General features: G+C 43.5%; 5 protein-coding genes across 6 annotated transcripts; 3 read left to right on the top strand and 2 right to left on the bottom strand.

Annotated features, from left to right (window-relative positions):
* Positions 1-8,431: 8,431 nt before the first annotated feature.
* On the bottom strand, positions 8,432-23,751 carry UBE2N (ubiquitin conjugating enzyme E2 N). Its single transcript, XM_066633903.1, has 4 exons — positions 23,628-23,751; positions 11,093-11,339; positions 10,793-10,933; positions 8,432-10,009 (listed from the first exon to the last, which is right to left on the bottom strand). Exons 1-4 carry the CDS (start codon positions 23,655-23,657, stop codon positions 9,969-9,971), a joined length of 459 nt encoding a protein of 152 aa, XP_066490000.1. The 5' UTR covers positions 23,658-23,751; the 3' UTR covers positions 8,432-9,968.
* A 4,358-nt stretch (positions 23,752-28,109) lies between these two features.
* Positions 28,110-34,429, top strand: MRPL42 (mitochondrial ribosomal protein L42). Its single transcript, XM_066633950.1, has 5 exons — positions 28,110-28,258; positions 28,651-28,714; positions 29,839-29,923; positions 31,737-31,900; positions 34,256-34,429. The coding sequence occupies exons 1-5, from the start codon at positions 28,174-28,176 to the stop codon at positions 34,299-34,301; spliced, it is 444 nt and encodes a 147-aa protein (XP_066490047.1). The 5' UTR covers positions 28,110-28,173; the 3' UTR covers positions 34,302-34,429.
* Positions 34,430-48,391: 13,962 nt separating this feature from the next.
* LOC136657577 (uncharacterized) lies at positions 48,392-53,928 on the bottom strand. Its single transcript, XM_066634496.1, has 2 exons — positions 53,468-53,928; positions 48,392-48,447 (listed from the first exon to the last, which is right to left on the bottom strand). Exons 1-2 carry the CDS (start codon positions 53,871-53,873, stop codon positions 48,392-48,394), a joined length of 462 nt encoding a protein of 153 aa, XP_066490593.1. The 5' UTR covers positions 53,874-53,928.
* Positions 53,380-58,483, top strand: SOCS2 (suppressor of cytokine signaling 2). The gene is made up of 2 exons (XM_066634659.1): positions 53,380-54,260; positions 57,613-58,483. The coding sequence occupies exons 1-2, from the start codon at positions 54,098-54,100 to the stop codon at positions 58,068-58,070; spliced, it is 621 nt and encodes a 206-aa protein (XP_066490756.1). The 5' UTR covers positions 53,380-54,097; the 3' UTR covers positions 58,071-58,483.
* On the top strand, positions 57,982-129,545 carry CRADD (CASP2 and RIPK1 domain containing adaptor with death domain). 2 transcript variants are annotated; one of them, XM_066634661.1, is made up of 3 exons: positions 57,982-58,064; positions 78,676-78,974; positions 124,816-129,545. In XM_066634661.1, the coding sequence occupies exons 2-3, from the start codon at positions 78,677-78,679 to the stop codon at positions 125,115-125,117; spliced, it is 600 nt and encodes a 199-aa protein (XP_066490758.1). In that variant the 5' UTR covers positions 57,982-58,064; position 78,676; the 3' UTR covers positions 125,118-129,545. The 2 variants fall into 2 exon arrangements, with proteins under 2 accessions (XP_066490758.1, XP_066490757.1); XM_066634660.1 differs by lacking the exon at positions 57,982-58,064 and adding an exon at positions 75,385-75,534.
* Positions 129,546-129,757: the final 212 nt, after the last annotated feature.

Raw genomic sequence — 129,757 nt, 5'->3', positions numbered from 1 at the left:
GGGCCATTGAGAGATGGACTTTTGGCCTGATCAAGCAGGGCTCTTGTGTTCGTATGGCTTGTATAACTGAGCACAACCCGCTTTGAAAGTCCACAAGCAGGTGAGGAAGATGTTTCACTGTGACTGGTATTTAGAGGCACTCTGCCAGGTGCCATATACTAAGTACCATATGCCTGGTACATGCTGTATAGCTGTGACCAGCAGTAGCCAGCAATAAATTCATGGGGGACAAGTCAAATTGCTTTTTAAAGTGGTCAAAGGTCATGGCCATCACGCCATCTTGCGGCAAGTTTCCATAGACTTCGGTATTGTGCAAAGAAGCTCTTTCTGTCTGTCCTGAATCAACCAGTCCACTTCCTTGGATGATTCCTGGTTCAAGAACGGTGAGAAACTTCTGTCTCTTCACACCACACAATTTTATAAGCTTTTGTCATACCTCCATTGCTGCTTTTTGAAACCAAAACTCCCTAAACGTGAATTGGCCTTGCCTTGTAAAGAAGGTGACCCTGCCCTCTGCTCATAGCAGTTTCCTGCTTCTGTACCATTCCAGCTCTTTAATATCCTTTGATGTGGCAACCTGAATACACAGTAATGTGGATGTAACTGTATTATAGACTTGTGGAACCATTTTTATGACTAAAACACCAAGCAAATGAGTTGTATTTAAATACATCAGAAGCAGAAAACCTGTCCGGGGGGGGGGGCTGTCAAACAGTGAGAATAAAGAGGATGTAAAGAGTACAGAGAAGAAATTCTTTGCCTCTGTAGTCACTACTGATGATATAAGGCAGATACTTGTGTCTGACCTGATCTTTTCAGGTATAGGGTCTGAAAAGCCGACAGCCCAATTCAAACCGTGAGTTGAGCCAGTGCAGGCAAGGACAAATTCATAGAGGACAAGTCTATTTGTTGTTACTAGTCGTGATGGTTCTGTGCAACCTCCGAATACTACTTGTGGCGGAGCAGTGGCAAAATGCTTGTGGGCATCTCGGATGCAACTGGTGAGAAACAGGATACTGGATGAAATGGATCTTGGACCTGATTCAAGATGGGCTTTTCTTATGTTCACAGCTACTGTGCCTTAGCTCAGCATCATCTTTGAGCTATCCACCACGATCCGAACATCTTTCCGGGTTAGTCACTGAAAGCTCAGAATCAAATTGTTTTCTCTATTTTTATCCCAATTGCAAGGCACCCTCTGGTGGCAGCGTAGTGCAGCTGCTGGCACCGAGTGCTTGACAATGACATTGCTAAGCTCTGCAGCCATGGAGCTGCGGGCAGTGTGCAGCACCATGTGCTCAGCTGCTTGGGGCTTTGGTTTCAGCCATGCAGCTTATAGGGAGAGTTGCTCAGAATACATTTGCACATACATATAAACACCTGGGATTTTTTTTAACCCCAATGTGCATCTCTATGTGTATTGATAAGATATGTGCATTTGCCCTTTGGTTGTCCCTTCACCTATTTTAGCAAAGCTGTTTGGAGCTCTTCATAATCAGGCTTTCGGCACCTTGAACAGTTTAGTATCATCTCAGGAGGAGGAAGCAAGGAAGCAGAGGGATTGGCCAGGTCTGCAAAAGAGGGAAGAAGACATGCTAAAAGGAACCTGGGCGAGAGACAAGACAGACTAAAACAGAGAAGCTGACAGAGCACTCCAGGATCAAAAGCACCATTAAGGTGCAGAAGTGCCTGTAGAAATTGTTCTCAATATTTGAGCTTTGTTTTGTAAGTATGCATGGAGGGAATCTGATTACTGGTCAGAGCTGAAGGTTAGTTTTCATTTTTCTTAACACATCCATAGTTGCGAAACCTGGGCTTCAGCATGGATGCCACTCACAGCCCCTTCTGCTGAAATCTGATATATCAAAGGATCCTTCCCTAGCTAAAGGCAAGATCAAAAATGGTTTCAGCAGCAACCAGCCAGTATCGGGGTTACGCATTGGACAGTGTTAGATATCCTTCAAAATCATGTATGATTTTATTGTGTCTAGCCAACTCTTTACACCGGCCATTTACATCAGCTCAGTGAATAGTATTTCAAAGATGAATGGTAAGCATTTCATGTCAACTGAGCTTGCGGTTTTGATGTTGCATAAATGGAAGTGCTAATACACTATCTTTTTTGATCTTTGTATCTCTATATAATGGGAAAGTGTCATCTATCCTGAACAGATTCTGTTTAATTCCATAGCTTATTTTGCTTATGCTGCTAAAAATGAGGTCTCAAACCAAGCCTAAAGTACATCTTTTTATTGCTGCGTAAAAAACATAATTACCTCTTCTGCTAGAAGCCTTCCACCTGTTAACAGGAGCACATTGCCTAAGGCAATTATTTAATACTTGGTAATTTCCCCCTTCTTATGCTGATTGCTATTTAGGAGTAAAGGATGCCCCTTATCCCATGGAGACCTCCAGTGTGCTCCAAAGCTGTGCTGGATACAGTGGAGGCCATGCAGCCCTGCTGTGCCAGGGTTTAGTTTAGGATTGGCTATCAATGGCTTATCTACAGCTGCACATAAGTTCATGGCAGAAGTTACATTTGAACCAGGGTCTTAACATTCTTAAGATATAAAGAATAGCTATACAAAACTTCACTCAAAAAGCATTGTGTGCTGAAGTCTGAGGCAGGCAGTAAGCCATCAAAGGGCAATGAAATGATGGGCTAGAATACAGATGAAAAGTGTTAATTCCTATGCATCGTACAACCAGGCATAGCCTGTTCCACATATGTGGCAATATGTCTGCTGGGGAGGCAACCTGTCATCTTCTCTAGTTAATGCTATGTGAAACGATTTCAGTACTATTCAAGCTTGCCATGAATAGGCTGTAAGGTACAGTTCTGTTTAGCGTAATGTGCAGGGTGGGGAGGGTGACTGAAAAGTCTTACACAAGGAGTTCAGTCACATCTGTGTGGTGCTGCAGACAGGGATGTACTAGACATTGGCTAATCAGATCATAAGGACTGAGGTGTAGGCAAGATAAATACATAATTTATATCTCACTACCCTACATACATACGTATTCTGAGTCGCGTTCTGACTCAGTTACAAGAGCAATGTCAATCCCAGCAGAACTGCTCGTCCAGTCCTCATTTTTGCATGGTAATTAATGAGCTCTACTAGTTAGCATCACTTAACATTTACAGTCTGAAATCTCCTGTTGTGGGATGAAGATCCTAAGCAGTTGTCAACTTGTTTCTTTGGGGCATTCAAATGGAAGCCACTAGTTGAGCAGTAGCCTCAGTGTGAGAACCTGCCTGAAGAATTGCTCTGAGTGACATCTTTCCGAGGTCATCTGCTACTACCTCAGTAGTAATGGAAGATGAATATACAGGCAGTTTATCTGCTTAGACAAAGGGCCTTGAAAACCAAGTTAACATCACCTTTGAAAGCCCATCAAAACGATAACCACCTTTCTGAAATTAGAGGCCCTTACAAATCCCTTCCTATTGGTAGGGTTCATTGACAATCAATAGAGGTGTTTCTTTCTGGTGAGTAAAATAGGATTACAGCCTAAGAGTTCAATCCTATCCACCTTTCCAGTAGCAATGCAGCTATTCCAATCAGGTGCATGCTGTGTCCGGCTGTGAACATAAGAACAGCCCCACTGGATCAGGCCATAGGCCCATCTAGTCCAGCTTCCTGTATCTCACAGGGGCCCACCAAATGCCCCAGGGAGCACACCAGATAACAAGAGACCTCTTGTTCAGCACCATGCCTCTTGAGGGCAGCAATGACTTCAACAATGCTGAAAATGTTCCTGGTGCCACCATATCCTACTCTAGAATATGTCCAAAAACAATGCAAATATCATAATGGCATTTCCTGACTAGAAAAAAATGGATTACCAATATGAGCCAACCATAAGGATGAGATTTTCTGTGCCTTAAGCATGGGTGAAGCTGCTGCCACTTTTACATACACACAGTGGAAAAAGTTCAGGCAAGTAAGGACCCCATTGCCATCACTCTCCCCCTTAAAGTAATTCTTGGTTGCCTATGGTGATCATGTCAGGGTTCAAATAGAAAGCAACTATCACCTCTGAATACCATAGTCTTTCGAGACTGAAGGTTGCCAACCATCACCTCTGAGGGGACACACGGCTTTTTACTAAGGATTTTGTTCCAGTTTGTTTCTTCCGCTTCACTGTAATATGCCTGGATGTATCCAAGAACAGCAGGACATTTGAGGACTGCACATGAGATGTTACCCCTATAGAGACAGCCACCAGATGGTGATGGAGTCCTTTTTCTATAAGCACAAGGAACCTGACTTGCTTAGCTAGGCTTCCCCTTGCCTTACCCAATATGCAAGAGAGAAGTGGCGAGGAGGAGGGGTGCTCCCTCTGGGACCCAAACTTTTATATCTTCCCATTCACTGCCTCTGCTACTCTGCCTAGGCCTGTGGCTTATTGTGCTATACTTTCTATGCAGGTTCCAGGGTGGATCCTTGGCATCACCAGGTACAGTTAGGAAAGACACCCAACTGGAGAGCCACTACCAGAGTACACAATACTGAGCAACAGAGACCACTGGTATAGAGTAGCTTCCTACCTCTTCTCTGAGATACCCACTGCTCAGACAGAGGGGACCTGGTCCGCCTGTATCTGCTACAGTAATAGATGTGTCAGCCACAGGACCGGCACTTCAATTACCAAAACAGCTCCCTCTGCATTTCAATTAGCTGCTTAGGGCCCAATCCTATGCACCGTTCCAGGGCTCATGCAGCCACAATGCAATCCTGAGGTGAGGGAACAAACATTCCCTTACCTTGAGGCAGCCTCCATGTCTGCCCATCACCACCACAGGCTACTGCACTCTCCTCATTGGCACAGCAGCATCAGTGCTGGAAAGTTGGATAGCACTGCCTACGAAGTCAAAAAGCCATTTGAAGTAATACGTACATGGTTAAGGCAATTTCAAGTTTACAAATCTTGATTATGTGAGGATTAGGGTTGCATCACTCACTTCCAGAGGTAACCTAATTCCCAGTTTAGACAAGTTATAGAACTGTAGGCCAAACTGAATCCAACCCACTGCAAGTAACAGAAACCACAGTATTTTGATATCTTTAGATCAGGGTTTCTCAAACTGGGTTGGGACCCACATGGCACCCACTAGGTTGGGACCCACGTGGTGGGTCCTGGGTTGGGCACTCCCACCCAGCCTTGCATCCGGCTGGCTTTGAATTGGAGCCCTCTGGATGCAATTGGATGCCACACTGGGCCTCTGCAGGCTTCCAGGAGCTGGAAAGGCACTTCTTTCTGGTTTACTCCCAGGTTCATGAAAGTGACTTCTGGCTGTTTCCAGAGTCTGCAGAAGCTTGGTGCCAGAGAAAGTGAGTCATGGCACCCCCTGCAACAAGTAGGTTGCAGGGGGGGGGGAAGTTTTAGAACATCCTGTTCTAGATAAAATTAGCTGTAAATATATGCCCCCAGCTAACTAGGTAAAGAGGTACTTTTTACTAAGGTAATTTTCTCATATTTAATAATGGGCTAGAAACTACCCCTAGCATGCCATTGATTGTAGTGACTGGAATTTCAGATTGTGGACCCTTCTGGAGTTATGTCCTTTTTCCTCTTGCTATGTAAACCGCTTTCAGAGTTTTTTAGTTGAAAAGCAGGAGATAAATGTTCCAACAGAAAGAAATGTACCCAGTAAGGTCATCTAGTTTCCTTAACGGTGTTAGTAAATGGTAAAGTGTCACTGCAATGGCCTCAAAAATTAAGATTAGTAAGTAGGCACACCACCCTTTCATCACTGGACAAGTTCAAAAGCTTCAGTGTTTGATCCTACCATGACTAAGTCACTCTACCAAAGACCACACTGGCCAGCTAAAACCCCAGCATTAGTCACTGTATATTTAGTGAAAACAGCAATATGAACAAAGAGCTATAATACTGTCCTCTCCTGTAAGGAGAAATAACTAGGTGTCCTTTTCTTAGTTGAACAGTTCAGCTTAAGAAATAAGAAAAATGGGGACCTTTTAAAATGAGAAGCTCATTGTATAATGAATAATCACTCTTCCTTTTATTTCAGTGTCATAACATTACAGTCAGAAGATGTTAAACAAAACCTATCAGGCATTTTAAAATAACCCTGAAAATAGTAGGAATGTACATTAAAAGCTTGAGTATACATCATTTGTGATTCAACTAGCCCATGAAATGTCTTATAGTATCTATAATGTGCTGGAAATAACGCTTCCTTTAAAAGCATAAAACTCACATTTGCTTTAGGCCAATAATTACACTTAACATTCAATACATTTACTCTTGTCAATTAAATCATCTATCCACGCAAAGCATGGAGGTTTGTTGATGTCATTGGGGTTTTCTTCCTTTCAACAACATTGCTGCAAACACAAGGATCATTCAATGTTTACTAATTAAAAGAAAAAAGTGGTTATTGCAAACATGGTTTTAATTGAAGTTGACAATTCATAAATCGGTACATACACCAGGTAACTCTTCAAACCAAGTTAATTATTAGCACCAAAATTAAGAGGAAACTCCTGTACTGCAATTCAGTAAAACAACCCAGTTCTCCCTATCATAATGCAAACACATGTTTACTTTGTTGCAGACCCAATTGTAGAAATCATGGAATGAGACTCAGTTTATTGGTGTGAAGAGTGGAACTATTCCAACTGTCTGATATGTACCAAGATAGCAATATATGACCTACTTATTGTTGAGTAGTCCTATTAGAACTCAGTGGAACTGCTTCAGAGCAAATGGACTGCGAATGGCAGCCAGTCACTTGCCATAGGGTAGGGTCCATGAACTGGATGCAAAAAAAGTTGTGTGTTTGTGTGCATTTTTCTGGGGAGAGGGTCCATATCTTTCAGGTTCTCAAAGGGGTCTGTGCCCCCAAAAAGGTTAAGAACCACTGCCACAGAGGAACAAAGCATAATTTCACATCAGATATAAAGCAATTGGTTCTGTATCTATATACAGATAAGATTCAAGCACCCTTGATGACTCAAGAGTTACATTCCTAGACTTAAAAGGGGTGAAGTCCGATTCATAAGTCCAGACATCAGTTTAACAATCACTCTTAACATTTAGAACTGGAGCCTAGAGGGGTTGTTTTTTTTTGAAATTCTTCAGTAGTCCACAAAGAATGCCCAAACTTCATATTTAGAAATGTTTGGCACAGGAACTGTTTTGAATGCAGTAACAGGGGAAGAAATAGCATGCAAGCTTAGATTCCTATATAGCAGCTTCTGCACCAAGTCCCACAAGGACTAACATAGTCAGTTTTAAATGTGATGTAAGGTCCTACAGGGTAGCTGATGATTGGAAGCACTCTCTGTGCTGTCTGAGTGTTCATAGATCTCTTTAGACAGACAACAGTGTCTGAGTGTTCACAGATCTCTTTAGAACACAGTACAGTTCACTAAGTTGTGATGATGCCAGAGTATATGATCTTGAATCAGACAATTATTGGTACACATTTACAGACATTTACCACATGCAAGAGGAAAAATAAAATAGACACAATCCAAAAGTTAAGCACTTTTTTTATAAGCCCCACTGACTTCAACAGAAGAGACTTGAGTATGTGCTTACATACTATGCACGCTTCTGCAGGAGTTGGATCTGCTCAATTCAGTGGGACTTGCTTCAAGTAAACATGCATAGAATTAGAATATAACACCCCCACTGAAATCAGTGATTAACTTTGGCTGAATTATGCCCTAGATATGAAAACTAAGCAACATTCTAATCATATGACTTTCACATGTCTTTCAGACTATAACATGCTGCTGCATACATTTTTAAACACAAATTTTACAGCATTTTTTCCCCTAGGAACTTATGACATCCATTTAGTCCCAGAAAAACTTAAGCAACAAAAAAGTCACAAAACTCTGCAGTCGTTAAGATCTAATTTGTTGTTTTAAAAAGTATAATCCCACAGTAGACGTACTATGAATGTGATAAAATTGCCAATGCATCAGGAAGAGTTACACTATAAATCCACCTGCTAGGCATGTATCTAAGTTATTGGGTTGATTTCAATGGGATTTAATCATGACTGACTCAATTTAGGACACAGCTTTTCAGGTTTGCAATCCTAAGCATCCTAAGAACTAAGTGCCAGTGGGCTCAGTCTTTCTTTCAAGGATCACGTAAGATGCTGCACTACAAAATATTTATGTTCCTTCCTGCCAGTGAAATACTTAAGGACTAAAGCCATTTGTAAAAAGGTTGAGAGCATATTACTATCAGTTCTCTTCATCACAGCAACAATGCCATTCCTCAAAAGCAGAGAGGAACCAGCTGCAAGCTTGCACACAATTGAATAAGATGCCTCAACGGGACACAATGTTTGAGAAGTCTCTTTCTTATCACAGTAGATCATCATCAAGCTTTTATCATGCCACAGTACAATCAACTCTGAGGGACAATACCATCACTAAAAGCATTTTGTCTGTTGAAAATGTGATTTTAATAGGTATTCTTTATCTTACATAAGAGCACAATACATACACCATATTCTACAGAAACCTCAGATGATGGTAGAAGAGGTATGATGGGCAGAGAACTATGGACCTCAAAACTGTCCCCCCTAAACTGCAAGACAGAAATTATCCATTGCAAGCTGGCATTACACTGGCCATACCAAAAGCACAGAGATCAAAAGGGGGTCAAGGCAAAGAGAAGTAGGACCAGAAAAAGGAAGTTTTAGGACGTACAGAAGTTAAAGAAGGGGTCCAAATATGCTCCCTTGAGTTATACACATGTTTACATGATAGTTTAAAAAAAAGTATATAGATTTTTAAAAATGGGCTTAAAGTAGCTTAAAGTTTGCAAGTAACGCAAGAATTAACAAAGCTAGCTGTAAATGCCTTAGCAACCAATTACCAGTACTGTACCATATCATTCTACGGAGAGGGTCAATTTTTTTTTAAAGATGCAGGTAGCCTTTAAATGTTTCATCTGATAACTGATAATACTTAGCACAAGACTGACAAGTTACATATACACCCAAAACTGCTGTTTGTTTTGCTAGCTTCCTGCTTCAGTGGTACTTAACACCGCAAGTACATATACGTCAATGAGGCATCTAACCTAATTAGATTCCGATAAGCAATTACATTTACTAGAGGCTTTTTAAGAACACAAAAACAAAAATATTATGAAGACTAATGCGGCGTGGTCTATTAATACAAGTCAGCAAACAAAACTGATATTTTACTACACCTGTTTGGTGGATGAAAATCAAATGCTCCTATCTGGCTTCATTTAAAACAAAACAAAAACGATTGTCACAATTGAAAAGTGAAAAAAGAACTCAGCAAGACAAACTGTACAAAGGCAAAGTAGAATAACAAAATATTTTACTAAAACATAAGATTTACAGAAGATTTTCCAGACAAGCCATACAAAATGGTCACAAGCTTTTCTTTGAGGGGTTTTTACACTTGACAGCAGAATCACAATATTATTAGTTATGGTGATGGATGTTTAATGTTCCCGTTTTTGTTCAGACAACCAAGCTTGTCCATCTACAGTGTCTAAGTTAGACTTGGCTAGAGGGCATATTCTAGAATATAACGGGTTAGCTGCTTTAACCAATGCAATTAGCATCACCATAAAAAAGGGAGAGAGAGCCCACACAATTAGAACAAAAATCCCTGCAGCTAACCCCGACTACTTTCATTCACAGTGCTTACACTTAAATCATGATGGGAAAAACTTATTAAAAGCAGAGATGTGCTACTGCTTTTAAACAATTTCACAACAATCCCGATGATACTTCTAGCCTCTGCTCATGCGGAACAGGAGTGAATTAGGACAAGACACAGATTTGCTAGTGTGCATTTAAATCACCAAAGAACTGATGTCTGGGTTTTTATTCTGTAATGTTTTCTAAGACTGTGTCCATTAAATGCAAACAAAAAAAGGAAGAGGTCTTGGCAGAACAGGAAAAAGTGATGCACACTGATTCAGAGCACATTTTAAATATTATTCATGGCATATAGCCTAGTCCATGCTCTGGCTGTAAAGAAAAAGAAACAGGTGTTAGACAATAAAGCATCTCATTTAAATTGGTGTCAATACTTCCTCCTCCCATCCTTCCTTGTAAGAGGATACTTCCTCTTACAAAAACTATTTTTCAGTTACTGGTCCTGTGAACAACCTCCAAACATCCAAGTTTCCACTTTACACTGTAACGTTTCTGCAATTAAAATCCTTACAGCAGATTTTAAACATCCACATTAGTCATGTAATAACTGCAGTGGTGTGAGACTTGATCAGATAGGTCTTTAGCATGACACGAATGCAGAACCCATTTATCAGAGACAAATTATCACCTATAGGCTTATCACTGGCATACAAAGGCAGTTTGTGTACACACCCATAAACTTAGAGGTCACAATCCTACCCATAACAACTCCCACAATCTTAGGCTAGAAGGAGATTGCAAAAATTGCTATGGACAAAATACGACTTTTTGCTCTATTGTTCCATTTGTCTTGCAAGCTCGGCAAATGGCCAGGAACGTTTGCTTCTGAACCAGCTGACAGTTTTTAAAGATAGCTTGTGCTAAAAAAGTTGCAGGCACTTCTGACATCCAGTATTGATTATCTAATTCCCCCAAGGTTGAACTTCTAGTATTTGAATTATATGAGTTACAGTATTATAGCTTGAAATGATTCCATGGAGCTGTGAGTGTTTTATATTTTTGACTTTTTAATAAGCCACTCTGGGCACCTGCATTTGGAAAAGACTCTTAAAAGGAAATTGATAAATCACTAAGTAGAGAATACAGATACCTCACCTGTTTCTATGGCTTGGGCTTCATTGGTCTTCCACTGCTCAGCTACATCATTTGCTAGTGGATCATCTGGGTTGGGAGCACTTAACAAAGCCTGGATTGATAGCAGAACTGTACGGATCTGCAAAGCTGGAGACCATTTATCTGAGGAAAGAGTATGAAAAAAGTAAAGCCACATTTTTAATACAGAACATTCTCCCTTAGAGAAATCACTGAAATACAAAATCTGTCAAATCTCTTAATAACCTTGCAAATGAATGAAAATACAACAGATCATAATTGTCATTGTTCTAAAACACTTACCTTTCAAAATATCTAAACATATTCTTCCCAATTTGTCTACGTTAGGATGATAAATTTTGGTCATGAAACGTACTTTCGGAGCTGCCATTGGGTATTCTTCAGGAAGGAATAGTTCAAGTTTAAATGTCCCACCCTCAAAGGGGGAATCCTGTGGACCTGCAATGACCACATGAAAATAACGTGCATTGCTTTCATCCGGCTCGGCCTTTATTCCAGGAACAGGTTCAGCCAGCAAGCGCTGGGTTTCCTGAAAGAGAAAACACACAGAGATAGAACATATGCATACCACTCCCCTTTAAGAGGACAAATACCCATAGACAAGGTCTTTATATAAGTTAGTCTTACTAGATCCACTCACGTGAATAATTTGAGATACTAAAGGCTGGCGGGGTGCTGGCCAACTATGCTGTCACTTGCAGCAAGAACCGCAAACTGTTTAATTATTTAAATTATTCCTATCTCAACTTCCCCTCTGAATAAATGGAGTGTTCAAGGCAGCGTACAATATGGGGGGGGGAGAAGTAAAATATCAGTGCAAAAACTGTAAAGAGTCAAAGAATAGTGCAAACATTTTTAAAAAATACAGAATTGATTCTGTATTCCACAAAACCCAAAAGCAGTGAAGAAGGGAAGGCCTGTTCCCCTTCATGTTCTTATGACATAAGCAAACGGGCTCAGCTATCACTTGATAAATTTACTTTCACACTGCTATATTTAGACAAAGCTGAGGAGCACCACCATACTGTCATATTATAATTTCTTTGATCAGCAGGAAACCAATCAACCAAGAATGCATCACAAAAAAGGCCATGAGGAAGTATTTCTAGGGTGCACAATGCAGAATAACCTTATAATAGAAAAGACCATTTATTTCATAAAGAAGATTTAAGGTTCCTTTTCTACTAGCAAAAAAAAAAAAGAGAAATCAAGTAATTTTCCCATGTATTTTCAGAAGAGTTGCTTTTTCAGCAATATTCCTGTTCTGTGTTGTGCACAGGCAGGCTGAACTTCTTCCCAACCTACCAGCAACAAAAGGTAAATGGGACTTGCTTCACACAAAAGCACTCACTGCTATCAAATCTTACTATTTCCTCTACTTTGTGAAAGATTAAACAGAACACCACAGTAAGTATATTCTAGTGGTTCTCACACATTTAGTACCGGGACCCACTTTTTATCTGTCAGAATCTGTCAGGACCCAACGGAAGTGACATCAACAAGCAGGAAAATTTTTAACAATCCTAAGCTGCAATCTGTCTCACACTTACCCAGGAGTAAGTCCCATTTACTATCATTGTTAAAATAATATATATAGTAGCTTGTTAAAAGTACCAGTCTATATCGTCTCCTCAACTGCAGTCACATACCATGGTAGCATCAAGTCTAACATATTAAAAATATTGAAAAGAATGGGGACCCACTTGAAATTGGTTTGCGACCCACCTAGTGGGTCCTGACCCACAGTTTGAGAAACACTGGTGCATCAAGTGTCCAATACATAATCTTCAACAAATATGACCTAATGAAAGCACCCACAACTCACAGCAGTAGAAGGAATGACCTTATTTCAGTTATCCGTGCTTTGCTAATCTAGACTCTATTAACACTATGCATTTTATGAGAGGTAACCTAGGAAACACTTTCAGAAACCTCAGCTGGTCCAGAACACAGCAGTTAGGTTGTTAACTGGGACTCACTGAAATAAATATATTTCTTCCTTATTTCATTCCTCCTGTATTTCACTGGCTTCTAGGTGGTTTCCACAATCAATTCAAAGGGCTGGTTTTAACCTCTAAAATCATCAAAGATTTGAGCCCAGGCCGCTGCCCCTCTCTGAGTGTTACCGTGGGAGGTTAGGCAAGTAGCTACTAATATGAAGGCCTTTTCCATCATGCCACCCCAGTAATATACAGTCTGTCATGCTAGTCTAGTCATAGTCACTGGGTACCTTTCACTACTGTCTTAGAGACCAGGCTAAGGGTCCAATGCTGAACCCTCCCAGCACTAGCGCTAAGCTCCAGGTGCTGTAAAGCACATTTGCGGCAATGGGAGAGCAAGGATTGCTAGCACTAGGCCCAGCACTGGGTGGCACCTGCAGGAAGGCGCACCTGCAGGAAGGCACACAGCCAGGTAGCAGTGTGGGAATTCTGGGCAGGAAGGGAGCAGGAACTGGGACGGGAGAGGGTGGGACTGGTGGAGCCCTCCTCTGCCAGATCCTATGCTCCGTGTCAGGCTAAAAAAGCCCAACATGGAGCTTCTCCAGTCTGTGCTGGCAAAACAGCCAGCACAGAATGGAGGAGACCCATTGTGGGACCTGTACGCTTACCCAGGGAAGGGGATGAATGTCCCCTTCCTGTGAGGAGACTCCCATGGTTGCCACGGCATAGGATACAACCATAACCATTTAGGTGCCTCAGCTCCTCTGGGTGCCAGGCAGCTTAGGATTTGGCTGCTTGTCTCCTGTCTGCCTGATCTGTTAACAGCAGTTGTACTTGTAAGCTACTTCAAGGACAATGAAAGGGCAAGAGATAAATCTCGTAAGTCAATAGTCCTCAGAATACTTGTTTAGTTCTGATGGCGCAAAGTATGATACCATTTAACTGAAATGGCCCCAATAGTAACTTACTATTAAATAAAAACACTGGTGGAGAGAAAATTCTTTTCAATAAAACAAAGAGCAGCAATTCAGCCAGACAGTGAGTCCTTTGGGGTTAGGCACATGATGGAAATGGGGGAAATGTGCTCAGTTTCCCACCCCTGGCTCAGAAGCATGGATATGCATAGAAAAATACAGCTCAGGATGGGGTTCGTAACTGTGTGCACAGTGCAAGCTTATGCAAGTCTGCTAAAATAGCAGTTTACAGGTGAAGTACAACTTGAAAACTTAAACAAGGGAAAAGAAACTGTCTTGCTCTGTTCAAATGCCCATTTTTTAAATTTGCTGGGACTGTACCAGCAGCCTTTTCATTCTGATTCATCATGAACACAATACTCCACCAAAAAGGATAGACATAGCAGAACCAAAGCAATCTTGATAGGAACAGGCCTTTCCCTTCCAAATATAAGTGGTTGAAGGCTTCAGACACCAGGGGAAAGCTATGGCCTCTCCAATATAAGACACACAGCTGAGAATCATATTAACATTAGCTCAAGCCTAAAAATGCTCGTCAACAATGTAGTGACTTCAGGTTGTTTTTCAAGAAGCAATTACTATGCTGAAGGACTTTTCCTCCTCAATCACTACAATAGCCTTGTCAACACAATTGTGCCCCAGATGCTCTTCAAGATGACTGATTTAAGAGAACCCCAATAGTGCTCTTTCATACAGTGCTAAACTAGACCTGCTGAAATTTTCTGCTGAAAAAGCAGCACTGCTAAAAGTGATAATTTGCGTGATAATTGGGCATCCCATATCTTGAAAGTATTATTTTTTTAGATTTTGAGCCCTTTCGGGACAGGGAGCCATTATTTATTGGATTTTGTCTGTAAAACGCTTTGTGAACTTTTCGCTGAAAAGCAATATATAAATATTGTTAATAATAATAATAAATATTTCTTCTGTCATTTGCAGCTGATGAGTTTCTAGATAACAACAAAGTGCCCATTTCTGGTCATCATTTGCCTAATGACATCACTTCCTGCTTAATGACATCATTTCTGGCTCTCAGCAGGCACCATGAATGCTGTTCATCCCACTATATGAAATGAGTTTTTGGTTGTAATCCTATCTTACTCACCATAAACAAACACCTCTAGATATCAGGTTGCTGGCAATCCACGACAGGGCATACTCTGTAGTGACATCTGGCTGTTGGAATTATCTCCCCTGGGAGCTCAGAGTGGAACTCTCTCTGCTGACCTTCTGCAGGGGTTCTCAGACTTTTCTGAGCTTTCGGTTAGCATCTTTTGGCTCTGGATGATACTTTTTAAAAAACTGGCTGCTGTTATTGTTTTGTATGCTATATTGGTGTTTAGTATATATTTTATTGCATACTATGTTTCCCCAACCAGCTTACTCTGGGCAACAGGAAGTTGACATCGGAAGAAAAAAGACTGCAGCTCCCTTACAGTCACAGAACTATAGTTCTCTCCCTAAACTTCCAATCACTCCCCATATCCACAAAACCTTCACTTTCTGCCTACCACCAGCAACCTCTTATCTCTCTCACTACTAATTTGTCCTATCTAGTTCACACTGGAAACCATCTGGGTACAGATACCAAGCCTATGCTGTCTTATGGCACTATGCTGTTATAATCAGCGTTCATTCTTACTCTTCCTGTGCCTGTAAAGTTACCTTTCCATCCTCCCCACAGAACTCTCAACTCTGCCCATTGCCAGTTTGACATTTGATCCCTTCTTTCCACACATCTTTGTAACTTTTAAAGGAGACGGCGCTATTATTAGATTTCAGCCAGTAGTCAAAAATCATTTAAAGACTCTGAGATTACCAGACACCTGTCATACATGAGTAGACACAGTTGCAGATCTTATTTCCCCATCACCTGTTTGCTTGCTCAGTCATTAGCCCATTTGACTCCTCCTTGCCTCTTCAGTCTGAATCACAGGCCTGTACCTCTGCACACCTTTGGAGTCACAGCACAGTATCTTGTCAATTGTTTCCTACAATTTACTAACAACTCATTTGAGAACAATTACCACAGACAATATTTCCCTACCACAAGTCTGATATTTATGATTAAGACATGTTCATATCAGCCCAAACCTGAAATTGCAACCCTGTTAGAGGTCATACTGAACTGACTAGACAACAGGGCTTAAAAAAAAATAACCAGTGCACCACATGGTTATATTAGTCACTACAGAGACACATCAGTCTCATAAATGTTGTGATATATAATAGTATGGTGGAAACTAGATAAGATAACATGATTAGCACCTGGTTGGCCACTGCAGGAGGCAGGATACTGAACTAGATGGTCTGATCCAGTGCAATCCTATATAAGTCTACTCAGAAGTAAGTTCCACTGAGTTTAATAGGCCTTACTCCCAGATACATTTTATTAGATAGCAGACTCACTTCCTAGTTTTACTTTATTACTGTGATCAGTAATGCAGGTTTTATGGAACCATTTGGATTTTCCAGTATGCTAAAGAAAGTGTGATTTGACATAGCCTGTTTGACTTCTATTTAGTAAACAAAATTAATAAGTACTCCATGTCTCAACAGCCAGAAGTATCTCAAATGAAATATTAGATTAGGGAAAGATTAAACCAATTGTGGGTTTGATATTTCAATCAAACATATACAGTATAAAGCTACTCCAATATTTACATCTAGTCATTTCCTTCCTTCCTTCCATGACTTTACTATAAACATGCCATGCAATAGTTTCCTCCCCAGATCTTATAAAAACCCTTGGAAAAACCTCAGTTTAAGAAATAAGACACAGCTCTGCTCTTGCTGAAAGTGAAACAAAAATTAACCATGGTTTTTGGTTTTGCTTTCACTTTCAGTCTGAGATGCAACTAAAATTTGTACTTTGGTTTTGATTTGACTTGCATAGCCAGAAGGTGAAATCATTATTTGATTTTTCATTTGGATTATTATGTGTACCTTTTATGTGGTTTTATTCTACAGTCCTGCTCACAAATCAGTAAAACATGTATATACTCTCTTATATACTTCCTAAGGATAATCATCTGAAAATCATTACAGCTTTGACACTGCCAAGCTTGCCTAACAATGAATTAGCAATGGCATTCATTTATTGCTATTAATGAACCCATACACCTTTAGGAATGAAAAAGTGTCCACAGAAAAATACATCAATGAAAAAAAATTTCCAAACCATGTCCTTGATGTTTGAGATTTTAAGCCAGAAGAAGGGAATTGGAAAAGCCAGCTACATTAATGTGAGGACTTTGGACAGTGCCTTCAAATAAATTACTAACAATGTATCAGTCCAGCTTATATCCCATCTGTGACTGGAATCAAGATGTGCTAAAAATACCACTGACACCGAAACCACACAAACTTCAATCACCTGCCTACACCAGTGATGTAATTACTTCAGTATGAACTCATTGAACCAGTGTAAAAAAAAAATGGAGATCTGACTAACACACAGTGGGCTGATTCAGCTACAGTTGCATCAACTGGTTCCAGGTGGGCTGTGACCAAATGGGACAGGCAAGAGGAAAACCCTGCAAAGAACCTCTGTGTGTCACCCCAATAAAATACCGCTAGTAGAGGGTAAGCCCACCCTACTTCACCACCTATATAAGCTGGAGGTCTGGTCTAGAGCCTCCATTAGCCCGAAGATAACATCAGAAGGTCGCCAGTTCGAGGACACCGGCAGCTCCCTGAAAGGCTGAGAATAGCAAGACCCTTGAAGCAGCTGACAAGCCCAGCTGAGTGATTCCACCTGCTCTTGGTGTGAGCAAGAAGCGTCTTGGCTGCCCTCCGTGTGAGAGATGGAGCTGCTTGTCAGCCTGCATGGGAACTCACTGCATGGAGGCCAGAAGTGAGACCAAACCAGGAAAATCCATTCTGAAACGTTGTTGGTTCTTGAAAGAGAGAACCTCTATGATTGGAAAAATCCCCTTGAGGGATTTAGAAACGCCTGCCTATGTAAACCGCCTTGAATAAAGTCAGAGGAGTAATCCGATGACCAGAAAGGTGGTATATAAATACCAAGTTGTTGTTGTTGTTAATAAAGCAATGGTTTCCAAAGCTTAGGAGCCTGTGGAACACCGAGGCAAAAACTGGAATCATTTTGGAACCACATGAAATCCCCCCCTGCCCTTTTGCACACAAAAAGACAGTTACATTTTGTAGTCCGTGGGAGAGAGCTTGGTGAGATGCTTGGAGAGCTTGGTGAGACCATGGGGAAGCATCTCTCTGAGAAAAGGCAACTCCATGGCCTACCCAAAAGGGTGAAGGAACTGCCCCCAGATGGTGCCAGCAGACTGCCAGTGTTGCTACAGGCAGTCTGTTCTGGTGGTTCCCCCTCTTTGGGGGAAGTTCTTGCTAGGTGAGATGGTCAAACTGATTGAAGGTGATCATCTTATTTTTCCTGAGACCTTGCAGACCACTTGTGGTTCATGGACCATGGCTTGGGAACCACTGATATAAAGGGAAGCACATTGCTTACTCACCTTTATCTTTGAGGTCTGAAAAGTATAGAGGTATTGCATGACAGCTACTTGTTCTTCATCTCACTTCATCCAACTTTATACCTCCATTATTCACTGGGCATTTCCTGCAGGTTCACATTCTCAACCCACTGTAATTGCTGTGTCACCCACTAAAATAACTAGCAATTCCAGACTTGTTACTGAAATGCCAATAAAGTGGTTTTGAACTATAAACAAACTAGGACATAACAAGATGGGACCTTCAGTAAGGAAGCTAAGAACTATTCTAAAACACGTACCTAGCTATGCCGCAGAGTCACATAAAACATCAAACAAATCTTAAGAGGCACATCGAGCCTATACGCTGAATATTTCACTGGCCAATTTGATACAAGTGGGAGCCATATCTGACCTTGAGAAGTGGCAGTGTACCCTGTCAGATCTTGACCCCACACACGCTCCAATTAACAGACATCAACAAATTTTGTCCTGCCTTTATTGTTATTAATGGTTGCCACTAGTATCTCTCTCAGAATCCTCTGGGTGTGCCAGGTTGGGGTGTCTGTAGAAGATGGATCTTGCTTCACTTCCAGCAGACCTCCTGTAAAGCTGGCACTAAATCCTCTCCCATGTGCTCTGCAATGCATAAAGTATTCTAAGGAGAAGCACCTGCCACTAGGGAGGAGGTTGTGCAATCCTATGTAGTAATATAACCAAATCCATAGTTAAAATACAATTGCCTATCTCAATTGACACCCACAATATCAATACGAATTGAAGTTCCAACTTTCAAAAATAATTCAGCAACAACTTTGGCAAAGCTTGAAAGATATGCTCATTTAACTCTGACTACCGGAACTTAATTTTTAAGTGCCTGGGATTTTTTCCAGCACTGCAGTAATTAAATAAATAAATACACACCTCCAACCTGCTTAAGAGCTGGCATGGCTTTCAAAAGGCATTTATCAGGTCTTATGTTTACTCTGCAATTCCACACAAGCACAGCAAAAGCATAGGATTTGTTACTGGCAAGTACAGTCCATGTTTGGTACTGGGTTGGAATACACTTTCTAGAGAACATCAGCTTTCATTGTATCCCAGTGGTTCTCAAACTTTTTAGTAATGGGACCACTTTTTAGAATGATAATCGGTCAGGTGACCTGGAAGTGATGTCATGGCCAGAACTGATAACAATTTAGGCTTCAACCTAAGCCGCAATCAGTCAAAGGTCCCATTACTCAGTGCACTTGTGCAGTTATTTTGCATAGCTCAGAATTCAAACATTTCAGCTCAGAAGTCAAAACAGAACACGGATCCTTCTTCAACCAAACAGCCCTTGCCCCTATCCAGAGGCCCATCATCCCACCTATTCAGGGCAAAGCAAAATGTCTCTTTCCCACCGGGAGCCCTCCTCGCCCAGCAGCTCTGTATCCTATATTTTCAATAGTGGTTGAGCTAGGTGCTAAGTGATCCACCTGAAATTGGCTTGCAACCTACCTAGTAGGTCCTAACCCACAGTTTGAGAAACACTGTTGTAACCTCTTTAAATAGGCTTGAAAGGCCGTGTACTATGCTCAGTGAAATCTCAGAAGGCTCCATTGGCTAGTGGCTTGGTTTCAGTACCCTGTGTTCCTTCCTGAAACTAGAAGGACCTGCGCTACATCAAAACTATGTCTTGTTCACACTTCAGTACTACAGCCTGTTGAATTCAGTGCAACTTCTTTTCTAAAACAAAAACGCAAAAGGAGTACACTAAAAATCAGTCACCGCACAAGCGCTCTAGTTTGGCACACCCAATGTACACACTTCCTTCAACATACTGACTGCAGAATAATGTCAATTGTGTGGTTCTCCTTTCAACAAGAAAAATTGAGAGAAATAAATGCCAAAGAACTCATTCAACTATTTTATATTGATGCTTTCAATGGGGGTCTACATTGGAAAGATGACAAACCCAATCCTACAGTATTACTTCCAGTTTTATTTAAAATATTTATGAACCAACTTCCCCCAAACCCAATTACCAGGGTTCCCAAGTTCCACTGAGTTCAGAACAACCTGTGCTCTGGTCAGTGTGCTCAGTTGCATTTCATCAATTACCAGCTCCTCCACTCTTTTCAACACTGAAGAAAGCTTCATTACTGTGAAAAAAAGCTTCATCACAAGTGTTTAGGGTAAGGCCTCAATTCTAAAATCCTTACACAAGAGCCCTGCTGGATCAGGCCAAGGGCCTATCAAGTCCAGCTTCCTGTAGCTCACAGTACCCACTAAATGCCTCAGACAACAAGATACCTATATCCCAGCAGTTCTGAAAGTGTCATGAGGGTGTTGCAAGGCATTTGCCAGGGTATTGTGGGCTGCCCGCTGGTCCAACAGGGAGACCATGGCATGGGCCACAGTACAGTGGGCAGAGCTGCAGTGCATAAAAACTACAGGCTGCAAAAAGCCCTCTTGCATGCTCTGATCCTCTTACTGCTCTTTGAAGGCTTGCAATGACCTCCAAACTGGGAAGTGAGTGGTTGGTGACATCACTGCATGACACGTTTTGCGTCATCACCACTTACTTCCTAGTTCTGAGGGCGTCACAGTCCCGGAAACTCTGAAAACCTCTGCTGTGTCCTCCTGCCATTGCATCATCCACAAACTTGGCCACCTCACTGCTTATTCCCAATTCCAGGTCATTTATGAACAACTCCACAAATTAGTAACCTCCTATATTCCAAGGTAAATATGTTGTATAGTTGAAACTATGGAGAAAACCATAGAGCTTTCCAGAATGCTACCATAGTGACCACATGAATCATTTGGGGTCCTTTCCTTAACTAACTAAAGTCCATCAAGTATTATCAATATATGATTTTGTATTTTCAAGTTACAGTTTTATTGCCATACTCGTATATAACAACATACAGGACAAGGACTTCTTTTTTTAATTACAACAGGAATTAAAAAAAGACATACAAAAGCAGTGACGCTTCCCTTATTTTAACAGCACTAAATTTCAGCTTTCAATGTACATTGTAAAAGTTACTTAACTTCAATCCAGCATTCAATGTCTATATAGCAGTGGTCAAACCATGGCTATTTGACATATAATGTGTGGCTTGCAGAAATATATTCGCTGAGCTCCTTTTTGCATAGCAATTAACGGAAAAGTTAAATAAACAAATTTTCAAGCTTTAAAATTATTGATCGGGCATAAACTCTGGGTCCACTGGATTAAAATATTAAATTTAATGCTCATGGCAAATAAATGTAATTAAGAATTTATAGGCTTCTTAAATATTGCAGCTCTCAAACTCCTAAAGTTTATTGTATCTGGCTGTTATATCGAGTACGTTTGTCCACTCCTGTTTTATTACTTCAGAGCCACAGAAAATAAATGACAGAAAACATCAGATAATCCATGAGCAAAATACACATTGAAGAAGTGCACGAAATGAACGATCCTCTCACATACACCCATGGATCACCCACCTAACATCTGGCTCCAACCCACACCCCAGCCTGGCATTGAGGGAACATGCTTGGCAAGAGGCGTCAAGGCGCACTTCCTTTGGCAGATGTCCTGTGTCATCACAGAACAAAGCCAGCCAGCCAGCCCCTCTCACCCCAATCAGGGTGACAGCAGGCTTACTTCCCAGGGCCTAAAGGAATCATCCTCCAGGAGCAGGGTGACCAGATATCCTCTTTCTCCAGGACATGCCCTCATTTTTAGCCTTGTGTCCTGGAAAAGAACTCTTTTTCCTATGAACAAGCAGCACAGAGCCTTCCTATAATTAATAAATTATATGAAATAAATTATATGTAATGTACATTTAAATTTAATAGTAAGTAATATAGTATTTAAATTAACCAGGTGAAATAAACAAATGAGTGTTTTAGCTTTTATTTTGACTCTCTCAACATTGTTCTTGAATGTCCTACATCTTGGGGTGCCTAGTCCTCTTTTGTTGTTATGACATCTGGCTACATGGGCGTGAAAACATCACCCTTAAGGAGGACCAGCCGTTTTCCCTCACCTTCAAGAGAAAAGCAGCGGACCAGGGCCAGTGTAGGACTCAGAGCCCAAACCTAGGCATGCCTAAGAACATAAGAGCCCAGGTGGATCAGACAAAAGGGGGTCCATCTAGTCCAGTTTTCTGCATCTCACAGTGGCCCACCAGATGCCTCAGGGAGCACACAAGACAACAAGAGACCTGCATCCTGGTGCCCTCCCTTGCACCTGGCCTTCTGAGGTAACCTACTTCTAAAATCAGGAGGCTGCACATACCCATCACAGCTTGTAACCTGGAATGGACTTTTCCTCCATAGATCTGTCCAATCCCCTTTGAAAAGCATCCAGGGCAGACACCATCACTACATCCTGTGGCAAGGAGTTCCACAGACCAATTACACTCCAGGTAAAGAAATGTTATCTCTGGTTTGTCCAAACTCTCCCAACACTCCATTTGAGTGGATGTGCCCCGATTCTGGCGTTGTGCGAGAGGGAGAACAGCACCCCCTATCCAATCTTTCATGACATCCTGTGGCAAGCAGTTCCACAGACACTCCACTTGAGTGGATGTCCCCTGGTTGTGCTGTTGTGTGAGAGGGAGAAGAGCCTATTCACTCTAGCACCATATCCTGTGGCAAGGGGTTCCACAGACACTCCATTTCAGTGGATGTCCCCTGGTTCAGGCATTGTGTGAGAGGGAGAAGAGCATCCCGTATCCACTCTATCTATCACCACATCCTGTGGCAAGGAGTTCCACAGAGTAATCATAAGCTGGGTAAAGAAATATTTCCTTTTTTCTGTCCTCTCTCCCAACACCTCCTGACCTATTTGTGTGTGTGTGGGGGGGGGGGAGAAGAAGGAAATCCTCCCACCTCACCAGAAAAATCACAAAAGTAAATAAGAGCCTAATCCTGTGAATGCCTACTCAAGAAGCAAGCCCCATTACAGTCAATAGGGATTACTCCCAGGTAAGTTAAGACAGGACTGCAGCCTAAGCCTACTCAGACCCAAGCCTATGCGTGTCTACTCAGAAGCCAGTCCCATTCTAGTCAGTGGGGCTTACTCCCACGCAAATGTGGACAGGGCGGTAGCCCTGAAGCCCCGTCCCACGCCAGTCTACTCACGAGTAGGGCCCGTGCCAGTCAACGTGCTCCCTCCCAGGCAAGTGTGGAGGGGCGGCCCGGCGGAGCAGCGAGCGCAGGGCCACGGCCGCCCCGGCCACCCTGCCCGCCAGCAGCGGGGGCGCCGGCCAGCGAGGAGGGCGGGGAGGGCTCCGGCCGCCGAGGCGCCCATTCATTCCCGGCCTCCCGCCGCCCAGGCGCGCCCTGCGGCGGCCCAGCCCCACCGGAAGCGCCGCGGCCTAAGCGTGGGCCTGAGGCGGCCGCCGCCCTGGGCGAGGGGGAGCCGCACCCGGGGGGGGGAGCGCAGCGCGGCTACCTTGATGATCCTGCGGGGCAGCCCGGCCATCTTGTCCGATCGGGATTCAGGCTCCGCTGGCTGGCTCTACGGATCCGCTGGGGGGGCTCACGCACGGCCGGAAGGAGGAGTCCGCGCGCCGCTTCCGGTGACGTCACGCCGCGGCCGCCCGCAGCAGGCCGGGAAATGTAGTCTCCGCGTCACATGCCCTTCCACAGCACCTGGTGGGCTGCAGTCCTAGCCACACTTTCCTGGGAGTAAGCAAGCCCATTGACTAGAATGGGACTTACTTCTGAGTAAACATGCCTAGGCTGGGGCTCTCAGGTTGCAACCCTATCCACACTTTCCTGGGAGTAAGCCCATTGACTAGAATGGGACTTGCTTCTGAGTAGATGTGCATAGCATTGGATCCTCAGGCTGCAATCCTATCCACTCTTACCTGGGAGTAAGCCCCATTAACTAGAATGGGACTTACTTCCAAGTAGACGTGCATAGCATTGGACCCTCAGGTTCTATCCACTCTTACCTAGGAGTAAGCCCTACTGACTATAATGGGATCTACTTCTGAGTAGACATGCAGAGGATTGATCCCTCAATCTCATTAGAAGAAAGAGCTAGAATACCTGGAGCACGTATGCCTCAGCCCTTCAACTTTGCTTCCCCCCCCCATTCTGGCTAATTAAACGGTATATAAATACTGTTAATAATAATAATAATAATAATAATAATAATAATAATAATCACAATGAAAAGCACTTTGCACATGCTCATGGTGCTGCTGTCTTTATTATTTTACATTTTCCGGACAGGGCATTGCTGCTGCTTCCAGTGGCGTATCTCAGGAAAACGATACCCTTGGCAAGCACTGAAATTGTGTCCCTGTCCAAACAGAGAAGGGGAGATCATGGGGTGGGAGGCCAGCCCTGTCCATCCCACCACATGAATTTAGGGCCCAATCCTGTCCCCTTTTCCAGTGCAGGTGCAGCTGTGTCAGTGGAGCGTGGGCTGCATCCTGTGGTGGAGAGGCAGTCACAGAGGCCTCCTCAAGGCAAAGGGCCATTTGTTCCCTTATTTTGGTTCTCCACTGCATCTACATCAGTACAGGAAAATTGGATGGGATTAGGCCCCTAATCTGCAAACTGCACAGAGAAGGGGGGAGCATGGGGTGGGAAGTTGGCCCTGTTCCACCATGTGAATGTACTCAGTAAAACCAATTTTTCCCCCCTTCTTTTTAGGATTTTCTTGGGTGAGATCAGCTTCTGACTATGATTTAGATAAGGATGGGTCCCAACAGTTTATCATTCTTAAAAAGTGGGTCCCAGTGCCTAAAAGTTTGAAAACCACTGTTCTATTGCATCTGGTTGTGGCACTATGCTGTACGTAAATGATGAGTAATACATTCACCATCTGCCCACACATTTCTCACAACAAGAAGAATGCATCAAGAGCATTTGTGGTGGGTGTACATGCAGATAAACTCCCCCCTACACTTCTTTATACGAAGCTCTTTCGCTTTAAATCAGGTAACCTGACATACAGAAATAGCAGCACAAGCCTATGCATGTTTACTCAGAAGCAAGCCCCAATTAATTCAATGGGACTTACTCCCAGGAAAGTGTGTAAAATTACAGTCTAGAACAAATGAAGCTTTTATATCACACTATTCCAGTGTGTTTGTGTGTGGCCACAATCCTATCCACACTTAATCTGGGAGTAAGTCCCATTGACTATAGCGGGGCTTACTTCTGAATAGACATGGCTAGGATTGGGCTCTGTGTGAGAAATAAATCTCGAGCTCTAGTTATTTGCTAGAGCTAGGAAGGGCAGCAGATTGGCTGTGGAGTTTAGAGCCCAATCCTATGCATGCCTACTCAGAATTAAGGCCCATTCTAGTCAATGGGGCTTACTCCTAGGTAAGTGTGGATAGGATTGCAGCCTCAGAGCCCAAGCCTACGCCTGTCTACTCAGAAGTAAGTCCCACTAGAGTCAATGGGGCTTACTCCCAGGTAGGTGTGGATAGGTTTGCAGCCTCAGAACCCAATCCTATGCCTGTCTACTCAGAAGTAAGTCCTATTGTAGTCAGTAGGGCCTTACTCCCAGGTAGGTGTGGAGAGGACTGCAGCCTTAGATGTGTGTCCTCGCCCCCCACTTGGTTGCATGGGTGGGGGGGAAATCCCTACTCTGAGATCTACTCCAGCAGACACGCCTCTTATCCATCATTCAATGGCCTCATTAGGAATCTCACGTGGACTACACTTCCCATGAGCCCTTGGGGATCCAACCGGAAGTTGGTGTTTTGTTTTTTTTTTGCAGCAGGGGCAAGATGGCGGCGCTTGTGTGGTCGTCTGCACAGGTAAGGACCAACCTGTTCTCTTCCCCCCCCCCCCGGGGCTGTTTGGGGATGAGGAGCAGGGACCTGCTGGATACCTGGGGAGCCTTCTGGTCCTCTGGGGGAAGGTGGGCTCCCCCAGGTGTGTCTCCTGGGCTGCTCCCCCAGCCCAGCCCCTCTCCTGTAGCAGGCTGTGCCGTACCTCCCGGGTGCCCTCCTGGACACACTTTCCTGGGAGGAAGCGCTATGGAACTCAGTGAGGCTTACTTCTGAGTAGACAGCACAGCACAGGGCTGGGCTGAGAGGCTGACCTCCTGGACACACTTTCCTGGGAGGAAGCCCTGTGGAACTCTGTGAGGCTTACTTCTGAGTAGACAGCACAGCACAGGTCTGGGCTGAGAGACTGCCCTCCTGGACACACTTTCCTGGGAGGAAGCCCTATGGAACTTAGTGAGGCTTACTTCTGAGTAGACAGCACAGGGCTATTACAAGTAATATTTTTATCTACTTATTTAGTTACATACAAAAAACTAACTTTTTTTCTTTTAATGAGGCAGTCCTAATGAATCCTCTCCTTCCTTTCCCATATCTCTCTGTATTTACACATCCTTGCAAACTGCAAAAGCTGAGCTCTTTGCAGGGTGACATTGAGATTATGTTAGTACTTTACAGATTATATCTTGTCTTTGATCTTCCTGGTGGCTTTACAAACATATCTAAATAGAGTTGTTTTCATTTCAGCAGGGGCAGACTTGCACATGTAGATCTGTTTACCCTAGAATAAAGCAGACCTCCCCACACTTAATTTGAAGGATCATACTGGCTTGATCATAGCTCAGATTTTCCTCTCACACCCATGAGAGAACAAGCCCTCTCTGGAATCAGTTGTCCCACAGAGCAATCCAGGAGCAGAGCAGATAACAATGATCATGTTAGGAGGACAGGACTGCTCTTTTTGCACAGTTCTTAGTTGGTGACACTCAACCCTTTCTCCTTTTCATCTAGTAGGGTGGGTGGTGAATGTTCTGAACAAGTGTCTGCCAGCAATAGACTGGATTTGAAGCTCAGACCAGACAAGACAGGGCTGCTGGATATGGGTAGTTCAGCCTGGGAAGGCTACAGGACTCAAGACCCAATCCTATCCAATTTTCCAGTTCAGTTGTAACTGTGCCAATAGGGTGTGTACTGCATCCTGTGGTAGTGGGGGAGGCAGTCATACAGACCTCATCAAGGTATGGGAACATTTGTTCCCTTACCTTGGGGCTGCATTGCAGCTGCACTGATGCTCAAAAGTTGGATAGAATTGGGCCTTCAGTTCTGCATTCTAGAAGGATAACATCCAGGGCTCCACTTGTCAGTTTTGGTTATATGCTAACTGCATCTTCTCTTTTGGAGACAACATCTAACTACCTTCATCTGTGCTTTGCAAACTTCCAGTTAAATTCTGCAGTTAAATTCTCTGTGTGTTGCAGCTGGTTCTGAAAGCAGCAGTTTTGTTTTGTGTCTCTTTACTTCTGTCTTTGCCTCAAACCAAATCTGTTTAATTTGTGGAGAGAGGAGTTTCTACTTCTGTGTTTTATAGTTTTTTAATATAAATATAATTTTAAAATATATAGTTTTTAAATATAAATATATATTTATATATTTAAAAATAATAAAAATGTGTTTTATAGTTTTTAAATATAAAATTAACTAGATTAAATTTTCTATCTTGGTAGCCAGCTTAGGGCCCAATCCTATCCAATTTTCCAGTGCCGCCATGCCAATGAGGCATGCACTGCATCTTGTGGTGTGGGGGTATAGTCACAGAGGGCTACTCAAGGTATGGGAACATTTGTACCCTTACCTTACCTTGGAGCTGCATTGCAGTTGCACCGGCGCTGGAAAGTTGGATAGGATTGGGCCCTTAGAATGCTTGGCATAGAAAGGTAGGATAGAAATATTTTAAAACAAAAAAGCAGTTCCTTATGAATCATGCTAAATAAAGCTTTCAATATCTTGTTCTGGAACATCCCAGTCCCAGCGCAGAAATGATGGATAGCTTTAGGGGCTGAGGCTAAGAGAAATTTATCGTCTGCAGAGTGGAAAGAATGAACTTGCAGAAAGACAATGAAGTGACAATTGTAAAGATGCTGCACAGTTAAATACACTGATAATTTATTGACTTCCAGTGATGGAATGTGGACTGAATGATACAGCTTCCGTTCAAACACCTCCTTGAAGTGCCTGTCTGCTCAGATGGCAATAGCATTAAGGAGGGCTATGTTGTCCAGTACTGCATGGATGCGTTTGGCTGCTTTCACCAGGCATGTGCTGGAACCTGGTAAGTGTATATTCTGTAAATGTTTTATTAAATCCCTACCAAAGCAGCATGTGTCTGGGCAGGAAGAACTTTTAGTTTTGGGGGTTGCTACTCCCTCCCCAACAGGTGGGGGGATATGATGTGGTTTGTCACGTGATGCTATCTTGTTTACAACAGCAGCTTGGCTCTGCACACAATCACTGCCCAGCCTTTTCAGTTTCACAAAGTGCCACAGGACTTTGAAAGCTGAGATAACGGAACTCTCTTCAGAGCTGACATGTGCACCAGTCTCTAGATCAGAGATGTGTATTATAATAGGGCAATCACCTTATTCCCATTTTTCTCAGATTGATTCACACATAAACTCCTTGCTGTGTTTATATTGGTTATCTTTCTTGTCTCTTGATCTTTAGGCTTAGCCAGGTATTCTGCTTGTCCCAAGTCCACATATTCGGCTGTTCCTGATGACTACAATTGGTATGTATGAATCTATTTTGGTTTAGCTCAATGTTCATTTTAAAAGCTTGCTGAATAGCAAATGTGACACTACAAGAATAGCTGCTCTGTTAGAAATAGGAAATTTTTTTAGCCTATTGATATGCTGTTAGTATACTTTCATTTTAGTTGGAGCCTTACTATGTCCAGACATCTCTTATCATTTGGTTCAATATGGTCTACCTTTCATTGCACCACCTACATACATACATACATACATACATAAGACCTTTATTGGCATAGAAACACAAAATACTACCTACCCCATGTACTATTTGGTGACAAATGTAAAGGCTTGTTTACAGCACAGTCCTATGCATGTCTACTTAGAAGTAAGTCCCATTGTGTCCAATGGGGCTCACTCCCAGGAAAGCATGTATAGGATTGCAGCCTTAGTCACTTGAAGAGGTGGGAGACACTTGTCTTTGGAGAGGAACAGTTGCAATACTTTGATTACACAAACATTCAGTACTGCAGGACTCTTCCCACCCCGGCTCCTAAACGACGACTGAATAGCTGCATTTCACTCCCCATTAAAATCAATAGCCTATATTCCACTGACTTTTGGCAGATTGAGTTTTACCCAAAGGACTTGCAGAACCAAAAGGGCTTATCACAAGTATCTTCCCATGTGGTATAGAAGAGCTTGTGAAAGCACTAGCACATGCACTGCAATAGCTACTATGTTTAATAGCAAAAACTGTGCCTGACCATGTAACCGTTCTTGAATGTATGCAAATGGTATACTTACTGTGTTGGAACAAATCTCCCAAAGAGCATGAGTTCATTATCCTTCTGGCAATCTTTTCTCTTTAGCATCCAGTTGAACGTATCATTAGGACATTGCCTTGAGTTTGTTACTGAGAAATTTGCTCTTGTCTTCTTCTGCCCTGCTCTTACATACCATGTAATTTTTTACACCTTGCCCCAGTAGTACAAAGAAAGAAAAGCTATAACAATGTTGAGTAGAATATAAAAATGCAGACCTCTTGCTATGAATCCAGAGAGCCTCTCTGCTGGATATATTTTAAAAATACCTTATGTGTCCAAGTAAGTTATGAAAACACCCTCTGGTGATATTGCTTCAAAATGTTTTCTTCTTTTAGCAAAGTGGAACTTGCTGCAACATCAGATGGGAAGACAATTATTTGCTATCACCCCTCCGTGGACATTCCATATGAACACACCCGAGTATGTGAACGATATCTTTCTGTTTTTCTCTGGAAAACCTAGCTAGTCTTCCAGTTGTGTATTTTCAAGTACTGCCTGAGCATGAGTGACATTTTAAGCTATTTCTGCCCAACGTTGCATATATGCACCAGGAACAAAATGTGTATACTTGCTGGCTGATCAAAATGGATTTAATAATATAATAATAATAATATACAGTATTTATATACCGCCTTTCTTGGTCTTTATTCAAGACTTTATTCAAGGCGGTTTACATAGGCAGGCTTATTAAATCCACGCAGGGATTTTTACAAATTGAAAGAAGGTTCTTTCTTTCAAGAACCACTACATTCAAGGTGTTACACTCCAATCTGGTTTAACATTCTGGCCTCCATCCTCCCACGCTCCGAGCAGATGGAAAAGATTTAATTTAAACGATTAAAAAAATGGATTTGTTTGTTGGAAACAAAACAACCTTTTCTTAAGATTGACTCACTAACATAGCTTGAACTACTGGTTTGATCACCGAGAAGAAAAGTTCAGATCTACAGTGATACACATAGCATATTCAGTAGAATTTGCTATTTGGTCCTATTCAAAATTGTCACTGTGTATGTACCACTGCATATTATCTTCCCACATAGAGATTTCCCACATTTGGCCCTACAACCCAGATTATGCCTTTCTTAACTCTGGGCTTTAAAGTAGAAGTTTATTACAGCCACTGCTTCCTTGGAGAAAACAAAAGGAAGGTGAGCCTATGCTTGGCTTACAGTCTATATCATATGAATCAGAAGTCAGTATTCAGAAGCAGAACTATAGATGAAGGTCTTCAAGGGAGTTCACTGGAAATGGGGACAAAACAAGGTGTTGTGGTTCAGGAGAGGTTTTGTTAAGAAGTCGATCAAATGGGAGGTTGAAGAAGATGGCACAAGTCACAGATAAGAAAGGGAGGCTGTGCAGCTTTGGGGAACAACACAGAGGCAGTAAGAATGAACAGGAGATAAACAGGACCAGTGTGTAGGAGAGTGTTAGCCTTTATGTCACAACATCTTGGCCAAGGCCTAAAAAAAATTCAGCTATGCCCCATGGTGTGTATGTTTTGCCTTTGTTTCTTTGAGGTTCAGTGCCTGCCCATCCCCAAAAGTGCATTGCAAACTAATTTTGAAATTCTCCTGAACTTTAAAATTGGCTTGCTGTGGACTGGGAGCTGGCACACTTGAGAAACAAAGCATATGTTGTATACAAAGTAGCTGGAAAGTTCTCTGGATTGCAGTCCATATTGCTGATTCCTGTTCAGTTCATCTACCATGCCTTCCTCGCCTATAAAATCTGTCTTAGGAGTGCTGCTGTTTCATAGCCACATTTCTCTCTTATTGCGCTTAATGCATTTCAGGGAAGTGGGAACACTTAAGGATGCTGGTGGGCCATCAGAGAAGTGCTAAGGCTCACCATACTGTGAGCCATGGTTCCATAGGGCATTGAAAGAGGGTTGCAGCCCCTGCTTGTGAACGTTCTTGAAGCATCTGACTAGCCACAGTTAAAAACGGGATGTTGAACTAGATGGACCTGACCCAGCAAGGGTCTGATGTTAATACTTGCACACTTGTTCTTGGTTGCTGACTGCCCAGCAGCTCTCAAGTTGATAGAGATCTGGTTTATTGGTTTGTTTGTTTTTTACAGCATTCTAGTCTCTGTATTTCAGACTTGCAGCACCTGCAAATTTGACAGGTGTACTATTGGAGTGCATCTGTGTATGGTTCTCCGTTTGTAAGAACATTTATTTTTTTAAAAGTCTGGATTTGATAGCATTTGGGGGTTATGTTTTTGACAGCCCGTTCCACCACTTGACCCAGTGCATTATAAAGAAGAAACTCATGATCAAGTGCTGAAATCTAGATTGGAAGTGAAGGAGCTTAAAAACAAGAAGGGTCCTACGATTGAGGAGCTTAGCAAAATGTTTTACACAACAAAACATCGCTGGTATCCTGTGGGACAGTAAGTACTTTTGGTAACACTGTTTGTGCAGGAAGGGTGCTGTAGAAACTAGAGTAAACCTAATATGCTAAGATTATTACTTATGTAGAACTCTACATTTATTTATTTGATATGAACAGAGTCATATCCCTTTAAGTGGAGGGGAAATGGAAAACTTACCAGGAGCCAGTGCCATTCTCCTGAGGGGTCTGGGGACTTCCCCGTGCCTCTAAATGTTTAAAAGTAGAATAAAACATCCTTGGCATTCTTTTTACCACCAAGCTGCATTATGGAGGCTGTGTGAGATGCAAGTTGAGTCTCTATATCCACCAGGGTTCTGTTCCCAGTATGGGGAAGGAAAGCAAAGAGGTGATAATCACTTCCACTTGTCATTCTTTCATGTGCTCAGTGGGAAGGGAGGGGGCACTTGCCTCAGACTGAAGCTGTTCTAAGTGCCTAGAGAAAGAATGATTGTCTGCCAACTGTCCTCTCCCACATTAATGAGGCTATTGTTAAATGACATTTTTCCTTTAATTTAAAAGGTTCTTCTCAAAAGGTGTTGAGAGAAAACCTGTAAGTGAAAAAATGATAATTAGTTTATACCTGTACTGTTTGTTCTCCTCTTCCATATAGGAAACAGACAGGCTTGCAGTCTCTGAAACAAGTTCTGTGACAAACACAGATATGCCCAAGAGGCTGTTGTATCTTCCAGCAGTCTTTTTATTTAAAAAAAGGGAAGTGAGAATGGGTACTGTTGCCCAAGAGACCATTTTTTAATTCTCCATAAGCAATCAGATTGGTGGCTAACTGAACTTATGAAGCTGCCTTGTACTGTATTGCACAAGACCACTGGTTGGTATAGTTCTGTATTGTTGACACTGACTGGCAGCTGGTCTCCAAGGCTTCAGACAGCCATTTTTCTCAACCCTACTGGCAGATGCCATGGATTGAACCTGGGGCGTTCTGTGTGGAAAGCAGATGCTCAAACACGGAGGTACAGCCCCATGATTCAAAGTCCATTGTGACACAATGTGATTGCAACAGCTCTCATTTGCAATCTCTTAGAATGAGCAAGATACTGAATTTACCCTCCTCTGATCTTGCTCTGATTGTGCCACTATACACAGTCACCTTGGAATTTACCATGTGTTCTTAGCAGTCTGCTTCTATACCTACTTTAGGTGGCTACAGTTTAGCCAGGAAACAGGAGCCTTATTCGAAGTGTCTTCTAGTGTAACTGGAAAGAAAGACAAGAAACTGCAGCAATACTTTGGGGTTGCCAAAGTCCAATGCCTTGCAGAAGCTGGATTGTGGTGTGAAACTTTTTCCTGTGTCTGCTGCTAAAAGCTGGGCAGTGTGGAGAGCTCTGGAATGACTTGCATACTTAAAAAAAAACTTACATTCTTCTGCATTCTAGTTCAAAATGGCTCACAGTAAGCCAGCCTTATAATTTTATCCACTACATTTACCTGCCCTCTCCCAATTCTTCTTGCTTCAGGGAGGTGCTTAACTTTGGCAGCTTTGTTGGGGGGGGAGGGTGCTGCAGCTCTGTGGTCAGTGATTTCATCAGTGCTTGAAACACTGATAGTGCTCTGGGCAGCCAGCTTCCACCAGTCATCATTTTCTCCCTACTAGAATATACTGTGAAATAAGCTCTGGAGTCACTTTTTGGTGTATTCTAGAGAGAAGATGATGGTGACTGGTAGTAGTTGACCACCAGGAAATCTAGCACTGCTTTAGGTCTGCTGAAACCACTGTTGTCTGCAGAGGCATAGTGGCGGTGGTAGGGATTGAAGAAAAGCCTTACCACTGGCACTCATCCAGGCACAAATTCCAGGTTTGTAAAGACAAGACTGCAATAAAGTTATTGAACTATGCAGTAAAATCAAGAGTTCCCAACAGCAGCAACAAGAATAAAACTTAGTGGCAGAAATGTAAATTGGCTGTAAATAACCGAAGGAGGAAGTAATCCACAGCTTGGAAGTAATCAAAGTTAACTGAACCCAAAGTTGACCTTGAAGAACCTGCCTTTTCCTTGACATCTGAAGGCTAGTAGCATTTGAGCCAGACTGTCTTGAGGAGAAGCTCAATAGAATTGGTTCCATTACTGAAGAAGTCCAGCTCTTAGTAGAATTTACCAAACATCAGTTGTGGAGAGCACACAGAAAAAGACTTTGGCTGCAGAAGGTTTCATAAAAGGTTGCGTGTGTGTGTGAGCTATTTGAAGATCTGAATGGTTAGAAAAATCTTTGGATCAAACATACTTCTATAATATACCTCATGAATGAAATAACTGTACAAAGTCACAAACATCACTATGAAATGTCTGGTATTTTAAAAGCTATCTCTAAAACATACAAATGTGTTTGTTTCCAGGTACCACACTAGACGCAAGAAAACCAATACCCCCAAAGACAGGTGAATGGAAAAGTGTTTGTCTTGTTTCATCTTAGTTACTATGGAAAATAACCCTGAACGGATGGATTCTTCAAACATATATATGTATTACATTAGTGTTTTTTTCTAACTAAAACTTGCTTTGTGTCTTAACCTTTTTCTAATTATTGACTCCCCCCCCCCAACGATATCTAATTTAATACACAAAAGGATTTGGATCTTTTAAGACAGTTATCTTTGAAAACGCAGGAAAACTTTTAGCTGACAGAACAGTCATGTTAACACTGGAGTTGAAATTCCAGGCATCTTTGTAGTGAGACTTGTGAGCAGGAGCCCAGAGGTCAAGAAGGGCATGCATAGTAAACAGAACTGGATGCCTCAGACTTCCTGGGAGACTGTAATCAAATAAGAAACACACAGATGACCTTGAAGATTAATGTGAAGAAACAGTAAGCCACAACTGTTGGTCAGGATTGTAAGTAAGCAGTCTGCATGAGGAGTTTGTCCTATGTCTAGTATTGGAACTGCTAGGAATTATGATCTGTGATAAACAGTCTGCTACACCTAGAAAATGTGGACGTGCAAATCCTTTATGGAATTTTAGCTGTTATAGCTTAGTTACCCCGGTTACCTGGGAAGTTACCTGGGAAGGCAGCTCATCTGAGAGAAGGAAAACTCTGATCCCAAACCTCCACTGCCTTGTGGCTACATCCAGTTGTGGAAAAGGCTTCAGGAGTCAACCTCGAGGCAAAATCCGGAGCCGGAGTCCTTGAGGCAGTTCATGGCTGAACACAGTCACGTTCTGGCAACTCCTGCGACGCCACTGGAACTATTGGCTTCTGCCTTTCCATTGGACCATTTCAGCGACGTGGAGAGGGGGGATTTGCTGCATGGGTAACAGCCTATCCTCCATACCTACTTTACCCAGGCTTCGCGCACTGGAGAGGACACTCTGTTCCAGAGCCACCATTCAGAGCGTGACACCATGGTCTTCCGAGACTGAAGGATGCCAACATGATAGCTTAGTTGGTCAGTGGTGGAGAAGGTGAGTGTCTTGTGGTGGATATGTTACAACAGGGGTTCCTAAACTACTTATCTTTGTGACCCACTGCATTGTCTGTGGTGGATCTAGGGCCCACCAAGGCCAGGATGCTGCAAGGTAAAAAGATAGGTGCAACACAGTTTGGGAAACATAGCGTGACATGGCCAATGATGCAGGTCACAAATTTACCCTGGAAGCAACTTCCGGGCCTTATACCATTTTACCCTGCAGCGTCCTGGTCTCAGCAGGTCCCTGACCCACCAGGAGCCAGGTTGCGACCCACCGTTTGGAAACGTCTGTAAAAGATTTCTCTGTGTGCTGCATGCATGGGCTACTGAGTCAATTTCCAAAATGATTGGGAAGCTACATACAGTAATTTCACTCAAAGGAAAGGCATCACTCAGGGCACACAAGACATTTACCCATCTTGTCAACCCTATGAGGTAAGTTCAGTGGAGAGTAAGTGACCTAAAATCACAATGAATTTAAGCCATTTCTGTCCAACGTTGCATATACACAACAGGGACCAAATGTGTAAACCTGTGGGCTGGGCAGAAATAGGTTAATAGCTGAGTAGAAACTTGAACCTGTTTTTCTTAGTTTAAATCTACTGCTCTAACCACTACACAATGCCAACTTTCAATGGTTAGGATATGAATTGGCTTGGAACAGCTTACAAAAACTAAGCAAGCTTCTCTTCCCTCTGCTGAAAAGCATCAATGCTGGCTGCTGCTGTGGAATAAATTCAGTGGAGCTTAGACGTGTTTTGTACCAGTGCTGCTCCCTCCTGTGGCCCTCTCAACTGTGAAGCAACAACTGCTCCAAACATGTAGGAGTCAGCTGCTCTGTGAAGACAGATTAGCTTTAGTTCTGTAGACTGACCCTGGTCACAGGCTGGCGTTGAACTGAGCCAATTTTGACACAGGAAACAATAGGACTATTGCTAATGTAATATCATAAGACATTTTTATTTTTTAAAAATTGTTTGACTATGTCTTACATACACAACCATTTTTTGTATTCTCATTGGATAAAACCAGAAAGATGTAATTTGCACCCTTGGCCTATGGAAAAAGGGCATGTACTTCAAGCACTCAGAGAGGGGAAGAAATGAAAGTCCTCTAAAAAGCATTTCCTTTAGGAATAGAAGAACCTATGAAGAGAAATTGAACACTCAGACTTTGATGTATCTCTGCTGAAAGCAGATTGCAAATCTTGACATGATGACATACAGAAAAATCACATCTGGCTAGTCTGTACTTCATTTTGATAAGAGCATGGAGAAACAGCTTGAATACAAACACCCTTTACCACATCTAAGGTATCATATATGCATTTCAGTGGGGCAACTCTGCACAGGGCTTTTCATACTCACAACTACCAACATCAAAATGGAATAACTGCTCAGTATTGGAACAGCCTCGGCTCAGCAAACAATTTTATATTAGCTATTTCCTTTGGCTATATATACACAATGTCCTGATTCCAAATATCTACTTATTTATGGTGCAGACACTGGAAAACAAACACCATGCCCTTTGCAGTCCTTTCAGGAGGTCAGGGGCCCTCTCTGGGTAGCACACGATATGGCACAGGTAGTTTTAGTAGAGAGAAAATTACCCCATGAGTGAGCAGATTTGGGAGAAAACCTTAATTTTCTTTAGCTTTCTGAAATAAAGTTATCCATTTACTGCAGAAGAGAATTAAAATGTATTTTTTTTCTATTTGAAAAATCATTCAAGTTGTTACTATTTTCAGAAAGACAAAAAGTATAACTTTTCTTCTAGTAAAGTAGTACAGGGTAAAAAACCCAGTGACTGGGGAAAAATGAAACTAGTTCAAATGCCAGAAATTGCAAGAGTTAATTTATTATTGGTGATATTTATCTCCTGTCCTTCCCAGCATTGCTCAGTGCAACATATATAGGATTCCCAGATGGTCCTTTCATTCAGTATGTTTGTGTGTACTAGGATGTATTGACTAGTGATCGATGTCAGAACATAAAGAAATCCATCACCCAATCTTTAGATTTGCTGTATGAACAGATTTTTGGAACTAGGAATGCTACAAGAGCAGCTGCAAATTCCATAGTATTATAGCAAAGAAAAAACAAATACTGGTGCCATTGTTCTTGTACCATTTGAATCACTTATTAAGAAGAGCTTAGGTATTACTGGAATGTAATTACACTATCTGTAGTTGTATATTTTAGATTGTGGAAAGTTCTGCCCTTCCCAAATCAGTCCCGCCCCTTCAGCTGGCTGGCATTCCTTTTCTTTGATGATTGTGTTGTTGCAGGGAGGGAAGAGCAGGATCTGAAAATTAATAAGCTTTTGAAAGTGGTGCTAGGCTGTACTGCTATCAGAACCACCAGAGGGTGCTGGTGTATTGAGTGCAGCCTCACTGCCTGTATAACTGTTAACATCAAGAAGAAAAAGGTGAAAATGTCACATATATAACATTATTGAACCATCAAAGGTTTACAGTGATGGAATTCCCTCTTGGTGAGATCTATTAGATCTGCTATCCTGCCCACTGTGGTAAAAACCACTGATTGCTCCCTATTCTTTTGCCAGTATCTTCAATTATTTTAGATTGTGCCATCAGCTCAGAGGTTTCTGTGATGCCTCAGCATTCCAAAGGGCCTGCTACATACAGATGCAGGAACTATTATTCTTTGTTGTTTGAACATCTTCTCCATTTGACCAGTAAACAAAGAACATAGCTTTGTGCCAGTTCACTAGACCAGGGGTCTCCAAACTTTTTGGCCAGAGGGCCGCATCAAATGTCTGACACGGTTTTGAGGGCCAGAAAAAAAATTTAAATATAAAATTTATATAAATAAATTAGAGATGGGACTTAGATGTGTGAATAAATGAATGAATGGGCTCATTCATTCAACCTTTTTGGCCCTCAGAACACCCTCCAGATGCAACCAGAGCATAATTCCAGTCATGTTTGGCAAAGTGGGCCAGGGGCTTTCAGGGGATAAGAGGCTGGCCGCATGCCGGATAGAGGCTTGCCGCGGGCCGCACCTGGCCCCCGGGCCAAGGTTTGGAGACCCCTGCACTAGACCATGAAGTCCTGATTTCCAGGAGTAAGAAGCCCAAGACCTTAGCTTAGTGCCAGAGGTAACAGAAAATGGCGTGTCAGGCAAACATTTCTGTTGAACATATTTTGATAAAAATAACTGACCAGTTGAATTGTTAGGGTTTCTACCTCAGCCACTCTGCCATCAGAAACAATTCCTTAGAGAAGTATTTTTATATCATACAGGTCCCAAACTGGGGTGTTGCAAACGCCTCAGCCAGGAAAGCCTGGTTGCTGCCCCCTTATGGAGCAGGGCAACGGCACCTCCATCACACTGCCACTGCAAAAAAAGGGGCTTTTAAAAAACTTACTGGGGGCAGCACCCCATCCGTGGTCCTCCCCACACCTCAGAACTACTCTCTGCAGCGATTCCAATCCACTTCTGGTTTTTGGAGTACCATCTGGAACCATAGGGAGGCCCACAAAGGGGTCCCATGTACCTGGTAAGTTTTTTTAAAGCCCCTTTTAGTGGTGGTGGCACAAAGATTCCATCACCACTGGTGGGACTTAGTGGTACTGGGGGTGAATTTTGGTGGGTATAAGTTTTCTTTCCAAATTGCAATCGGACAATTTTTTCTGAAGGCTATCTGGAATAGTTTGCAGCAATTCACAAGATGCTTGAACTTGATTTACCCGTTTCACAACCTTTAGGCAATCTTGTTTATTGTAACTGGGTGGAGAAGATATAACCATTTAAATCAGTTCTCTCTACGATATAAACCAACCAGGTGAGCTGAGGATGTGTGCTATATCCTTGAGTAGCACCCACTCTATACCAAAGAAAACAATAAGAGCATAGCAGACCCTTTATATAGCAGCAGCATTAAATGGGTTTTATCCTAGCCTAAGCTGGCAAGTGAACTGTTCATTTCAAACTGTCTTCTTTACAAGAAGGCAGTATAAAAACTCCCTTCCAGTTACTGACAAACCCCAGACCTCACCAGAATACTTAAATGGCTACAACCACAGCTCTTTGTTTCTATAACTCAGAAAGGAAGAACTGAGATTTACAAAACAAGCATTAATATCAGCCATGAAGCAGTACTGGCTGAGAATTTCTTTTGGTACTTCTCAACAGTCATTAGTGCCCTGTACCTTATACTACATATAGCCAGCCATAGCAAAGCACACTACAGCTTGTGCGATGAAAACCATTAGATCAAATGAGACTTGCTCAACTACAACAGTGGTTTTTATTAAGAAACAAGGCTAATGACAGTAGAGCAGAAAAAATTAAAACTGAAACCTTACTTAGGCTGAAACTAGACGTGAGAGAACTGAGATTGTCAGCTAAAGCCATTTTGCCAAATGAGGATGCAACTCCCTGCATACACACAACTGGAAAGTTTCCAAGAAACCCAACACAAGCACAAGTTGACTTCAAAAGAAAGGGCTTCTCAAAACTGAGAGGACTGGTAAAAAGACAGCTGAATGGGACAAAAGAGGGTCAAACAGAGCGCATGGAGATTATTTACAACCACAGTGACAGAAACATGGCAAGAATGGATACCACTAAGTAGGAAAGGTGCCAGCAGGCACCAGAGTAGGCCAGCAGCAGTGGTGTTGCTAGGGTGGCGCAAGGGGTGCAGGATTCACCGGGTGATGTGCACGGGGGGAGGTGACACCACAATTGGCCAAAATTTTTAAAATCTTGGCATTTTTGAATAACACCATCATGTTATATCTCATTTGATGTATAATTTCATGCAGAATGCAGTGAAACAAACCACATGGAAATATCTATTCTGTCAAAAGTTATAGCCAAAAAACCAGCCGGGGTGGGGTAATGGTGCATCTCTACACCCACCCTTGGGGCATTGCCCTGCCCACTGCATGGGAGGTCGTCCATCAGGAGGGTGACGTTCTGGTCTCCTGCACTGGGTGATGCAAACCCCAGTGATGCCACTGGCCAACAGGGCTCACGAATGGGGTGACAGAGGGCAAGGAGGCTTCCTTCAGAAAATGGAATCCTTGCCCAAATGAGCACAAAAAAGGAACATAACATTTGGCAATAGAAAGCTAAGCCGACAATGGTTCAAAATGGCATGGCAAAAAATAAAAAAGAATAAAATAAGAACTTCTGTAAATACATCAAAAGTAGGAAACCTGTCAGGAGCAGTTGCACCATTGGGAATAAAGAGGAAGCTTAAAGAGGATATAGAGAATACAGGGAAGCTGAACAAATTCTTTGCATATGTCTTCACCAAAGACAGGACAGACAGTCATGCCTAAACTGCTGTTTTCAGGGAGCGAGTCTGAAGAACAGAGCCAAATAGGAGTGAATAGGGATAAGGTTCTATAGTGTATTAAATATTAAATTGCTAGGTCCAGATGGCGCCCATCCAAGAATTCTTATGGAACTCAGATGTGAAATTGCCAGTCTTCTCCCAAAACTTGTCTTTTAAATCAGCCTCCATGTGTGAGGACTGGCAGACTGGCAATGTTGCACTGATATTTTAAAAAGAAACCAGGGGATCTGAAAAGTTACAGGCTGGTCAGCTTTAATGTCTAGTTTCGGGTAAACTGATGTAAAGCATAATTAATAATAAAATTGTCAAGCACAGAAAAACAAGACCTACTAAAGGAGTATCAGGATGGTTTCTGCAAAGGTAAGTTCTGCCTCACTAAGCGTCTAGAATTGTTAGAAATTGTCAACTCATGTAGATAGAGGCAATCCAGTTGACACTGTATACCTGGTTTTATGAAAAGCTTTTGATAAGTTGTCACCAGAGGTTCTTGAGTAAACTTAGAAGGTTTAGAATAAGAGAGCAGGCTGCCTCATGAATTGGTGACTGGTTAAAGAACAGTAACCAGAAATAGGAATAAGTGGACAATTTTCACTGCGGAGGGAAATAAGAACCTGTCTTAGAAGCAATGTATTTTAAAAATAATCCATAACTGGGGTAAACAGCAAGATGGCCAAGTTTGCAGAAGACTACCAAACTATCCAGGAAAGTAAAAATCAAGACTATGAAAGACTGGAAAAGGACCTATCAAAACAGAGTGAATGGGCAACCAGATGAGAAATGCTGTTCAGTGTAAATTACTGTAAAGTGATGTACAATTGAGCAAAAAAAAAACTAACTTATTTTACAAACACAATGATGGGGTCTGCGCTATCTGTGACTAACAAGTCGGTCATATTAGGAATATTGGGTCCAATTTTGCTTGCCACATGTCAAGAATACTGCAGAGCTGGGAAAGGTGCAAAAGAGAGCAACCAAAGTGATTAGAGGGCTTAGGACACCTTCCTTATAAGGAAAGGCTTACAACTACCAAGGATGCTGTGCATCTGTAGCAAAGAACTGCCACAGAATTATTTTCTAGGTCTAACATTATTGTAACTTTCTTCTAAGCAAACTAAGCAATGCACTGACCCACCAGCCCAGTACAGCTTGTCAACAAGTCAGGCCGCAGACGATGCAACAAAAGAGAGTTTTTTTCCCCTACAACCTTAGTGGTACCGATAGTTTTCCCGATAAATTCTGAGCTGCAAAAAGTCAAAAAAATTTAAATGACTGAGAATTAGTACAGCACTGAGCTTGTCAAGTATTCCTGCCATTTTCTTCATAGTTATTTTTGCTTGGAAAATAGCCCAATCCTCTGAAGGGGTTAGAACAGGTCTACCTGTGCCAACTTTTAACTGGTGTGTGTGGGGGGATGCATATGGTGTGTCCTAGATCCTGTGATGGTTTTTCTTCCAAAGCAATAAAAGCATTGCGTGTAGGAAGAAGACAGGGTTGGCATTTCCCCCTCTACAGCCATTCCCACCCCTCAAAATAACATGTACTGGCACTGCAAGCTGGACCTCAGTTTTGCTTGGGTGTCATTTCATAAAACCTGTAGGGATTTGAGTCCTGGGGACTGGGTTGGCTCTAATGCGGGAGGGAGTGGTGTGCAACACACATCCTGAATTCTGAGAAATTGCTCCTTTCTGCCTGAGTTCTGAGAACTGCTCGTTTTTTCAAAAACAAATGCTTCACTCTAGTTCGACATACAAAGCATTTAAAATAAGCACAAGTGCACTATTTTCCAAACACCAGATTTTTTTAGGCCATTACAAGAGTCGAATGGATGGTTCAGGGTTTCACATTTGGGATTATGTCCAGAACAGATAGAACTGCAGCTGTAGTTTGCAATCCACACCCTTCATGCAAGTGTTAACCACATGGCTATTTATGTTCATCCTTACAACCCACCTGGGAAGTAATTAGTAGTATCATCCTATGAATTAAAAGTTCCACTTCACAGGCTGGGGAACCAAGTGTGAGGACAGTTACTAAAGCTACAATCCTAGATGCAATTACTCAAGAGGGACCAACTTCAGATTAAACATGTACAGGATTGTGCTATTTTGTCAAGGCTATGTGGTTCACAGGTTATCTGCAAGAAGAACCCAGTTCTAGTTCATACCAAAACACTATACCAGTGTTTCTCAAATGTTGTGATTTGTTCACCCTTTTAAGCATTCTCCTGTCTTCATAATCATCTCACTGAGTACCCCTGGCTGGTCTCCCCATGCTATTTCTTCTCACCAGTTCACTTCCTATGTACACATCCTCTGCCGCAATGCGGTGCCCATGTCAGGTTTCCGCAGACCCTACACTGGGACTTCATAGCATGCAAGACATCTGTTCCTCCCCCAAGCTGCCTGGTGAAAGGCTACAGCAGGCCCTTCATTCCATCCACCCCACTAACCAGGAAGAGCATCCCAAGAGCAGGGGTGTCCAAACATTTTGGAAGGAGGGCCACATCATCTCTCTGACACTGTGTTGGGGGCCGGGAAAAAAAAAGAATTTACATTTAAAATTTGAATATATTTACATACATGAATATATTAAAGACGGAACTTATATGAATGAATGAAGGTCTTGCAGTAGCTCAAGGCCTATAAAAGGCCTTGTACAAAGCAGGTCAGTCTTTCCTTCGCTGCAACTGCTGCATCACAGACATGAAACACCAAGTAGTGGAGGGAGCCCTTGTCCCACAGCTCAGGTGAGAGGTTGAACAGTCGTCCTCATGCTGAGAGTAGTTGTGTCAGGCCAGCACAGGCTCCAGCAAGTCTCCAGAGGCTCAATGGAGACGGGGCTCCCCGCAGGCTGGATTGGGAGCCCCCAAGGGCTGCAAGTGGCCCCCATGTCAGGGTTTGGGCCACAAACCTGGTTAGGATTGTGCCCTACGTTTACTACAAATCTCTGCAGTCCTCTATTTCAGCAACTGGTGCCTATCCCTGCTTCCCTCCCGGGGCACAGAACAGCTGCACAGGATGGGTGGGTGGGTATGTGATGTAGACTGGGACCACGAGAGGCCAAGGGTTAAAGCCCCCTCTTGTCACTGCAGTCATGATCTACATACGGGCTCCATACAGCTTCTATTTACATGAATAAAAACATACAAACACCATAGGCTGCAATCTGGGCACCACTGAGTGGGCCTCTGCAGGGTCACAACCACATTTTAAAAAACTCATTTGACTATACCATTGCAAACCCTCCAGATGGGGCCCCACATCCCAGTACAACAAATGCTGCATGAAACCATTTCTGTGCTTAAATCTCCTCCATTTCAATCTAATAAACACTACACTTGTTGCCAAACACTCAGCATACTTTTCAGGAGTGATACAAAAACAATCCCAGCAAGTTTCTGTGTTTTTGCCGGAATTTTGCTGCCTTTCTTTGGTTTTGAAAAACATTTTTGCTTAAGTGGGAAAATATGTGAACAGCCCCAGCGACCTCTGATGCCAGCTGAAGTTAGCAGGAAAAGCCTCATACGTGCCATGTATATTCTTCAATGATTTTTCACTAAGGGTCTGAAAATATTCGCATTTCTGCATCAGATTAATGTCCTACCCTCCCTCTAAAGAGCACAAGGTGGCATAAGTGAGACACACCACACTCTCTTCTCATTGTTACAACAACCCTAGGGAGTAGGAAAGACTGAGTATAACCCAAGTATAACCCAAGAGCACTCAGTTAAGATTCACAGTTTACCCAAGGGTTTCAATCCAGTCCTCCCTGGTCCAATTCCAACGCTCTATTCATTAGCCTATCAACTTCCACAAGTTCAAAATTAGTGCCTTCATATTGCCCATAACATCTTATTCAACGAAGCACTGCCCTGAGCCTTCCTTTTCATACCTAATAAGGACACTTTTTAATCTCTGGTACACAAGATTAAAGGGAAAGGCAAGTTTAAACAGTAGTTTTTGAATTTTCTCTCTGTAAATCATTGCTAGAAGATGTTTTATCAGTTTCCGTTTACAAACTCTCCTCTCCCCATGTTATTTTTACAGCTTAAACAGGTGCTGTTACCTTACATAGTAAAGCGGTGTAGTTGCTCAGGCACGTCCTCACCTAAGACACTAGAAGAATTCAATTTCTTTTCTGAACACTTCAGGAAGAATTGAAATTGTTCAACATGCTTCTACTTTATTTTTTGGATTAAAAAAAAATTACCAACGTTCTTTGCATCTTTGAGGAATGTATCAGTCATGCAGGAAGAAATCATCTAATGACTACACCCAAACTCATTATGTCCCAGGTTCGCACAAGAGAGAACAATATCCTTTTGAGAAAGCTGGAAAAAGGCACAAGAAGGGGCAAGCAGAATGAGAAGCAGGTTGGGGCAACTTGCTGATGAGGACAGACCACAGTTTGGAGCTTATCCATTTGGAAGGACAGCGAAAGGAGAGGGTCGTTATAGAGGTTAATAAACTAGGTATGGCACGAAGAAAGCAGATAAATGTTCCTGTCTCCTACAACTTTGAAACCCAGGGTCATCCAACGAAAGTGACTGGGAGAAGATTCAAGACCAAAGAAAGGAAGTCGTCACCCTGCACATAATTAAATTGTGGAAGTCACTGCCTCGGGAAGTAAGTGTGGTGATGGCCGCTAGCTCAGAGAATGTAAAAAAGCAGTTACACCATTTCACGGAGGGTAACGGCTGCTACGCATGATGGTCAAGTGCCACCTCCAGATTGAGAAGCACTGTGCTCTGCGTAACAGACGCTGGGAAGCGGCCGCAGAAGAGGCCTACTGCACTTTTGTATGAGGCACCCCTGGGGTACAAGATGCTGACCTTAATGGGCCTTTAGCCCGATCCAGCAGGGCCCTTCTTAAATGAGGGGCAGAACTCCTTGGGAGAGGATTAAGTTATAGGGATGGGAAAGGATCCAGAGACAGGCAGAGCCTTCCAACCATCACAAAATGTGGCACTGCAGCCACTGTTGCCTCAAGGATACGATAAGACAACCCTGGTATGAGACCCAGGTGGGGAAGAAGTGCCTGAAATGCTAAGGAGTCCTGCAGTCTTGCTCTTCCCTCCCAACAGCAGAGCTGACATTGCAACCACTACTTCTGCACTTTTGAGAGATTTCTTGGCCTATGTGGCCTTGCTGATCTCTTCCACTCCTGCATGGGAGGAATTCTACACATTCACCAGCGATTTGTGGTACTGGGTAGCAGAGCCCACAGTTAAAAAGGGGACCTGAAATTGAAAGATATGAGATATAAAGTACTGTGCTGTTAATCCTATTCCTGAGCACAAGCAGATTGTATTCATCTAACCAACACACAACTCTGCTATAACCTCAAGTATTTAAGCACTGGATCAGCTGTCATTTGCACTCCTGTGTTCTGATCCTTGCAGAGAGGAAAAGAAAAAGAAATTTTGTTGCCAGGGTTGTGCCAGTTTAAAATCTGTATAATCCCACAATTTGCTTAATGTAGTTAGGTCACAAAAAGCTCCTGTCTGCTCTATAATGAAATCTGAGAGGCTACAATGTACTTCTTAAAATTTCTTCTGTATTTTCTCTGTATTTCTATATGCACTTAGCACCTGAAGTCGTAATCCTCTTTTTGTGAAACTATAATCATCTTCTCAACAGCTGCTTGGAGGGTTTTCTTAATTCAAACAAAGGATTATGAAAAACTAGTTATGTCACAGGGGAAGAGAAAGTCTTAAGATACAGCTTATCAATTAAAAAACTTATTAACAAACAAAGCACACAAATACCACATAACAAAAATTCTTAAAAAGCACAGCTTTGTCTCCAAATACATAGCAGAATTTTTTCAGGATGAATCAGAAAAGCTGCCGAAAAAATTAAAAAAGTCTAAACTATATTAAATTTAATCTTTTCCAGCAATAAATTTATTCCCAGCACATGGGTTTTTCAAAAATATATCGCCTTATTTTAAAAGCAAAAATTCATGTTTTCTTAAAAAAGAAATTAGGTGTTAGTATTTCACGCCAACGCAGTTTTGAAAGAGCCAGCTTCTCAAGTAATCACAATAAAAACAAGGAAAACTGTCTCACTGTTTAAAAACCAGACACAGATTTATTCTATTCATAGTCATCCTAGTGCCACAGCAACCATAGAGAAATTTCCTTTAAAAAGTTCACAAAAAATTGTTGACAGTAGATGTCAAAGTATGGTTTTAATTGAAGTGATTAAGCTGTTCCCTGGCTGTCAACATTTTGCAGCTCCTTGATATTAACTAGAGGCTATATCCTTCCTTCATCATTGTATAGCTTAAGGAAGAAGTTTGAAAAATGTATGCCCTAGATTAGAACATACTTATCCAAGAAAAATGTCATTTATTTTCAAGTACTGCTCTTCTCGCTGATGTGACATGCAGTCTAATCCTCTGCATGTACTCAGAAAGTCAGACACACATGGGACTTACTTCCAAGTAAATGTACATTGGAATGGAACCCTAACTTGAAGACAATCAAATTGTACCACAGTAACAGGGTGTATTTGAGAATATTTATCATTCTAACTAACTACCCCCAAGAAGAAAGCACACGGTGATGAAATGTTCCAAACAGCTGGGTTTGCTAATTACTGTACAAGCTCAAGCACAGTCAAAAATTTAATCCCTTGTTTTGCACTTCCAACAAAGCAAAACTGATCTGATTTTAACAAAGCATTATAAACATGGATGCTGACACAGCCATTTTACTTTGCACTGTTGGCCTCTTGAACTGTACAAATATCTAGTTAAATATTATTCGCTAAATGATGAGTTCAGGGAGAAAAAAAAAACTATTTCAAATAATTCCAAAAACACTTAAGCCTGATTCTGAAAATGTTTACTCAAGAGTAAATTCCAACTAGTTCAATATAAACTTCTGAATAAGGCTGTAATCCTATGCACACTTTCCTGGGAGTAAGCCCCATTGAACACAATAGGACTTACTTCTAAGTAGACATGCATAGGATCGTGCCTTAAGTCAGTCAAAAATTGTAGCTTTAACAGAAGCAAGCCCCACTGATTTCAAATAAGCATACCAGGATCCTAGCCTTACAAATTCAAAACAATCTATTTGGACAGACAGGAGCTAAACTAAAACATACATCCTGTGGAACCTTAGAAAGACTTATTAATATTTTACTTATTTATTTTGGAAATGTATAGCTTGCCTTTTCAAATATGTTTTCAAGGCAGAGAACAAAAATAAAGCCAAGTCACAATTTAAAACATCAATAAAGCTTCTGAAGGGAATGATAAGCACAAAAAACTAAAACAGCAACCAATAAACTTGAACAGACAAGTTAGGAATAATATTTTGGTTATATAAACATGCTTTTTTTGTTTAAAAGACATAAGATCCCAAATATGGTGGAACTCAATAGACAACAGGTTCCACAATTTGAGAGTTTCCAATCTGTGCTATAGATCTTAAAGACTAGGAAAGTACATAGGGGAGAAGATATTCCCTCAAGTATCCAGGCCCAGACCATAAAAAGTAAGAATCAGTTATATGAATTTACTTCAGAAATTATCTTGTAACTTAGTGGAGGTCACATAGGATCAAAATTGGATGCTCCTTCACCCATGCCTTTCAGTTACCTCAAGAAATAAATTGTAATGGATTTTTCGCACAATCCTATACACGTTTATGAGGAAGTAAGCCCTGCTGTGTTCAATGGGGCTTACTCTCTGGTAACTGTTTATACAGGATTACAGCCTTTATCAAGGTTCTTCCATGTTATCAGCCTGCAATACCAGAACTTCACCATCTTGCCAGCCTAGGGACAAGAAGATGCAAAGCACGTCAAAGATCCCAAAGGTTCTACATGCAAATACAATGAAACCTGCATATAGACAGTCGTATGTGCTACTCATGATTTCTACACACAGTGGAATACTTGTAGTTGGCAACCTTCAGTCTCAAAAGACTATGGTATCAACAGTGGATATAGTACTGGATATATACTGGATCCACTGGGTCCAGTAGTAGTAGATCCACTGGGTACTCAACAGTGGAATACAAGCATGTACAATCATCAGAAATCATAATACAAGTTTTTGGAGATTTCCTACATGGAAATGCTTAAAGAATGAAGTACTCCTACAAATGTACTTATTTGTCCTCCATACCAATTTGAAACCATCAAGGATTGCAACTGGTGGCTTCAATTCCATGCATATTGATTTGGAAATGAACACCACTGAACTGACTAGGACTTAATTCCAAGTAAATCTGGATAGGTTTATCCTCTTAGTACAGGGGTGCTCACACTTTTTTGGCTCGAGAGCTACTTTGAAACCCAGCAAGGCCCGGAGATCTACCAGAGTTTTTTTTACAATGTTCGAGCCATCATAACATATAACATTTATTTGTACAATGTATGTTGGTGTACCTTGTGCCCCACTGAGTATAACAGGACTTACTCCTGAGTAGACATGCCTAGGATTAGGCTGTGAGGCTGCAATCCTAGCCACACTTACCTGGGAGTAAGCCCCATTGAGTACAATGGGCCTTACTCCCGGCGTTTCCTCCCAGAGGCACCTGAAGGGGGGTGGTCGGCACTCCGCGATCTACTCATTTTGCCTCGCGATCTACCGGTAGATCGCGATCCACCTATTGAGCACCCCTGTCTTAGTATCTCCCATTCATAGCAAGATGCCACATTCAACTCCAACTCATTTACTTGCTGCTACAGAGTTAATCTTTTCAATAAAGGACGAATTACGCCGGTTTTTTACTCTCATCACCAAAAAACCCCTAGACATAACCTACCTTAGCTTTTTTAGACTTGGACTGTATATCAAAGTCTATGTTCCAAAGCACTATAGGGCAGGAATCCTCATTAACAGTGGAGCACTGTCTAAAGATACAGTCTTTAGCATAAAGAACTTTCATATTTTACAGGGTTTCTAAGAATGCAATCCTATACACACTTTCCTAAGAATAAGCCCACTTGAACAAGAAGGGACTTACTTCTGAATAGAAATGCACACGATTGTGCGGTAAGACTACCATAAATAAATCTTGTCAAGTGGGTTTTTAAAAAATGAACTAAAAAAAAAAATCTCAAACTCAACTAGTACGGTAAGACCCAATATTCACTGCCCACACATCATGTAGGAGCAGGTCCTTCCTGATGACTTCACGAATGAGTTCTCAATCTCTCTCAACATGCACACAGTGTTCATTCTGTAGGCTCCCTGAAATGGATTGGGAGGCTCCTATGAAGCAGCCACATTCTAAATGAGATCTTCAGTCCCCCTAGTGCTCTCTGCTAGCAGACACTCTCCATAGTTTCAGATGGTGACACTTTCTAGTCCTACCGGGAGGTGTCAAAATATTTAAACCAGAGAGTTTTGCATGCGAAGCAAACTCAACCACTTACTTATAGCCCTTCTCCCTTAAATAATAATGACTGGCTTCAACAAAAGAGGTGACTGAATTAGGGTCCAATCCTATCCAATTTCTAGCACTGATGCAGACACAGGGTAAGGGAACAAACATTTCCTTACATTGAGGAGGCCTCCATGGGTACCTCCCTTCAGGATGCAGCACATGCCCCATTGGCACAGCTGCATCAGCACTACAAAGTTGGATAGTACTGGGCCTACCAATCCTATACTAGAGCCGGAGCTGGGTACTGTAAAGCACATTTACAGCACCTGGAGAGCACTGGAGCTGGGCCCGGCACACCACCTCTAGGGGTGAGACCACCAGAGAACGGAGCAGCCTCTGGGGGTGCAGGGGAGGAACTGGAGTAGGAGGAGGTGGGACCAGTGAAGCCCTTCTGGCTCAACATGGAGGCTCAGATGAAAGGAGATAGCTGGCGCAGATGCAATGAGACCCATTGCCAGGGTTTTTGTCCCCTTCCCCTGAGGAAACTCCCGGCGGCTTCCCAGCACCTGCTGGATACAGCAGTAGCCATTTTGCTCCAACGGGCACCAGGAAGTACAGAATTGGGCTGTCAGTCACCTTAATCATTGCTACCCAATGGCCATGTTTGTTTATTTGGAAGCAAATCACAAGTACAGTGCAATCCCAGGCATGTCTAAGAAGCAAATTTCACAGTATTTAATGAAACTTACTCCCAGTTAAGTGTGTATAAAATGATAACCTTAGCTGAACAAAATTTACTTCCAAGCAAGCACACGTATAGGGCTGCAGCCTCAAGTACTGGAAGTGGTTCTGTTTTGCCCAGTATAAGAATATTCCCATGGTAATCAGTCCTGTATTTTGTATTCGCTTCCACAAGCTCCAGCCCTTCCTCTGGCCAACAACAGTCATTGTTCCTACCAACTTTTGACTACCCAAATAACTACATGTAAACCCTGGTGGAGAGAGAAAAGAAAATTTGGTGGGCAAGTCTAATTTCTGTATGAGGGGGGTATGTCAGGTCACATGTACAAGGAAACCACTTTTACATGCAACCTTGATCATCTTCATCCTTTGGCACACACAGTGTACATGTACAGTGGCATAGCTAGAGGGGGTGCAGGAGTAGCAATTGCACCAGGTTGCAGGCTGCCTGGGGGCAACAGTCTGATCATTTGCCCATGCAATTCTCCCCACCCCGCAATCACTGCTTACACCTCTTGCAAAAAGTACCCAAATAAAACTGCACTCTTTGCAAGAAGAGCAGTGGGGATCACTGTCGCTTGCTCCCCTTGCTCTGAGGGCTTGGGGGGTGCCCAGGAGGTTTGGGGGGCAAGCAGGAGGGGCTGGGGGAGGTGGCAAATTTTTTATTTTTCAATTTTAAAAAAAATGTGGGTGCGATGTCATACCTGGAAGTGATTTCACTTCCGGGTGTGACATGGGGGGGTCATCATTTTTTAACTCTGCCCCAGGCTTCTGGGTAGCTAACTATGCCACTGTACATGTATGGGAAAACTGCACAAGCAGCTGTGGCTAGCCAGTATTATTTTTATTAATTATTATTATTATTATTTTATTAATTTATACCCCGCCTTTTTGCCCAACAGGCACACAAGGCAGCTTACAAACACTTTAAAAACACAACATTAAAAACAATCATTAAAAAACAAATTACAATAATTAAAAAATCTAAAAACAAACAAACCCCATGGATTTTCATATAAAAAGCAAGCAAGAACACCAGCCAGCCTGTCAACAATTAGAAGTATATATACACGGTCTGTGTCACAGCTGAAGACACATGCGCATGGTTGACCTCTCATAGTCTACACCGGCTATTTCCAGCCACTTTGCTGTGGCACGCTGGTGTGCTGTGAACAGCCTGCAAGTGTGCTGTGGGAATTTGGGGGTGATCATTTATTAGAAGGGCCAGTGGGGGATGTGAGCCCCCCACCAGCAGCACGGTGTGCCTCATCAATTGTAAACAGTGTGTCTTGACAATTTTTGTGCCTCCTCGGTGTGCCATGAAATAAATTGAAAGGTGCTGATCTACACACTGTAGGAGCATCAGCTTGTATTCCAGCACCCCCCCCCCATACACACACACACACACACACACACACACACACAGCAGAACAAGGCACAGCCCTGCAAACACACAGCTGCTTCTCTTGTGCGTTCAGCAGCCAGCAGAAGGCTGGGCTATTTTCCCCATTTGCCACCCTCCTTTCCAGAGAGGAGGAAGGAGGCGGGCTGGGCTGCCATTCAGTTTATTTTCGTCCCAGCAGCGCCCCTTCTTGCCTCCACCCTTATTGTGCAGCGAGAATAAGGCCAGGAGGAGGAGCAGCTGCAGCTCCTGCAAGGCAGGCAGGCCCCATTTAAAGCGGAGGCGCGAGAGCAGAGCGTCACGTGACGCAGTTCCTGGAAAGTTCTTGGAAAGCGGCCTTTGCACAATTGCTCCGAGCCGGGAAAGGGAGGAGGAGGAGGAGGCGCGCCCTGGGCTGTGTCAACACAAACAGCACCCGCCTCGCGTCCCCAGCATTCGCCCCCGCGGCCCAGCTAGGGCCTGATCCTGTGCATATGTACTACTCAGAAGCAATCCCATGGCATCCAATTGGACTTACTCCCAGGAAAAGGTGCCTAGGACGGCATTCTCAGGGCCCACTGCTAGGCACGTCTTTTACCCAGGAGCAAGTCCCATTGCATTCAGTAGGGCTTACTCCCAGGAAAAGGTGCATAGGACTGCCCGCCTTAGAGGCCAATCCTGTGCACATCTACTCAGAACTATGCCCCATTATAATCAACGGGGCTTGCTCCCAGGTAATTGTGGTGAGAATTGCAGCCTCCCAGCGCAATCCTGTGCATGTCTATTCATGCCCCATTGGATTCAATGAGGCTGACTCCTAGAAAGTGCTGTAGGATTGCAGCCTTAGAAATCAATCCTATGCATGCCTACTCAGAAGTGAGTCCCATTGTAGGCAATGGGACTTACTCCAAGGTAAGTGCGAATAAGCTTGCCTCACAGCCCAATCCTAGCCACACTTTCCTGAGAGTAAGCCCCACTGACTCTAATGGGACTTACTTCTGAGTAGGCAAGCACAGGACTGGGTTGTCAGTCAGGGGGCCCGAGCAACAGTAGCAACCGTATCCACACTTTCCTGGGAGCAAACCCCACTGAACACAATGGGACTTGCTTCTGAGTAGACACGCCTAGGCTCGGGCTCCACACCGGCACTCCTCCCGAGGCTTCGCAGCGACTCACACGCCGGGGGGCGACGATCCCCGCCCGCCTCTGCCACACTCTTCCCTCCTCACCACCCTCGGTGATTCCTCCTGCCCAGCCGGGCTGGGCGTCACAGGAAGAGTCCCTGCCCCTCGTAGTAGCGGCCACAAGTAACAAGCCCTGGCGAAAGAGTAGCAACAACCTGCGCGGGCTGAGGGCGGGGGAGCCTCCGGCGTCGCCTCTCTCGCTGCCTGGCGCGGCTGCTCCGTCCCTCTCGCCTCCTCCTGCTCGGCGCTCCCTTGATCTCCCCGGGGGAAGCGCGCCGGGCACCCCGGGGAAGGCAAGGCAAGGCGGCTGGCGGTGCGCACGGCTCTCCCTGCCTCCCCCCGCGCCTTTCCTCGACAGCAGCCCAGCCTTCTTGGAAAGCGCCGTGCGCGCCTGCAAGCCCCAGCTGGACCCGGTGGCGGCGGCGCCTCTCGCCCCGTCCCTCCGGGCGCGCTCCCCAGCCCCTGCTGCGAGCCGCGGTGGGGCGGGCTGGCTGAGGGAGGGACGGAAATCCATCGCAGCAGCAGCAGCAAGGAGAGGTCCTTGGAGAGGATGCTCGCCATGCCCGCGCAATGCAGCCCCGCTCCGCCGCGCTCCTAGCCAGCTCCCGGCTCTCCTTCTCCTCCTCCTCCCCAGGGTGCTGGCAGGTTGCTGCGGCCGCGCTCCTTATGGGCTGGCAGCCCAGCCGGGGCGGCCCCCGCTGAGGGCAAGGCGCTCCTTGGTGGCTCTCCTCCCCCTCCCCCCTCACCACCCCCGGGCGCGGTGGCTCCCCCGGCTCTGCCCCCCGATGACCCTGCGCGCGGCGGCCCAGTCTCCGGGTGGCACCACCAGCGGCGGCACCGGCGCCAGCCCGGACAGGGCTGGGCCAGCCCAGTGGGGGGCTGCTGGAGGCACGGAGCCCTCCGAGGCGGAGCGCCTGGACGCTGCCATGCAGGAGCTGAGGCGCGCAGGTAAGCTGCCTCCGAGGGGGGGAACAGGAGATCTCCCCTCGAGGAGGGGGTGGGTGACCCCCCCAACTGCGGGAAACAGTTCTCCCCTCGAGGAGAGCGCGCGCCCTGGGGTGGGTAGGGGTGCCCCATGGAGGGATTCTCCCCTCGAGGAGGGCGCGCGCACTCTGGGGGTGGGGGGTGAGTGCCCCCCCATGGCGGGAGTTCTCTCGAGGGGGAGGCCCCCATGGCGGGAAACAGGAGGAGCTCCCCTCAAGGAAGGCGCCTGGGGCTCGCTGGCTGGGTGGGTGTCCTCCATGGAGGGCAACAGGAGCTCTCCCCTCCAGGAGACCCCACGCCCCGGGGTGGGTGGCTGGGTGGGGACGCCCCATGGAGGAAAGCATGGGGCGCACCACTGGAGGGGAGGAGAAGGCGTGGGCTGGGTGGGTATCGCAGCACAGCTTCATGGGGGGGCGTGTGATTAATTAGCACCCCCCGGGCTGGTTGGCGGGAAAAATGACCCTCTGGGTCTGGGAGAAAAGTGGGTTACAGGCATGAGAGGACCCCCGGGGGCGGCCGCCCTGCAGCATCCACCTCTGGAAGGGAGGGCTGGACCCAGTGGGGGGGGGAAGGACAATCTTCGAAGCAAGCGTGTCTGCAGCAGACCCCCTGCCACTCAGAGCCTTCCTGGGAATGCGTGTTCAGACCCATCCTAGGCATGTCTGCTCGGAAGTAAGTCAGTGGGACTTACTCCCAGGTCAGGGTGGCCAGGATGGCAGCCTCAGAGCCCAATCCGATGCATGCCTACTCCCATTATAGTCCCATTATAGTCAGTGAGGTTTACTCCCAGGCAAGTGTGGCTAGGATGGAAGCCTTCAATCCGCAGATCCTCCAGATCTTTCGGGCAGGCTTCCTCCTTTCCCCGCTGTTTTGGTTTTGGTTTGGGGGGCTGCCTCTTCCTGCCTTCCAGGCGTGGCGGCTCTTCTCATTACTGCGGACCTGAAAACAATGGACAGAAGCAGGCAGGAGTCCAACCCACGTTGCCTTCTCCTTTTGGGAGGGGGGGGGGAAGGACACGAAAGAACTGCTTGATGGTCCTTGGGTTGAAACCCTCCTGTGGCCAAGTCCTTACCAACTTTGTCCTGTGGCTTCCAAATGTGGACATAACAGGATCAAACCGTGTCATTCAGATATACATGAATTCATAGGTAAAGCAAAGATTTAAGGACCAAAATAGTGAGGGTTGTGAGGGCTTTCTAGGAAAACAGGGCTGGGCTCTGGAAGTGGAAACTCCCAAAATTTGTGTGGCAGGCAAGCAGAATAAAATATATTCTATTTAATATCTGTATTTTCTAGTTTGTTTCTCAAACTGTGGGTCAGGACCCACTAAGTGGGTCACAAGCCAATTTCAGATGGTTCCCCATTTTCAATATTTTATTCTATTAGATGTATAATATTTTATATCTATATATAATTTATTATTATTATTAACAGTATTTATATACCGCTTTTCAACTAAAATTTCACTTATATAATAATATATATATCTAATCTATTAGAAATATAATAAATAATCAATTAGACTTAATGCTACCAAGGTATGTGACTGCATTTAGGGAAATGTGACAGATCTGTACTTTGAACAGGCTACTATGTACATGCTTTTAACAATGATAGTAAATGCGACTTACTCCTAGGTAAGTGTGGGTAAAATTACAGCCTAGGATTGTTAAAACTCTCCCTGTTGATGATGTCACTTTCCGTCATAACTTCACTTCCAGTGGGTCCTGACAGATTCTCATTCTAAAAAATTATCTCCCGTGCTAAAAGTTTGAGAACCACTGTTCTATTAGATATTCGATATTCTAATATCTGTCTAATAGAATATCTAATTTGTGTGGCAGACAAACAGAATAAAATATATTAGATATTCTAATATCTATCTATTAGATATTTGATATTCTAATCTATCTATTAGAATATCTAATTTGTGTGGCAGACAAGCAGAATAAAATAATTAGATATTCTAACAAATATTAGATATTCTAATACCTATCTATCTATTAGAATATCTAATTTGTGTGGTAGACAAGCAGAATAAAATATATTAGATATTTTCATAGATATTAGATATTCTAATATCTGTCTATTAGGTATTTAATATTCTAATATCTATGAGAATATCTAATTTGTGTGGCAGACAAGCAGAATATCTCACTTATAGATGAAATTGGCATAACATGTTGTTGTTCCTCATTTTCCCCTGAGAAAGATTTTTCAAAAGATTTTACTCCATGCCACAGTAACTGTATTGAGGTTCAAGAATAAAATAGCGATATTGTGCTACAACATCTTCTATTCATGTTGACAGCAAAAGAGAACTATTTCTGGCTGATACCAGAACATTTAGCATTGTTATATGAAGGGTGATTCTCTCTCCCCATTTCCTTGTTTTGTCTAAGATAGACATAATTTAGAAAGTACATGAATATTTTTTTTACTTTAAGTACCACTGTTATCTTTGTGTAAAGGTAGTATAAGCTTCGTTCCTCCCCCCTCTTTTTTTTTTGCTGTGGATGGCATTTCGAAAGTGTTCAGTTAGTTTTGTCTCATCATTTTGCTTGCATTTCGTTGTATGTTAATCTCTGTTGTGAGATGCCTTAAATCTTTGGAGAAGAGCAGGACATAAATCTATTTAAATAAATAAATAAATAAATAAATAAATAAATAAATAAAATTAAAGTTGCTTTTACAAGTGCTGTTAATGAAATAAGTCACATGATAAATGTTATTTATTGCTATACAATAAATATGTTTAGAATCGAACTGTTAGAGCCCAGTCCTTTGCCTCTCTACTCAGAAGTAAGCCATTATAGTCAGTGGGGCTTACTCTCTGGTAAGTGTGGATAGGATTGCAGCCTTAACCACATTAGTGTGGAGCCAGGTTAAGTACTAATATAATTTATACAGCACTTATTTAGCCCAGTTGTGTTCATGTTGACTCAGAGGTAAACCCCAAAAAGTTCAGTGGGGCTTACTCACCCAAGTTGGTGTACAAAGAATGTTACCCTTAATTTGCAAATCAGTATTGTGCATATCCTTGAGGTGGTCATTCTTACTCCTGTTTCACAGATGGGAAACGAAGGGTGAAACAGTGACTTGTTCAAAGCCATTCGTATGTGTTTGGTTCAGCAGTTATTTAAAATCTGGGATCTCCTAGGATCAACTTCGACTTTCTGTTCATGGATTACGACTCATGTCAAAATTCTCCAATGCAGCCAACATCCTCAACATGCATGCTCCTTGCTTCTAATGCATAACTTTTTTTTTTTTAATGTTAAGATACTTGAGTAACTTTGTTTCCCCTTCCTTTTAGGATGGTACTGGGGTAACATGAGTGTTGCAGAAGCCAAAGAGAGACTACAAGATACATCTGAAGGAACTTTCTTGGTCAGAGACAGCTCACACTCGGAATATCTACTGACTATTTCAGTCAAAACATCAGCAGGACCTACAAACCTACGCATAGAATTTCAGGATGGCAAATTCCGACTGGATTCTATTATCTGTGTCCGATCAAGGCTCCGACAATTTGACAGTGTGGTCCATCTGATTGAATACTATGTCCTTATGTGCAAGGATAGAAGAACTGTATATGAAATGCCTTCCAATGGAACAGTCCACCTATATTTGAATAAACCGCTCTTTCATTCAACTCCGTCTCTACAACACTACTGTAGAATAGCTATAAACAGATACACAAATGAGATCCAGGAACTTCCTTTACCACCAAGACTGAAGGATTTCTTGAAAGAGTATCAGTATCAGGTATAAATACATCTTCTATTTAACCTCAGATTTTAATCCCAAAATACAATATCATGAAATCGGAAAATCCTAAGCATTCAGCTGCATGAATGTGTCATGTAGGTCACAATTGTCAAAATACTAACAAGATATTTCTGTATATGTGTGGGAAAGGGACATTTGGATTTAATGTTCCACAGAACAGAACTTCGGTGTAGGGTGACCTCTTCCCCGTTTCTCCTGAAAATGTAGCTGGGAGACATGTGCTTGGGGGGATTTAGTAAGCTGAATGGAGAAAAGCACAAGCAGAGTTCAACTTACCCAATGGGACCTTCTTCCCTCCCTTTTCAGCCCCTGAAAAATCTGTTCTTGAGAGTTATGGAATTCTCTGGAATGGATAGAGTTGAGGCATGGAGGGCTACACCGTGATGGGTGAACCTGACAGAAATGAGAGGGATATCTTGCACATGCAGAATTGCCTTTCTGCTCATGAAAGACATCTTTGGACGAACCCACAACATGGATTGGACTCATCCCACACACCCCTTTTGCTCTTCAAATCAAACTTTTCATTATATAATATGTGACTGGGGCAGACCTGCATTCAAAAGACAGTTCTGCTACTGTCATGTCATGCTTGTCCCTAGTTTTCTTCACTCAGGAGCAGTGGAAGATCCTCCTGTGCTAATTAAAGCGCAACTAAAATGTCCTCTTGTTGATGTTGCTGCTCTTGAAAATCACATTTGTATGGTGTGGGGAAGGGGCTTGCATTATTCATCACCAGTGATGTCACAGATGTGAATACATACCCATAAGACTTGTGCAGCTGCAGTGCACACAGCACTTGTAAGCAATTAATATGGTATCTTAGAGAAGAGCAGTTTCCCAACAACATTGTGGTTTGAGTGTTGGGAAAGTGTAATATTCTCATAACTAAAGGGCTAAGGTGAGGGTTGGCATCTGGATCCTGTGCAGTCATAACTGCTGTGCATTCATGAATGCTGTTTGAATTATTCCTTAATAGAGCACAGATCTTCAGAAATAAAGGCAGTTCAAAATACTGGTATAGAAGAAGGACTAAAGTTTAAGCTGGTGTATAGGGAATAGGTTAACTGCCTCATTTTCAGATAAGTTTGGTGCTCTCATTGATGTATCCTTGCAGTTTACTCATTGGATTGGTGGTGTGTTAATGACTGAATATCACAGCTCCACAGTGGTGGTTCTTTATTTCACAGCATTATAGCAGAGTGTCTTTTTCTTCTTAATACTTTGATCTAGCAAGCTCTCCTGCTTGTGAAACCTGCAACCCAATTCTGACCTTGGCTAGTCAGAAGTGAGTCCGTTTAGTGGTACAACCAAGACCCTCCAGACACTCTGTGGGGCAATCTTTAAGCAGATACGTTTAGGGTCTGGTTGTAAGCAACACTGAATTGGAAAACTAATGAACGCTACTCACCTTGTACAGAGCAACAATACTGTAGTCTCCCATCTATGCATAGGTACTGTACTGCACATGGAACTTTGTTTCAAAAGAATTTCAAAGCTGGACTGGATAAACAAATACTTTACTGTCTTACAAGGACCCATTGGGTCACATACATTAAGATAATACGTCACGGTGGTGTATGAAGAGTCCCCTCTTTTTTGTTTATACAGTGAATTACTGCCTATGATAGGCCTCCCTTGAATTAGGCTTTGTAATTTCCTAGGCTGCAGTTCATGCAGTTGTGGTTTCCATGCCTGAACATGGATAGTGGCAATTATGACTATCTTCTACAGTGTAGAATTTTTTTTTTCCTTATTTCCTTGAAATGCAAGCAAGTCTGCCTGTTTTAAAGATTGTTCACAGCTGTAGCTGTCTGATTTCAGATTGTATTTAATAAAGTGAACATACATGCAGAGGCTATACGTCCTTCATGTTTTTGGTGCATTCATAGGGACAGTGTACAATTTTAATAGCAAGGTTTCTGTGCATTGTTGAGAAACACTTGCATATTGGTAAATTATTGCTAAAGGCAAACGTCATTACATTATACACTGTACAGGTATAGATAGCTAACATTCTGAGAGCCCAATCCTATGCATGTCTACTCAGAAGTGAGCTCCATTGTTGTCAAAGGGGCTTACTCCCAGGTTAGGATTGCTGTCTAAATGTTAGTGTTACTTCTAGAGTGGAACAATTTGCTCAAAGAGAAACATTAAATGTTCCTGTTCTTAGCGGTATAGCCAGTGAGGCATGTAGGGGCATGTAGACCCCAGAATCCTCTGGGACACTTTGTGTTTTGGCACAGCGCTCCACCTCCTTGGAAACCACAGGTGCTGAAACCTGTTGTGGTCCAAACTTGATAAATTAAACATTGACCCCTGGTTACTTTTCTTAATTAGGAAGCTTTATTCAAACACCTCATGCCAGGTCAGGGTGAACTCTGAGGGTGATCTAACATCCTTTTCCAGCTAATAAGGGGGTTGAGCAAGGCTGCGTCCTTGCCCCCTCTTTATTTAATCTATTCATCAGTGACCTTGCCCCTTTCTTGTCAGAGACAGACTCCCACCGTGCAAGACTCAGTCAACGCCCCGTTTTCCTTTTACTTTATGCTGATGATATGGCGTTACTCTCGTGTACACGAGTAGGGCTAAGGCGTTTGATCTCTAGGTGTATCCAATATTTCTCAGACAATGCTCTACAGCCAAACTACTCAAAATCTAAAATTTTAGTCCTTGAAAAACGATGGAAACAGCGCTCTTGGGTCTTCAATGGAAAGGCTATTCAACAGGTCAAAACCTTTAAATATTTGGGCTTGACCTTCCATCATAGTTTATCCTGGGTTCCGCAGCACATAGTTGCTCTCAAATCTGCTAGATTATCCCTACAGGGTATCTTACGATTTTTCTACGCAAGGGGAAATTCCTGTATTCCTGCAGCATTGCGTATCTTCAAAGTCAAAGTCGTGGCCCAATTATTTTATGGGATACCAATCTGGATTCCCTCTTTTAATAAGGAAATGGAAAGAGTACTCTCAATTTTTCTTTATAAGATTTTTGGTTTACCCCATTGTATCCCTTACACCACACTTTGCTTACAAGCAGGCTACAAAGGCTTGAATATATAGCCTGGTGCAGATTCATTAGTTTTTGGTTAAGTATCTGTTTTAACAGGGGTAATAACTCACTGACTCAGGACTTGCTTTCTGATTCTTGGACTTACTAAGGCTATATTTGCCTTTTTAGTAAGCTACGATCGATTGGTATACCGGTGGACCTGGTGGGTAATGATTCCTTGATGTGTTCTAGACAGACCATTATTTTTAGATTGAGAGATATTGAATACCAGGAACTCCTTGCTGAGGCAAACAAAACCCACTCACCTTTGTTTTTTCAGACTTTTCCGCCTCCTGGCCAGTGTTCTAGATTTTTATATATTTTAGATAATCCTTTACTCCGTCATGCTTTCACACTCACTAGATGAAATGTGTTCCCTTCTCGGGAACTGGATCTGAAATTTAATAAAACCACGCAACAGCGATTGACATGGCCCTGTGAGCAAGGATACAGGGAATCTCTGATTCACACAGTGCTCCATTGCCCGCTTTACAAGAAGTCTAGATCTATGCATTTGGACCTGTTTTTTGCCAATCACTCCAACTGTCATGATGAATTGAAACTACAGATACTACTTACAAATGGTAAAACCAATGGCGGATTTTTTTATATGAGATTTTTAACCAAACGTAAAATGGAGGGAAATCCTATATAACCTACATTTATTTCTGTTATGATGACCTGCTTGAATGCAACTTCTTGTGTAAGCTGCTCAGGCAACTGTTTTATGCCTAATAAAGGTTGATTGTGATTGTGGAAACCACAGGCGCTTCCTCCACTCCTGCCGTTTCCATCTGAACTGAGCGCATCCCAAAGTCTGTGGCATCATGGAAAAGGGCTCTGAGGAAGAACTTACTCTCAGACAGGAGACAAGATGGTTCAGGCTACCTCACTTGAACCCGCACAGTGAAAGTTTAGCAGGGTCACAACACAGGTAGATCCCTGAACAGAACAGCTGTGTAATTGCAATGATTGCTCATGGTAGCCATCCTGATTTTCCACAGAACTGCATATGCAAAGAAAACCAGATCACTTGTTTAGGCAAGAAGGTTATGTGACCTGATTTCCAGATATGTGGGCTAGATGAAGTGCCAAGTTAAGGTGCCAGGTAAAGAACAATCAAATGTGCCTACAAATAACTTTACGCAATTTGATCAGCACAAGAAGTTGATCCTGCAGATTGTTGTCAGTTTGGGCTATTTCTAATTTTTTAAGTTTGAAAGGTGACTTTCTTAAAACTATCTGAAGGAGACCAAGCATGTAGTTATAAAGAATAATAAAACAGTGTACTTAGGAGCTTATTTGAAGGTGGTTACACTGTTCCTTACATCCAGGAATCCAAGGCCATAATCACAGTACATCTTGCAAAATTTGGCACAGGGCTATTTCCTGGGATAGGCTTATTTTTACGGTTGCAGTAACATAATGATTAAAAAAAAAGTTGTATAAGTTCCCTAATCATGGGAAATTTGGAGCTTCTCTTCTCACTGGCATACTTTGCTTCCATGCTGCTTTGTATATTGAAAATCAGCTCAGTGGTTTGTGGAAACAAGAACTATAGTGACATGCATATGCTCCTTCCCTTAGAACACCTTTTCTCCACCCTGTTGACAGAAACAATGGTAATAGAGCCTGCTATGGCAGAAATGACATCATTCCTGTTCCTAACCCCCAAAGGGCAGGGAGGAGGGAGGAAGAAAAAGCAAGAAAATGCCTCTGATGGAGTGGAAGAATCATGCTACTTGAGGCACAAGGAAACATGCCTCAAGACTCTTCACCAGCCCTTCTCCTACATAGGAATAGGGCACGAAGCATTAGAGTCCTTTTCCTACATAGGAATAGGGCACTAAGTATCTATAGTAGTGGTTCTCAAACTTCCGAGGAGATTTACTCCTGGGGTAAGTCTTTGCGGGGGCAGGGGCAGCAAAGCGATCCCCAGAATCGCGCCCCTGCGGGCGGGCCTATTTTTCAACAAACCATATGTGCTCCCAGGGTCCAGGGGGTGCGGGGAGCCCCGCAGAGCGCTTGCAGGACTCTCAGCAGCTTTTAAACAGTGAAAGTTCCAAGCGTGACGAACCCAGAAATTCCACTTCCGGTTTAATCACACTTGGAACTTTCACTGTTTAAAAACCTTGGGGAGCCCTGCAAGCCACTGATCTATAGTGCTGTGTTCTCATTGTGTGGCTTCACAATGTCCAAATAATCCTAAACAGAGACACTGAGAAACTGTTGTCAGAGACTGAATAAAGTAGACAAATAAATACAGAGAGTCATATTTCCCTTTTTCTGTCATTTCCAAACTGGAATGTCAATTGAAAACTAATCCTAGTCTTATCAGATTAAATCTGGTTGCACCAGTTTCTGCGTAAACAGCAGCTACACATTCTGGCTCCTGTTTTTCAATCACTGGACATTTACAAACGGGGAAAAGTATTTTACGTTAGCATAGTTCTTAACTTTATTCATTCAACAAAGTAAATTATTTTTTCTTGCACAATAGGTTCTCAACTCTCAGTGGTTCTCAACTTTTTTGCTCTAGGACCCACTTTTTAGAATGACAATCTGTCAGGATCCATTGGAAGTGATGTCATTAACCTGCAGCTGATGTCATGTATGGAAGTGACATCAAAAAGCAGGAAAAATTTTAACACCCCCATATGACAAAAACCAATTAAGTAAATTAAAAGTTTACAATAAGTTTAAAAATTTATTTAAAATAAAGAACACTTCTAACACTCTCAAGCAGTTGCTGATATTTTTTTTTTTTTTAATTCTCCAGACATCCCAACGGCTGCAATCCTATCCACACTTACTTGGAAGTAAGCCCTATTGACTATCATTGTTAAAAGCATATACATAGTAGCCTGTTAAAAGTACAAATTTGTAACATTTCTCCACATTCAGTTGCATACCATGGTTGCATCAATTCTAATATATTAAAAATACAATACATATTGAAATGATTGGGTACCCACCTGAAATGGCTTCTGACCCACCTAGTGGGTCCTGACTCACAGTTTGAGAAACACTGTAGTAGGTTTAAGTATAATATGTTGAACCACCTATTTTGTAGTAATACTGTTAAGATATTGTGATGCCCCCTTCAAAATCTGGCTCTGTCCTATTAAGCTATGTTTAATAAAGAGAAGCATTTTGAGAATATAGGCTACTGCTTTAGCTTCCATGTTGACTAGAAGTCCATGTGCTCCTGGACTAAATATGCAAAGCGAAAGCAAGTTCAACAGATAACTGGAATTTCTTCCCACATAACGAATTTAGAACCAAGGCCTGTCTTACTAAAATCCTAATAGCGTAATCCTATGCATGTCTGCTCAGGAGTAAGCCCTGTTAAATTACATGGGAGTTACTCTGAGATAAGTGTATAAGACTGCAACCTAAGATTTGTCGTATAAGTCTCCTCTTTTATAGGTTATCCACTACATAACAAAGACAACACTGATGAGAAATAAAGTATGTGAAGCAGTATGACTCTGAACCTGCTTGACATGGCTGCATTCCAGGGGGATTATGAATTTCACTGGAATTTTTACCCTGTACATTACTTAAAATTCTTTAGTAAACGAGAGGCTGATAAGGAAAAACTGAGCTCTCTCAAACCTTCAACAGCATGCAATAAGCATGCGAGATATAATTAGTTAGATATTGATAAACAAGTATTTCAAATTATCTATACTTTGTAAAAACATGCGTTATAATCTTTACCCTTCAAGTAAATCATTATCGTATTATTACACACAGTAATCTGAGGCCGAGAGGAGCAACTAGTCCTACATCACAGTCAGTAGCTAAATTGGAATTTGACCCCAGGTCTAATTTCAGTCCTTCCTCTACTGCCTTGTGAAAATCTGGTGTTATCAGTTGGCCATTCTGCAACATAAGTGCCATGATGTACGTTATGTACTTTCTTATTGATAGGCCAACACGCTCTTTGTAGGCTCAGATGTTTTGGAGAAATATAAAATATTTCTTTGGGAATTGATTACCACACTCACTAGCTATACCTACCACATCAGACCATTTAGTTTTCTGGAGAATCTTTAAATTGTAATAGCTTTTAAATCCTAAATTGTTGCTGATGCCAGTTCTGTTGCAATCCAGGATATTTGGCATATCTGTGGGGGGTCAGGGGGGCAAATGCCCCAAGGTGCCATCCAGCCTCATAAGGTCTACTAGGGGCCGGGGACAGCCTCTCCAACCCTCAGAAGGCCTAAAAAATCATTTCCATTTTTTCTCTGAAAATCATAAGTGATGTTTTTGGCCTGGGGGATGGCATTTTGCAGTCCTGGCCCCAGGTGGCACAGGGGCCATGATTGCAATTAGACCACAGATCTCTCTTTAAGGCAGTATTTCTTCAATTTGAATTCAGTAGAATTTCTTCTTCAATTGCTCCCCTTCTTAAGCTTATTACAGCTTCCAACGCCTTGGGCCATGTGTTAGAGTCCCACATCTGAACAGGAGCAGCACAAGAAGGGGTTCTGGGTGAGTGACAATATGGTAACTGTGGTTGGCTCAAAAATCTCCAGAGAATTACATCCCCAGTTATGCTTTCTTGGAACTGGGGAATGGGTTCCCATCAAACAATTTGGAGGCCTGAGGAATTAAATGAATAGGATTCCTTAAATAGGCCTTGGAGTAAAAGTTGATATTAAGGATTAAATGAGATGATCTGATGCAGAAAATGTTAATGAAAATATTGTCAGAATATAATTTGAGGATTTCTCTAGATTCAGTGGTTCCCAACCTGGGGTATGTGGACCCCCAGGCGTACTTGCCAAGACATTTAGGAGTACTTGAAAAATAATTGAATGATGGCAGAAAAAGGCAGGTCTATATTAGAATGCCTTGTGGGGTACAATTTATGGAAATAGGCTGCCAAGGGGTACGCAAGTGAAAAAATGTTGGGAACCCTGATCTAGTACAAAAAAAGTTGGTGAAACTATCAAGATGAACATGGAAGGATGGTGGATTTTGGTAATGCTGCCAGTAATTTTGAAAGTAAACTGGGTTGTCGGACTATTCCATTGTCCTAAATTTGAGAATTTCACCCAGCACTAATGGTAAGCAGGACCATTCAGAAAAGAGGGGGACCTCCATTACTGCACTCCTCCACATCATTCTTTCCAGTCTGGAAATAGGTTGTATCTTGCCCTGAAAACTGCATCTAGCAGATCTGGATAATTGCAGTTCCAGTAACATTCTCATCTGAGTGGCTTGGTTTTGTTGTTTAAAAGAGAGTAAGCAAACTGTAAACAGCTGGTATTTATCTGCATATGCAAGGCAACGGAATTAACTACATATAATTGGAACACTGGTTGTCACAGTTCCTAGATAACACTCTTTTGAGTCAAGCAAGGAAACGTGCTCAGCTAGAACAAGTAGTACCTGATATGACTCTCACACATGACACTGACACATTTTTGACATTTGATACACTGGCTTTAGAAGTACCCTTGTGAGTCATGAAAGGAAATAACATTCAATCTGACAGTGAGTCACGGTTCTGTCCTTTATTAAATATTACAACTTGAAATAAAAAGATAAAACAAGGGGGGGGGGAAGAGAGATACAATCATGTTTGTAATCTATTTTTGAGAACCAGAAACATTTGTGTTTATATAAAGTTCTGCAGAAGTTTCTATAGTGTGTCTGCACATGTTGTGTTTGCTTTCATCTGCTCTGTTTTCATTTGTCAATCCAGGCACTTCCAATGTGCATTTTTCACTGCAATGAGAGGGGCCACAATATTTAGGCTGCAATCCTAACCACACTTTCCTGAGAGTAAGTCCCGTTGAACAAAATAGGACTTCTGGGTAGACCTGGTTAGGATTGTGCCTGTAGTTTATTAATTTAATTTAGGGCCTATCTGGGCCTAGCGCCGGCGCTGAGCTCCAGCGTCAGTGCTGGGTAGTGTAAACATGCTATAAAGCATGTTTATGACACCCCAAGTAGGGAGCTCTGGTGCTAGGCCAGCACTAGTTGGTACTGGGTCCAGCACCAGATGGATTACACCGCCAGAGCACCCAACAGTAAGTCATACTGCCAGGCAGCAATGTGGATTTTTGGGGTGGGGGGAGGCATTCTGGGGTGGGGGTGGGGGGAAGGGACTGGCCTAGGTGGGGGCGGGACCATCAGAGCCCTGCTCTGCCGGATCCTATCCTCTGTGTTGAGCTGCAAAACCCGACACAGAGGTTCTCAAGTCTGCGCTGGCAAAATAACCCTTCCCTTCCCGAAATAGTCCTTCCCCTGAAGAAGCCTCTGATGGCCTCAGTGGGGCCACTGGATACAGTGGTCACCATTTTGGCACTGCTGCACTGCATCCTGTCCAGGATAGGATTGGGCAGCCCACTGATTCTAGCAATCAATCACAAGCATTCTAGTAATCAATTAACAAGCAGTTAACTGTGATTGAAACTGTGACCCTGATTAATTGGGCAATGTGTTTTTAAAGAACATTAATTATTTTTAATAGAAGAACTTATAAAAACCACAGATGACAGCCACAACATTCAAAGAGACGGTCCCCCTTCAGAAGCCTCTACAAAATCAAGTAGAGATGGCTGAAGACTGGAACAGGGACAGAACATTCAGAATTGTTGACAGCTTCAGTGTGTTAAACCAGCAAAATTGGTTTTTGGAGTCCTTCCAGCTTTTATTTGAAGGGAACCCTTATACCCAGCCCTGGGAAAGCTTTTTGTGTAATGGAATGGAGTACAAATGGAAATTTTCTATAGAAAACCTATTTCTCAGATGCAGAAACTACTAATCCAATGAATTTAAAAAACCACACTTTAATTGCAGTTTAAACTTTAATTACACATATTTTTGCTCGGGCATAGAACTCTGGAAGATTGTGACCCTACAGTCGTGGTTTTACTTTTCATATATACTGTAATTAAAATCTTATGATTTTGTGCTATTAATTAGAAAGACTGGACCTGATCCTGCTGTTGTGGAGCAAAACTAATCATATGTAACAGCTGGTGGTCTTGGGTGTAGATGTGCGTGCCTGCTCATCTCCAAAGAGGCTTCCAGCCAGTTCAGTAATAAACATCATAATTCGGCCACTTAAAAATGAATGTGTCTGCTGGAGCTGGATGACTATCTGGGAAAATACAATACTGAATATTTTCTCCAAAAACATAAGGAGAGATGGCAATTAGGAATGTTTTACAGTACATCTATCATGGTTGGCAACCTTCAGTCTCGAAAGACTATGGTATAAGCCTACAGCACCCGGTATTGCCAGGTGGTCTCCCATCCAAGTACTAACCAGGCCTAACCCTGCTTAGCTTCTGAGATCAGATGAGGGTAACAGTTGCTGCCTGCCCACATCTATCATACCTTAAGCCCATCCAGCACAAAGGGGGAGGCAAAAAGAACATCTCCACAGTGGTGCAGGCTTCTTGGGAACTCCACCAATGTCCCCAGAAACCCTAAAACCACCCACTAATCGTGGGGCAGCAGTCTGTTATTGGGTCCATATGTGCCCTTACAGGTCAATCACTGCAGCTTTCTCAGACCAATGCTGGCAAACAGGGATGTGCCACCAGGGTGAACCAAGCAGGGCAGTGTTAGCCACAGGTCTAACACATGGCCACTGCCAGAATGAGGCAGGAGCTTCTGTGGGGAAGGAGGCAAAAGCAGGAAACTGCTAGAAATCCCAGCACACAAGAGTTCAAGTTCCCTTATGCTACTAAAATAGGTCGCAATGCTATCTGCATTTACATGGGAGTAACCCCATTGACTCTAATAGAACTTTCTTCTGAGTAGACATGCATAACCTTGGGCTCTCAAACACATACATCTGAGAAACACATTTTCAACTGCAGTAGACCTGGAGAAGGAAGATAGCTCCCATGGAAGCTGACAGTCATGTGAAATGAACACACAGGTTTCCCTCAGGGCAAGGGTTTGGGTCCCTGACAGGGAGTCTACCAGCTGGAAAGACCCCTTTTGCTAGGAGAGAGAAGGGGGGTCACAAGAGATTCCCCCCCCCAGCAGCACTCAGGTGAGTCAGTTTGCAGCTGTCCCTCTACACAAAGACCCACGCATGGAGACAGGTAAGTCAGGTTCAGTGGTGTCACTAGGGGTGGGGGGGGGGTGTGTGGATTGCACTGGCACGTTCAAGGGTCCACACCACTACTGGCCAAAATTGTGAAACCTTGGTATTTTTTGACAGTATCATCATGTTATATATCATTTGATGCATAATTTAGTGCTGAATTCAATGAAACAAACCATGTTGAAATATCTGTATTCTATCAAAGGTTAGAAAGAAACAACCAGAAAGGGAAAACACAACTGCCTTATGTCACAAAAAGTGGATTTTCTTAACTCAGAACTGGCCAATGAAACTGATTGTCCTGAGAATCAATAAGATGTTACAATGGCACAGCAGGGAATCAATAAGGTGTTCCTATGAGTCAGCTCTCATTTGCATGTAGCAGAGCTAGTACTAGAACTCTTATCCATTCGAGTGAGTACCATCAAGTTGGCCATTGATTTTTGTTGGTTACCAATTTATTGCGTGACCTGTACTGTTCTATTTAAATAAATAAAGTTAGTGGGGTGACACCAAACGTAGTGATGCCACTGTGTTTATGGGGTGCATATGATATTGTAGTTTATTCTGTATGGTCTGGTACGAAAGCAGGTCCGTCATGGGGGCAGGAAGCAACGAGCTCTTGCACTGGATGTCGCAAATCCTAGTGACACTGCTGGGCAGGTTCAGTCCCAGCCACACTGCTTATGCAGACGAACATTGCACTCAACTGATCAGAAATACAGCAAAAGAAACAGGCTGGAACCTTCGTGGCAAGTTCACAAAGCTGCTTTCTGCCCGCTTTGCTGAAGGAAGAAGCATTCCAGGAGTACTTCACTGGGCACCTGGCATCCCACATTACCACAAGCAGGCACACCTAGCAAGCTGGTAGGTGCAAATCATTGGGCTTGTAGGTGACATTGTGCCCCTATTGCAGCAGCTTACCCAATTAACCCCTCACACACACACACCCTTTGTATCATTGCTGGCAACTGCTGCATAGTAGCCCCAGCCATTATGCTGCCCCCCCTTCCCTCCCCAACTGTCTGATTTATACAACATGGCAACATGAATAGGCAGCTTGTGATCAACAAGAGGTTCTGCCCGCCCACCCACCCCCCACTAGAGCCCAAGGCGTGAGGATGCTGCAGACCCTGAGCCTAGTAGCAGAGAGGCCCCTTCATCCCCCCTCTGCAAAGTCCCACCCTGAGACCAGCTGAGGTGCGAAACAATGGGGGGGGGGGAAAGGAAGGATCACTATCTGTTAACAAAGTGACAAGTAGGATCAAGTTCTTATTGAATGGTCTCGAAAACGGAGCGGCATCTGAAAGAGGAACATACAAGTGAAGTTGCCAAACAACTCACACATACACACACGCCAGGACTCTGGTATCTTTGCAAGTTATCTGACACACAGCCAAGCAACAGATGTCAATGAAATCTGGCTGCCCCGGCATATCACTGCCATGGACTTTACAAAGCAACAGGGATCTGCCTGGAACAAGTAGGTTAGCAACTCCAAAGAGGGACAGCTGGGATCACGCAGGTCTCTGCCACCAGCCATAGAATCATAGCATACTTGAATTGGAGAAGGTCATCTAGTCCAGCCCATGCTGTGGGCTTGCCTTGTAGACTGCATGATTGGCCAAGTGGAGAACTGAGTCCTCCTTGTTGCTCTTGCTGCAACCTGTGTATGGGCTCCCCCACTTCCCCAAAATCCAAAACTGCCTCTAGCAGTGAGTGGGAAGGAAAGAAACTCTACTCCACATGTTAAGCACTATGAAACAACCATAACTGTTGTACAAAATGGTGTTGTTGATGATGATGATGACGACAACGACGACAACGATGATGATGATAAATAAAATATAGCTCCAGTCTTGTACATAGTAATTTACAAAGAATGAGCAAGTAGGTCCCTGCCCTGAAGCGTTTCCAATCTAGATATTAACACAAGAACAAGAAAGGAGAAGAAAATGGAGGCAGGGGTATGCATTATCATTATCATATATCATTATCATATATCATCAGGATATAACTTTATTTATATCCCGCCCTTCTCCCTAAAGGGACCCAGGGCGGCTATTATATATATTATATAATACATGTACTTAAGTTACAGGAGAGCATGGGAACTGAGGGGTTGTTCCAAAGGGTTCATGGAAGAGGTGAGTTTTAAGAAGGCTTTGAAGGAAGTTAATGAGGTGTTATGAAGGTATTCCGGAGGCTGTTCCAAGAATAAAGAGAAGAATACAAGGGGCCCAATCCTATTGGGCCCAGTGCCAGTTCTCCCCCACCGCTGCAGGCCCTATTGTCGTGAGAAGTGCCATAAGTGGGCAGGAGGTCTGGTCTAGAGGGTAGAGCCTCCATTTGCCTGAAGATTAACATCCACAAGGTCGCCAGTTCGAGGCCACCGGCACCGTGCGACCTTGAAGCAGCTGACAAGCTGCAGCTGAGCTGTTCCATCTGCTCGGAGCGTGGGAGGATGGAGGCCAGAATGTGAAACCAGATCGGAGTGTAACATCTTGAATGTGGTGGTTCTTGAAAGAGAGAACCTTCTTTCAAATTGTAAAAATCCCTTTGGAGATTTAATAAGCCTGCCTGTGTAAACCGCCTTGAATAAAGTCTTGAATAAAGACCAAGAAAGGCGGTATATAAATACTGTATATTATATTATTATTATTGTACCAGAGGTAAAGGCACACCTCCGGCACCAGGCCCAGCAGCAGTCAGCACGGGACCGTGATGCCAGAGGATACACGGTAAGGGCTGCCAGCAGTACGTTTTGCCACCAGTAGGCGGCAGGGTGTTCCGGGGCAGGGGGGAAGGCAGGAATAGGGGCAGAACTGGGTAGGAAAGAGCAGGGGAGGAGGACCTGGGAGGGGGGCAGAGATGGCAGCAGGGAAGGAAACCTGAAACGGGTCTCCTCAAATCTGCACCCACTCAATAGTGGTCACAGATCCAAGGAGACCCGTTGGGGCTGCCTGGGTCTAAAGGCAACATAAGTTCCTTTACCCCAAAGGAGACCTGGTGGTACTTCCCTGGCCCCACTGGATGTAGCAGTCGACATTTAGGTGCCACTGCACCCCTGGGCACTAGGGAAGCTTAGGATTGGGCTTTAGGTGTTCCTAAGTGATCTGCATTATGTTATCCTGAATATTCATCTGAAATATTAATCCAATATAACCAGTACAATACTCTATAACAATACCAAACTGTTAGTGTTACTGATTATATAATAGAAACAATGTTTATTACGATATTATGAATGCAATCAGAAGTGATATATCTGTATTGTGCTTTAGTGTTGTGCTCACATTATGGAAGAGACAGAGGAGTGCCTGCCCCCTTACCTCTTGCGACAGCTCCCTTAGCTACTATTTTCAGGAGGTTATGGGGGGGGGGTGTCATGATTTGGCTGTAATGGAAAGTGGAATGAAAGGATGACGCCCCTCTGGACTTCATTCAGTCCTTGGCAGTGGTTCTCACACTTTTAGCACCAGGACCCACTTTTTAGAATGAGAATTTGTCGGGACCCACCAGAAGTGATGTCATGACAGGAAGTGACATCATCAAGCAGCAAAATTTTTAACAATTCTGCAATCCCACCCACACTTATCCAGGAATAAAAAGCATAAACATAGTAGCCTGTTCAAAGTACAGATCTGTCGCATTTCCCCAAATGCAGTCACGTACCATGGCAGCATCAAGTCTAATATATTAAAAACAAAATATTGAAATGAATGGGGACCAACATGAAATTGGCTCACGACCCACCTAGTGGGTCCCAACCCACAGTTTGAGGAACACTGGCTTAAGGAACTTGAAGTACAGGTCCATGTTTTTGGTCATGAATTCCCAGAGTCACACATTAATTTCACTTGTGAGATTCATATTTTTAAAAAATCCAAATTAGATGTCATGTTAGATTTCCCCAATAATCAATAAGAAGGTGGCAATTTGCACCGTTAGAGAGCTGTTGTGACTATCAATCTCAGCCCCAGGCTCATATGTGGAGATCATGGAAAAGGGTGGCTGTGTGATAATACACACACACACAACATGAGGGAATAGCAACACTGGACAACAGTGCCAAGCTGTCTAAGACCACACCTCTGTCTCAGTCCATTCTCCAGCCTGCATTATACGGCAGGGCTGTAATAAGCCAGTCTCAAATCCTTAGACCCCCACCACTCTTTTCTGCAATGTGAGGACTATAGCCCTGGACTACATTACAAGGTTGTTGTGAACAATTCTCTCAGACTCAGTCCCACCTCTAACTTGCAGTTTTGGGCAACAGTACTGAGCTGTCTAAGCCAGGGGTGTCCAAAGTTTTTGGCAGGAGGGCCACATCATCTCTCTGACATTGTGTTGGGGGCTGGGGAAAAATTTTACATTTAAAATTTGAATAAATTTACATAAGTTTACATAAATGAATATATTACAGATGAACTTATATGAATGAATGAATGAATGAAGGTCTTGTAATAACTCAAGACCTATAAAAGGCCTTGCACAAAGAAAGGTTGGCCTTTCCTTGCTGCTGCATCACAGTTGTGAAACAGGAGGCAGTGGAGGAAGCCCTCATCCCACAGCTCACACAAGAGGTCAAACAGTCGCCCTCATGCTGAGTGCAGTTGCGTCGGGCCAGTGTGGGCTCCAACAAATCTCTGGAGGACCAGAGGCTCATTGGAGACTGGGGGCTCCCTGAGGGCCGCATTGAGAGGCCTCGAGGGCCGCATGTGGCCCTAGGGCTGGGGTTTGGGCACCCCTGGTCTAAGCTATTCTCAGCCTTTAGCCCACAGGTGTCAAAAATAATGCCCATGGGTCAAATGTGCCCCCTGGAAGCAAATTATCTGGCCCCCATTATAGTTGGGCTCTCCCAGTTTGATAATTGGGTCTCTCATATCCTGAAAATACAAACAAGATTTGCACATCTTCCCTTCTGTCATTTGCAGTTAATGAGTTTCTGTGTCAGAACAAAGTGCTTGTTTCTAACCATCATCAGCTTAATCACATCTCTTCCTGCTTAATGATGTCACTTGCAGCCCTCAGCAGGAACCATGAATGCTAAATCTGGCTCTCTGCATGAAATGAGTATGACATCCCTGCTTTAGCCCTTTTCCAACTTGGGACACCTTGCAGGGCAGTCACGAGCTAGTCTCTCCTTTAGCCCTCACCCCTTTCTGCAATGTGAAGATTATAATACAGGACAACACTGCAACAGCAACAGGGTCATTGTAAACCCCACTCTCAGGTTTGTCCCCATTTCTAACTTGCAATTGCCCTTTTGGGTTGTAGCAAGCCCCTCTCAGCCACAGCCCCCACAACCTGCAATATGATGATTTAAAAGAAAACGCTATGTTGTTTTTGCAACAAATCTGCTTTAAAAAAATTAAAAATCAAATTTTTTCACAAGAAATAAGAACTGAGTTTGCAACAGCAGGAAGTCATTGTGTCTTGGCTTCTACTTTTAAAACTATTTTTAGTGAGCAATGGGGGGACAGGACACTCTGTTGCAAGGGTGACCAGATGTCATAACCACAAAAGAGAACCAGGCACTCCAAAATGTAGGACACCCAATAAAAATGTAGGACATGGCAAAATAAAAACTAAGAACACCTGTATTTTGATTTCAAGTGGTTAATTTAAACACTATACTACTTATCATGAAATTTAAAACTATATTACTTATAATTTATTACATATAATTTGTTAATTACAAGAAGGCTCTGAACTGCTCACTCACAGGGAAAAGGAGGACTTTAAGTTCTTTTGCAGGGCACAAAGCTAAAAAAGAGGACAAGTCCTGGAAAAAGAGGATGCCTGGTCACCCCACAACCTGCAATATGAGGATTAAAAACGATGTTGTTTTTGCAACAGATGTGCTTTAAAAAAAATTAAAGATCAATTCCCCCCCCCCCCCGTCCCAGAAATGAATTTGCAAGATCAGGAAGTTCTCCTGTTTTGGCTTCTACTTTTAGAAATAGAAGGGGGAAGGGAGCATGTACACTCTCTTGCCCAATCTCAGCTATGCAAAACTCCTGGGTTTCTCCCGGTGGTCCTCCTATGAGCAGTTGTGTCAATTTCACCTCGCAGGGGAGGGGCAGCGTCCAAAGTCACCGGGAAGCTCCGCCTCGACACAATGGCATGATCAGTCTACTCCTAGTTCTGCTTTATGAGTCTATGTGCTCTCTGGAGTTTTGCCCTTAAGAAATATGGGTGAGCACTTCCTGTCCACAATTCTGCAGTCAAGCAAGATGGGGATATGAGAGCTGTCTTGCAAACCACCTCCTTTGATCCATGATCCCTGCTGCTGCGCTTGGTCTGGTGAGTATCTTCCCAGGGAAAGCCCTTTTCAACATTTCTTCCTTAAGATGCTTTGATTATGCTGTTTCACTGGGAGCAACGCCCTGCTGCTTGGTTTCTCCTGGCTTCCTTTGCAAGGAAGTTTCTCTGTGCAGTTTCCATCTCCATGCAACCTTCCTGGCATTTCTTGGTTCCTGTGCGTAAGGAGTTAATTTGAGTTCAGCCAGAGAAATGCAGGTAAAGAGTTTCACTGAGCATAGGTCCAGTGCCTTTAAAAAAAGTTGTATATACATTTAGTTATATACATATAAATTTGTGTGTGTGTTTGTGTGTGTGTGTGTGTGTAGATAAATAGATAAATATTGGCAGCCAAGGGTAAAATTAGATAAAATAAGTGCTAAAACTTCACCCCTCTACAAAAGCTAGGTTAGCCAATAATATTGGCAAGCTTTTCATAGTGGCTACAATATTAGCAAGTATGTAACTTGAGCCAGTATGATAGACTAGCATTAGGGAGAGCTGGGTTCAATAGGTTCATTCTCCCTTGCTCTTCAGCCATGTGAATTTGAAGCTGCACCTGTCAAAATTCACACACACCCCCAACCAGGGATGTGTGTGGGGGGGAGGCAGGTGAGGCAGATCTGCCCCACTGTAGTTCATGGAGAAGCACTACCGCTGCCCTGCCTCCTTACGCTGAAGAGGCTCTCCTTACAACTGCTATCTCTGGTGTAAGGAGAGCCTCCTCATGTGTAAGCAGGCAGGGCAGTAGTGGTGCTTTGCCATGGACTGCGATGGGGCAGTTCTGCCTTACCTGCCACCCTTGCACCGCACATCCCTAGTGGGTAGGGGAGAATTTTGACAGGTCCAGCTTCAAATTCACATGGCTATCAGGTGTAAAGAGAGCCTCCTCAGGTGTAAGCAGGCAGGGCATCGGTAGTGCTTTTCCATGGACTATGATGGGGCAGTTCTGCCCCACCTGCTGCCCCTGCACCGCGTGCGTCCCTGCCTCCAACTTCTAAATACATAGAAGTTGTCTAAATACATAGACGCTGAACCACCTTCAGTGTCACTTCAGCTAAGGGGTTGGCCACCTTTTCAGGCAAAGTGGCTGGACATTCAGCGATGACATCATTGCTCCACAAGTTTGGGTAGGCAACTCTGCCATGCCATGCCATAACCTGCCCGTTGTGCGGCAATCTGGGCATGAGGCTTTGCCTCCCAAGCCGAGCTCTGTGAGAGCCAGATGACTTTGGGTGGTGGGCTGGACCCAGCCGTGGGCTGTAGGTTGCTGACCCGTGCCATAATTGTAGTCAAACCATCACTTTCTACCTGGGCTCAATTTACAGTCAGCCTACCTGACTCTTACCTGTTGCAATGACCCATTCAGTGTTTGTGTTTTAACGGGCTAAGGAGGCTGGTGTTTTGGCTGAAGTTGAAAGGGGGTAGGACAGGAGGTGGAGCTTGTGGGTTTCTTTTTCCCCCTGTACCGTAAAGAATTTTCTTTCTTTTCTGTTTTAACGGATTTTCTGGTTATATTCAGAGTTTCTAATGTATTTCTTAGGGCCAATTTGGGTATTAAAAATCTTTATGTGATGCCCCCAACTGGTGCCAAAGGAGCATTAGCATGCAAAACATAAAATGTGACCTTGAACATGTGGCTGGGCCTTGAACAGAGAAAGCAGCCATTTCTGCATGGTTGTTTCTGCCATTCTTCCATGCAGTCTCTTCCATGTAGCTGTGCCAAGGTTGATAGATAGCCTTGGCTAAAGTCTCAGGACAAATGTGTCCTGGGGCAGTTAGGGGCAAGACTGATGGTTTGGAATATCTGAAATAGCTTAGTTCAGGAGTGTCGAACATGACCCAGGGGCCAGATGCAGCCCATGGAAACTCTTTATCTGGCCCTCCAGCTCTCCCATCACCAGCTGCTGAGCTGTGCTGGTTACACTGCTGAAAGCCAATGATAACTTGGCTCTCCCATATCTTGAAAATATGGTCAAGATTTGCTGATTTCCTCTTCCTCCCATTTGCAGCTGGGTTTTTAAGCAAGAAAAAATGTGTTTACGGCCGTGACCTCACTTTGCATTTCTGGCAGTGACAACACTTCCTGCTTAATGACATGACTTCTGGCCCTCAGCAGGCATCATGAAAGCTACTTGGCCCGCTGTATGAAGTTTGACACCACTGGCTTAGTTTGTGATGATATGGTCTACTATATTAACAGCAAAAAAGGTGTGTAAAAATGTTGCAGAACAATTCGAGAAGAGAGAAGGAACTTACGGTGGACTTTGATTTCTTCATAAGTTTGTTTTTCAATATGAAAATCAAGCAGGCAATTTTTATTCTGAACCTATTTGTGGAATTCTTTGCATTGTAAAATGCCCCCTTTCTAAGACATAAGAGCATAGAATTATGCAAAGAGCAAAATTATGCAGGGGATGGACAGAGTGGATAGGGAGATGCTCTTTACACTCTCACATAACACCAGAACCAGGGGACATCCACTAAAATTGAGTGTTGGGAGAGTTAGAACAGATAAGAGAAAATATTTCTTTACACAGTGTGTGGTTGGTCTGTGGAACTCCTTGCCACAGGATGTGGTGACGGCATCTGGACGCCTTTAAAAGGGGATTGGACAAGTTTCTGGAGGAAAAATCCATTACGGGGTACAAGCCATGATGTGTATGTGCAACCTCCTGATTTTAGAAATGGGCTATGTCAGAATGCCAAATGCAACAGAGGGCACCAGGATGAGATCTCTTGTTATCTGGTGTGCTCTGGGGCATTTGGTGGGCCGCTGTGAGATACAGGAAGCTGGACTAGATGGGCCTATGGCCTGATCCAGTGGGGCCATTCTTATGTTCTTAACTACAATTCCCAGGAAGCCTTGCAGGTCTCTTGTTATCTGGTGTGCTCCCTGGGGCATTTGGTGGGCCGCTGTGAGATACAGGAAGCTGGACTAGATGGGCCTATGGCCTGATCCAGTGGGGCTCTTCTTATGTTCTTAGAAAGAGCCCTGATGGATCAGGCCATGGGCCCATCTAGTCCAGGCTCCTGTATCTCACAATAACCCACCAGATGCCTCAGGGAGCACACAAGACAAGAAAATACTTGTATCCTGTGCTTTTCAGCTTCTCAAACATGCTTCTCTTTCTTTCTCCCCAGGATGGATGCCAGAGACAAGCAGATCCTGCGCTCCCTTCGCCTGGAGCTGTGTGCAGAGCTGCTGGTGGAGGGCCTGATAATTCAGTATCTTTACCAAGAAGGGATTCTAACCGAAAACCACTTGCAAGAAATAAAGTCCCAAGTCACCAACCACAGAAAAACCATGATGCTGCTTGACATTCTACCTACAAGAGGTCCCAAAGCTTTTGACACTTTTCTGGAGTCCTTACAGGAGTTTCCATGGGTGAGAGAGAAACTCGAGGCAATGCGTAATGAATTTATACTAGGGGGGCTTGAAGGTAAGTTTGTGGCTATCGGTGCTTCGGGAATGCCATTTTTACTTTAGAGCTGTGATGCTAGGCCTAGTTCTCACTGAAGCGATGAACCCATTCTTGGACTGAACCACTTCAGGATTTAGGTGGGAGCTCACCTGATTAAATGCTCCTCCTTACAAACAGTACCCTGCAAATAGAAAACTAGATATTAGGAAGAAGGGCCTCACCTCACTGACATCTGCACACAGAAAACAAGAACACTTTTTTCTGAATGAACCCGTACATTTAAGAACATAAGAACAGCCCCACTGGATCAGGCCATAGGCCCGTCTAGTCCAGCTTCCTGTATCTCACAGCAGCCCCACCAAATGCCCCAGGGAGCACACCTGATAAGAGACCTGCATCCTGGTTCCCTCCCTTGCATCTGACATAGCCCATTTCTAAAATGAGGAGGTTGCACATACACATCATGGCTTGTAACCCATAATGGATTTTTCCTCCAGAAACTTGTCCAATCCCCTTTTAAAGGCATCCAGGCCAGATGCCATCACCACATCTGGTGGCAAGGAGTTCCACAGTCCAACCACACGCTGCGTAAAGCAATATTTTCTTCAGTCAGTCCTAACTCTCCCAACACTCAATTTTAGTGGATGTCCCTTGGTTCTGGGGTTATGTGAGAGTGTAAAGAGCATTCTCTATCCACTTTATCCTTCCCATGCATAATTTTGTATGTCTCAATCATGTCCCCCCTCAGGCGTCTCTTTTCTAGGCTGAAGAGGCCCAAACGCTGTAGCCTTTCCTCATAAGGAAGGTGCCCCAGCCCAGCAATCATCTTAGTTGCCCTCTTTTGCATCTTTTCCATTTCCACTGTCTTTTTTGAGATGCGGCGACCAGAACTGGACACAACACTCCAGGTGTGGCCTTACCATCGATTTGTACAATGGCATTATAATATTAGCTGTTTTGTTCTCAATACCTTTTCTAATGATCCCAAGCATAGAATTGGCCTTCTTAGTGCCACCGCACACTGGGTCGACACATTTCATCACGTGATACATGATGACATTTGACATGATGATCACATTTCATCATGTGATACAGGTCCCCCCCCCCCAAAGGATATGGTACAACCCCCACAGTAGTTGGTAACCCGTTAGTGCAGCGGTTTTCAAACTCTCTAGGAGAGTTTGCTGTAAGTCCTTGCGGGGGTGGGGGAGGCAGCGGGGGCGATTACGCTCCACGTCTGGTTTTGCAGAAGTGGAGCGTGATTGCTCCACTTCCACTTCTGATGACCTGCGGAGCCCTGCAGGTGCTTGCGCAGGGCTCCCCACACCCCCAACAGGTTGCTGCAGGGACTGGTGAGTGCATCCCAGTCCCTGCAGCCCTCCTGAGTGGTGCAATCCTGGGGATTGCGTCCCTGCCTCCCCCCTGCCCCACCCCTTAAGGAGAAAGAGGCCAGGGCCTTCAGGCACCCCAGTCTGAAAACCACTGCTTTAGTGAGAACTAACCCATAGCTTTCCTTATTACTTGGAATAAATGGCACTAGGCTGTGCTGAGATGACAAATGCAAGGCTTTGGTAGTCAACTTGCTTCCTAGCAATTGCCAAGAAATGTCTGTATTTATATAAATGACATTGCATCAGATCATTGGTCCATCTAGGCCAATATTGTCTGTAGTGACTGGCAATGGTACTGCAAGGTTTCAGGCAGGATTCTTTCCTGGTCTAATTTGGAGATGCCAGAGATTTAATCTGGAGCCTTATTGTTACAAAGCAAATGCTCTACACTGAGCTACAGCCCTCCCCTGTAGTGGGTGTGGTGAATGAAACAAAGACTAGATAAAGATTGAAGGTATATTTGTATTATACAGGAAAAAATATGGACTGGGATGATAACCTGGTTGCTCTCCAAGCAGTGGTCATCCTAGTTAGATGGCTCTTGTGTAGGGAGTCATCCGTTATTTAGCCCATCCTGTGACTTCCTGTATAGAGATGTTTCCAGAGAAGCTGGGATGAAGCCATAGGGAAGTGATAGCCATGCAACTCCAGGAACATGAGAAATGAAAGTTGTTGAGAGTAGTGACAATCTTTTAAAAGTAACTAACCAGAAGCATGGTTAAACATGAGCTGATGATGGAGTGAGCAACTTGGAGGAGAGTCAGAGGAGAAATGAGATCTTAAATAACCTGTAGGACTTGATGGTCTGTTCCTTGCCGCTGCTCCCTTTCTGGAGAACAGAGAGATATAAAGGGGCAACCCGTTGGCATGGAGTCTTGTATCCCTCTGTCACTGTATTGCACTTCTCATGGTATTTGTACAGGGCTCAGTGAAGTAGTTCTAGGCATGGGAAGGTCTGGTTTTTCAAGGAGTTCTGACTGTCTCAGGTGTGTACTGGTTCCATGATCTCCAGTTCTGGGTCTCTGGCTTCGGTGTATCTGGCTATGGGTCTCCTAGTTGACTGGTGTCAAAACTGGAACTGAGTCCCAAGGTCTGACCATTCTTCATCCCCTTTCTCCAAGCTGAGCTTTTTGCTTAGGACAAGGATCTTGGCCCATGTGGAGATAAACAGCATGTGTGCGTGTGCGTGTGTTTATCTCACTACCAGCTGACCAACTACCATTTCAGATCCCCAGAAAAAAGAACCCCCTGCTCCTCACAGGACATTCAACTGTCTACTTTTTTTTTTCACAAATACACCTGCTCCCCCCCCCCACACACACACAGTTTGCTAGAGAGGGTGAGATGCAGTGCTTTTTTTGTGAAAAAAAAGGTGCAGGAACTCACAACTTGTTAATCTTTTATTTATTTATTTATTTATAAACCATTTTTTTATTGGAGAAATAAAATATCTTTTATGTGCTTCCCCCCTAAAGATGGACTTACTTCTGAGTAGACATGCATAGGATTGTGCTGTCAATCTCTACATCCCCTTCCCCCTAGCTACTTTTTCTACACATGGGGAAAAATACTGTACAGGTGCACTTGTAGCGTGTAGTATGTAGTGTGGCATTACTTCGAGGAGAGGAAGCAGTGAATGGATTCCAAAAAATGGCTTACATGAGTTCCATGTAGTAAAATTTCTCTAAGCAACTGTGGGAGTAAGAACAAAAAAGGAATTCTTACATGAGAGGGGTCCTTAGGTGCACATAGAAACAGCTACTTTTGCAAACAAGCGATTAAATATGGTTTAATTCAGGTATCAGAATACTCTGTGTTTTTGGGAAGGCGCTTGGCATGCAATTTTATGTTCTCTGCTGCCCTGAGCAGCTGCTGTGCATTGCTGGAGAGGAGCTGGCGGAGGGCATGCTTGTGGGGGAAGGACGAGGAAGATCTCTGGCAAGGCTGGACAGCATGTTGTACACGCGTAGAATCCCTTTTCATCTGCCCTTAACATGTGAAACCGGGTAAGATATATATCTCTGGCAGGATTAAGAGCCCAATCCTAGGTATGTCTACTCTGAAGTAAGTCTTGTTATAGTCAATGGAGCTTACTCCCAGGAAAGTGCCTAGGATTGCAGCCTAAGAGCCCAATCCTATGCATGTCTACTCAGAAGTCCACTTTAGTGAATAGGGCTTATTGTGGATAGGATGGCAGCCTTAGAGTCCAATCCTGTGCCTGTCTACTCTGCCTCTGTTTTGCTCCCCCCCTCCTAGAATGCCTCTGAAGGGGAGGGGCCCCTGCAAAAAGGTGCCGGAACTCCACCCCCCCCCTTCCATTAGAAAAAAAGCCCTTGTGAGATGTCTCACTTTCCTTAAGTTATGGTGGCATTGCCATTGCAAGACATCTTTTGACAATTGCCCCTCATAAAGGAAACCTCAACCAGTCATCCTGGGCTATTAACAAGTTATTTGCCTGACAAAGGAATGGCCATCTGTTTGAATAGCCATATGGTTGTTTAGCTACAAGTCAGTTCAGAACCCTCAGCGGATAATTAAAAAAAAATCAGTAGCTATCAAATCAGTGGGAAAATAGCTTTAAAGACCCACTTCCTGATTTCTTGCTCCTCTTCTGTCACCCTAGAATCCATTGGTATAGATGCTATACTGCATTCAGCTACTAGACGGGGTGAATAATGGAATCTAGTAGAATGAAAATATAATTATTTAACAGCACAAAGGAGGGAAATTGGATTTTGGTGCTTTTTTCTTTGTTACAAAGCATTTAAAGTTGGACCTCAGTATCAGTGGTGTGTCAGATCAGTGGATACAGAGGTCCCACCTCTATGTGCTATTTATCTGTTCCAGTCAAGTTTTGAGATTCAGAGTGAACTAACTCAACTTGTTGCCCAGTACTTTTATTGTTTAGAAAAGGGCTAGGTTTAGATCAAAGCTTTTATTTGGCAGTCTGCAATTAGAAAGATCCTAAGGAAGCATCTAACTCCATCCTGTCTGCAATTACTCCAATGGCCTATAAAACCATGAGGCATTCACAAGATGCTGCTCTTATTATAATGAATTAATGTTGCTAGAAACAGTACGGTCTCTTGGCTCTGTCATTAGATTCTCTTGCAAGGATGTCAGATCAGCACTTTGTGTTTTAGGAGTGGAACACTCAAATGAGGTCAGCATAATCTTTTTACAAGTTTTAATTGCCAAATGCCGGAAATGTGCTAAAAGAACAAGTTTTTCATACATTCAGTCCATTTTTATGGAAACATTAAAGTTTTTTTTCTCCTCATCTTGCAGATTGCATCACTTAAAGCTATTACTTCTCTGTAACAGTCATCTGTGATGATATAACTCGACTGTAGCTGCAAACTACGGCTGAGACCCAGAACAAATATTACTGTTATTATCACATGGTTTTGAAGTCTGACTGCAATTTCACATGGCTATCTGAATCCATGGTTCTGTTTTCTATGCAAATCCATGATTCTGCTTTCTATGCAGCTGGCAGGCTTTCTTCCCCCTCTCCCCCCCCCCATCATGATTAGTCTTTCCAGGTGGTTCAAATGTTGTTTGATAGGGAATTCGCATAGTGATGTGTTGCATGCGTGTGTTCGGAACTTGTCTGGAGTATTTCCATGGGAGGATTGCCACAGTGGAATCTGTTTGAGATATCCCATGGGTGAATGAATTTATTCTCTGAAAGTCTGATTGCATTTTGAAGTGGAGAACAACCGCAGAACAAATCCCAAGTGAGTACATTCCCAGACAACAATTGAACGTTTGTTCTGAATCTGACAGAATTCCTAAACCTGACCTTGGAGTTCTCCCAGGTTTGTTCTGGCATTGGTCAGATATAAGGTCTAGCTATTTGTTAATATAAGACAGAGCTATCCAAACCCCGGCCCAAGGGCCGGATCCACCTGGTGAGCGCACCTTACCATTCCACCCGGTCGCCGTGTATATGACAACTAGATGAGGTGACAGGAATGCTCTGGATAATCGCGTCTGGCTGGATGTCCTGTTGCACAGCATTGTGGGACTCCAAACAGAGGGCAACTGCCCAGAGCATCCTTGTTCCCCAATATAGTCAGAATCCACGCTGCGGCTAGGTGGACCGACTTCATCTCTACGTGAAAAGAATTGCATGAAATTCTGTACCAATGACAGAGGATAAATGCCTACTTCTTGCCCCTGCAAGAATAAAAACAAGGTGGCCCTGGAAGTTTGCTATACATGCCCTGACATATGTTGCTAGCAATGATCTCTCAACAAAGTATCTGGGGGGACCCACCTTTCCACCCTCCCCCTGGGACCCCCCCCCCACTCACCATGCAGCCTTGGCAAGCCAAGCACTGATGGTGCTGCACACAAGCTGCACACAAGGCGTGGCACCCAGAAATAGTTGGTGGTGTTGGCGGGTGAGTGGGCCAACAGCACATTGCTTGCTGCATCTCGACAAGGACAATTCCATACCAGGGTGGAGACAGCATGGGGTCCAATTCAGCCAAATTGCACTAAGGCCAACCATGGCGGGACGCATAGTTTTTTATATAAGTAAGTAAATATAAACTATACTCTACTACTTAAAACTATATCTAAACCTGTGCTGGATTATATATGCTAAAATAGAATTTTCTAATAACTAGAGTACTTTATAGAGTATTTCAGCCAATGTGAACCTTCACAACATGTTTCCAAATCATTAAAGTTATTTTCCAGTTAATGCTGTAACTTTGATTGCATGGGCCATACTTAACATTGATTGGTTTCAATTCGCTGTTTAGGGATGTATTAATAGTTTGACTACTATGCAGAATGATATGCACCATAAATATATAAAGCACCACGAACCTACTCAGTGCTGTACAGAGCAGTAGAAGACAGATCCCTGCCCCCCCCCCCAAAAACAAAAATCAATATAGCAGAAAGTAGAGGAGGAATGAAGACAGGGATAAATAGGAAAATAATACAGTCAGTTCACGTTATCTGCTAGGGTTAGATTTCTGGAAAACCTAGTGGATATCAAATTACCAGGTACTGAAACATTGAGCCTATGGGGGAAATGGGGTTAGGTTCCAGGGGCCCTCTTCACCATAAACTCTATGAACTATGTGAACCTGAATCTTAACTTGAAGTCTATGGGACTGGGTAATAGCTAGGGCTCGTCTACATCTTCAACATCTGATGTTTCCTCTTCTGTGCTGGATATCCCTTGATTTGTTGAAGGTTGTGGCAATGGTGATGGTGATTTCGCCATGCTGGCTATCCCTCGGCTCATTAAAGGTTGCTGGTCCAACCACAAGTCCTCAGAGATCATCAGTGGGGAAGGGGTTCTCCTCCTCCTCCACCAGTCTCTTGGCTCATGCCCTTGGCTTGCCCCAGCCCCAGAGCAGCCCGCAAATAGCCTTCTAGAGACCTCTCATCATTGTCAGCATTATGAAGGTTCAGCTGGAGTCCCTGAGATCGTGACCAAAATGGTGGGGAAAGTCTGGAAGTGGGCACAAATGTCTGACAGTTCTTCACAGGCCAATACCAATGCCAGTTCGGTGCAGCACCAGTGCAATATTAGGAACAGGGTCACAGATAAAGAGGTAGGTGGCAGTTCTGCTCCTCTCAGATAAGTGAATTGGCAGGTAGCGAATTTGCATATAAAAAGAACTGACTCTATAGAGTTATTTCAGTTAAATGCATGTAGAATTGGGGTATTGAGACACAGACTTCAAGGAAAAATACAAATGAGATAAGTGGAAACAATAAAGCTTGCTACCTATGGATCCAGTCTCCAAAATACAGGACAGATAATTGAGTATTTGAGTAAAATTTGCTTAATTGAGAATGCTGGCAGATAAATTGAAGTAAATGAAACATATGCTTGAAATTAAGCACTGAATTTTGCTAAGCAGACAGACGTGTCTCAGTTTCCATAAGTACCACTAATGTATTCAATATAACCTTTGTACGTCCAAAATTCCACTCCCTGCTTCAGATTAACAAATGGGATTTGACTCTTTGCAAACAAGAGAAAAGGTAGAACTGTCCTTGGCATCTCTTCCCCCTCTCCCAACTCTTTCCATTTTCACCCCTACCACTGATGCATCCATTTAATGGAAAGTAGCTTGAAAGAACAAGCTAGTAGGAGATTGGTGGAAGTGGGATAAAATTGGGGGAAAAGAAACTAGAAATCATCCCATGTGCATTATTTCTTGCTTGCTTGCTGAAGAGTTGTTATTATGCAAGCTTTTGGTGATAGATAGATAGATACTTTATTAATGGTCATCCGACCAGCTAGTCACAAGACACAACAAAATACACAAAATTAAAACCAACATCCCTTTACACATATATAAAATCATAAAATCATCGATTTATACTCTCAATTTTCTTTCTTATCAACTGTGCAGCATGACAGAAACGGGCCACCCTGAGCGATATATCAGGATTTACATCAGACAGCAGAAAGGCAAGCTGCTCCTCCACCTGCATTCCCATTACAGCACCAAAAACCGGGGAAATAAATTTATATCGCAAATCATCATAATTTGGACATTGCAGAATAATGTGGGCAGTTGTCTCCACCACATTATTATGGCAGGGGCACAGTCTCTCTGAATAAGGACGTTTTGCGTAACGCCCCAAAAGAACTGCTGATAGGAGTGCATTGCACCTGGCTTTAGTAAAAGCAATCCTGAATTTTGGAATAACGATGTTATAAAAATACCTGGCAGGCGAAAGCATAAGAGCTTGATCCCCAAGAAAAACATATGTAGAAAGTCTGGCTCTCGCAGATCTCATTTCAAGATCCACCAACCTCTGACGCAAAATTTCTTTTGCGTCTCCCAGGCTCATCATTGTTAAAGACTCCGGGGAAAGATTGCAAAAATTAAAGTAATCCAGGCACCTCTTTTCTCAGGAGCCTATAAAGGGATCCAAAAAGATCAAATGAGTAAAATTACACTGTCTTGAGATAATCTTCAAGAAATAATGCAAGGCATTTAGCCACATCGACATCTCTATACTTGGGGTACCAGATTCCAGCCTAACCACGGTATTCGGCACACATCGGGGGACATACATCAGTTGACGCAAAAATTTGGTCTGGATCACCTCTAAAGACCTGGTGTTTAAATATGGGGCGATCTCAGAACCATAAAGCAATTGAGCCCTAGTTTTAGCATTATGCAGCCTTAGAGCTGCAGGGAGAAATTTGGCACCTTTGGATGAATAAAAACGATAAATGGCACCAGATGTTTTCTGTGCTGATTGACCGACATCCCATGTGCATTATTTCTTGCTTGCTTGCTGAAGAGTTGTTATTATGCAAGCTTTTGGTGTGAAGCTCAGTTCCTTGATTAATTTATTCAGAATTAATACTTCTTGAGTCCTAGAATGCTCATTGTGAAGTAGGTACCCAGAATATTTTTAAAATTTACAAATATTCTTTTGATCTGTCCGTAAAATGCATATTTCTCATTTTTGAAGTATTATGGAACTCTCCTCCTACGAATCTCCCTGTCCAAATTCAATAGATCCATGTCCTGAAAACAACATTCCATTCAATGTACCTTTCTGGTTATTTGTTGGCCTTGTATGACCTCTCCAGGCTATTTAGGTAATCACTCCACCTTTACTGGACAGCAGCATGCCATCATTTAACTTCTGTCAGTAACAACAAAGACTGGATGACCTTCAGCCACTGAAGAATGACACTCTTGTAGGTGCAGTTGTAGAATCTCCCTCCATTTGAGGTTGTCAAACAGAGGGCAGGCAGGGATGCTGTAGTCGTTGACGCACGGATCAGGGGGTTGGACTAATTCAGGGGATTGGACCAAAACCCTTTCCAGCAACATTGCATAATTTTTTGAAATCCTGGCAATGTTGCCAGTGCTCCATTTTTTAAAAAATCTTAATTCTGAGTTGCATCAGTTGTGATAACTTTACTCACTCACACTCTCCTATCCCAATTTTCCCTATCCTGTTGACTACACCAATTTGTCCTGTTCAAATATTCCAACTCCCTTCTAATACCCACTTGTTGGCTAATTAACACCCTCCTTTTCCAAGAACAACAGCTGTTGTGTGCTAAGAAATGCAGAACTCCTTATCAGTTGAGCAATTAACAAAATTTATTGCTACAAACACATACACTCCCTGCAAGTCCTCTTGTCTAGAGGCTTTCCCTCACCAAAACTCCACTTAACTCAGTGGATGAAGGTCTGAAGCCTCCAGTCCGAGTCCAGTCTTCAGCAGAGTGTCTCCTCCAGCAGAGTCCTGGCAGTCTTCTCTTCTGTGTCCTCCAGCAGAATCCTGGCAGTCCCCTTCTCGCATAGGTCCGGGTCAAGTAGCCTCTGGGGTCCCTCTGATCAGGTAACATCTCCCTCGGGGTCAGGGATAGCTCTTGGTCAGGTAGCCTTGCTCCTTCTGAAGCTGCCTTTTATCCTTGGATGTCTCATAATCCAAAATGCAGCTCACCTGTGAGTTACCTTGTTAGCCCCTTGTTAAGTCCAAATTAGGCTCAGGTGAGCCATCTCTTCAGTTCATGTCCATTCAAAGTCCCATCATGATCAAATGAAACTCAGGTGTCCAACCAGGTCTCCATTGGCCTTGTTTGATTACAGCTGTGGAGCCAGCCCTGCCCTTCCCAGAGCTGTCAAACAGCTGTCAAAACATGGAATTGCTGTCAACACTGCATCATCCACCTGATGATCTTCTGATCTTCCATTACACGCACACGCACACGCGCACACACACACACACAGAGAGAGAGAGAGAGAGAGAGTAGAATCTGTGAACCCAGAGTTTTTGCTTGTAACTATTGATAGATTATTCGTTTAATCTCTCTTTTAAAGCCATCTACAATGTTCTACAAACATAAGAATGAATTGTTGTATCCTTCTGCTTTCTATTTAATTAAAGCTGTAATTCTGAAAAAAAAAAATTACAAGGGGTGTAGCAAATAGTGCAGGACTCTGTGTGTGTTCTGTCAGCAGGGGTGCATCGCTGCGTGGGAAGTGAAGTAGGACTGGGCTGTTGACCTGATGACTTGAGCAGAAAAAATTATGATGTTTGTACAAATCTTGAATTCAAGCTAAGGGTATCCCTCCTGCCTGCGACCACCACACACCAGTAGTTTAGCTTCCACCCATTTCTTTAGAAAGAATCCTGGCATAAAGGGGACAAGTCCACAGTGCCATTTGAATCCTGTTTTAAGACATCATGTGGGTGCCTAAGGCCCAAATCCTAACCAAGTTTCCAGCACTGGCATAGCAGGGCCAATGGGGCATGTGCTGCATCCTGCAGTTGGGTGGCACTCATGGAGGCCTCCTCAAAGTAACAGGATGTTTGTCTCCTTACCTCTGAGCTGCACTGTCCTTATGTCGGTGCTGGGAAGTGGGTTAGGATTGTGCCCTTAGCCTTGTAGATATCAAAATTTTGTTTGTGACAGCTGCCAACCAAACACACGGTAGGATGTGTTCTTGAGAGAAGTTTTATTTTTAATGTGAAGAGTCTTGACAGAGGCACAACAGTCTAAAGGTCTCTGTAGAATATTTATGATTCCTCTGAAAAGCTGCAGCAGTTGGCAGGAAAGTCCTGTTCTTTCTAGGAACAGTGAGCTATTACGTGATGTGTGTGTTTCTATAAAGTGGAAAATGTGTGCTGTGGAAGAGGATTGTATCTCCCGTGGAATGCCTTCCTTCTTCACTTCTTTACAAAAGTTTTTTTTTTCTTTGCTTTTTCATCTGTGTTCAACGCTTAAATGATTTTCAGTCTTTTTCATCTCCTGACACACTGGCAAAGCACTAAAGGGTCAAGGCACACTATCAGTTTTTTTAAAATAATTGACAAGGCACAGTGTGCTGTCAATGGGGGGCTCACATCCCCAAAGGCCCTTCGAATAAATGACCCTCTCCCAAATTCCTGCGGCACACCTGGGGACCAATCACAGCACACCCATGTGCCATGGCACAGTGGCTGAAAATGGCTGGCCTAAATCCTAAGCATGCTTATGTGGAAAGCAGGTCTCATGCTCAGAAATGGTAGATGAGGTGGTAAAGCTGTGGTCTATAAGCAAAGGAAGAAGGGTGTTGCCTGAGAAAAGCAGTAAATAAGGGGGGAAAAATAGGAGATGGACTCTTCAAAGGTGCAAATGATGTGTGAGGTTTCTTACAAAAATATTATCTCTATGCCAAATAGAGTGGCAAAGTGCCTTCTTCAAGGGCACAGAGAGAATTTCTTCTAATGGTAAATGTCAAAGGTAGCCAGCAGACTTGCATGTGGTGGGGAGAGGCAGCAGCTGGGCATCTGTACCTGCCCTTCACTGGCCAACTTCAGTTGGGTCTGCCACCAGCCTAGGGAGCAAGTGAGATGAGAAGGTGGAGGTATACATGCACTCCAGCACCCCTGCCCCGCATTGCAAAAGCAGCAGCAGCAGATGGTCATGTTTTTCTAGGGAATCAGAACGGCTATTTTGCAGATAGCGCTGAGAAAAGTGACCCTCTCCCTTTACCCTTGCTCAGCTAAACAATAGAATGCAGAAGGGATTAATCACCAGGGCTAAGGAAGGGGGTCACTTTTCTCAGAGCAACCTGCAAAATAGCAGTTCTAATCGACTGCCTGACTAACTTGTATTTTTGTTTTGTTTTAAGTGCTTTTATTTAAGGCAGTTTTTGGTATCTGTGGAGAGTTCCAGAACCAAACCCTGGCAGATACCGAGGTCCCACCTGTACTGCAAATGTCCTAGCAGTAGCCACAAAAATAAGCATTGGGACCTAGTAACTCTTATTTGTTGCAACAAGAGGAGCACTTGGCCTTCCTAACTTTAGGCTTCAAGTCACCTAGTTCAGGGGACAGGGATGCTCTGGGCGGTTGTGTCTGCTGCCCAGCATCCCAGAAGGCTGTGCAACAGGATATCTGGGCAGACGCAACTGCCCAGAGCTTCCCTGTTCCCTGATCTAGGTGAAAGTCATGTGGCGACACAGCGGAATGGTAAGGTCCACTCATGGGGTGGACTGGTTAGTCCAAACCCCGGATCTGGCTCCCCAGTCCAGGGTTTGAAAGACCCTGTTCTATGACAACAAAGTGCGATTCTGAAAACTAAATTGATGTACGTTCAGTGTGTGCCTGTTTGTTCGTTCTCACAGAATTTCTTACCTAAGAAATTTTGTTGGGATAAAGAATTTAAGGTCAGTATAAAGCACAAACCGATATCCCAAAAAAGTTATTTATTAAGTTGCCAAGTCACTAACTTTTGGTTGTTAGTAACTTGTGTTGCGTCAGGGTCTACAAGGAGGTGGGGCGGGAAAGAACCAACCAGAAACAGAACCAACAGCACCATCACAGCCTGCCTATGTAAACCGCCTTGGATTAAAGTCCGAGGAGAAATCTGCCCACCAAAGAAAGGCGGTATATAAATACCTGTATAAATAAATAAATCACCCAGAATTAATGCCGGTCATCTGACTGACATAACCCACCAGTAACGGGGAGGAGCAGTGGGTGGAGGTGTGTGTTTGTAGCGTACGTTTGATGACAATGGGTGTGTATGTGTGTCAGTTTGACCCAAACTTACCCGATAGGAGAGATACCAGGGACAAATATTCACACCCACAACCTGCTGCCACCAGCCCTGGCCTCTGACCCACACGGCCTCCCTGGATAACGGGTGACGTAGAGATGCTCTACAACTCTTTGAGCCGATGCCTGCTGGATCTGATCCTAAAGCTTTAATCAGATGGTATTGATGGGTGGTCTGTAAACACAAACATTCTTTTTTTTCTGTTCACGTTGAAGGTTTTTCTTTTATCAGCAGCTATAGAAATTGCACCCAACGTGTTTCTTAGTGCTTTTTTAGTTTTCCCATTTATTAGATATGTTTTATCTCAGAACAGGCTGCATCCGCTGAAACTGTCCATAAAATCCTTGTTTTCCTCAGACTACCTTTTCCAAGTCCCTCACTTCTTGTTAATTTTTACCCAAACACTGAATACGAGGTTACGAACCGATGCCAGAATCTAATCTGACTTCACTCATGCAGTCATCTGTGGTCCTTTGGGGGAGCCGTGGAAGAGAACTACAGTTAATTGCTGCCAATTCCTTGTTTTTGTTCTTTTCTTTCACTGGGTTTGTCCAGAAAACTGTTGAATACACAGCACGGATAATGATCCCTCTCTTCCAAGAAAAAAAAAAAAAAGCTAAATTAATGGCAGCCACCTGTTCCAACAGTCTGACAGATTAGAGCAGCAGGTAAGATTGAGTCGTTTTGACAAAATGATTTTCTTGGTAAGCGAGAAGGATTGTGTAGCGCACAGCAAACTCGTGGTGCTAAATTCTTCTAGCTGGTCAGAGTGACCCGACAGGTTTCCTGCCCATAACTGCTGCTATTATTTAATCTTTTCTAGTGCCAACAATGCTAGACCAGTAACTGTCTGGTATTTCTTTAATAGGACCGAAGGTTTTCCTTCGTAGTGGCCAATATTTATTTCCAGCTGTTTTTGCATTGCCCGTTGGCTCATCTCCCTCAGCTGATGATGGTGATTTAAGGTTGCTTTTGCAATGTCCAACAAAGATCTGCCATTTCCTTTAGCAAAAATAAAAATAAAACGGCACATTCGATTGGGAGAAAATGAGGAACAATTTCGTTTATTTTTTTTTAAAATCACTTGCATCCAGAAGGGTTGAGCTTTCTCTAAAAATACTGTCTTTAATGGGTTATTTCATATCCCTAGCACGTGTGTACAGGAGAGATGAAAGCTACATAGTACCAGCAAAATACCACAAACTTTCCCCAAACAGCATTTATAAGGCATCCTGTTCTTAGGATTGCCAGTTCAATATTTCAAATTAAGGGGCACCGATGATCTGTTGATTGGAGTCTTTCATATACATTTGATCATCTCAAGTGTTGCCCTACACAATCTCAGGAGTAGGCCTATGATCTTCACAATGCCAGAGCGGATGTTGGGGCACAACTCTGGGATGATGTGTGGCCCCAAACAACCCAAATTATATGCTAATTTAGTGATTCCCAAACTTTTTAGCACCAGGACCCACTTTTTAAAATGACACTCTATCAGACCCACCTAGACTTAAAAAAAAAAAATCTAGAAATAAATTTATTTTTTAGAAGTATTAATAACCACGAAGAGAGACTCACAAACATTTATGTCGCTATATTTACATATGCTTGTAAACTGCGGGAGCTCAGCCCCTTGTAGGGCAGTTAGCAGCTACAATATTTGATTTTTTGAATATCTTCGGGGCTTGAGGCAATTAGATACTGATCTTTTCATCACCCTTTGCCAACCCACCAAAAATCAGGTCACGACCCACAGTTTGGGAACCACTGTGCAAATTAATAGGTTCCCTAAACATATTGCAAACATATTGCATCAAAGTGCTGTCAAGGCAGTTTCTATTCTGACTACTAACTCAGGGCAGGCTTGCCAGAGACTTACAGAACAAGACGAGGATTTACAGAGCCGTATAGCTGTGGGTGTCGCTACTGCTACAACTACTATGATTTAACATGTATTTAGAATTAATCTTGTACTAGGGACAACATTTTAAAATGATGGTTCAGAGAAGCATTATGCTTTCACAGACCATAACAGTTGTCTCTTCCCCATGTCTCAAATATCCTAACAATATTGCAGCACACAGATCAATTTGGAGGTGGGTCAAGAGGATTTCTAGTTTGTGGAGCTTCTCTTCATTTCAATGCACAAGAAAATTATCCAGTGGGTTGTTAGAACTTCTCTGTCCAACCTTGAAATCCCCACGTCTTATTCATTTGACCTGCCATGATGCAGGTAAACCAAGAAAACTAAGATGGATATTTGACATTTCACAGAAATTTGTGATCATGAACAGTAGCAAAAATGTTTACGATGCTGCATATTGCCATGCTTGGAAATCTGAATAATAGATCTAAACTTGCACTATTCTGCTCTGTACCTTTTAAAACTACTGTTTCTAGGACAGTCTGGTTGCAAGGCCTGAGTTGCATAGCAAATCTGCAAATGTGTTGGTGTTCTTGAAAAGAGCCCTGCTGCATTTCAATGCTTCTGAACTTGTGCAATTAAATACAAGATCTGCAGACTTTAATCGGGGGGGGGGGGGGAACAGCTCAAACTTATCCGGTGGCAGAACTTGCTTAAGTCCTGGAATCTCACCGCTGTGAGTCCCAGACCAATGGAACAAAAGCTGCACCTCTGTCATAAGTGTTCAAACTGCCAGCACAAACGGCTGGAGGCCCAGTATGTGTGACAGTAGCTTGTAGATGCTCTGCTGGAGCTGGCAGGTTGACAGTAGGGGTGGTTCAGGAAGTGGTTCAGGGCAGGGAGCAGACTAGATGGGGGTGGGAAGGGGCTGATCTCACCATTAGCTGCATTCGCTGAGTTCCCCCTTTCCCTGCCCCAAACTTCCCCCAGAGTTTCTTGGGACTTATAGCAGCTAAATAGCTGGCATAGGTCCGAGGAGACCCATTGGAGATCAGGCAGTCTATGGGGAGGTACCAAAGCTTTTTCCTTATCTCTCCTGGGCTGTCAGGTCTGCCCACCCCCAAACATATGATGCATACTCTGTCAGTGGTGCAGGATGCTACAGGCTGGTGGGGGATAGGATTGAGCCCGTAATTGGTTAGATTACTCCTGTAAAAATTCAGGTAGCTGACAGTGCAAGCCTAAATAGGTCTACTCAAAAGTAAGCCCCACTGAATTCAATAGGACTTACTCCCAGGTAAACATGTTTAGGACTGTAGCCTTAGATGGATTTCATCTGGTGACAGATCTGTTGAGTTTCTTTGGCTATGCTGGTTAATCGGTTAGAAATGTGTTGGACTCTAGAACCTTTTCTTGGGCTCGGCAGGACTACTCGGGGAGTCTTGCCATTTTTATGACTCCGCAGTGATGCAGACTGGCTGTGATCCAGAGCTCTCCATTAGACATTTACAAAGATTGGTGTTTTAATCATCCCCCCCCTCTTAGTAGATGTTCCTGGTGCTGCATTTCTCCAGTAGTTTCAGGGAAATTTTGTCAGGGAGAGTGACTGTTTGGCATTGCTTCTGGGAAGACAAGCTATGGAAGTCCTGGTACCCGTGCTCACACTGCGTGCCCAAGGCTGGCATGTATCGGAAACACTCTAATCTCTGTTTCTCTGGTCTCTCCAAGCTGGGTGTTATTATCTCTGGCGTTCTTGAATGAAAACATGTGACAGCCATGTGCCTGTAATCAACATAGTAAATCCATAATGAGTGCATCTGGCCTGGGCGCCTTTAAAAGGGGATTGGACAAGTTTCTGGAGGAAAAATCCATTATGGGTTACAAGCCATGATGTGTATGTGCAACCTCCTGATTTTAGAAATGGGCTATGTCAGAAGGCCAGATGCAAGGGAGGGCACCAGGATGAGGTCTCTTGTTATCTGGTGTGCTCCCTGGGGAATTTGGTGGGCCGCTGTGAGATACAGGAAGCTGGACTGGGCCTATGGCCTGATCCAGTGGGGCTGTTCTTATGTTCTTATAGTGCACTCCAGCAGGTATGTTTTCAGACAAAGGAAGTTGAACTGAAGATTGAATTGTGTTCTTTTTTTGGTTTTGTTCTGAAAGAGCTGCACACAAGAATAAGAGGCAATATCTACTTTGCCCTTTCCCCTGGACAAATAGAGGGGCTTGTGTTTTCCCTGCTGATCCCAGTTTTCTGGTGTTTTTGAAGAAAGGTCTAAATTCTAAAAAAGTTCTAAATAAATACATGCAGTAATTCTGTAAAGTTCTAAATGGAGAAAATTTAAGTTAAAAGGCATCGAAAATTAAAATTAGAATATCCATTGTATTTCTGTCAACACTTTGAAATAAATATCTTAGAAACTCTCAAGTTCTATAAATTTTGAGCTACAGATTTCTGAATGGGTGAATTGCTGTATATTCCCTGCCTTCACTGATGCCATGCCATCCCCATACGTGGTGCCTTTCAGAGTGAAAAAGGCAAATTTCTTCTCCCAAGGAGCTTACAATCTGAAGGAGACAAATTGCACTGTGAAGAGGTGGGAGTACACCCCAGCCCCCGATGGCCCCGACCAGGAAGAGCGACAAAACAAAGGGAAAGAGGGGATATGGCCAAACGTGGACAAATGGCATTACACATGGGAATGGGGATGAAGGCAATGTGTTTATGCTCAGAGAGAGACAGTTCCACTGGTGATGGTGAACAACCAGTGATGAAGAAGGGACAGAGTTGTTTTGTTTTAAGGGAGTAGGAGGCTCTAGGTTGGCAGAGGGCAATAGGGTTAGCAAACTGAGGAACGCAGGCAAGATGTAAACAAGGCCCTGTGAGTTTGGCCATTTGTGTGCTTATTCTTTTCTACATAAGGCACAGGTTGTATATAGTATTTTATTCCATAAACATTTACAATTTTAAAGCACCTCAAAGAGCACCTCAAAGCACCTCAAAAAGAATGTTACTTAACATTTCTGTTAAGTAAATAAGAATCAATCCATTAATTGCTCCAAGACACAAAGTATTGGGATATTTAAGAACCACTCAAGTTACTCTGTCTTAAAAATGCAATCATTTCTTGGGCAAAATAGTCAATATTTTTGAATCTTGAAATAGTAGTTAGTGCCAGGAAAAAAAAATGCTGTTCAATTAAATAATTTTGTATCTATATAATTTTGGAATTGAGATGTGCAGTAACCAGACATCCTACCTTCATAAGGCTGGCTAGATGATTTGCAACAGAGCTTGGCGCTCTCGAGGTCAAATATCAGTAACATTCTCTCCCTGGTGTTTCTAGGAAAATATAATCCAAACCATTTCAGGCTGCATTGAGCTGAGCTGCAGCTGTTGTGTGCTGTTGGCTTCCTACTTCAGTCGAATATCTATAGTGTATTGTTTTCAGTTTGGAAATTTTTGACTGCTGCTTGTTTTGCAACAAATGATACCGTGTGAGTTGTAGCAGCAACCTTGCCGCTGGAACGAAACTTTGTCTGGTCAAATGAGCAGCCTCTGTAAAATGGAAGCCATCTTTATGGCACCGCGCGTTTATTTATTTTCACGGTTAATATTGTCTTGCTGTTTCAGCCTCTTCCCTTTTTATGAGGCTTACAGTAAGAAAAACATTAGAAATGGCAAGGAATGCCTTGAAGAGACTGGAGTTGGAAACCGGAGTGGGAATAATATTTTGAAAGTCCCATACTCCGAAGCAAGTGGAATTGTCAGCTCTGAAAGCCAAACTGCAGAGACAACATTTGGTGCACCAAGAGGCTTGACAACAACCTGGTCTGTGCTTTCATAAGAATGTACTGGAGCCCCTCGCTAAATCACATCAATCCTGTAAAAAGAGAGTGAGACAGTTTTTATTAGAATGCGGAGGTGAAGGAATTCATTTACGTACCGATCCCGAAAAATGTGTGCCAAGTCTTTGTATCGCACAATCTTGTTCTTTGTCGGCTTTTATTTGGATACTGCAAATTTAATATATCATCGCTTTCTTCCAAGTGCCAATGTCCAGGAAGGACATTTTCTGAGAAAGAGAGTTTTCCACAATTATCTCATGGGCACACACTGCTTTCTCAGAAACATCTTTATTCCAAACAGCCGAGGGAGGGAGGCCAGGAAGTGGGTGACGAGCTTAAACTTTTTCATTTTATCCTATGTATAGCTGGACTAGAAATAGGTAAATAGCTGTATAAAATGTAGCCCTCTGAATTATTTTGTGGCATATTCATGAAAGTGTACCACTAACTTTTGGAAACGAAAATTAACGCCTCCGTCAGTAAAAAAAATGTGCTATTGCCATTGGTGGAGTCGTGTTTTTATTCGGCATCTTGATGTTAGCTTTGCTTAAAATAATGTTTAAAGGTTATTAATACTGCTCTTTCGTTATCCAGTGCTGAAATGTTTAGGCATGCCTTTGTTCTGAATGTCACTTTGAATTATTTCCAGAACATAAACTGAGAGGAGGCATGGCTTTCACTTCGCCTTTCGAGAATGTATTTTTATCTTTCTGTTCCTAAGTGAGCAGTGGCTTTTGTTAGGGATGTCTAATTAATGACTTTTTTTTGGCACTGAATATGATGGGGGACACTGGTATTGCCTCTGTGGTCAGATATGGTGTCTGAGGTCACACATGTAGCCACCATCTTGGGGCCGGCACCCATCAGATGGGCCACTTGGCCAGGCTGGTCGCTGAACCCTCCATACTGCTGGTAGTGGGTAGCTTCCTCTTCAGGGGCAAGTGGGAGTGCTGTGGGAGGCCCAGTGCAGAGTTCTGCCCCAGGGCCCTCGTCAACCTGATGCAAGCACTGCCTCTCTCTGATTACTACGATTAAATTATTATGTTCAGGCATTTCTAAAAAAATCAGTATCCTCACTATTCAGACTGTAGTGAGGATTTCATGATGGTCTTCTCTTATTCCATAGTGTGGCTTGATGTGAGAATCTTTTTTTCCCCCCTTCAAATATAAGCAGTCTTTGTATCTGTTCACCAATGGGGATCATTGTTTCTGCATGTTTTATGAAGAACTGGGGAAACTTGTGGAATGCTTTTAGAAATCTGTAAACATCTTGCCTTTAAAAAAAAGTTGTTGGGCACTTTTAGATATTCATCAACACGCAGGTCTATGCGTCTCCTCACTCTCACACATTTTGATGGCATTTGGCAAATTCAGATCAAATGAGTGACTACCTCCAGAACTTGCCGAGGGGAATGCAAGCAAGTCGTCTTTAAGGGGGAAATAATCCTAACTTTAGGCAAGCTAATAAGATGTGTGTAAGTTTTGGTATCTCTGCTTAAACAGAATGGGCTCTTCTGCTATGCATGCTGACTAGGAATTGTCCCATTGAACTTCATGCAGCTTGATTTCAAGAATGTATAAAAACTTCTGGACAGTTGTGTAAGCATGAACGGATTAGTATCAGTGTATATTTTTGAAAATACGTTGTGATTAATGCAAAGCATAGCATACCTTTGAACAGATGCTGCTTTGTTAATGTGCAGTCAGTATTGGCATAAGGCTTGCTGGACTGTTTCTTGTGATGAAGCATTAATTAAGTATTAGCCTGCCAAGTTCAAGGGGCAGAAGATGTCTTAATGAAGAACAGCTTCAAAAGGTTTTTTTTTAGGGGGGGAGGGAGATTAAATTCTAGGAAAGGTGCTATGTGTCTCCTTACTGGGAATTTTCTGTTTTTCTTTTTCTGAGAAATCTTGATGTCATCAGGAATGCTGGAGTTTTTTCCTTCCCTGTTTGAAACGGTTACATGAAAAATGTAAAAACAATGGGAGGTTTTACTTGGTGTGAATGATACGGCTGCAGTCCAGGACCCTAGGAGTCAGTGGTACGGCTGTCATTTGTTTTGATAGGTTGTAGTGCCACCCATAAGTTGGTTGCTGAAATTCGTAACCTTGAACCTGGAAACAGAGACTTGCTAACTCTGTGCAATTTTTTTCCTTTCTTCTGCCTGCTTCCAGGTGGAGGCTTGGGGGCTATATTTCTAAACCACATGCGGCAATGAGTATCTCTGTACTGATCCCATCTACTTTAACAGCAAACCAGAGACTAGAAATGATCAGTACAAGTAGCACAATTCAGAACAGGGATTTTCCCACAAGTTCAAATCTAGATTGTATAGTACCTTGGGTATGGGGAACATGTTATTTGAACAAATTCTAGATGTAGTAATTGGTATTCTGTACCAGTTGTCTTCCTTGCCAGGCCTGCAAGCCAGTTATGGCTCCCAACGACTCTGAGTGTGACTTCTTGACCAAGCAGGGATGTAGATGCTTTGGTGATGGTGGTGGTGGTGGTGGAGGACTACTCTGCTAGTTTTGATCCAGCTGGAACACTGAAGAAGCATTCTGGCAAAGGTCCAACTCTGTGCACCTGTGTGGAGGTGCAAGGAACGAGAATAAGACAGTCGTGGTGACCGCCTCTCTGTGTGCTTTGTGCTATGGCAGGGATGTCCAAACATTTTGGCAGGAGGGTCACATCATCTCTCTGACACTGTGTCAGGGGCCGGGGGGGGGATAATTAATTTACAATTTAAAATTTGAATAAATTTACATAAATGACTATATTAGAGATGGAATTTATATGAATGAATGAAGGTCTTGCAGTAGCTCAAGGCCTATAAAAGACCTTGCGCAAAGCAAGGCCAGCCTTTCCTTCACTGCCACTGCTGCATCACAGACGTGAAACAGCAGATAGCGGAGGGAGCCCTCGTCCCACAGCTCAGGTGAGAGGTTGAACAGTTGTTCTCTTGCTGAGAGCAGTTGCGTTGGGCCAGCATGGGCTCTGGAGGGCCAGAGGCTCATTGGAGACTGGGGGCTCCCCAAGGGCCTGTTTGGTAGCCCCCAAGGAAGATTTAGAAGAGGAGGACAGAGATTGTATTGCTCACTGGGTGTGTGTGTATTGCACTGCAACATGCTAACAAGCACAAGGGATGCGGGTAACTACAGGTATTAATTGTTCACAATTCCTGGCCCCTTGCAAAAAAAATTTTCCCCTCTGCATGGAGCTTTTGCTCTTTCCACTGAAAAATGCTTGAAGCTGCCACACCCCCACCCCATACCCGAGTTCATAAATTCTTTTGTCTTCCTTTTCTTTCTTTCTTGCCAGCTGCCAGGCTAAGGATTCAGGGCATGTTTGGGTCTCATGCAATTGGTACAGCACTGGGATGCCAAGCTGCAGACGGGGCCAGCACTAGTACTGCAATTTGTTCCTGATTTTTTTTTTATTTTTAATCAACCAATAAGAACATAAGAACAGCCCCACTGGATCAGGCCATAGGCCCATCTAGTCCAGCTTCCTGTATCTCACAGCGGCCCACCAAATGCCCCAGGGAGCACCCCAGATAACAAGAGACCTCATCCTGGTGCCCTCCCTTGCATCTGGCATTCTGACATAACCCATTTCTAAAATCAGGAGGTTGCGCATACACATCATGGCTTGTACCCCATAATAGATTTTTCCTCCATAAACTTGTCCAATCCCCTTTTAAAGGCGTCTAGGCTAGACGCCAGCACCACATCCTGTGGCAAGGAGTTCCACAGACCGACCACACGCTGAGTAAAGAAATATTTTCTTTTTTCTGTCCTAACCCGCCCAACACTCAATTTTAGTGGATGTCCCCTGGTTCTGGTATTATGTGAGAGTGTAAAGAGCGTCTCCCTATCCACTCTGTCCATCCCCTGCATAATTTTGTATGTCTCAATCATGTCCCCCCTCAGGCGTCTCTTTTCTAGGCTGAAGAGGCCCAAACGCCATAGCCTTTCCTCATAAGGAAGGTGCCCCAGCCCCGTAATCATCTTAGTCGCTCTCTTTTGCACCTTTTCCATTTCCACTATGTCTTTTTTGAGATGCGATGACCAGAACTGGACACAATACTCCAGGTGTGGCCTTACCATAGATTTGTACAACGGCATTATAATACTAGCCGTTTTGTTCTCAATACCCTTCCTAATGATCCCAAGCATAGAATTGGCCTTCTTCACTGCCGCCGCACATTGGGTCGACACTTTCAACGACCTGTCCACCACCACCCCAAGATCTCTCTCCTGATCTGTCACAGACAGCTCAGAACCCATCAGCCTATATCTAAAGTTTTGATTTTTTGCCCCAATGTGCATGACTTTACACTTACTAACATTGAAGCACATCTGCCATTTTGCTGCCCATTCTGCCAGTCTGGAGAGATCCTTCTGGAGCTCCTCACAATCACTTCTGGTCTTCACCACTCAGAAATGTTTGGTGTCGTCTGCAAACTTAGCCACTTCACTGCTCACCCCTGTCTCCAGGTCATTTATGAAGAGGTTGAAAAGCACCGGTCCCAGGACAGATCCTTGGGGCACACCGCTTTTCACCTCTCTCCATTGTGAAAACTGCCCATTGACACCCACTCTCTGCTTCCTGGCCTCCAACCAGTTCTCAATCCATGCGAGGACCTGTCCTCTAATTTCCTGACTGTGGAGTTTTTTCAGTAGCCTTTGGTGAGGGACCATGTCAAACGCCTTCTGGAAGTCCAGATATATAATGTCCACGGGTTCTCCCGCATCCACATGCCTGTTGACCTTTTCAAAGAATTCTATAATGTTCGTGAGGCAAGACTTACCCTTACAGAAGTCATGCTGATTCTCCCTCAGCAAGGCTTGTTGGTCTATGTGTTTTGAGATCCTATCTTTGATGAGGCATTCCACCATCTTACCCGGTATAGATGTTAGGCTGACCGGCCTATAGTTTCCCGGGTCCCCCCTCTTTCCCTTTTTAAAGACAGGCATGACATTTGCTATCTTCCAATCTTCTGGCACCGTGGCCATTTTGAGGGACAAGTTGCATACCTTAGTCAAGAGATCTGCAATTTCACTCTTCAATTCCTTAATAACTCTTAATACTTCTGGCACTGCCCCCTCCTCAGCAACCCTAATCCCAGTAGAACTGTAATCTAGTATTGGAGGGGGAGATATAAAATGAAATGCCTTGTGCTACTTCCCCCCATAGGTTGATTTAACAGTTCATGTTCTCTTGACTTTTTTTTCCTTAATGGCAAAGATCACTGCTTTGTGCTGAATGTAAATACTTTCTAGTCACTTGTTGGTTGTGTCTTGCTGGCTGGCAAAATGCAATCCATCTTCTTTAAGAGCTCAGCTGGAGCACTTTCCTATCCTGTGCCTTGAAATGTTTTAGTATTGGGGATCCCAGGAATAAGATTTTGGATAACAGCAAAAACGGGCCGATTTTACTTAAAGATGGAAAAATGTAACTTTTAATGGGGAGGAAATGTGCATCCTGAAGCTAATATTTGAACACAGTGAACACAGGGAGCTGTCTCATACAGAGACAGACCATTTATAAGAACAGTCCCACTGGATCAGGCCATAGGCCCATCTAGTCCAGCTTCCTGTATCTCACAGCGGCCCACCAAATGCCTCAGGGAGCACACCAGATAACAAGAGACCTCATTCTGACGCCCTCCCTTGAATCTGGCATTCTGACATAGCCCATTTCTAAAATCAGGAGGTTGCACATACACATCATGGCTTGTACCCCATAATGGATTTTTCCTCCATAAACTTGTCCAATCTCCTTTTAAAGGTGCCCAGGCCAGACGCCACCACCACATCCTGTGGCAAGGAGTTCCACAGACCAACCGCACGCTGAGTAAAGAAATATTTTCTCTTGTCTGTTCTAACTCTCCCAACACTCAATTTTAGTGGATGTCCCCTGGTTCTGGTGTTATGTGAGAGTGTAAAGAGCATCTCTCTATCCACTCTTTCCTTCCCCTGCATAATTCTGTATGTCTCAATCATGTCCCCCCTCAGGCGACTCTTTTCTAGGCCGAAGAGGCCCAAACGCCGTAGCCTTTCCTCATAAGGAAGGTGCCCCAGCCCCGTAATCATCTTAGTCGCTCTCTTTTGCACCTTTTCCATTTCCACTATGTCTTTTTTGAGATGTGGCGACCAGAACTGGACACAATACTCCAGGTGTGGCCTTACCATCGATTTGTACAACTATCTCTGGCTCGGTATTGTCTCAATGGGCTAGCCGTTGTTTCTCCAGAGTTCCAGATGGGAGTCTTTCCCAGCCCTATCTGGAGATGCTAGAAATGGAATCCAGTACCTTCTGCAAGCAGTGCATGAACTTTACCACTGAGTTAAAGCCCTTCCTAAAGCCTCAGAAGTAGTTTGCTTCTTCACATGTAACTGAATAAGGGCACAATCCTGGGGAGTGGACGGGCCGGTGCAAGTCCCTTGCGCCAGCCCACTGGTGTGAAAGTGCCATAAAGCCCGAAGCCCTGTTGGGCCAGCACAAAAGGTAAGCCCACGCCAGCCAAGTTAGGCCAGCACGGGGGTCTGGGGGTGTGTAGGGAGGGCAGGGAGGAGGTGCTTCACGGTGAGGGAAGGTGGGCGGTGGATAGGCCCATGGGTAGGCAGCGGGTGAGGGGGGCTGGGCCAGGATCTGGCATTTATGCCGGATCATATCCCTGTTCCCGGGCAGCTTAGATCTGCACCACCTGTTTGGGTGACACAGATCCGAGTAGCCCCATTGTGGCGGCTGCGGCGTTGCCTGGGGCAAGGGGAAGCGATTCCCCTTGTCCTGGGCTGAGCTGCTTTGGGCCCCAACCCTGCTTTGGATGCCTACCAGCCTGCCTGCTCCAGCGTAGGTTAGGATTGGGCTGTAAGTGTCATTGAGCTTGCTCATTTTGATCTCCTGTTATCCTTGCTCCTCTCATCTTTTCTCTCTGACGGGTTATTAGCTTCTCTGTGGCAGGATCCTACTTTTTCTACTCTATTGCTCTCTCGATCACCATGTATAGCTGTGGTGTGGCATAAGTGGCTTGCTCACCGCCACATTAGAAACTCAGTCCATGTTTATTTGGGAATAAGTTTTACGTCAGCGGTGCTGTAAAATGTGTACACATGTGCATCCTGTTTTCTTCCATCTACCATTAGAGTTGTGCAAAACCAGAGCTTTCAGGCCTTACCTGAGCAAAAGTGCAACATCAAGTTAAAGGCCGTCTTGTTTGATAATGAAAAATAAAATTCTTCCGCAGACACCAGTTCTGTCGTGTAATCCAATAGTTTAATAGTGAGATTTTTCCAAGAAGGCAGGAAACAGTAAAAGGGCAAGGCTTTCAAAGCTCTTCTATTTGGTTTACAAATCCCTCGTGTTAATGTAATGTGTCTAAGGAAGTTGGACTCTTCTCCCCCCTCCCGCTCTTTCTCAGAATCCAACCTCTAGGAAATCCAGAGTGCAGCAGAACAGCAAAGCAGTTAGATTTACAACAAACAACAAGACTCTGGCCTGAGATAATCCACTACTGTGGAAGATGGCAAAGAAAGTTCTCTCTTATAATGTCGCCCTTTTATTTCTTTCGGACTAAAAAAAAAAAAAATACTTTTTCTACTTTTTTTCAGTTCTCCAAAGGTGACTTTGGATGACTAGCAAAATAAAATGCTGGTTAGAAAATGATTGAGATTGTGGTATTGCAGGAGTTGCCTGATCATTTGAAACAGATAAAAATCTCTAGACAGAGATGCACTCAGAAGCTTTGCCAATTTGCCAGTGACAGTTTGCCAATTGAATCTGGGCCCAGACCATAAAGTGGAGTGACTGGTGTTAAACCCCTTCCTCCTCTCTGCTGGTTAAGAATATTTGAGAACAAAAGTTATTGGAAAGAAAACTGGTGACTACCTTGCTTAAGATAAACTCCTGCTAACTTATTTAATACCTATTGGTAAAATATTTCCCACCCTTCCCCTCCCAGTCTGGTCAGCAGTAAATATCAAGCCAAAATCCATTTAAAAGCCAAGTGAAATGGATGCATTTCTAGGGAATGCTTAAAAGTGTGCCTGACAGATCTCCTCGGGCAAAACGTTTCCCAGGTGCTAATACTAAAAAGGCCCCGTTGATTATCCCTGGCAGCTGAATTTGCATCCATGGCAGGCTAGAGAGTAGAGTCCAAGAGGATGACTTAAGAGTCTTTGGGCATCTTTGCATGTGGAATTGGAGCCGGCATCAGAGTTGGCCAATTTTAGAGGGCTCACCTTACTGGGTCAACCATAGATTTTTCAGTACTGCTAGGTCTGGTGTAGCACCCAGTTTGCAATCAAAGGACAGACAGGATTCATTGGGGGCATCAGTGCCGGACTTTGCTCCAAGACCCCCAGTATACTGATACCTGCAGGGTATGCAATTGATATGCTTCCAGATATACCTGTGCAACCAATATTGCTGTGTGTTTAACAAAACAAAAAGTTTGAAAGTCCATAATAAAAAGACTTGATCCATGCAGACCAGTTCTCTGAAATGCCAGTCAGGATATTTCCTCTATCTAGATTAATTTTATGTTTGGTCATTTCCTTTATTCAATTTTTCTTGTCTGTTTTTTCTTTAAAGTTTGCCCAGATAGAGCACTACTCACTACAACAATTTGTTTTCAGCTTTATTGCACCTGCCCTATATACTGGCATGAAGGTGGAGCTTGAAATGAAAATTCCCAGCAGTTTGGCATACATGCATTCACTAGGCCTGCCTCAACTTGTCAAAAGAAACAGCTACACTAAGCCATCAAAGCTGCATTAATTAAGTCTTCTAATAATAATTTGATATATCTAAGCTGGTGGGTTGTTTTTGCATCCCAGTCCTGAGCAGGTTTCCCCAAAAGCAAGTCCCACTAACTTTAATGATACGTATTCCATACTGATTACTAGAACAGCTTCACTTGTTCGGTAATTGTTTTGCCTGCCTTGGGACTAGTGGTAAGGAAAGGTCCACATGCACCACTCAAGCTTGCCAGCATGGTGACCACACTGGTCAGAATCTAGCTATTCTGACCAGAATCTATTTAAACTAGCTCTCAATTTGTCATTGCTCTGCAAAAAACCGTAGTGCTCCCCAAGTTGTCCCTGTTCTTTTTGGATTTTGTACTTAACATGGTTGTGATGTCAGGGTGCTGAGGGCCCTGGGGCAAACCCTGCACTTGGCCCCTTTCTTGGCAAACTGGAAGTCCCTCTCAGAGGCCTCTGGGAGGCTTTTTGAGATGCGAACAGGTCACATGTGGGTAAACCAGAAGTGTCACTCAGAGGCCTTAAGAGGCACAGGGAGGCTGTGTGCGGCCACCCTGTTCTTCAGAACACCTCTGGACGTGATCAGAAGGCACTTCTGGTTGCATCCAGAGGTCCTCTGAGGGCCCCCCCCCGACGCAGGTTCGGAACCCATGTTGGGTCATATCCACAGGTTCCATGCCTGCGGTTAAGGAGGGCCCATTGTACTTGGGCTACAATCCTATACTTGCTTATCTGGGAGTGAGGACCCAATCCTTTTATCCACCGATACAGCCACAACGATACACCAATATACCGATACAGCCACAATGGCATCCTGACATGAAGGAACAAACACTCCCTTAACTTGGGGAGGCCCTCGTGACTGCCCCTCCACACAGGATTCAGCACATAGAACAGCTGAATCAGTGCTGGAAAATTGGATAGAGTGGGCTCTAAGTCCAGTTGCACTCGGTGGGGCTTAATTCTGAGTAAACATGCTTAGGATTATGGCACTAGTAATTGACAAACAGGCTGTTCGCAAGCTGTTTCTGCATTGGAGTCATGAGGGCATGTTTATGCTTCAGCAGGTCAGATGCAACTCACTGTAACATGCAGCCCTGTATCTCCGTTGTGCTCTTATGTAAAGCCAGCCACAGAGTGGAGAGCCTTTAAACTCTATTATTCACTTTGTGGAATTGAAAAGAAGTGTGCTGCCCATGGCTGGTGTTGAAATCTTTATGGATTCCCTGTGCCAGTTAATTATTTACAAGTGGTCAATACTATACTAGGTTTTCAGTTGGGTTGATTTTGGACGGCAGTTTGCACTCACTAATATTGTTTTGCTTCAAAGACTGAGTACTTTGGGTGTATTTTCACAGTGAGAGACCTGTTCTTTTTGTATTGCAAGGGGAGGCTGGAGAAATGAACTTGTTGAACTCTGGCACTCCATAAACATGACGCATATGGTTTGCAAGGATCTCCATCCTAAGAAAAAACAGGGCTTTGGAGATCTCACCAGAAGTTGCCTATTGTGTTTTCAAATCCACCTTTGCAGCCTTAATAGCTAGGAATTTTTTTTTTTTAATAACTTAATTTTCATAAATTGTCCTTCTCGTCAGTTGCTACCTGTCAGAGTCAACAGCATTGAGTTAGATCAGGGTGTAAAATGCATGTCATACAGAGGGCCAAATAGTATTCGTGATGCTTGCTGAGGGCCAGAAGTGATGTCATTAAGTGATGTCATGACCAGAAAGAAGCACTTCATTCTCCTTTAGGAACTTGGTTGCAAATGTCAGAAGAGAAAATATGCAAATCTTGATCATATTTTCAAGATATGAACTGACTTTTCAGCAGTGACACATCAACACAGCTCAGCAGCTGAGAGCAGCTGATGGTGGTGCTTGGAGAGCATGAGGGCCAGATAGAGAGGTTCTGTGGGCCATAACCAGCCCCTGGGCCTTATGTTGGACATCCTTGAGCTAGATGGTTGACTGGTGTAATGTGGCTCCATAAGTGTAACTGGAAGCCTACCACTCACAGGAGTTAATTAAACAGAATTCACTTAAAACCATGGATGTTCCTTTTGACTGGCACTGCAACCGTATGCATGTTTACTCAGAAATAAGTCCATTGAATTTAATGGAGCTTACTCTCAGTTATATAGGATTATGGCCTATACATTCTGAGGACCACTGTGGGACTTGCTTCTGAATAGACATGCATAGGGCTTTACAGCTGGGCATCCAACTGCTGGCTTTCTGTTTCTGTTGATATTATTTTGCTGATGAGTGCAGAGTCTACTTGCACCCCTTCTTACCAGCCTTCTCTTTGCTTCTGCTTGGTTGTGCCATTTGTCATTTTACTCAATGGATACCGATAACGGCTCTTTGGGTGCTGAACAACATGTGACCTTAAGCCTTAAGAAAGGCGTTCCTAAACTGTGAGTCGTGGCTCCCTGGGGAACCGTGGAAACCAGCCAGGGGAGTTGCAGACTCCACACAAAAAGCCTTCCACCCGATATAATGTATAGGATTGTATTCCTAATGGGGAGCCACAGCCAATGGCCCAGTCGGTCAAGAAAGCCGCCAGTCGAAAAAGTTTGGGAACCACTGTCTTAAGGACTTTAAACAAGAATTGGATTCCTAGGGTCCCTTTTTTTGTTTTGTTTGTCGAAAGCAGCCAAGAGTTGGCCTGATCCAGACTGTGGTGTGTGGGGAGGGGGGTGAATACGTTCCTCCTAAACCATTTTTGCCACTGAAGCGGCGATCGAGAAGACTATTTTTGGCAGGAAAAGCGTGCAGAGGGAGAATATTAATATTTCCCTGCATACTGTGGTCCCAAGCCAGCTCTGGCCACACCGCAGCTGCTTTTTGACAAAAGAGAAAGCACCCTTCCAGGCCCCTCTCTATTTGCAGCCAATCTGTTAACAATAGGCTTAATATCACTGGCTGTTTGGTCCCAAGGCAATGCTGACGTTTTAAAGGCTTACTGCTCCATTTGTTGGCTTTACACTAGCTCCGAGTTATGAACGTCCGTGTTATGGGTAGCTGTATTGCAGTGGCATTGCTAGGGGATGCTGGGGGTACCGACTGCACTACTGGCCAAAATTGTGAAATTTGGGTATTTTCAAACAGTACCGTCATGGTATATATCATTCAGTGCAGAATTTCATGCATAATGCAATGAAACAAACCACGTTGAAATATCTATATTCTATCAAAAGTTATGGACAAATAACCAGAAAAAGAAAACACAACTGTCTTATGTAACAAAAAGTGGATTTTGTTACTCAAAACTAACCAGTGAGACTGATTGCTCCAAAGAGCCAATGAGCCAAGGAGGGAACTAATCAGGTGTAAGTATGTGTCAGTTCCAATTTCCATGTATCAGAGCTGATACTAGAGCTCTTATTCAGTCATGTGAGTGGCATCAAGTTGGCTACTGTATTTTACTGGTGACTGATTTGATGGGTGACCTGTACTGTTATAGTTAAATAAAGTTAATGGGGGTGACACCACCCCTAGTGATGCCACTGCATTTAGGTTGTGCATTTGACATTGTAATTTATTCTGTATGATCTGGTATGGGCGGGGAATCTGGTATGGAGGAACACAATATACCAGGTGACATAAATCCGAGTGATACCTCTGCTGCATTGGTGCTTTTGCACAGGTGCAGTATACCCTCTGGCTCAGGTGCAATCGTGCTGGTATGATCTGGTTTGGGCGAGGAATCTGGTATGGAGGAACACAATACACCAGGTGACATAAATCCGAGTGATACCTCTGCTGCATTGGTGCTTTTGCACAGGTGCAGTATACCTTCTGGCTCAGGTGCAAAAGCCAGGTGTTTCATGCTTCTTGCATTTCAACTTATATACAGATCCCTGGAGCCCAACCTGTATGTAGGGGACTTGGTGTCTTCCTCCCTCCCTTCCCACCCCTGGCTCCTGTCCCAGTACACCTTCTCTATCACTCCTACAATGATGTTGCTTTGCTACCCACATGGCCTCCGACAAATGTAAGCAAAGTTGCCTGTTTGTAAGCTGTCTACAATCACTCCAAATGTTCCTCAGATGCTCCACAGACCCTCTGCAGGCACTTTTAAAGCTCCTCCTGGCTTCTCCTGGCTGCCATGACATGCCTGAACATCCCTGTCTGATCTGCAGATAAGACGAGGAGACAATCTTTGCTTGTATCTTACTTTCTTGCCTTGCATGTATCTACGGGAACAATGTTCCTACAACACTACACTACACAGTGAAAGAAATCCATGGAGAGGTCCAGGCCTAGTCGAACCAAGGCCCAAACCAGTCCTCAGAATCTGCCCCATTTTTGGCTGTGTTCCTCTCCCCATTTTCACCACTTCTTTGAAACTAGCCATGAAGCTGCTCTGCTCTACCTGTCCAGTTTAGCAGAAGCAGCAGCAGAGGAGAGGAGGCAATGGTGGCCAGCTAGTGGTGGTGCTCTTTTCCCAATGGCTTTCCTAGAAAGTCCACAGTTGAGAAGGACAGCAAACCAAAGCCATCAGATAAGCCCTCCTTCTTTTCTGGGTGTGAAGAGGCGAACCAGAGCCAAAGCTAAGCTCTGTTTGCCTCCACTTCTTGATTATGACCTTGCCTGTTCCTAATATGCTACCACCTCATAAAAAGTGAGGAGAGATATATGCCGAATGAATTTGTGATGCTAACAATGAAGTGCTTTTTCAGGGAGCATGCTTCCGGTGTCCTTATTTGGAACTTGGAATGAGAATTTGGACAGTTCCCATTGCCAGAGAATATAATAGTGAATGAGCAATCTCTTAAGCTCATCAAGGCTTACGATCTTGGCAGTGTTGTGCACCAGACTTCTTTCTGTCTCTTAGGTATGATACCAAGTTCTCATTGGCTTATAAAACACCTCGGTACACATATGGATAACAGAGCTATTTCTATAGCAAACTGAGCAAAACAATTCCGGATACTCAGGCAGGGCTGGCGACAAGCTCCCCTGAGAGGGTTGCAGCTCTGCACTAAGAGGCAGGGGGGCCACCCAGGACTCACCTTCAGGGTCACTGCTGTGCTTTTCCTACAATAAGGAGTCAGCAGCAAGGCAGCAAAGAGTAGCAGCAGCAGGAGGCAGCAGCCAAGCTCAGCCCAAGCCATGATTGTGCCACCAGGGCCACCTTGTCTACCTGAGAACGGCTGCTGCCACCTCTCTCTGGAACGGCTATAGCAGAGAGCGGGCAGGGACACGGTGCCAGACATGGTCATGATCCAAATTCCCCTGTAGTGGACAGGTCCACCAGACTCCAGACCAGCCACTCACTGCAGTAGTCCCAGGCCAGTCAGTCGCCCACTGGGGCACTTCCAGTGTCACCCCCACAGTGATGTCACATGGTACAGTCTGCACGTCCTGCACTAGCCTAGTGATGCCACTGGGCTGGTTCCTATGTAAGAGGAAACCATGATTTTCTGCTTTGTGAAGGCAGCTTCAGATCCTCCTGAATCTACGTGTTAACCCCTTGTTTTCAAAGTATTGTGTAGCTGAACTGGTCCTCTTACTGTGAAGTGAATGTTTGAGAAAACAGCACTATAGTAAACACTCTTAATGACAACCATGTGACTTCTAATGCCTAGCTCTGCCTTTACACCCTACAGACAACCATGAAAGAGGCATAAAGAGCCTGACCATTGGCATTTATTGTTTGAATTGATTTTGGGTGATGCTTGTGTCTTTATAGTGCATTCATGTAGCTTTGGCTCCCAAACGTTAAGCTGAGGTTTCCACCAGTATACAATTCTGTCTTTCCAGGACTTGCCATTTGATTTAAACCCTTGATGTGGAAGTAGATCCCTCTTTGTGTCTTGTGATGTTGTCAACACTCTCCTCTCTGCCTCTGGCAGAATCTTTATATGGTTCGTAACTACTGGCCACCTCTACAGTTTGCAAATCGCTACTCCATAGAGCCCAAGTGACAACCCATGGTTTTGTAAGCAGTGTGTAGCAGCCAGGTAAGTTGCATGTGGATTCTTAATTTGCTATGACGCTGGATGGTCAGGAAAGGATTGAACTTGTCTCTGCTGTCGTGCAGCCCAGTTGCGCTGCCTTCTGGCTGAGCATTGGTTTAGGACAGGGGTGTCCAAACATTTTGGCAGGAGGGCCGCATCATCTCCCTGACACTATGTTGGGGGCCGGGGAAAAAAGAATTAATTTACATTTAAAATTTGAATGAATTTACATAAATGAATTTATTAGAGTTGGAACTTATATGAATGAATGAAGGTCTTGCAGTAGTTCAAGGCCTATAAAAGACCTTGCACAAAGCAAGGTCAGCCTTTCCTTCACTGCTGCATCACAGATGTGAAATAGCAAGTAGTGGAGGAAGCCCTCGTCCCACAGCTCAGGTGAGAGGTTGAACAGTAGTCCTCATGCTGAGAGCAGTTGCATTGGGCCAGTATGGGCTCCAGCAAGTCTCTGGAGGACCAGAGGTTCATTGGAGACTGGGGGCTTCCTAAGGGCCTGATTGGGAGCCCCCGAGGGCCGCAAGTGGCCCCTGGGCCAGGGTTTGGGCACCCCTGGTTTAGGAGAAAGTAAAAATAGCCTTTTAAAAACACGAAATATAATAGAAATGCAGTTACTAGCTGCCATGTGTAGCCTTATCTGGCTGCATAGTTTGGAGGCTTTGCTGTCTCAATGAGTGCTCAGTTTTTAACAGTGGTAATTATTCCCAGTGATCAAGATAATTTCACTCTGAATCAGTGGCATAGCTAGAGAGGGTGCAAAGCACTAAGTTTTGCGGGGAGCCTCACCGTAGCGAGGAAGTAGTCCCTTCACCTCCCCTTTGGAGCCATTCCAGGCAGGGGGCCACTTCCATTCTACGGCGAGGCTCCCCAAAAAACCTAGTGCTTTGCAGCCCCTCTAACTATGCCCTGACCTGAACGGTCTTGAGCTCCAAGGGGAGAGTGTAGGCTTGTCCTAGCTAGTAAAGCCAGTCTTGTGAAGTTGATGCAACGCCATTTTACCAGCTACTGGGAACCAGCAAACTGGGAGAATGGTCTGCATTGTGCCGTGCTTGTCAGCTTCCGGAAGACATGGGCTTGCCATTGTTGTTGGAGTCTAAATGCTGGACTAGATGAATGTTGGGTCTGATCCAGCAAGCTAGTTTATGCTCTTATGATGGGTGTCTATAAGAAAGCAGCATTTTAAAAAAACAACAACCCTAAATATAGCTGTTTGCTACGGTCTATGAGAGTAACTGCATTATATAACAGACCCCACTAAATGACAGTTGTTATTATTGGAAGGATGAGCAGCTGTAGCATACATTCAAAGTCCATGACCTTAACTGCTGTGCTGCTTGTGGAAATGTTCTTCAGAAATGTCCCTAATGATAATTCCTTTTTGTTTTATTATTGCAAACATTCTATAAATAATACTTGGAGAGATTTTGTAGGAGAGAAAGGCAGGGAGAGGGTAAGACCAGCACAGAAGCTCACTATAAAATCTGTGTAATAAGGCTTCAAGGTAGGATTCATGTATGCCATCATATGAAGGGCTTTTTTCACTATTCTCAACCTTGTCTCTTAGCCACAGCGTCTGTTTCACCCTGCAGTGGTTCCAGTTTAGCCAGGCCAGCCACAATTTCCACAGACCTCTCCCAGGAAGGCTTCCTCCCTGGCCTCTTCTCCATACTAATTTTTTATTCCATCACCCCTATGATGGACCACCTCCCATGCAGTGGGCATAGTGAAATACCATCCTCCTACCTCCTCTGGTTTTTTTTTTTTTTTGCTACAAATTTATTTTGGCTATAACTTTTGATAGAATAGAGATATTCCAATGCGGTTTTGTTTCATTGCATTTTGCTTGAAATTACACATTGATTGATACATAACATGATGGTATTATTCAAAAGTACCAAGATTTTAAAAATGTTGGCAAGTTGTGGTGTCACCCCCCCCACCGTGCGCATCACCCAGCGTGGCCCACACCCCTGCACCCCCCCTAGTGATACCACAGGCTGTAACCGAAGCTTAGAAACTCAGCCATAGAAAGGAATTGCCTAGCCAAGAAGGTGTCTGTACTTTTTTAATACATTCTGCCTTACGGTGATGCAAACCAACTATACTTGTTGATCACTGTAATGGACGATCAGAAGATCATCAGGTGGATGATGTGGTGTTGACAGCGATTCCATGTTTTAACAGCTGGTTGACAGCTCTGGGAAGGGCAGGGCTGGCTCCACAGCTGTAATCAATCAAGGCCAATGGGACTCTGATGGACATCTGAGCTTCATTTGACCTTGATGGGACTTTGAATGGACATGGACTGAAGAGGTGGCTCAGCTGAGCCTAATTTGGACTTAAAAAGGGGCTAGCAAGGTAGCTCACAGCTGAGCTGCATTTTGGATTATGAGACATCCAAGGATAAAAGGCAGCTTCAGAAGGACCAAAGGCTACCCTGACCCAGAGGGAGATGCTACCTGACCCAGAGGAGACCTGACCTGGCTTACCTGGACTTTGGACTTGGACTGTGACCCGGCATATTGACTTTGGACTGTGAGTTGGCAATCTGCATTTATTGGACTGGTACCTGACTCTGACTCTTGCTTGCTGCACTTGTGAGTTTAACAAGGGAAACTAATCAGCCTTAAGCAGGCACAAGGCCCAGTGGGGAGGAGCTGTGGCAAGACAATCACTTAACTGTAAGGTTTGTGGCAGAATGCCCCAAGCTGTCTTTCTGGGGATTTTCTAACTGGAGAACACAGGCACAACTTGGTTGTACTGTTGCAGTAACAACAAATATCCTCACCACTTAGTTCTCCTATCTTGCATGCTGATGCCCAGTAAGTGCTGTTCCATGTTTTACAGGATGATGCTTAGAACTCATTAGTCATTCTATGGTCCATGCTGTTCCTAGGCACCTCACTTCTGTGGGGTCCCCAAGGTATGAGACACCACAGCAACTACAGAGTCATCTTCTGAGGTCTTCTAGTGCTGTTCCTCCTTATCCTATTTTCAGCCAAGCCAGTTACAGATAAACTAGCCATTCCTTGAAGAACAACTTAACAAAAACAACGTAAATCTCAGAAATATACCATCCATTCCTGTAAGTATGCTTATTTGATTCAGCAGATTTTGGTCTATACAATCGAGTTGAGCAACTCTTCCTGTGCACTCAGTGGGTCATGCTCTGAACTGTATGTATTTTTCTTCTCTGTCAGCAAAGTAAATTCAACTTCCTCATTTATCCCCAACTTCCTGTTCTTGTCCCTGGCTGCCTGCCAGCGTTTCTGCAGATTCTCTTTTGGAGGTCCCAGCACCTGACAATTCCACAAGTCTCAGGAGCAGATGTGTGTATTCCAGACAGATTTTTCATTTTGGTACAGATAAAATTTTAGTGGTATCCTGCTGAGGGAGAGTAAAATGCTTCATTATTTTAGCCTTCCAGACTCTCTACTGTAAATATTCTCTTTCGTATAGCAAAAACTACCATACAGTTACCATACAGTTATTTTGCCATAATATGTGAAAGAGAATTAAATTGTCCCTTAACTTGAATCCTTTATGTTTTGATTAAGTCTGTGATTAAGGTGTAATGGAGAACCTTGTCAAATACTGTACTGAAGTCAGGATAAATCACATCCACAACATTCCCCCTATCCAATAAACTAGTAACCTGATCAAAAAAGGAAATGAGATTTGTCTGGCAAGATTTATTTCTGACAAGTCCATGCAGGATTCTATTAATCACTGTTATCCAGATATGTGTAGACTGCATGTTTTATAATTTGTTCGAATGTCTTCCCTGGTACTGAAGTCAGACTGATGGGTCTATAATTTCCCAATGGGTCTTCCATTTCCCCCTCTTTAAAAATTGGGACTACGTTAGCCTGCTTCTAGTCTAGCTGCACCTTTCCCCATCCTCCAGGATTTCTCAAAGATAATTGACAGACTCTGCAAGTACACCCGCAAGTTCCTTTAGTATTCTAGAATGCAGTTTATCCAGTCTAAATACTTGAATTCATTTAGTCCAGTTAGGTGGTTCTTAAGAAGTTCCCCATCAAACCTAATCTGCAGGCCTGTGCCGTTCACGTTTTCATTATCTCTGTGGGGCTTGTATGCATTTTCTCCCCATCGGCCAATGATCCAGCACCCACATTTGTACAATACTACTTCTGAGAGAAGATAGACGCAAAGTAGGAATTGAGCAGTTCCACCTTCTCTTTGTCACCAGACACCAATTGGCCATCATTACTGAGTAGCAATCCCACCCTCTCATTTCTCTTCCTTTGGTCACACCTAAAAAAGCCCTTTTTGTTGCTCTTAACATCCCTGACCAGTTTCAGCTCAAATTTGAGCTTTAGCATTCTGGACCCTCACTTTACAAGTCCGGGCTACATGATGATACCCCTTCCAGGTGATCAGCCCCATCTTCCATTTCCTTTACCTGTCTTTTTCAATCTTAGTCACTAAGACTCTTCTAAGCTTGCTTCTTCTATATTGGTCAGGTGATGTCATGATGCCTTAACTGCAACAATCCAGTTCAACTAACTTTCTTATCACAAAGATATGTCAGCAATAGGCCTAAAGTCTTTTGATTTCCTCACATACGAGGAATTTTCAGCTATTAAGGTTTCATTTACAGAAAGTCTTTCACTTAAGGCATGTATTTCATGCCCTGTAAGGGGCAGGAGGTCTGGTCTAGAGGGTTGAGCCTCCATTTGCCTGAAGATAACATCCGAAGGTCACCAGTTCGAGGCCACCTACACCGTGCGACCTTGAAGCAGCTGACAAGCTGAATTCCATCTGCTCTGAGCATGGGAGGATGGAGGCCAGAATGTTGCGATCAGATCAGAAAGAAACATCTGAATGTTGTGGTTTCTTGAAAGATAGAACCTTTCAAACTGTAAAAATCCCTACGGGGATTTAAATTGCCTGCCCATGTAAACCGCCTTGAATAAAGTCCGAGGAGAAATCTGAGGACATAGAAAGGCGGTATAGAAATACCTGTATTGTATTGTATTGTATTTCATTCAGCAGCAAACAAAACTGTCTGGTCATCTCCACTTGCAACATTACAATGTAATGATATTAGGTTTCCTTTAAAACATCCAGAGTTTCTCAGATCTTATCCTGAATGAAATGCATTTGAGCCAATGATAAAGGTGCATCCAATCTGCTGCTGCTAAAAATATCTACTATTTCTTTAGGTACTAATGAGTTGCCAATTTGGTAACAGTAGACAGTATCTTAGATCTGCCTGAGATAGCGGCATTTACTGCCAAGCATTGTCAGTTGTCTGTGAATGTTCTTAAGAAGGCTCTCTTTGCATAGACTGTTGACTATGTTGACCAGTAGTGGAGTAAAGTCTCTGCCCCCCCCCCCCCCATATCCACAGACTGGGTTTCCATGGCTTAAGTTATCCACAGTTCACAAATCCCCCCATCACACTCATGACTCATTGGTTTTTATTTTGTTTTTCCTCCTGTGCTGTTTGCTTCCCACTTTAATCCCTTCTGCCATCACCGCTACTGGAGGGTGTAGCATTTGCAGCCCTCCAAACTGCCTCTTGTTCACACTTGCTTGTTAGTGTTTATTAGTGCTTCCCCTCCAAACCAAATGCTTTGGAGCTTTGCACTGACTGCTAATGCTTTGAAGCCTTCCCTCTGATTGCACCAATTAGCACCCCAAATGCCCCTCTGATTAGCACCCGCAAACACCTTGCATGGAGCAACAGTAAGTATAGTATTTGCTGCTATCCACAGTCTTGGGTATCCAGGGTGGCAGCAAGAATGTATCCCTTGCAGCTACGGGGTGGGGGGAGGGGAGGAGAGAGACAACTGTATTTAGATGTGCAGAATCAGAACATAGGTAACCCAACCTGGAGAGAAAATTTAAACCTGAGGAGTGAGCAAGGTGTAAATTACAAATCATCACACTTTCTGGAAACTGCTTTCTAAGCTGCAACAACATGACATCAAATTGAAGTAAAAAAGTCATGTAAAGTATCAGACAGATTAGAAATATTCTCATGATCAATTTCTTGGGAAGGAATTGCAGCCAAATTGCTGCTGCAAGGAAATCTTAATTTATCCCGAATGGCATCAGCCCCTTTATCATTGCATTTATATTTATATTGCACTGCCAAGCTATAAATAAATTGATGAGTATCTTAAACACAGATAATCCATTTGTCCTACCCAGTATGTGCATTTCCTACTGCAGAAATAGATTGCATCAATTTGTCTAACTCAACTGGGTATATACACCCACATAACATTTTTTCTAGATTAATTGCATTAATTGTCCAATTTGTCCTTTTTGATACCATTATTGCTGTTGTCATCGGGAAATGCTTTAGGAAAAAACCTATTTTGTTTTCTTTTATTCCCCTGATTTTAAAGTGGTATTCGCTATATGAACCACTGCAAGCGGAGACAGTGATGTCAAAACAAAAGTGTGGAATTCCTGTCTAGGAAAGTGACTTCCCATGCCTTTTTATTGGACAATAAACGGCACGGAACAGCGCTTTCCTGGAGATGAAACAAGTGGTGAGTGTTGCCATGGCTGCAGTGCTTTGAGGAACACATGGCCTTTTAGGAATCACTGGAGACAGTCCCACTACACTCCATTAATAAACAGTTGCTAGAGTGCAAGTGTAACCTCTGCATCCTCCTGCTTTTCAGCTCCTGTGCCTTCCCGATAGACAGTGCTGTCTTGATCACAAGCAGAAACTTAGAAGTAAATGCTCAAGGATAGGCAGGAAGGATTTTCTAGGCAGAAATATCTTTATGGAACTAAATTTATTGTTTCTTTTTATCTCAACCCTATCAATATCCAGAGAAGAATATTGCCTTTTGTTCCCTCTACACCAGTGTTTCTCAAACTGTGGGTCAAAACCCACTAGGTGGGTTCCTGGTGGGTCCCCATTCATTTCAATGTTTCATTTTTAATATATTAGACATGTTGCTACCGTGGTATGTGACTGCATTTGGGGATATGTGACAGATCTGTGCTTTTAACAGGCTACTATGGATATGCTTTTAACAATGATAGTAAATGGGACTTACTCCTGGGGAAGTGTGGGTAGGATTGCAGCCTAGGTTTGTTAAAAATTTTCCTGCTTCCAGTCATGACATCACTTCTGGTGTGCCCTGACAGATTCTCATTCTTAAAAAGTGAGTCCCAATGCTAAAAGCTTGAGAACCACTACTCTACACACACATACACACACACATCCCTGAACCAGCTCTTATGCCTCAAATATGCGTATGTTTCAATTTTAAAAGAGCAGAGATGGTCCACTGCTCCTTCTCTGCCAGGTTATTCTTACTGTAAGTGGTAGACATGATTAAGGTTATTACTTAAGGCTAATGTTGTTTCACTTGTGCCTTAGAGTTTAGGCAGTTGGAAGGCCAGAGTTTTCTGTAGGGGTGTGTGGTTTTTTTGTCCCCTAAAAAGAAAAAAGATCTCACCATTGCCATCATACTTTAATCATGGTGTTCGGTTTGGGATAGAGTATCAGGGGGGTTAAAAACTCTAGCAAAAGAGACACCTTTCTGACCTTGCAGGGAAATCTTTCTCAAAGTTACAATTCTAAGGAAGAACAAATTCACAGAACCATTTCTCATCTCTCTGACATAAAGCTGTTCATATTTTATTGACCAACCATATAGGTACATTCCAGCTTATGTAAGTCTCAATTTCGAGTTTACATGAAGCTCTGTGCTGGCTTTTTAAATGCAAGAGGGGGCAATCCCAGCTTGTGGAGCAAAGTGAATGGTGAGCTTTACAGAGTGACGAGCATGGGTGTCTCCTCCTGAGTAGCCCAGTTGCGACTTGCATAAAACTCAACATTCACAATGGTGTCTAGAATGGACTGGACCCCTTATGTATCTCAGGCAGTTCCTGTATAGTTATGTAAAGTCTTTTTAACTATGTGATAGCAGACTATTGTTAAGCATTTCTGCAGCAATGTTGGGGTACAAACTGCTTTTAGATACTTACCTCAGTCTTCCTTGTATGGAGGAGAAACTTGGACCACAAGGCTATGATTCCAGGTCTAAGCCCAGCACTCTTACATGCTCAGCCACATAAGCTTTGTAGGGACCATTTTGCATCCCAGCTGATCACTGATATCTATTTTATCCAGCACAGTAATAATCATACGATAAAATGATTGTATGATAGTTTGCAAAACTACCATGTGAAACCCACCCCATACATACGCAGTACTTAGCTTGGGAAAACCAAACCTTTTGCCTTTCCCATTTATGATGTTGACTGCCTGAAGAATTATAGCAGAACACTAAATCAAAGCATTCAGCTGCTGTCTTGAAGGGAGCAAGGATAAACCGATTTGAGGCAACTGTGATGGTGTTCTCTGTGTGCACACAATGATGATGTCCTGCTTGTGGTAACAGTGTCCTCTGCCCTTCATTTGGCAGGGGGCTGAGGAACCCAAGATGGCAGCAAACAAAGGATGCCCTGAGTTCTTTCAAACAGTGCAGTGATCACCTACATTGAGCCATCCCGGAAAGCAACTTGATACATGCGCTCTGAAGCCAGTTAACAGGTGGCCTGACCTGTTATCATGTGGAATGACCACATAATGCCTGACTACTATGCTTCATGCCCAACAAGTGCCATCATCAAGTTCAAAAAGGAGGGCGACACTGAACAATAAGGCACACCTTAAAAGCCAGAAATCCAAAGATACAAAATGTAGAATATTAAATCTAAATGTCCAACACGTTCACCTTTAAAGCCAGAGCTTATTTACTTGAAACATGTACTTGCTGGGCTTTTAAAAAAAAGTGGTGCAGACATAAGAAGGCAGTCACAGGCCAAAGAGAAAAACATCTCTGCTCTGGGCAGCAAACTCATATATTTTCTAGTTCTAACGACCATAAATTTTGCAAGCTGGGGGTAAATGCACAGTATCATTTAGGCTGAGATAACCCGTTCCATTTGTGTATTGGTGACTCCTAGCTTCATCTTGGCTTGGATGAATGACTGTAAACATAGGTCTGTATCCTGTTCCCAGCTCCATTTCTTTCTGCTAGTGCTGGAAGATAGTGAGCAGAAAAGGGTTGCAGTGTCAAAGATTTGTTTGCAACAATTAAGGTAACTAACACCGACCAAAAAGGATGCAATACTGTTTTAAAAGTGGCTGCTTTATTATTTCCTAAGAGCTAATGTGCGTGCACAGTCTGTTCCAATTGGTGCAAACTGTCAGTTCAGCCTTGCCTGTAGTTGTCCAAGTAGTTCTCTCTAAAAATACATTCAATAATTACTAGGGAGTTGTATTTTGATTATGGCTATTGTGCTGCTTGGAGGAGGGTTGCGGGCATGATACTGAACCCTGAAGGATGCTTCACAGCGAGGCTGGTTGTTTTTTTTTTTTTTAAGGTTCTATCGTTTCTCTCCAGTATGCTCCATTTATCTACTACAATTATAATTGGCACTTTTTGAAAGGTATTTCTTTCCCCATCGTGATAGAATTGCCAAGGCAACAAATTGAAGAAGTAATTCCAAACTGAACAGGCCTTATAATCACAAAGGAAATGAAGTTAATACAAATACTAATTTCTGATGTTTGGAGCTGACTGTTTCTGGCTTCAGGGCCAGTAACTCCAAGAGAATTTCAGTGGGCTCTCGTTGTATGCTCTTGAAACACACTGGAGGATTCAGGGCTGCTTTCCCTTAGTTTGGAGGCTTTTCCCCCCTTTGCTACTATTACAAACTTGCCTAGGAGAACAGACCTTGGAAGAGGAGGATGGATAGAAGCAGGGCTTTTTTTCTAATGGAACGCGGGGGGACGGAGTTCCGGCACCTTTTTGCAGGGGCCCCTCCCCTTTGGAGGCATTCCAGGAGGCGGGGAGCAAAATAGAGGCATTTGCTGGGTGGGTGCTGGGGGGTGCAGGGTGGGCGGGTGCCTGGCCCCTGCCTGACTGCACAACAACCCCCTCCTGCCCCCATCTCCAAGCTCTCACCTGAGCCCAGCCCGCCTCCCCTCCCCCCACGTTCTGCTTCCCAGCATAGCTTCCAAGCTGGTGGAGGGCGCGGGGAACATGCTCTGACACCGAGGAGGACGGACAGCCAGCCAGCCAGGGAGACAGGCTGCGGCACCCAAGGAACGCCCAGGTACTGCCTTGGCGGAGGAGGAGGGGAAGGAAACTGGCTGGTGCAGCCCCATGCCAATCGGTAGCACGAGCCTAGGCGTGTCTACTCAGAAGTATGTCTCATTGTGCTCAATGGGGCTTGCTCCTGGGAAAGGGTGCATAGCCTTGCAGCCTGACAGCCCAAGCATGTCTACTCAGAAGTAAGTTCCACTGTGTTCAATGGGGCTTACTCCCGGGAAAGTGTCATAGCCTTGCAGCCTGAGTAGACAGGCAGAGGAGGGGCTCTGAGGCTGCAGACCTCTCCACACATTCCTGGGAGGAAGCCCCACTGCCTCTAATGTGACTGACTTCTGAGTAGACAGGCAGAGGAGGGGCTCTGAGGCTGCAGTCCTCTCCACACTTTCCTGGGAGGAAGCCCCACTGCCTCTAATGGGACTGACTTCTGAGTAGACAGGCAGAGGAGGGGCTCTGAGGCTGCAGACCTCTCCACACATTCCTGGGAGGAAGCCCCACTGCCTCTAATGGGACTGACTTCTGAGTAGACAGGCAGAGGAGGGGCTCTGAGGCTGCAGACCTCTCCACACATTCCTGGGAGGAAGCCCCACTGCCTCTAATGGGACTGACTTCTGAGTAGACAGGCAGAGGAGGGGCTCTGAGGCTGCAGTCCTCTCCACACTTTCCTGGGAGGAAGCCCCACTGCCTCTAATGGGACTGACTTCTCAGGAGACAGGCATAGGATTGGGCCCTGAGACTGCCATCCTATCCACAGTAAGCCCCATTCACTAAAGTGGATTTCTGAGTAGACATGCATAGGATTGGGCTCTTAGGCTGCAATCCTAGGCACTTTGCTGGGAGTAAGCTCCATTGACTAGAACAAGACTTATTTCAGAGTAGACATACCTAGGATTGGGCTCTTAATCCTGGCAGAGATATATATCTGCATCCGTTTTCACATGCTAAGGGCAGGTGAAAAGGGATTCTACGTGTGTACGTGCTGCCCAGCCTTGCCAGAGATCCTCCTCGTCCTTCCCTCACAAGCATGCCCTCCGCCAGCCAGCATTTGCAGCTGCTCTCCAGCAATGCACAGCAGCTGCTCAGGGCAGCAGAAGACATACAATTGCATGCCAAGCACCTTCCCAAAGACACAGAGTATTCTGATACCTGAATTAAACCATATTTAATGGCTTGTTTGCAAACGTAGCTGTTTCTATGTGCACCTAAGGACCCCTCTCATGTAAGAATTCCTTTTTTGTTCTTACTCCCACAGTTGCTTAGAGTAATTTTACTACATGAAACTCATGTAAGCCATTTTTTGGAATCCATTCACTGCTTCCTCTCCTCGAAGTAGTGCCACACTACATACTACACACTACAAGTGCACCTGTACAGTATTTTTCCCCATGTGTAGAAAAAATAGCTAGGGGGAAGGGGATGTGGAGATTGACAGCCCAATCCTAAGCATGTCTACTCAGAAATAAGTTCATCTTTAGGGGGGAAGCACATAAAAATATTTTATTTCTCCAATATAAAATGGTTTGAAAATAAATAAATAAATAAATAAATAAAAGATTAACAAGTTGTGAGTTCCTGCACCTTTTTATTTACAAAAAAAGCACTGGATAGAAGTACCTATTGCACTTCTCTAGCACTGGGGTGCCCAAACTTTTCGGAAGGAGGGCCACATCTTCTCTCTGACACTGTGTTGGGGGCCAGGAAAAAAAAATTGACTTACACTTAAAATTTGAATAAATTTACATAAATGGATATATTAGAGATGGAATTGAATGAATGAATGAAGGTATCATGATAGCTCAAGGCCTATAAAAGACCTTGTGCAAAGCAAGGCTGACCTTTCCTTTCCTGCCACTTCTGCTTCACAGACATGAAGCAGCAAACAGCGGAGGGAGCCTTTGGCCTGCAGCTCACACAAGAGGTCAAACAGTCGGCCTTCACGCTGTTGCGTCGGGCCAGTGTCGGCTCCAGCAACTCCCTGGAGGGCCAGAGGCTCACTGGAGACTGGGGGCTTCCCATGACCAGATTGGGGGTCCCCAAGGGCTGTAAATGGCCCCCATGCTGTGGATGGCCATGAAGAGCCAAGAACAGGCAACAAATTACGCTACATGAGTAAATAGGAGACTCCACGGGAACAGAGTGCATGGGTAGCAAGAATTGATTGTATTATAATACGCATGAATGTAGCTAATATATTGTGCCTAATTTCAGAGATCTTCTCTAGTCACTTTTATCTTCTGGTATCAAAGCTTCAGGTTTTATTAAGACTTTCTACAATTCTTCATAGTGATATATCTGTATTTTTATTTTTTTTTTTGTCTTCTAGATGATAAGATATTTGGAATTGAAGAACATATTTTGAAGCACCCACCAACAGATCAGCAGATTAACAAGCTTGCTGGAAGACTTGGCCCTGAATGGGAACACATTGTATTGTCCCTGGGCTTGACACAGAATGACCTTTACCGTTGTAAAGTCAGCCACCCGTTTAATGCGCAGCTGCAGGCTGTGAGCGCATTCATTTTGTGGAGGCAACGTCTTGGGAAGAAGGCCACTGTTGAGATTCTCTGTGGCAGCCTGAGATCAGGAGAAGTGGACCTTTCTGTGATCCAGCAGATCTTTCAGTGATCTCCTTCTGTGACTGAAGACTCTTGAAACTTGGTGAAACTAAAACCAGGGATTCACTGTGAACTGTTTTATCAGAGTGCAATTTAAAAAAAAATTAAATTCAGGCCCTTCCATCTGTCCTTTTTATGTTGAAATCCATTTTGAGTGTTGAAGGAATACCTGAAAAACACTTACCTGGGAACAAGCCTTGCTGAACACAGTGAGACTTACTTCTGAGTAAACATGCTTAGAAGCCATGCGTTGCATGTTGCAGCTGTGTTCATAATTGTTAGGGCCAAACATCACACTAAGTTAAACACCTAGGTTTATCCTGCCTGCTTTGAAACAAATGCAGACAAATAGCAACTGCACTAGGGGATGAATCAGAATTAGGACTGCAATGGTATTTAATCCTTTCCTGCCCTATCACAGTCCCAACATAAATATCATCCCCCCCCCCCCAGTCTATTATTTGACACCAATTGAAACTTTCCTTTCAGGGCTAATAGCAGTTTTGGAGGTGGGGGCATAGCAGGAAATTGTTAAATACCCACCTCTTCTTGCACCGTAGTTCCAGCCCTGTCTCCCCAGTCTGTACCTGATATTCAGGTGGAATTTTTTTAGGGAAAAGAAAAAAAAAACCATCAGAGGTCTACCTATACATTTGTGTTAGACCAAATACATTGCATTAATGAGTGGGATTTACTTCTGAGTAAATATGTAGGATTGGGCTTCTGTTCTCATGATTTGAACGGGACTTATGTTATATGTTTTTTCCTTGACTGCACCCCAACTGTCTAGTAGTTTTTGATTCAGTGATACAATGGTAAATTACAGTGGTAAATCAAAAATCCCCTTGGGATGGACCGCATATATGACGGTGGTCAAAGCACAATAAAGATGCTCTTAATGAAGCAATCACATCTCCCATAGCCTGCAGCAGAGTGTCTGTTTACACAACAGAGAGGCTCTTAATGCAGTCTGGGCTCTTAATGCAATGCAATCAGAAGTGGCAATCTATCTCCAGTGGCCTGTGCAGCCTTACCTTGAGAAGGCCTCAGTGAGGTCTTACTTCCATGTTAAGTGTGTATAGGATTACAACTGGGCAGCTCAATCCTAACCTGTGCTGGAGCAGGAAGACCGGCTGGCTTGTCCCATATCCAGTGCAGGGTTAGAGGTGAACCTGGTGCAACTTGGACTTATGTCCTCTTACCCAGAACAATGCCCCAGCCACTTCAACGAGGCTACTCAGATCTGCACCAGCTAAATTGCTGGCACAGGTCCAAGCAGCCCAGTGTAAGGCTGGGCTGCCTGGGAGGGGGGTTAAGATCTGGCCTAAGTGCTGGAGGACAGTACCATGCCCCTCCTGTGCTTTATGGCATATTCATGACACCCAGAAGCCAGTGCAAGGGACTCGCACCAGCTTGACTCTTAAGATTTTGCTCTTAGTGTACTTTACTGCCTGCAGTATTTCACAATCCCTTCAAACCACCATTGCATCTGATTATTATTGTTGGGGCTTTCATATGTAAGTCTATGAGTGTGCCTGTATAAACCGTATAAACTGTAAACCGTATAAACCAGTTCAGCCTTGGGCCCAGGTTCTAAAAATATCATCTGGAATGGGGGATACATTGCTCTGTAAATCTAGTGAGCTGATGTGAAACTGGCTAAGACTGTGAATTATGAGCTCAGTTCACAAGTCTCAGCTGCTCACCATGTGCCCTCAGCAAGCCATTATTTCAGCCTCAGCTCTGCCAGTAATAAGCATCTAATACTAGGTTGCCTTACAAAGTTGCCCTTCATGAGATAATGTCTGTGTGTAGAATGGAGACCATTTAATATTTTATACAGGTCTTTTCTTTAAAGGATTGTTATGATTTTAAAAACACTCAATTCCTTGACCAAATTATTCGGAAAATTGCAAACAGAAAGCAAGTGTTTTATGCAGTTCTTCTGTACTGAGTGGTCAGCAAAACTGAAAGCTACATGGGATGTTGGACATAAGAATGTTGGTGTGAAAGCAAAAGAATGGATAGATTCCTCAGTCTTCGTATATTACTGTGAGAATGGATATGATCAGTCTCTAACAAGCATTGACTCCAGGTTTGTAGCAGGGATCAAGAAAATGTCAAATGTTTGGAAAAGCAGCAGGGATTAGCCAATGTCAGGTGTCTGGGGTACTTTAGACACTCGCTCTTCAAATGTTCTGCCATGAAAATATAATGATAATGCAAGTGGTAGCCCTGAATAAACAATTGTTGGTGTCAAACTGCCCATTAAACATCCCCCCCCCCCGTTTAAATAACTCTAGTAAGGGGAGGGCAACAGACTGTGGTCAGGATAGAATATGCTTTGAAACTGCAGAAAGGAAAGAGATTCAACCCTTTCCCTACAGCTATGTCCCTGATAAAAAATTACCCTGGTACATAATGGGTGTCTGGCAGTATATTTGTTTTCAGCTTTTGGAACATGGTTATACTATTATCCTTTGTTAGTTAAAAACGATTGTACAGAAGAGAAAACAATAAGCTTTCTTCATAGTAATCGGGGACCTCTAGCAACAGTTGCTAATGTGTTTCATCTGATGCTTTAATTTAGATAGGCACCAAGTCAAGTTTCATACACATGGACTTATTGCAACTGTAGCTGTCAAGCATGGAGGCTAAGCCTCCCTAGGGAAGATGCTGAGAGAGGCTCCATGCCTGTTTTTCTTGACTTAAAAGACTCTCACTAGGAGACTCCAAGATACTGTGATCTTCTTAGATCAAGTTATTTGCTCACAGAAGCCAAGAGGGCAGTGCCAATACACAGAAGAGGCTTGTGCCTGCCAGGAGTTGTAGAACAATATGTTTTTAAAAGGGTCTTGTGTTTTGTTATGTATAATAAGGAAAAGTTTTTTTAAAAAGCCACTCCTTTAAAAGAATTTCACATGCCCTTGAAATTCACTGGGCACATGGAATGATTGTAAAGAAGCCTGTTTTTTCTATAAATGGAATACTTCTTTAATGTGTTTATATCCTGCACTACTCCCAAGAAGCTCAGGGTGACGCACAAGGAACCTGTGGGAGTTTGAGAAATGATGATTGACTAAGTTCACCGAGGATGTTTTGTGGCTACGTGGGGAATTAAAGCCGGATCTCCCAAATCCTTGTATAAGTACTGCATTGCGCATACAAAATCATTGTGATGTTTACAATTGCAAGATAATTTTTTTTATTTTAAGCTTTAAAAAAGTAACTTCTACAATAAACAAACCATGTCTCTCTCAGGGTGACCTGATACAATGGAGGACATCCCAGTGCCTGTCCCTTTAACCATTGTATAGAAGAGGGAATTTTGGCAGGTATAGCTTTTTAAACCCTTCCATGTTGAGCTACACCTGCCAACACTTATAGAGTATAGACATTTGCTATACTTTCCCCTAGAAATTGAGTTCAAGGGCTGTTCTCCAAATCTTTACAGTTATTTCAGCATATCTAGAATGCTGAACTAGAGAACAAGATGTGCAGTTAGGGACCTCCAGGCCAGACAAAAGGCTGAAGCTGGGTTCACATGGGATCTACAGCACACCAGTTACTAGAGAAAATTGGAAAATGTGACATTTTAATTTAGGGGTATGAAGATAACTTCATACCAGTTAATGCTTTTCTTCTGCAAATCAAGGAAGTGTGCTTGCAAAGTTTTAAAAAATATATATTTCAAAAACTTTTTGCAACCCACCAAAAATCAGCTCGTGACCCACAGTTTGGGAAACACTGGTGTAGTTTGATCAGTCACACAACAGGACATTTTCCAAGTTTCCAGAACTCCGCACCATTGCATATCCCACTTGCTGTGTTGCACTGTTGTGTATCGCATTTGCACACTTTTCCATGCTCTTAGCCGCTAAAGCAGTGTGCAGCTGAACAGGTGTGGGGGGCAATGCTTTGCAGTGTTGTAATTTTCTTCTTCACTTAAATACCTGCATCCTTCAGTAACTACATTAATCTCTCCACATTGTATCACAGTACTATAAACTCCTAGATTACCAGTTTTCCTTAGCATGGTCTAAAACCTAAAAAAAACCTCTCTCTGTATCTCAAAATCTGACTTGGCTTTTCTACCCACCAAGCATCATGCATTTCCATCATCACATTTCCAAATACCTTTGTGGGAGATGTCTAGAAATTCAGCATGATTCTTCCAATAAAGTTCCTCTATTGAACACTTTTCTCCCTCACCCCTAAAGCATTGCAGATTCTTTTAAACAGTTTTAAGACCTTGGTTTGTTAGAGCGGAAGGCAGCACATACAACACCATGTGTGGGTTTGACTTATGTCTCTAAATGGCATCTTGCTACCATGGCATTTCTATTAGATTTCTCATCATTGTCTCCTCCCTGTAACTTCCAAGAACTTGTGTTGTACATTGTGTTTCTTTGCCCCTTCTTGATAATAAAGATTCCTATGAAAACATCAAAAGACACATTTTGTCCTGTATGGTGTAAGCAATATAATTACAATCTCTTTTTCAGAATTTGGTTGAAGTCTCTTGGAGCTGTCTTGAAATCATTTTTTATTTTTATTTTTACATTTTACATCTTGTCCATTGGTGTGCAGGCAGGGATTTCTCTTTTCTGCTGATGCCACTGGGACCTTGAATTTCCAAAAAACAAGAGG

Source organism: Tiliqua scincoides, chromosome 7, assembly GCF_035046505.1.
Source record: "Tiliqua scincoides isolate rTilSci1 chromosome 7, rTilSci1.hap2, whole genome shotgun sequence".
Lineage (NCBI taxonomy): Eukaryota > Metazoa > Chordata > Lepidosauria > Squamata > Scincidae > Tiliqua > Tiliqua scincoides.
This window is presented reverse-complemented; position numbering and strand designations above follow the sequence as displayed.

Excerpts from the sequence above, each read along its gene's own strand:
- CRADD (XM_066634661.1), top strand. The coding sequence starts at position 78,677 with ATGGATGCCAGAGACAAGCAGATCCTGCGCTCCCTTCGCCTGGAGCTG. Across the intron at positions 78,975-124,815 it reads TATACTAGGGGGGCTTGAAG|ATGATAAGATATTTGGAATT; the intron begins GTAAGTTTGTGG and ends TTTGTCTTCTAG.
- SOCS2 (XM_066634659.1), top strand. The coding sequence starts at position 54,098 with ATGACCCTGCGCGCGGCGGCCCAGTCTCCGGGTGGCACCACCAGCGGC. Across the intron at positions 54,261-57,612 it reads GCAGGAGCTGAGGCGCGCAG|GATGGTACTGGGGTAACATG; the intron begins GTAAGCTGCCTC and ends CCTTCCTTTTAG.
- UBE2N (XM_066633903.1), bottom strand. The coding sequence starts at position 23,657 with ATGGCCGGGCTGCCCCGCAGGATCATCAAG. Across the intron at positions 11,340-23,627 it reads TGCCCCGCAGGATCATCAAG|GAAACCCAGCGCTTGCTGGC; the intron begins GTAGCCGCGCTG and ends TTTCTCTTTCAG. Across the intron at positions 10,010-10,792 it reads AGCCCAAGCCATAGAAACAG|CCAGAGCATGGACTAGGCTA; the intron begins GTGAGGTATCTG and ends TTTTCTTTACAG.
- MRPL42 (XM_066633950.1), top strand. The coding sequence starts at position 28,174 with ATGGCAATAGCATTAAGGAGGGCTATGTTGTCCAGTACTGCATGGATG. Across the intron at positions 28,259-28,650 it reads CAGGCATGTGCTGGAACCTG|GCTTAGCCAGGTATTCTGCT; the intron begins GTAAGTGTATAT and ends CTTGATCTTTAG. Across the intron at positions 29,924-31,736 it reads TTCCATATGAACACACCCGA|CCCGTTCCACCACTTGACCC; the intron begins GTATGTGAACGA and ends TGTTTTTGACAG.
- LOC136657577 (XM_066634496.1), bottom strand. The coding sequence starts at position 53,873 with ATGGCGAGCATCCTCTCCAAGGACCTCTCCTTGCTGCTGCTGCTGCGA. Across the intron at positions 48,448-53,467 it reads CCCGCCCTCAGCCCGCGCAG|GCTGGCAAGATGGTGAAGTT; the intron begins GTTGTTGCTACT and ends TCTTGTCCCTAG.